This window comes from Colletotrichum orchidophilum, assembly GCF_001831195.1.
Source record: "Colletotrichum orchidophilum strain IMI 309357 chromosome Unknown Scaffold_132.1, whole genome shotgun sequence".
In the NCBI taxonomy this organism is placed as follows: Eukaryota; Fungi; Ascomycota; class Sordariomycetes; order Glomerellales; family Glomerellaceae; genus Colletotrichum; species Colletotrichum orchidophilum.
The window spans coordinates 710-123,476 of record NW_019173088.1 but is presented as its reverse complement, the minus strand read 5'-3'; the positions used below and the strand labels follow the sequence as shown (position 1 = coordinate 123,476).

At 53.4% G+C, this 122,767-nt stretch overlaps 29 protein-coding genes across 29 annotated transcripts; 13 read left to right on the top strand and 16 right to left on the bottom strand.

Moving 5' to 3' along the window:
* Window positions 1-6,837: 6,837 nt before the first annotated feature.
* On the top strand, window positions 6,838-9,255 carry CORC01_11761 (uncharacterized protein; the record flags this gene model as incomplete). The annotated part of the gene is made up of 4 exons (XM_022623383.1): window positions 6,838-7,035; window positions 7,128-7,434; window positions 7,485-8,353; window positions 8,407-9,255. Coding segments are annotated over 4 exons (2,223 nt in total), but the record flags the coding sequence as incomplete, so codon positions are not given.
* Window positions 9,256-10,882: 1,627 nt separating this feature from the next.
* CORC01_11760 (uncharacterized protein) lies at window positions 10,883-11,436 on the bottom strand (the record flags this gene model as incomplete). Its single annotated transcript, XM_022623382.1, has 2 exons — window positions 10,883-11,136; window positions 11,367-11,436. The coding sequence occupies 2 exons, from the start codon at window positions 11,434-11,436 to the stop codon at window positions 10,883-10,885; spliced, it is 324 nt and encodes a 107-aa protein (XP_022470135.1).
* Window positions 11,437-11,956: 520 nt separating this feature from the next.
* CORC01_11759 (uncharacterized protein) lies at window positions 11,957-12,823 on the bottom strand (the record flags this gene model as incomplete). The annotated part of the gene is made up of 3 exons (XM_022623381.1): window positions 11,957-12,078; window positions 12,135-12,340; window positions 12,783-12,823. 3 exons carry the CDS (start codon window positions 12,821-12,823, stop codon window positions 11,957-11,959), a joined length of 369 nt encoding a protein of 122 aa, XP_022470134.1.
* A 1,873-nt stretch (window positions 12,824-14,696) lies between these two features.
* Window positions 14,697-19,983, top strand: CORC01_11758 (kinesin motor domain-containing protein; the record flags this gene model as incomplete). Its single annotated transcript, XM_022623380.1, has 2 exons — window positions 14,697-14,760; window positions 14,852-19,983. 2 exons carry the CDS (start codon window positions 14,697-14,699, stop codon window positions 19,981-19,983), a joined length of 5,196 nt encoding a protein of 1,731 aa, XP_022470133.1.
* Window positions 19,984-21,173: 1,190 nt separating this feature from the next.
* On the bottom strand, window positions 21,174-21,571 carry CORC01_11757 (cytochrome b5-like Heme/Steroid binding domain-containing protein; the record flags this gene model as incomplete). The annotated part of the gene is made up of 2 exons (XM_022623379.1): window positions 21,174-21,331; window positions 21,478-21,571. The coding sequence occupies 2 exons, from the start codon at window positions 21,569-21,571 to the stop codon at window positions 21,174-21,176; spliced, it is 252 nt and encodes an 83-aa protein (XP_022470132.1).
* Window positions 21,572-22,477: 906 nt separating this feature from the next.
* On the bottom strand, window positions 22,478-23,784 carry CORC01_11756 (peptidase family M48; the record flags this gene model as incomplete). Its single annotated transcript, XM_022623378.1, has 2 exons — window positions 22,478-22,621; window positions 22,720-23,784. 2 exons carry the CDS (start codon window positions 23,782-23,784, stop codon window positions 22,478-22,480), a joined length of 1,209 nt encoding a protein of 402 aa, XP_022470131.1.
* Window positions 23,785-24,694: 910 nt separating this feature from the next.
* CORC01_11755 (uncharacterized protein) lies at window positions 24,695-25,390 on the top strand (the record flags this gene model as incomplete). Its single annotated transcript, XM_022623377.1, has 1 exon — window positions 24,695-25,390. The coding sequence occupies one exon, from the start codon at window positions 24,695-24,697 to the stop codon at window positions 25,388-25,390; it is 696 nt and encodes a 231-aa protein (XP_022470130.1).
* A 392-nt stretch (window positions 25,391-25,782) lies between these two features.
* On the bottom strand, window positions 25,783-27,211 carry CORC01_11754 (methyltransferase; the record flags this gene model as incomplete). The annotated part of the gene is made up of 6 exons (XM_022623376.1): window positions 25,783-25,929; window positions 25,995-26,457; window positions 26,521-26,788; window positions 26,872-26,951; window positions 27,013-27,029; window positions 27,101-27,211. The coding sequence occupies 6 exons, from the start codon at window positions 27,209-27,211 to the stop codon at window positions 25,783-25,785; spliced, it is 1,086 nt and encodes a 361-aa protein (XP_022470129.1).
* A 3,893-nt stretch (window positions 27,212-31,104) lies between these two features.
* On the bottom strand, window positions 31,105-32,624 carry CORC01_11753 (uncharacterized protein; the record flags this gene model as incomplete). The annotated part of the gene is made up of 2 exons (XM_022623375.1): window positions 31,105-32,151; window positions 32,238-32,624. 2 exons carry the CDS (start codon window positions 32,622-32,624, stop codon window positions 31,105-31,107), a joined length of 1,434 nt encoding a protein of 477 aa, XP_022470128.1.
* A 1,664-nt stretch (window positions 32,625-34,288) lies between these two features.
* CORC01_11752 (glycolipid anchored surface protein) lies at window positions 34,289-35,818 on the bottom strand (the record flags this gene model as incomplete). Its single annotated transcript, XM_022623374.1, has 4 exons — window positions 34,289-34,537; window positions 34,591-34,921; window positions 34,973-35,633; window positions 35,692-35,818. 4 exons carry the CDS (start codon window positions 35,816-35,818, stop codon window positions 34,289-34,291), a joined length of 1,368 nt encoding a protein of 455 aa, XP_022470127.1.
* A 3,732-nt stretch (window positions 35,819-39,550) lies between these two features.
* Window positions 39,551-42,199, bottom strand: CORC01_11751 (uncharacterized protein; the record flags this gene model as incomplete). Its single annotated transcript, XM_022623373.1, has 4 exons — window positions 39,551-39,772; window positions 39,878-40,251; window positions 40,306-42,085; window positions 42,155-42,199. 4 exons carry the CDS (start codon window positions 42,197-42,199, stop codon window positions 39,551-39,553), a joined length of 2,421 nt encoding a protein of 806 aa, XP_022470126.1.
* A 1,605-nt stretch (window positions 42,200-43,804) lies between these two features.
* Window positions 43,805-45,393, top strand: CORC01_11750 (DEAD/DEAH box helicase; the record flags this gene model as incomplete). The annotated part of the gene is made up of 4 exons (XM_022623372.1): window positions 43,805-44,022; window positions 44,077-44,562; window positions 44,612-44,849; window positions 44,902-45,393. 4 exons carry the CDS (start codon window positions 43,805-43,807, stop codon window positions 45,391-45,393), a joined length of 1,434 nt encoding a protein of 477 aa, XP_022470125.1.
* A 1,996-nt stretch (window positions 45,394-47,389) lies between these two features.
* On the top strand, window positions 47,390-50,872 carry CORC01_11749 (uncharacterized protein; the record flags this gene model as incomplete). The annotated part of the gene is made up of 3 exons (XM_022623371.1): window positions 47,390-47,413; window positions 47,470-47,779; window positions 47,835-50,872. The coding sequence occupies 3 exons, from the start codon at window positions 47,390-47,392 to the stop codon at window positions 50,870-50,872; spliced, it is 3,372 nt and encodes a 1,123-aa protein (XP_022470124.1).
* A 360-nt stretch (window positions 50,873-51,232) lies between these two features.
* Window positions 51,233-55,847, bottom strand: CORC01_11748 (uncharacterized protein; the record flags this gene model as incomplete). The annotated part of the gene is made up of 6 exons (XM_022623370.1): window positions 51,233-51,253; window positions 51,612-51,967; window positions 52,052-52,953; window positions 53,025-53,058; window positions 53,360-55,284; window positions 55,375-55,847. The coding sequence occupies 6 exons, from the start codon at window positions 55,845-55,847 to the stop codon at window positions 51,233-51,235; spliced, it is 3,711 nt and encodes a 1,236-aa protein (XP_022470123.1).
* A 2,198-nt stretch (window positions 55,848-58,045) lies between these two features.
* Window positions 58,046-59,167, top strand: CORC01_11747 (enoyl-CoA hydratase/isomerase; the record flags this gene model as incomplete). The annotated part of the gene is made up of 3 exons (XM_022623369.1): window positions 58,046-58,397; window positions 58,578-58,961; window positions 59,058-59,167. The coding sequence occupies 3 exons, from the start codon at window positions 58,046-58,048 to the stop codon at window positions 59,165-59,167; spliced, it is 846 nt and encodes a 281-aa protein (XP_022470122.1).
* A 300-nt stretch (window positions 59,168-59,467) lies between these two features.
* Window positions 59,468-59,863, bottom strand: CORC01_11746 (RNA polymerase II transcription factor B subunit 5; the record flags this gene model as incomplete). Its single annotated transcript, XM_022623368.1, has 3 exons — window positions 59,468-59,515; window positions 59,583-59,731; window positions 59,845-59,863. The coding sequence occupies 3 exons, from the start codon at window positions 59,861-59,863 to the stop codon at window positions 59,468-59,470; spliced, it is 216 nt and encodes a 71-aa protein (XP_022470121.1).
* A 3,069-nt stretch (window positions 59,864-62,932) lies between these two features.
* On the top strand, window positions 62,933-63,466 carry CORC01_11745 (uncharacterized protein; the record flags this gene model as incomplete). Its single annotated transcript, XM_022623367.1, has 1 exon — window positions 62,933-63,466. The coding sequence occupies one exon, from the start codon at window positions 62,933-62,935 to the stop codon at window positions 63,464-63,466; it is 534 nt and encodes a 177-aa protein (XP_022470120.1).
* A 6,486-nt stretch (window positions 63,467-69,952) lies between these two features.
* On the bottom strand, window positions 69,953-70,811 carry CORC01_11744 (glycosyl hydrolase family 61; the record flags this gene model as incomplete). Its single annotated transcript, XM_022623366.1, has 2 exons — window positions 69,953-70,646; window positions 70,717-70,811. The coding sequence occupies 2 exons, from the start codon at window positions 70,809-70,811 to the stop codon at window positions 69,953-69,955; spliced, it is 789 nt and encodes a 262-aa protein (XP_022470119.1).
* A 1,436-nt stretch (window positions 70,812-72,247) lies between these two features.
* CORC01_11743 (U3 small nucleolar ribonucleoprotein IMP3) lies at window positions 72,248-73,112 on the bottom strand (the record flags this gene model as incomplete). Its single annotated transcript, XM_022623365.1, has 6 exons — window positions 72,248-72,443; window positions 72,505-72,704; window positions 72,779-72,802; window positions 72,858-72,893; window positions 72,949-72,975; window positions 73,044-73,112. 6 exons carry the CDS (start codon window positions 73,110-73,112, stop codon window positions 72,248-72,250), a joined length of 552 nt encoding a protein of 183 aa, XP_022470118.1.
* A 241-nt stretch (window positions 73,113-73,353) lies between these two features.
* CORC01_11742 (ribosomal protein S18) lies at window positions 73,354-74,089 on the top strand (the record flags this gene model as incomplete). Its single annotated transcript, XM_022623364.1, has 3 exons — window positions 73,354-73,450; window positions 73,513-73,838; window positions 73,892-74,089. 3 exons carry the CDS (start codon window positions 73,354-73,356, stop codon window positions 74,087-74,089), a joined length of 621 nt encoding a protein of 206 aa, XP_022470117.1.
* A 166-nt stretch (window positions 74,090-74,255) lies between these two features.
* CORC01_11741 (pentatricopeptide repeat domain-containing protein) lies at window positions 74,256-76,683 on the bottom strand (the record flags this gene model as incomplete). The annotated part of the gene is made up of 2 exons (XM_022623363.1): window positions 74,256-74,424; window positions 74,477-76,683. 2 exons carry the CDS (start codon window positions 76,681-76,683, stop codon window positions 74,256-74,258), a joined length of 2,376 nt encoding a protein of 791 aa, XP_022470116.1.
* Window positions 76,684-78,243: 1,560 nt separating this feature from the next.
* On the bottom strand, window positions 78,244-79,532 carry CORC01_11740 (uncharacterized protein; the record flags this gene model as incomplete). The annotated part of the gene is made up of 3 exons (XM_022623362.1): window positions 78,244-78,377; window positions 78,642-79,014; window positions 79,065-79,532. The coding sequence occupies 3 exons, from the start codon at window positions 79,530-79,532 to the stop codon at window positions 78,244-78,246; spliced, it is 975 nt and encodes a 324-aa protein (XP_022470115.1).
* A 3,254-nt stretch (window positions 79,533-82,786) lies between these two features.
* Window positions 82,787-83,387, top strand: CORC01_11739 (uncharacterized protein; the record flags this gene model as incomplete). Its single annotated transcript, XM_022623361.1, has 2 exons — window positions 82,787-83,003; window positions 83,230-83,387. The coding sequence occupies 2 exons, from the start codon at window positions 82,787-82,789 to the stop codon at window positions 83,385-83,387; spliced, it is 375 nt and encodes a 124-aa protein (XP_022470114.1).
* A 912-nt stretch (window positions 83,388-84,299) lies between these two features.
* On the top strand, window positions 84,300-84,851 carry CORC01_11738 (uncharacterized protein; the record flags this gene model as incomplete). The annotated part of the gene is made up of 1 exon (XM_022623360.1): window positions 84,300-84,851. The coding sequence occupies one exon, from the start codon at window positions 84,300-84,302 to the stop codon at window positions 84,849-84,851; it is 552 nt and encodes a 183-aa protein (XP_022470113.1).
* Window positions 84,852-92,809: 7,958 nt separating this feature from the next.
* On the top strand, window positions 92,810-95,934 carry CORC01_11737 (uncharacterized protein; the record flags this gene model as incomplete). The annotated part of the gene is made up of 3 exons (XM_022623359.1): window positions 92,810-92,879; window positions 93,243-94,573; window positions 94,630-95,934. The coding sequence occupies 3 exons, from the start codon at window positions 92,810-92,812 to the stop codon at window positions 95,932-95,934; spliced, it is 2,706 nt and encodes a 901-aa protein (XP_022470112.1).
* Window positions 95,935-101,829: 5,895 nt separating this feature from the next.
* Window positions 101,830-102,726, top strand: CORC01_11736 (short chain dehydrogenase; the record flags this gene model as incomplete). Its single annotated transcript, XM_022623358.1, has 2 exons — window positions 101,830-102,631; window positions 102,692-102,726. The coding sequence occupies 2 exons, from the start codon at window positions 101,830-101,832 to the stop codon at window positions 102,724-102,726; spliced, it is 837 nt and encodes a 278-aa protein (XP_022470111.1).
* A 9,295-nt stretch (window positions 102,727-112,021) lies between these two features.
* CORC01_11735 (uncharacterized protein) lies at window positions 112,022-113,059 on the bottom strand (the record flags this gene model as incomplete). Its single annotated transcript, XM_022623357.1, has 1 exon — window positions 112,022-113,059. One exon carries the CDS (start codon window positions 113,057-113,059, stop codon window positions 112,022-112,024), a length of 1,038 nt encoding a protein of 345 aa, XP_022470110.1.
* A 613-nt stretch (window positions 113,060-113,672) lies between these two features.
* On the bottom strand, window positions 113,673-114,107 carry CORC01_11734 (uncharacterized protein; the record flags this gene model as incomplete). The annotated part of the gene is made up of 1 exon (XM_022623356.1): window positions 113,673-114,107. A coding segment is annotated over one exon (435 nt), but the record flags the coding sequence as incomplete, so codon positions are not given.
* A 1,386-nt stretch (window positions 114,108-115,493) lies between these two features.
* On the top strand, window positions 115,494-115,721 carry CORC01_11733 (uncharacterized protein; the record flags this gene model as incomplete). Its single annotated transcript, XM_022623355.1, has 1 exon — window positions 115,494-115,721. One exon carries the CDS (start codon window positions 115,494-115,496, stop codon window positions 115,719-115,721), a length of 228 nt encoding a protein of 75 aa, XP_022470108.1.
* Between the last annotated feature and the right edge of the window lie 7,046 nt (window positions 115,722-122,767).

Here is a 122,767-nt window from a genome sequence, read left to right as displayed (position 1 = left end):
TTTTTGGCTGAGTGCCGTGCCCCAAGCCAGGACCCATTCGCAGTGTAACATCTGCATCGTGGTGTTGCGGTTCATTCTCTGTGTGCTGCCGCTATGCCGTTGGGGGTTTGCCTCGTGGTCTCATAACTATGAGTATGGCGAGTTCAGAATACTGACTCCTGGGAGTGCGGCAGTCATTTGCACCATGGATCATTTCGCTCTGAACTTTCGTGACTCGTTTGCAGCGTAAGCGATGTGAAGAATACGACGTCGTTGCAGAGATGGCCTCGAGTGCGGGGTGTAAGAAGCCGCGCCAGTCCGTGTGAATGTGACGACACGGTGCCATCGCAGTGCGCCAGCACGGTCGTGAACCAGGTTGTAGCCGGCCGATCTCAACGCGGATGCATCCGCGCACACTGACCACCAGCCCTGGCGTTGACTATCAGAGGCCATAAAGGCAAAAGTCCCAAATCAGGTAAAATATTGATGGCATCGTGATGAGTGACGCCGTTGATGAGTCGTGGCCGCGACTGCCCCTTCAAGCCGAGGCGTCGAGATGAAATATTGGTCTTTCTTGTCAAGTTGTCGGATATGAGGTTCCCCAAGCAGGCGAATATGTTCCAATCCGGCCCATCTTACAATACAACGGTGCGATATTGACATCACTCAGGATCCACGATCCCGGCCCTCTGCTCATACAGTACATAGCAAAACCCAGTCGACTCCGATATTGTCCTGCCACCGCCTGAAAGGTGAGTTGGTTAGTCCCCCTGCATTAATGAACAACTGGAGCTTTGAGCTCTCGGGCAGCCAGTGTCGAGATGGCTTGTCGACAGGGGAGCTTCGTTGGGAGGCCAAGAGACTAGGGGCCCTGGCAGTTGCTTAGGATAGGGAAGTGGCTAGGGGCGGAGATCAACCTATTTCAGACGTGTACGCTGCATCTGCAAGGATCCGAGTTCCACCTACGTTCTCATCGGTCCCATAGAAGGATAGGAGGTCTCGACAACTTGATCTTCGTCTTGAGTTGGATGAGTATATCCCATGACCGTTGTCTGAGGTGCAATGAGTAGAATGCAGCTGCTTGTTCACATCTCAGTGTTGGCACTCTCTGCCTCTGATTTCTGGCGGCATTGGAACCAGAAGTCTGACAGAATTTTGGGACTGTCAATTCCATCCAAAAACATGATCCGATTTGAGTTGATTATGAGCCCCACACTGAACACAAGCTCCTTTCTGATTCTGATTCTTCAAAGGCGTACCGGTTCTGGTGTGCGGCCCAATGCGTAAACAATTGACAAATTGAGCAAAACCCCACGTCGTCTAGGCCGCTGCCCGTTAGCACGTGGTTGTCAAAGTGCTTTGCAGCGCAGTGGCTTGAGTCAAGTTTGACCTCACTTGACTCCTCACTCTTCCGCAGGCTCCATCACACCTATTTGCGCCGCAGAAACTGGCGTTCGGGCCACTTATAGGAACGGAGGCGTGGAAACCATGTTGATCTTAATGGCAAGGATGCTGCTGAGCTCGTGATGAACCAGGGGGGCCTTACCTTGAGAGTGGAGATGGGCCAACGTGTTTACCCAGACTTCCTTGTCGATACCCATAAACTGAGGAATCGATGTTGGACGCGCGGGGATTAGCAGATTCGAAAGCTTTGAAGGATTGCTCGGACAGCAACGGTCCTCGAGCTTCTAGCGGTGTGATCATTGATGTAGATATTAAAGACACCCATGCCAATTCATGACCGGAGCCGTGATTCGCAACTTATTTTTCACGGAGATTGCGACTGGGGCGGAGCGGCTCGGAGCGCTTCAGACCCAAGCACGTAGTGAGAGGTATACATGATGCGCGGTAGTATTCGTGGACTACGAACACGTCGTCCGCACGTTGCTCTGGTGCCGGATGAATATGGAAGGGCTGTTGGTCGATCCATTGACTTTCGCACTCAGCAGCGATAAAGCAATCGGGACGCCTTGAAATTTGCGACCGGCTTAGCTGTTACATTGAGCATGGCGTATTTTTAGGTCTCATCGTTCTCACGCCTAAGAACGGAGGGGAAAGGGGGTCATAGCAAATAACGGTGATTAGGGTTGGCTGTGTTTGATAGACCGGGAGGATCCTAGCCACCTCAGCGACCTAAAGGCGCCGTTGTTTCCTCAGACAGTATTGGTGGTACGTTTAACGTCAAGAACGTGGAGACGGGAATAAGTGCTGGGCCGCTCGAACTGCTGGGCCAAGGAAAAAAAAAGCTAAAAAAGCTTGGCGACTGGAATCCGGCGAGCGTTCCGAGTGGGAGTCGTAGGTAAATTAAGATGAAACCAACTTCCGATGGTGAGGTGAAAACCTGTAGGACACGGCCGATAGCTGGACGAATCGACCCGTTGAGCCATGTTATGTGCTGTAGGTACGCAATATTGCTCCAACCGATGGAGAGCTGTGCTTAACGCTGCCTCAGTAGGTGATACTGGGGGCTGACGGGTTCGTGGAACGCAGTGACATGTCAGCATGCAAGTGACAGAAGTTTAAGCAGCCGAGAATCGAAGCCACCGGGCGGAATCTAGAACGAGTTGAGACCGTCTGGCAGAGTGCATCCTTAAAGCAAACTTTAAGCCATTGGTGCTGAGCGATCTGTCGAACGGATTGCCCATGGCCTATGTCGATGTCAAAGCTCAACGCCCCAGCGTCAGTCTCTTTTTAGTGCCATCGGGACCGAAGGCTTAGTTTGACTCGCCGCTTCCCGAGTCTCCGAATGAGCAGGCTTAGCCCTAGTACTGTATACAGCACTAAACGCTCTCCCGTCCATGAAGCCATACGTGCAAGTGGACTTCCGCCCCGTCGTTGGGAGAACTGGGTATACACTGAATGTTGGATATCATCAAGAAGGCGAAACAATGAGGTCCTCCACCGGCGGCGGTTCAGCATTTAGAAGTGGATATCCGAAGTCACTGTATCATTACGTCGTGAGAGACAGTTCTCCTGATATGCTTGTTTCGTCGTCCAATCCTCATTGTCCGCTGAGGTCGTCATTCATGCGACTTCATGCAAAGTCTCCGCGCAGTACGCCTGTGCGGGTTTGACATTCGGCCAATAGCGTAAATTCTCCGACTCATATCATTGGATTGCTGGGTCATCCCCTCCCGACAGAAGTGAATGCATCCTGGTATATTTTCAAGGGCAGCGAGCTTGAGTGTCGAGAGGGTCAATACCAGTCAGAGTATTATGACTTGTGGCTAAAGGTGCGAATTTGTCTTCACGCGGGCTCTTTAGCTGATGCGCTCTCCGCCCGGCGAAGGTTGCGAACCATAGGATGTCCGCCGATAGTATGATCAGACCAAGTCAGCGCCACATGGAAGAAACACATTGATGCAAAAATGCCGAAAAAGAGGTCTGGAGACGCAATCCTCCAGCACAAGGATCATTTGCGATACGTAATTCTCTTTGAAGTTTCCCTTTGCTGCGTTGGCACTCAGATAACGGTTTAAGATGATGGCATTCGTCGGCTCGTGGCTCGATCAGTAGCCAATTTCGTCCTTCCGCCGATGGTCACATCGGCTGCGGTAAGAGGGACGTGCGAAGTGTATAATGGCGCAGCGGCTGATGCATAATGCAATGCAGCGAGGAAGAGGCTGTAGTCCAAAGACCGAGATAGGCGCGAGTGCAATAAGTACATCATAACGGGGTAGCATATGTCCGCAACGTATTGCTTAGACGGTCGTTCGTCACCTGAAGGAAACAACGTAGTGACTTCTCACCATCGTAGCAGAATGAGACAGTACTACAAGGTGGTCCTGGAGCACGTCTGTGTCGTTGCTTCGTTGGGTAGTGAAGCACACGTCCACTCGAAATTGATGGTGTTGAATAGGCGAGTCAAGTTAGCACTAGGTGGATTCCCGTGTAAGCGAGTGCTGCTAAAGGGACGTTATCGTGATGACGATCGTCGCTCGAGCACGTACATGGAGTGTGGAGAGAGTCATGGATTCGGAGTCAGGTGGACTCGATTTCGAATCTGACTTTGAAAAGGCGCATTGTGATAGATTTCTGGAAGAAACAAGCCAGCCGTGAGGCCGTGAGTCGGTGTTTAGCGCGTTTCTTGATTCTCGTGTTGGTGGTGGTCGTGCTGCGGATTGCCCATAGCAGAGAGGGGTAAGACAAGAGACGACTAAGGTGGCAAGGATGTAAGATTCACAGAGAGGATGTTGAAGACGGCTTACGTAGTACTGCCACGCTACCTGGATGGCATTGTGGAAGAAACTCGACGAAGCCCCTCACTTTTTGCGCTGGGACTCGCAAGGGCTAGGACTATGAGAAGCATCTACCCAGTTGAAAGAAGCAAGTGCGACTCGTATCAATTGCGTTGGGAAAGGTCGATCTTGTTCCAAGCAAGAACAAGAACGGTCCAGACCTCAAAGGCCGGGAAGTCGAGAGGCATTTCTGAGGTAGTAGCTCAGTGTCCACGTGCCCCGTTGCTACTAACCCCCTCAGACTTGCCCCTATTGCCGTAGACTGAAATTTACAATTGGAGCATAAGGTAGGTCAGAAGAGGCAACCTGGAAGCATACAAAAGATGCTGCCACTTGGACGGACACGAGAGAAGGTAAAAGTCGGAAAAACTTGCACAGTGTGTGTTTTCGGCCGTCTCCTGTTCCGTTAACCTCGTGGACATCCAGACAATTAATCGAAGCGCTATATCTACAACATGATTTCCATCATGTGGCAAGTAGTGGCTTCAACCCACTGCTGTGGTAACACTACCTCGCCTTGTGCTGCACATGCACAGTCCCTGGCAAGTGGCATAAGAGACTGGACACCTCTGGTTAAGAGTGTATAGATGCCGCTGTTGGCGTAGCAGACAACCCTTTACTTACCACCCGCCCGGTCTACTGCGCCCTTAAAAAAAAAAAAAAAAAAAAAGGTTATCAGACCAGCGATATGGACCAGCATGACGGGCATCGGTTCCTCGGAGAGAGACATTGAGGAGGGGAAGCATGCCATGTGCGCCAGTGCGTGGTTGCAAACGCCGTCGAGTCGAGGGCAGGGGGCCTGAAAGGTACGTACCGCGCTTACCTTGCTGGAGCATCCCGGACGAATAAGGTGCAGTTGGAGTGGATGCGGAAATGGGGCGACGGAAACCTTTTGCAGGGTGGCAGGCAGGAACAGGAATAGGATACGTACCTTTGCACCCCTACCCTCCGGGCTCCAGGTTGACGTTCTCCCAGGCACCGGAGTCTCCATTCTTTCCTGAGTAGGACCCCCGGTCCGACAAGCGGGACCCCTCTCTCTTCAGGTTCTTTCTCTTTTTCGCCGCTGTTCTGAAAGCCCCCTGCCTCTTGACACCCGAGCTAGTGGTGGCTCTGGTTGTGCGGCGTCCCTCAGTGCTCAAGCCGTTTCAACTTGTCCCCGCCCACCCGTCGTAATGTCCTGCCCTCGCACCTCCCCCATGCAAGCTGCAGACGCAGATGCAGATGATGCAGATGCACCGCGACGCAACAGATTGCGGGTGCACACTCGCACACTGTAACACTCTGCACATCTTTTCCTCATCTGCACATCAGTACGGAGTACCTTATTCGCACCTCCACCACTCCACCACCCCCAATTCATAACCGTACCGATACACCACCACACGCTACCTTGGTGCTTGGGTACGACACACTCTCGGTTTATGAAGACTCTCACACTCATGCTCTCGCTGCTCCCATCCCACACACGAATACCTACACAGTACGAATACACTTTAGGTTCCTGCTAGCGCGGCGTTCCTCTTCCACACCCACTCTTCGTCGTCGTCTTCTTCTTCTTCTTCTTCTTCTTCTTCTTCTTCGTCTTGACTTGTGACCATCCACTTCGTCTGTGGCATGGCCCTTGTCCATTTCTGGTTCTTCACCCCTCCTGCCCTATTCCTAATTTTGCTTCTCGTCCGGCAGTCGGACATAGCTTCCCTCGTGTTTCGCCCAGTTCGTTGGACTCTGACTGGGTCTCAAAAATAGATGCAATTTCGGTCCTACCTGCCCTGGAGAAGCTCCAAGGAAGCACGTTGGAAGCAACATCTCGTTGAGGTGCTTGCATCACGGACGGACACTTCTCAAGACCTCGCCGCCGCCATGTCCTCTCCTGTCTGTGGCCCCGTTGCCTTCGTTGCCCCCCGTCCTGCAGCAGACTCGTCCAGCTGCAGTACGGATAGCAGGTGCAGACATGAAAACTCCACGTTCCCGGCTGGACACACTCGCACTGCCCAAGGTCGTTGCTTCGCATGGGGCATCCCCGTTGCCCGATACATGCACGCTCATAGTCTATCTGGCCCTATCCGTACCTACTCTTACCACCTTTCCTTCCCTTGATACAGTCTTCTTCTCCATGTCCTTTATCTCTTCTTCATCTCACATTTTTCACACTGACGATGATGCGATACTCACATTTGTCCAACGCATACCTTTTCTTGCCTCCATGCTAAGCTAAAGAAACGCAAGGTTTGTCTACTTCCTCTCATCCTCACTGTTACTCGACTCAGCTCCGTCACTTTTCTGCTCCCATTCCTCTCCTTCCCCCCCGTTCGCCCCAACTCGTGCCGTCCCCCCACACCCCCTGGTCTCTCTTCTCTCTCTGTTTCTCCCACGTCTGTATCCCCCTTGCCATACTGGCCCAGGGCCCATAGCCTCCCGGTCGAGAAAGAGTCAAGGCTCCCTGTCAGAAAACAGACCGACCTGCATATCGAAGCAACCGAGGGGGCCCCCATGTCAAGTCCAAGTCGAGCTTTTTTTCCTCTTCTCCAGTCGGGTTCCTCCACTGCATAGGACATATATAGCCTCACTGCTCGACTTCTTCGTCCAAGGTGCCATTGTTTTACTATAGCGTGGGACCTATAGTTTCCCTGTCCTTGGCTATAGCTGTGCCAGATCTACTCCTGACCTGTACCAGCTGTCATCTATCTCTCACCCTCAGAACCCTGTCTCCTCCCTCTCAATGGCTCACATCGCAAGCTGCATGCTCGATGTTGAAGGCGAGTCCGCCAACCCGCCGTATATAGCGAAGCCGCCCTCCCCACTACCCCCAATGGACCCGGTATGGACATCGCTCTTTTATTCCAACTACCTACACGTCCTCTCTGTCCTTGAGCTGTCCTTTCGCTGACCAAGTTTTTGGGATTCTCTCAGACACAACAAGCAGCATCATCATCAACAGATCACAAGCCCTTCGTGTGGAGGATGCACCACCCGGAGACCCGGAAGTACCAGCTCTTCCCAAAGGACCGTCAGCAACGGCCACCAAACAAGAGCCTCGACCCCGAGCAAGCCTTCGCCCTCGCCATGGGACAGAACGACAAGACAGAGAAGCTCTGCAGCAGCAGTAGCGGCTCACTCCGGCTGCGCATCAAGGAACACAATCTCATTAGACGGCGCAAAGTGAGCATTCCCGAGTTGGGCCCCATGACGACGGTCCAAGAAATTCCCATGGATTCACGTAAGTGCCTGCCCTTTATCTTTGGGTCGCACACACCTGACAAGCTGTAGCCACTATCCCGGGGCGCCCACCGCTTCATGAGAGATCCGTCAGCGCACCCGGACACCACATTAAGCCGCACCAGTCGAACGGATCCGTCTCATCGATTGCCGCAGCCGACGCCGATAGATCTGGTTACACGACTCCGGCTCGCTCACCGGAACGACACCAACGATCCACCTCCGAAAGCCAGACTCCCCGCCAACCCACCTCACCGAAGCAACTGGCACCTCTCGTCATCCCTACTCACATTGGCAACGTGCCTCGTCTTGCCAGACAAATCTCCCACAACCGCATGCGATCCGGCAGCACCGACCAAGACTCTGTCCAGTCTTCTTCCCGCGCCGATGATTCACCTAGATCACTTGCTCGAACTCCGTATACGCCCTTGACCGCTTCTACGGCCCTCACGACTCCGCTGTCCGCCTGCCCTACTTTCCTGTCCGCTACAACTCCCGTATCCGCTCCTATTATGGAGGAATGTAGTTCGACGAAGCTTTGGGAGATCAAAGATGCAGCTACTCCCGTTCAGGCCAAGAACGAGAATTCGGCATCACCTGCCACCGATGGTACATCAAAGTCGTTCATTCACAGCCACCGGAGGGGCCAGTCCGAGTCTGACAGTATTATGGACCGGGGACGGCCACGGAAGCGAAGTGATGTGCGAAACAACAACGGCCACCTTCTTAAGCGAAGCTGCTCAACACGCAACAAGAGTGCTGAACGTCGGGCTTTCGAAGAGCTGCCCAGTGGATGGCGAGCCGGTGATGCACCCAGCCACATTGAGCAAGACGAACTCTCAGCTTTGCAAAAGCAGGCCTTTGGACAAGTTTCACGGTTTGAGGTGCTGAGGAAGGAGGATGTCGAGTTCCTTTCAAGGGTAAGGGTCGTTCTGTGCTTTATTTAGGAACAGAAAGCTAACAGTATGCATAGGAACTTCGTCAGCTCGATGAGCGAACTGAGTATCTACGCCGCACCTACAACTCTCTGCGAGCTGGTCGGCGCAATTTGCACTCTCGCATCTGCCAGTACCTCCGTTCTCCTCGTACGGCCAGGTTCAGCACAGACTCGATGCTCAAGCAAGAGGAAGCTCTCGCTGAGCTCGACACGTCGATTGACGACTGGGTGAACAAGCTGGAACAGGCGGAGAACCGTCGCACACGGGTACGCCAAAAGCTTCTGGAACATGTCGCTGCTGCGGCTACTCTCCCCACTCCCGCCGCAAAGGCCGCGAGCGAGTCATTGCAGCTCGCCATGGGCATTCGCCCGCCTCCACCAGTGGGTGTTGGAAACATCTCCACTCCTCCTCGAAGCCCCGCCAAGAACTCCTTCTCTGCGCACACTGCTAGCAGCTCCCCTTCACCAAAACGGGTCGTCGCCCAAGTTCCCAGCACGATTGTAGTGCAACCCGTCATCGAGGAGTCTCCTGTTACCTCGGTTGACAAGCACGCTTCTTCGTTCAGTCACCGTCGCACCGGCATGGAAAGCATCCGCATCTACGCCGACAGCGACGTTTACGCTCTTCTGGCTGATGTGGAGAATGAAATTACCAAGATGAGCGCCGCGGCGAACCAGGTTGAAGCCACTGCGGGCTTATCGGATGACGAGCAAAAGGAGATCCATCGGGCTCGTAGCCATGAGGCTCTCAATGGTCTTGTTAATGAGAAGCCCACCGACGCCAAGGACACCGTTCCGTCTCCTCGCGCGCCTTCCCCTCCAGCCAAGGATAGCCCGGTAGACGGCGAGGCTATCTTCCTCACTAGTGCCGTCTTCCGAGGCTAGGAGCCAGGCGGGTTCAGCTCTACCCCATCTTATTTCTCCAACACGGCAACAGCACCTATTCTACATTCCATTTCATTTTAATTTTTGTGTTTCGAAATCGTTATTCATTTAACGCTTACGCTCCCTACGTCTTAAACGACTTCACGGCTGACCCATTACCTTCCTTTCCCGAGAAGCGCTTTTTCTTTCTTGTTACATTACCATTACCGACTTGATACCCGTCCGCGACGCTCTTTTTCTTCTGTTTTATTAGCAGTTGTTTCACGTATCGGCCGTTGCCACGCTACCTTTCCCTCACAGCATTGTCGTTTCCTTATATCACAGTTATACATGTATGGTCATTTACTGGGGTTTGGTGGCGCAATCTTTTTTCTTATGGGAAAATGTCTTGGTCCTGGTATGGACGGACAGCCATTTCTTTTCATGTCACAATACCGATTGTGTGTAAACTTGTAAGCTAGATCATCATGGTCAGTGGCCGCAGTATGTCATCTGAACCGCAAAATCCCTTCCCATGGAGGAAGCGACAAATTAGAAATAAACCCCAAAATCCACTGTAGCCATTTCTGCAAGATATCAAACATGATTTCACGGTGGTGCTCATGACCAAGTTACTATAACAGGGTTTATAGGTCTTTTCTTTTTCCGTTCGAAACGTGTTCATTCTTTAACGCCCATCTATCTACACTGGGGGAAGTACTAGATATGGATCCCATTCTTCAGGGACCTCCCAAAAGCAAGGTTCGACCTCGCACTAAACCTTATGACTTAGATGAGGCGTACCTTATCTTGACTGAACTCCACCGCCTGCAGGCGGGTCAAAAATAATTAAAGGATTGTTCATCCACCTGAAAGTAGAGTTTAAATCAGTTCGTTGTGCTTAATTACGCAAGACTGATATCGTTCCAACAAAGACGGATGGTTGATGGTGGTGGTGGTGGTTGTGGTGGACTAGTGGGCAATTTGATGGGTTCAGAGCATGGGCGATGCTCCCCGTTTGACTACCGTTTTGCAGACGATACTTGTGTCACGCGGGGGAAGGGGAAGGGGGGGGGGGGGGAGGGGCACACCTCGTCTCGATAATTTATCTCGAATTTCGAATGCTACCATAGCTTGCTTCCCTCTTATTTGAAATCTGCCGAGTTTGCCTGAGTTTCCGGATGAGATGGAAAGGACAATATATGGCGGGCGGTTGATCCGACTGGGGCTGGTAGACGCTATCGTGGAAGCGAACAAGCCGCCGCCGCCGCCACAAAGGGCGCCAATGTCATCTGACGTGATTAGTCGCATCCATATCTATTATTTTTGTCCAAAGTCAAAGCGAGTTTAAGGAACGCCAAGCGGAGCATAGCGTTTTCGGATCACATCATGTTTCTACGCTAAGGGTCGGCGTGACCGATTCTTGGAGACATACTTTCAAGTGTACGGATACACGTGTGTGATTGCGTGTGTTTGTATGTGTGTGAGATAAGGTAGAGAGCGTGTGCGTATAAGAGATAATGATGATTGATTCCGGCGTGGAGTTGCAAACGCAAGACGGATTAGCGTGCTGTGGGGCGGTGACGATGTCGCCATGAGTCGCCCTGGCGTCGCTACGACACGGCCAAATCTGGTTTGTAGATTAATATCAAAAGCGGGCGGTCGACGGCGGGCGAGCCGCGAACCCAGAGCCATCAGGGCGCTGAAGGTTCAGAGGCGACAGGAACGCGATGGGCGTCCGCGGGTGTGGACGTTGCAGCCCTGGCAAGTTGCGCGCGGCACTCGCTGTGGGGCGAGGAGGACCACCTCCACCAGGCGTGGAAGAGACGGGAGAGTAAGGTTGCGGGCTGCCGGTGCGCTTGCCAAGCAGCGGGTATATCAGCCAGGTTTTAGGGATGTTATCTGGTCATTATGTTGCGATGTTGTGCTCTTGCGCTGTTGCACTGCTACCTTAGGTAGCGGCCCGTCTTCAAATTGAGTCTTGGTGTCAGAGCAACCTTGCGGCTACTACGGTGGCGTCTGCCGATCCCCAAGCGCGGGCACCTACGACGGGTGTACCTGGAGGCAGGAGGCGGTCGTTCTCTTTTCTTCGACGTGACATGACGGCACAGAACGCCATTGGTGCAACATACGGATGCAAATCAACATAATCCGGGGGTGGCGATTCGCAGCGCGCCCGCCGCCCGCTTCGGGGAGGCGCATGCGCCGTTTTAGAACCGTTACTGTCCCAGTGCAGAAGAAACGGCTATTACAGAACTCAAAAACCCCCGCCCTCCCTCGTTCAGTACACTTACTGCTTCCTCCCGGGAATTTCTTCGCGAAGGGGGGGGGGGGGAAAAGAAAGGAACGTGATCAATGGTGTCGCGCGCGCTGCCCGCATCCGGTATGGATGAACCAGGGGATTTGGTGTCTGCCGGGGAACTTCGAACACACCCATGTCGGTTCGCTAGTGACAGGCTGAAGAAATGTTCTAGCCAAGGGGGAAGGGGCAATTGCCCGTACCAAAGTATACGGCGATCGCCGTTTGGTTCTAGTTCGTTGCTCGTGATGAGGGAAGAATTCGCCTAGAGAAAACCGCGAAACGCTAGCGTTGGAAACAATAGAGTCCTATTTCCTTTTTTTTCTTCCCGTTTCGTTTCGTTCGCGTTTCTAGTTGCCGCATTTCTCGTGAAGGTTGGCGTGCATGCAAACGGGTGGTCGCGTTCGGCAGACAGACGGTAGGTCAGTCACAGACAGATGGCCGGAATATCTGCCACCCGCGCGAGGTGGCAGAGATGATGGGGAGCTGTTGCGGCCGAGGCGGGGTTGCGAATCCGACGTGGCTTTTGATGGTGAGGTTCTTCGCTGTTCGCGTTATCCGTCGTGTAAGTCAAGTTGGCGGGCATGTGGCGGGGCAGAACTTCTAAAGGCTTGTTCTGGAACACTGGGGCCGTTTCTTGATGGACCGGGCCTCGAGTTGCCCGGGTCCGAGTTGATGAAGCGCAGGGCGCCCCTCTGTGTCGCTATGCCTCCGTCACCTCCCGGGCGTTGTATCCGGTCCGCCGGCTCGAGTTGAGCAAGGGATCTCGAGCTTCTGAGACGGGGCGACACGAGGGGCGAAGGGGTTCTAGAAGGGTTTGGCACAAGGTTAGTGGGGAAGGGGGGTTTTACCGGCCTTTCGTGCATTCGCGTAGATATATCTCGTTCCAGATGGGTGGAGGACGGTAACAAGAATGCTCCTCCTTCAGAGCCACCCAAGGCTGACACGCCGTTGGTTGTTTTGTAGATCCATAGTAGTATGGGCCCTCTGCCCTTTAGGGGTTGTTGATGGGTGAAGGGATCAAGGCAGGGCCTTGTTGCTTGCGTCTTCATGTACCGGGGCATGTCGCCGACTATGCAAGCATCGGATTGGGGATGGGGGGTAACAGAAAGCCTTGTCTGCAAGGTTATCTTCGGAGTTTTGATTCAAGACCCGGGGAAAGGGGATGTGCTCCATCTCGGGGGTGTGTTAGTCGTCGCAGATATAGAGGATCTCTGTTCACCGGATGGGCTCACTCGACCTGCCTAACTTGGGAATAACGTCGTATACAAGCAGGTCCGACTGGTTCATTGCCTTGTGCTGGTTTCTGCATGTTCAAACCGGGGATGGACGGAGCATTCAGAGAACCCTCAATAGTTGGCATAATCCTGTGGGTGAAGGCCGTATCAAGAGTGGCGTACGGATACTTGGGTGCCACATCATCTAGGACGCCACTCTAGCTATCTTCGCGTTCTCTTCGAAGAGCTGCAATTAGGCGCACATGGTTCAAGAATCAAAGAATCAAAGACTCAAATTGTGCTCCCAACGCGGAGTGGTTCTCCGTTCTCTGAAAGATGAAGAGACTCTAGCCCGGTCCGCCGTGATGGTACCGAAACGACGATGCGACTTCTATCTGTCCAAATCGCGGGTCGAACGAAAAAACCAAGTGAGGCTGGAGTGATGAGAGCATTGAAAAATGGTGTAGCAGGAAACCTGCAAAGGTGCATCGGTGTGGCCACATAGCGGTAATTTGGTTGCTGCTCAGTTCAATGTTGGACCTTGTAAGTTGGTTGGATGTACAGTTACTAGCATCCAGCTTTTGTCGAGTGGCCCTTAGGCCGAGAATCATCGTCGACTGGCCCATGCTGGCGCGTGTAAGCGGTTAAGGCGATCTTAAGATCATCAAGACGACCCCACACGCAAGATAACCGCATTATTTTTGTTGACTTTGACAGGGATTGGCCAGGTGATGGTTGGCGCCACAGAATGGGATGAACATCTGCCAGGCGGAAGGCGGTACGCTTGCAGATACGTAGATACTGGGAGCTGAGCTTGCGAGACTTCAGGGCGGCGAACCGGAGTGATTGACTTAGATCGAGGCGAGAATGGTTTCGCCGCAGCAACACATTACTGGCGCCAATCACAAGGCATGCTAAGACGAGAATCCATACGCAAATGTTGAGGGATTGCCCGAGGCACTTGCGTTCTTGAGTTCCTTGGTTGTTTCAGCGGTTGAGCCTCGCTGCAACTTGAAGCACTTGTCGGAGTAGACAAGGCGGGGGATGCGAGGTCATATGGGTATGGGATGAGAGCAAAAATAATCATCGCCTTAGTTGAGCAGCATGCAAGAGCTTGTGGGCGATGAATGTGCATATACAACCTATATCAAAGGATGATGTTGGTTGTCTTATGCATTGCAAGGTGATGTCTGGCAGCAGAAAGAACGAGCTGACGCGCGCCGGGACCATGGTTCGCAGGACTTAGTCATCTGCCACAGGCACACTATGCACCTCACCAAACCAAATATTGAAGGCGATCACCCCGCTGAGCGGATTGGCACGTGAAGTGACCCTGACCAAAGCTAATTTCCGGCCCAATCAGTTCCCTGCAGAGGGCCGTCATGCGGTGCGCGACCGCGTCCTTCCGAAATTTGTTGACATCGAAGTACTCCGTACCTCTCATTTCGCATCCAGCTCAACGAAAGATCCCTTTTTAGTGCTACGCGATCACGACCCTACGACGCCGAAACGAGTCTGAATTTGTGCGAAAAAGACGCTCCAGCGACGACCGGAAGAGTGCTGTCTGCTGTCCGTCATCGGACGCAACCGCATTGTTTGCGGGGCCCCTGTCTGCCTCATTCCAAGAGCCGGTCTAAGGAGCACCTCACCACCGAATCGAAAGAATCCCGCTTGACGATCCCCGGGATTTGCCCACCGAGACCCCCCGCCCCCTCCGACGCGCGGATGATGATCTAGGGGCAGCTCAAGAAAGTGCTGTCAACACCGCGAGCAGACCATACGTGGACGACGTGAGCCTAATCGCTGTTCGGTCGGAAAGGGTGGCCGAGCCGACGCCTGTTCGGACGATATCAACAAGTAGGCTGTGGCTGACAGCCTGCCATCTGCACAGCTGGCAACTTCTGCCTTGAAGTTGGGTGGCAGGTGCCCTCAAACCAGTCGCAAAGATGCCTCCCGCCGGTGGTGGAAACATCAAGGTGGTGGTGAGAGTAAGACCGTTCAACAGTAGAGGTAAGGCTCAGAGTTGTGGTGTCTTTGCGTCCCCTTAGAGGGGCGCGCAGAAGAGAATAGGCAGATGACTGAATAGCTGACCACTATGCAGAGATCGATCGAGGCTCAAAATGTATCATCGAAATGAAGGACAACCAGACCGTCCTCACCCCGCCGTCTGAAGCTCACGCGAAAAATGCAAAGGATGCCGGCCAGAAAGTCTTCGCCTTCGACAGATCGTACTGGTCGTTCGACCGAAAGGATAACCATTATGCCGGCCAAGACAATCTTTTCGACGACCTTGGCCAACCCCTTCTTGAGAACGCCTTTGGCGGTTACAACAACTGTATCTTTGCCTATGGTCAAACAGGTTCCGGAAAGTCGTACTCCATGATGGGATACGGCAAGGAAGTTGGCATCATCCCAATGATTTGCCAAGACATGTTCAGGAGGATTTCAGCCCTGCAGGAGGATAAGCACTTGCGGTGTACGGTTGAAGTCTCCTACCTCGAGATCTACAACGAACGTGTACGAGATCTATTGAACCCAGCAACGAAAGGAAACCTCAAAGTTCGAGAGCATCCATCAACCGGCCCATATGTCGAAGATTTGGCAAAGCTGGTCGTTGGCAGCTTCCAGGAGATTGAACACCTGATGGACGAGGGAAACAAGGCCAGAACTGTTGCCGCAACAAACATGAACGAGACATCAAGTCGAAGTCACGCGGTTTTCACCTTGATGCTCACCCAGAAGAGATTCGATCCTGACACTAAGATGGAAATGGAGAAGGTTGCCAAGATTAGTCTGGTTGATTTGGCTGGTTCAGAGAGAGCCACATCAACTGGTGCTACGGGTGCTCGATTAAAGGAAGGTGCAGAGATCAACAGATCACTGTCTTCCTTGGGCCGAGTCATTTCAGCTCTGGCGGATATTTCCGTGGGGAAAAAGAAGAAGGGCCCCGGTGGACAGGTTCCGTATCGAGACAGTGTTCTCACGTGGCTGCTCAAAGACTCGCTGGGCGGAAACAGTATGACGGCTATGATTGCAGCCATCAGTCCAGCAGACATCAACTATGACGAAACTCTCAGTACACTGCGATACGCCGACTCTGCCAAGAGAATTAAGAACCACGCGGTCGTCAACGAAGATGCCAACGCCCGAATGATCAGAGAGCTCAAGGAAGAACTTGCTCTGCTAAGGGGCCAGCTAGGAGGAGGAGGTGGCGGAGCAGGCGCTGCTGGAGGAGCTGCTGGTGGTACTATCACGTCAGAAGAAGTCTATCCGGAAGGCACACCTCTGGAGCAGCAATTCGTGTCGATCACGTCTGGTGACGGAGCCGTGAAGAAAGTCTCAAAGGCCGAGATTGCTGAGCAGCTTAATCAGAGTGAAAAGCTGTTGACAGACCTCAATCAGACCTGGGAGCAAAAGTTGGCAAAGACGGAGGAAATCCATAAGGAGCGAGAGGCTGCACTCGAGGAACTCGGCATCAGCATCGAAAAGGGCTTCATCGGACTTTCCACTCCGAAGAAGATGCCCCATTTGGTCAATCTCTCGGACGATCCGCTACTTGCTGAGTGTCTCGTGTATAACCTCAAGCCAGGGTTGACCACGGTTGGAAATATGGACACCAACGCTGACAACCAAGCAAATATCCGTCTCAACGGAACTCGAATTATGCATGACCATTGTGCTTTCGAAAACGGACCCGACGGTACTGTGATGGTCATTCCAAAAGAGGGCGCCTCTGTCATGGTCAATGGCAAACGGATCGAGGAGCCTAAGCAGCTGCACTCCGGTTATCGTGTCATTTTGGGCGACTTCCATATTTTCCGCTTCAATCATCCAATGGAGGCCCAAAAGGAAAGAGCAGACAAGAACCTGTTGCGTCAGTCTGTTACGGCTAGTCAGTTGCAGACTCTTGAAAAGAGTATGCCAACGCCAGCAGTCAGCCCTCGACCAGGACACGAACGAAACTGGAGCAAGGCTGGTTCAGATTTTGGCGACAGCCGGCCGGATTCCCCAATACCCTTCCGTGCTGGACGTGACAATGATTTCATGTTCGCAAGGCGCGAAGCAGCAGAAGCTATACTGGGGCCGAATCAGAACCTGGCCAGCCTCACCGACGAAGAACTCAATGCTCTATTCGAAGGAATCCAAAGAGCGCGCGCCGAACGTGTCAATGGTCGCGATGGGGATGATGACACGGAGTCTGTCACTTCATATCCTATTCGAGAAAAATACATGTCGACTGGCACAATTGACAACTTCTCTCTCGATACCGCCCTCACTATGCCTTCAACTCCGAAGCAAGGTGAAGTAGACGACAAGTTGAGAGAAGTGCGAGAGGAGATGCAGTCTCAACTTGACCGGCAGAAAGAGGAGTACCAGGACCAGCTTAAGACAGCTGAAGCGGCCAACGTTGAAGTGGAGGAGATTAAGAAGGAAAAGGTCAGGATGGAAGAGACCTTGCAGGCCCTTAAGGAGGACATGCAACAACAACTGGAGGTTCAACGTCGTCTGTTCGAGGAAAAGCTCGAGAAAATGGATCCCCTGAAGAGGCCAAAGGCGAATCCCAAGCTTTCTGACGAAGAAATCGAAACCGCGAAGCAAGTCGTCAAGCTTTGGAGGACCAGACGCTACGTGCGGATGGCTGAAGCAGTGCTACAGCACGCCTCAACTTTGAAGGAAGCGCAAATCATGAGCAATGAGCTTGACGAAGGTGTTGTCTTCCAGTTCACCGTCGTGGACCTCGGCCATTCCCTCTGCTCTACCTACGACATGGTCCTTAATGGGCTGACCGGTGAAGGAGACGATATCGCCCTCGAAGAAACGCAAAAGCCATGCATCGGCGTGCGCGTGGTCGATTACAAGAATTCTGTTGTGCATCTTTGGAGCCTGGAGAAGCTGCACGACCGGGTTCGGCAAATGCGGCAAATGCACCAGTATCTTGACCAGCCAGAGTATGCTCAGCATCTAAGTCTCGACAACCCGTTCATCGAGACTTGCATGCCGCAGTATACGCTCGTAGGAGAGGTCGACGTTCCCCTGAAGGCTGTCTTTGAAAGCAGGGTTCAGGACTTCGCCCTGGATATTCTCTCTCCACATACGTCCCACGCTATCGGCATGATCAAGCTTTCACTGGAGCCATCGCACGCCAGAGCGCCATCAAATACGCTGAAGTTCAACGTTGTGATGCACGAAATGGTCGGATTTGCCGAAAGAGAGGGCACGGAGGTTCACGCTCAGCTTTTTATCCCAGGGGTTTCCGAGGAAGACGGCATCACCACAACGCAGATGGTCAAGGATTTCGATGAAGGACCCATTCGTTTTGAGAGCGTGCATAGTATGAGCGTTCCTCTTTTCAGCCCACAAACTGTCACCCTCAGAGCAGCCATCTTCGCTAAAGTTTCACCAATGCACCTGGACAAATTATTGAGCTGGGACGACATGCGAGATGCTGTACCATTGTCTCGAGGGAAAGGCAAAGGCGCTCGCATCGCCGAGTCACAGTTTTTTACCGAAGAGAAGCACGACGTGTTGGCAAGGATACAGATCCTCGAGCTGAACGAAGAGGGAGAGTACGCACCCGTCGAAGTAGCACAAACCAGTGAGATGGACGGCGGTACTTTCCAACTCCACCAAGGACTCCAACGTCGCATTGCCATCAACATCACGCACAGTTCCGGTGATGCTCTGCCCTGGGACGACGCGATGAATCTGAGAGTGGGTAAGGTTCAGCTCCTCGACCAGTCAGGAAAGTCGCCAGACATGACTTCAACGTCCCCTACCATCACCCTCAAGCTAGCCAACAAGCCTGCCTTCCGTGACAACGCCAACGGCACTCGAAGCATTACGCTGACTGGCCAATGGGATTCGAGCTTGCACAATTCGTTACTCCTGGATAGAGTCACCGCGGATAAGTACCGTGTTCAGATGACGATTGCCTGGGAAGTCAGCTCCAGCAAGTTCGCGGAGCCGATGAAGTTTGCGATGCACGTCTGCTGCCAGATCATGTCAAGATCTTGGGTGCGACAGACGTCAATGTTCTCCTCGCTGTGGCAAAGCGTCCGGTTCGTTCATGCAACGAGTGGCATATTCACGCTCTCGATGCGCCCGGCCCCCATCAAGAGAATAGGCGACCTGTGGCGGATGAGCAGCCAACATGACTATGTTAAGGGGGAAGAGCAGCTTACCACCTGGACTCCTCGTGGGGTCTCCCTCGTGAGCGACTTCATTCTCTCTCGCAAGAAGAGGAAGCGAATTGCGGAAATTGGAGCGGTGCAGACTCTCCTCAAAAAGATTGGTCTGCCAGAGCCAAAGTTGAAGGCGGCGGAGGAGGAGACATTAGGAGAGGACCTCCCCCCCCAACCCTCGTATCAAAATGACGATGATGACCTGTTGAATGACACACCAGAGAGCTCGCAGGTGCCAGAGGATGACGAACTTCTCAATGGAGACGGGCAAGAAACGCCGCAACCAGAGGGGGAGACTGATGTAGCGCAAGCACCTCAGGAACCAGAGATACCAGAGCGAGAGAAGCAGATCCTTGAGAAATGCATCAAGCTCTGGAACAAGTATCCTGATCCGCTACTGCAGATTCTCAGCCCAACAAACACTGATCCACCTACGGACGGCTCTGCGCCGGAGGCATCCGCTCCGCCGAGCTTGATCCCTACCATTATTCGAGTTCCGAAGAACCCAAAGGTGCTGAAGGGTGGGTACCTGCTTATTCCTAATAGCAGCTCCACGAGATGGGTCAAGAGATTTGTAGAACTGCGGCGGCCATACCTGCACATTCATTCTGTGACTGATGGGGATGAAGTGGCCATTGTCAGCCTACGAAACTCACGCGTCGACAGTCAACCCGGCGTTATTGGACTCTTGTCCGGTGACGACGATGATGCGGGCTCACAGACCAACGGCAGCGTCGAGGAGTTCCGCCCGAGCCATCGACGAACTGCTTCTGGACGTGTCATTTCAACCATATGGACAGGCACCGGCACAGGGGGCGCAGCCAACGGCCCTGGTGGTGGCTTACAGAGGTTGAGCGAGCGACTGCAAGCTGGCGTTTTCGCGATTTACGGCACGGACAATACTTGGCTCTTTGCTGCGCGGAGCGAGCGGGACAAGATGGACTGGATCTTCCGCATCGACCAGAGTTACTTCTCGAGCAGCGACAGCGCCAATGGGAGCGGAACCGGCACCCCCGACAGATATGACGACTCTCTCATCGGCGGGTATTGATCAGCTGAACAGCAACGAGCTCAATGAGCGAACCTCTTTTTTCCCAATTTTTCCAGTCTAGAAAGACGAAACCCCAATTTGAAACGACGGCATCGCATGAGCAGTGGGCTGGCTTATGCTCATTTCAACGATATTTTCTCTTTGTTCCGTTTGTATAACGCACGACACGAATTGCAGTATACCCTCTATGGCTTGGAAATTAGGAGCGTGAGGGGAGGGGCAAAAGAGGCGGAGAGGCAAGACAGCCGATAATTGTCTTTTGGGGTGGTTGCTATAGACCGGGAAGACGAACCAATGCACAGGAAAGACGAATGCGGTTCAATGAATGATACAAAAACCTAGACGCAGAAGCAGAGCTGCCCTTGGGAAATGAAAGGGTTACAAATGAGGCCAGCCTGGGACAATGCGCACGCGCACTCTCGTTTTGCTGCCACAAAGGTTGGATCCCGGCTTGTGGCGAGGCGAGGAGGGCTTGCACAATAATATTCTCCAGTCATGCTGCTTTGGCGACTGCACATAGTTTTACGACAATATATCTAATGATTAAACGGTCCGAAGAGGGAGACTTTTTTGAAAGCCACGGGTTCACGGAATGGAAAGGTTCTGGAGATGTGGACATAACCGTCTATTCTGGCGCCGGCTATAAAGCCGTTTAGATGTCACGTCTACCACCTCGGCCAATGCGTCGCGGTATAGTCGTTCAGGTCAACCCCACTCTACAATTCTTGGACGTGCTCATTCCGTCCCCTAGATTGGGAGAATCAGGGTGCCGTTGCTGTCGTGAAATCTTTGGGTTGGTCTCTGAACCAACGTCGAGTGAGGTTGTCCGGACACGCCTTGGACTAGGCATGGGCTTGAGAAAACCTCCGATTCCTACCAAGGAGATCAGGATGATCCAGGCAGTCGGCACTCGAGTCGGTTGACCCGGATGCATCCCTCACATCCCCCCCCCCCCCCCCCCTCCCCCCCCCCCCCCCGCCCCCCCCCCCGCTGTCCACCCCCCCCCCCCCCTCCATATGCAACTCCTCGGCAAGCCACATCCATATATGGATCCCCTCCACTGCGCCAGAGAAGAGCAAGAAATCAAAAAGCAAATGCTCAAGTAAAAACCAACTGGTGCAAGAAAAAGAGGGCAACAGATGGAGCGTCAAACACTACAAATCTAGACAAAGGGAGAAAAACAAAATAAATCACAACTTTGCGCTCTCAGCGACTGTGCCGATCTTGAGCTTGCCGCCGTACTTTTCGAGCACCTTTTCGTTGTGGTACTTCCAAAAGACCTTTGTCGCGTTCTTGCCGGCGAAGCGCTTGAGAATCTTTTCGCCGCCGGGGTGCTCCGATTGGAAGGCTAGTAAGCAAGAATCCATGTGTTAGCATTCGGCGATGGCAACAAGAGAGCGAGGGCGAGAGCGAGAGTGAGAGTGGAGGGGAGGGGGCGGGGTGGTTGAAAGAGAAGAAGCCTTGCGGTGACGACGAAGGTATGGTACGCCTTACCAGTGATATCGTAGACGCCGTTCTCGACAATGAGCCACATGTCCGTCTCGGTCTTGTGCTGAGCGACCTCTTGGGTGGTGAACGTCTTTGACATTTTGGCGGGTTTAGAGAAGGTTAGGTGTTTTGCGTGGCGCGGCTTCGGTACCAGTGTGTTATTGCAAGACGAGTGTTGATGGCTTAGTGATGGATTTCAAGTGTTGGTTCTGAGTGTCTGGTGAGATTCGGCGTCGTGTTGGTGAGAAGACGATGAAAAACGACTCGGAAGGGGGGAGGATTGGTTCGGTGTCGTCGCAGCGGCAATGCACACTGCACTCACCGGTCCGGTACGTGCGTGCGTGCTGGCGCGCGTGGTGTCGCTCGGGTCAACTTACCTCGGCTCATCTAGGCGCGAACAAGGGCGGCGGCCGGGGGACATGATTCGATTCGTCCGCTGCTGATTGGGGGCTAACTCCGCCGGCACTACAAACCTGGAGTAACAAAATGCGGGAGCAAATCACGAGACTCGCATTTCTCATCGGGGGCCAGCCTAGCTGCTTACACTAGATCCGAGGCCCCTGCTACACACGGTAAGGTACCTAGTAGGCTAGTTTACAAGACTACCCTTGAACACCTTAAAGTAGTAACGCAGGCCTTTTCTGGGTGTGTATACTTTCTAGGCTTTTTTTTTTTTTCGCATTACTTGTTGGTCAGCAAGGATGTCCGGGGTAACGTATGGGGTTTGGTCGGGCACGTGGGAATGTGGGAACGGTGCCGAGGGCAAACAGCCTCGAGTGTGAAGGGTAAGAACATGATACTAGAATCTGTTTCAATTGTGCGCAGATCCACAATGATCATGATGATCAGAGATGTTGGTATATGGGATCAGGGGAGTTCTCGGACTAAAGACACAAGAATGGGAAGCAAAATCCACGGGAGTGTCATGTCATGACCCTCCCGTCCAAACCCAGCGCCAAAACACCTAGCTAGCCATGCAAACGCTCGCATGCCATGGGGGAACTATCTAGAATTCTACAATCATGCTTCCCCGATCCAGTGCCCGTCTAAACATGTTGGCAAAGCTGGCGGTCCCCTTGCAATCGCTGGCCTCGAATTTATCAACGGCTTTGGGCATCCACTCCTGATATTTTTCGATTCGATGTTCGTTCTGAGAATCAAATTGTTAGCACTGCTTGGGCCAGCCAAAAGGGAGGGGCGTCTACAGTCATAAGAAACATTGAACAAGATGGGGGATGGTCAACATACCGACGGATGCGTGCTCAACAGCTCTGGTATCTCCTCTGCATGCCCCCTCTTAGCCGCCATATCCATACGCTGCCAAAACGCCAAGGCCTCGCGCGGGTCGTAACACGCCTCCGCCATGAGCATCAGCCCAATATAATCCGCCTCGCTCTCCTGCAACCTCCCCATCGGCCGCGTGAACAAGAGATCCATCAGCCCGGAGCCGAGGTACTGCACGAGTATGATGGCCGGCGGGAACATGCCAGACAGCAACACCAGGCTGCCCAACATGATATTAGGCCCGATGGACGAGCTCATGCGCTCGCCAACGTGCTGCGCGAGGTTGTGCGCAATCTCGTGGCCCAGGACCGCGGCCAGCCCGTCCTCATTGCGCGTCACGCGGAGGATGCCGCTGTGCACAAAGACCTTGCCGCCGGGGAGCACAAAGGCGTTGAGGGTCCCCGGGTCGTCAATGACCCTGACCTCCCACTCTAGGCCCTCGAGCCCGGAGACGGGTATCAGCCGGCGCATGACGCGCGCGACCATTTGCGCGCGCGGGTCCCACGAGGGGAGGAACCGGCCGCCCTGGGACTCGACGTCGTAGATGACGCGCTTGACCTGCTCGCCCGAGACGCTCTCGACCATGGACTCGGAGTAGCAGTTGAAGCGCTTGCGGCCCGAGACGGGGACGGTCTGGACGTTGTAGAAGTAAAAGGCACAGGCGGAGAGGACGGCCAAGATGATGACGGTGTGCGTGCCGCGGGATTTGGCGAGGCGCCAGATGCCGTCGTTCGTGACGAGAGGCCGGGCCGTGCGGAGGTTGTACTCGTTGAGGACTTCGCGGTGGGCGGGGTTGCGGGGGTCGTAGCCGCCGGGCCCTCTCCCCGCGGCCGGCCGCCGGACGGTCTGGGAGAAGGGTCGGGGATGGTGTTGTTGCGGGCGGGAGCTACCTCGTATTATGGAAAACGTGGGGATTCGGGTTTGCTGTCGTGTGGGGAAAGATAGGCCGGCGGGCAGAAGGGAGAGCGACGACGGGTGGTGCACGGCGCGGAGGGCGGGCGGTCGCAGGACGGCGCAGAGGGGGAACATGGCTGCGGGCGCAAAGGCTCGCGCCGGAGGAGAGGGGCGAGACCGGAGGATATATGCGTTTGTCTTTGCCCCGGCGCAAGCACCTTCACATCAATCTGGGGTTGGGTATGGCTTTTGGGAGCGGGATCCGAGAGTGGGCGTGTGAGATGTCGGGAGCTTCGTTGATGCTGTCATCGTCCCGGAGCTCTTGGAAAGAGCTGAGGACGGCGATAACGATAAGAACTGTGGCGTTAGTCTTCGGCACAAGCCACAGTTAGGTTGGCTCCGTTCTTCAGTCTTCCGCCAGGTGAAGGTATGTCATTTCATTGACAAGGATTTAAATCCCTTCAGCTTTCGACTTCTGGTGTCGGTAGCTTCCAACCATTTGGCAATTGAAGCCGCGGCAACTCTCGGTATCTTGCGCTTTTTTTTTTTCACTCACTGTCAAAATTACTTCAATGCCATGAACATTCTGCGAATGCCATCCTCTCCAATGATGCCGCTTCTCACAGCTGACTTCTGGAGTAATTACTGGAGATGCCGGCTTGCGAAGCTAAAATAACCTGTTCCTTGGTTCCGCACTTGCGCGTGGTAGGCTGCTTCTTATCGTATGGGTAGTTATCGTGAGGATTCCTCTAAATGCTGACCTGCTGGAATTAATCCTTTGTCCGCTGCTTGTGATCAATCATCCCCGGCTCCTGACTAGGGTCAGTAACTCAGACCATCAGCTCATGGAGAGATGAATCCCCTCACCCTGGTTAAGATTTTCTCAGTGCTTTGTAACCTTCCGAAGAAGATGGATCTCTTGAATCCAACATCATCCTAAAAGTGGTCTATAAGGCGCCTCGTATTCGTCAATCTCATGAGCCATGCTTTCTCATAGACCTCATATTCCAAATCTCTGATAAGCAGCACCCCCGTCACATCAACAATGGGCTCCATTCCTCTCCCAGATCTCTCTCACCTGTCCCCCTCCGCCCTACCCACCCCTCGCGATTCCCCCTCCACCGAAAAGATCACATCCTCCCTCTCCCTCTACCGCCACTGCGAAGGTGGCTTCTACGCAGAGACAGACCGCGCACCGACCACGATCCCCTCCCCTTTCCCAGCCACGCCCGCATCCTCCTCCTCCTCCTCCTCCTCCTCCTCCTCGGGCCCCCTGGACGAGGAAACCGCCAGCAATGACTCATACTCCAACCCAGCGACGACCCAGCAGCAGAGGCGCGCCCTCTCGTCTGCGATTTTCTATTACCTCACCCCATCCTCGCCCATAGGCCACTTCCACCGCAACCGCTCCCGTATAACGCACTCCCTGCACCGCGGCCGCGGCCGCTACGTCATACTCCATCCGGACGGCGGCGTCGAGAGTTTCGTGGTAGGAGGCAACGTCGGTGCGGGCGAGAGGTTGCAGTGGACCGTTGAGGGAGGCGATTACAAGGCCAGCTTCGTGTTGCCGGACGAGGGCGGTGACAAGGACGCCTCGTCGAGCGAGGGGCTACTGATTACCGAGGTCGCCGTGCCGGGATGGGAGCCGTGTGATCAAAATTTTTTAACGCGGGGAAAGTTGGTGGAGTTGGTGGGTGAGGAAAAAGCTCAAGGATTAGAGTGGTTGATCAAGGAGGAGTAAATAGCATCAGAATGAAATGGACAGGAAGAAAAGGGGGGGAGTTAAAGCTCGGAGGGGCCTGGAAGACCAAGTATGGTTTCCTTTGGTGCTATGCAACAATGTATACAAGTCATGATCGTACAGGCCTCTATGCGCCGCTCAAGACGTGGGTTTCCATCGAGGCCTCGGATCTCTCGCACGCCCACCTGATGCTTGATTCTCTCGTCATGATTTTGGGCCTTTTCGTTGCTCTCTTTTGGCCTTTGTTGAGCCCTTGGCGCGGCCACGTCTAGTCGTTCGTTGATGAGTTTCTCGTGGGGAAAAAAAAAGAAAAAAAAGAAAATCAAACTCCTGCTTCGCCATAAGTATAGCTCGCCCGTCTATAAGAAAGTTCGTTAGATCATTGAATTCGTTCAGTTGGTCATGTCCTTGTCCTCTGACGGACTAGCCTCAGGAACTGCTTCGTCTGGGTATGGTTTGCGGCCCCATACGACCCAGACGTGCTGATACGCGTGTATTTGCATGTTGGAGATGTCTCTGCGCACATCCACCAGAGAGACCTGGCAACAGTAATTAGTCGTCAGAACTTGGTCTTTGGAATGTAACTGCCTTGTGCGAGACATACCTGCACCTCTTCCTGCTTTCGTTCCAACACCTGCGTGAAGAGGGCCATGCTGAAGCCGCTCAGGCCGTCCAAGAAGTTCTGCTCCCAAAGCCGACCAACATGCTTGTGCCTGGGGTGCTTGGCCCAGCCGTTGATCGGGATCTTGAAGACGCGCTGGTGAACGTCCACGAAGCCCACCTCCTGGTACCACTGCCGCAGCAGGTGCGACCTGGATAGCGGGCGGCCGATGAGCTCGCTGGCGTAGTTCATATCGTACACCCAGCGGCAGAGAGGGGCATCGGGCGCGAGCGTGTCATCGTCGCTGACGGCCTCAAGGTTGAAGTCCTGGGACTCTAGCCAGCCGCCCGGGCGGAGGGATTCGAAGGCCTGGCGTATGACTTCGTTCTTGAAGTCGCCAAAGGAGCCGAGCAGGACGCGGGTGTGGATGTAGTCGAACGGGTCAGGCCATGCCCACGATTGTGCGCTAGGAGCAGAGGTTCAGGAAACAGTGGACCGAATACCATTGTTGGGTGGGATCACAACTTACGCGTCTTCGACATAAAAGTGAACGTTGGGTGGGACGGCATTGCTTTGGATCGGCGACAGGTCGACACCGATGATGCGGGCCTCTGGGTACACGTCTCCCATGTCCATGGCCCAGGCTCCCGTCCCTGTGCCGACGTCAAGAATCCGTTTGGGAGTTCCCTCGACGGCGATAGGGGCGAAATGTAACCTGCCGCTGAAGAGATCCGTGAGTGCAAGCGATTGGAGGTCTAAACGCTCCTGCTCCGCAGGGTCGTTGGGGAATACATAAGCTGTGTGATTGTTGTGAGCCTCCCCGATGAGAGCCGATTGGGGGGTGGGGGTTGGGGGTGACGGGAATCTATTGAAAACTTACAGCCTGCTCGATACGCATGGTATGTCCTGCCGAAATGTCTGGGAAAACACTCGACGTCGTCGGGCAGTGATTCAGTCTCCCTGCACCAAGGTTGTTAGTCGGTGTAGATGAGGCTAAGGCAGTCCTGGTGGCAGGCATTACCCCTCATGAGGATCGGGCTGGTGGAGTTTGTTAGTGACATCGGACGAACAGTAGATCGATTCAAAATAAGGGGTCCAAATTAACGTACGTCAACTTCGATGTGGCTGTCGTGCAGGGATGACTTGTCGGGGATTGCCTCAAATGTGAACTCGAAACCATGAAGACGACCATCGGCGATGCCTGGTGGGTGAAAGGACATGACTGGGGGTCTGCGACTTGAACAGGGAGACACAAGAGAGAGGCGAGCTCGCAGGCGGGCCTCGCTGGAACAGCAGTGAGTGCGCTATGTATGCCGGAGCTTTTTATGAGCTAACACTGACGGAATCGGAACGATGGTGTTCGATTGCGGTCGAGCACGAGCCTCGTGGAAGACTCGATGGAACGAGTGGATGTGGTTGTCTCAGTTGCTCGCGATTATCGACGAATCCTCGGAACAAAGGAAGAAAATCTATTGGCGTTGTTCTTTGCAACGCTGCTCTGGAATATGTGTGTTTCGAGAACCTCAAGCGATCTTGGTTGCTGATGCAGCCGCCTCCTGGTACTAAGACACTGGCGAACTACCTGGGAGCGGGGGACGATTCGAGTATCAAGAATGGAACGACCGGCCGGTATAGATAGTGGGAGATCTGGAGTCAAGGAGATTCGCAAGAACAGCGGCAAATGAGGCGAGCACCAGGCCAAGTCCCGACCGGGAAAAAAAAGTTTGGATTATTGAGCGAGATCGAGGTGGTCAGGTGGACGAGGGGAGGAGGGGAGGGGGAAGTGTGTGGCCTTTGTGTATCTCTGAGTGAGTTTGAGTGAGCGCGCCATGGACCCAGACAGCTGGGTCGGCCTCGGTCGGTCTGAATCCGCGAGGGCGGGAAAGGCGGGAACGAAAACACGGGGAGAGCCAGACCCAATGGGTTGGAACTTGGGTTGGTGTGTGTGTGTCTGATTGTTTGCACTGGTATCCGTATTTGGTGGTGTTTGTTTGACTGACTGACGCGATACCTAAGACCCCGGTGACCCTGGACCCTGGGACTTGGGAATTCTGGTTCGGCGCCCCCCCCCTTCCCCCTCCCCTCCTGCTCATTCATTAGTCTGTGGTTATTCCTTTTGGGTGGTGGGTGTTAAGCTTCTCCCAAAGTCACCCACTCGCTGGTTGCCAACCCAAGGATTGACAGAAAAGAAGCCCCTTTGAGAAGTTTTGACTTTGGGGCCTGGCGCTTTCTTCCCCGATTTGCTACCGGGTGTCGGGTCGTTCTCCAGTAGGGGAGCAGCAGGGGTGGAGAAGACGACGAGCAGGTGGCCCTTTTTTGGGGAGGGTAATCGGCCGATAAAGGGGGAATGGGGGCGTTGAACCACCGGGACTGTTGACTACTTCTAGGAGTTATCTTGTTTTAATCCCGCTTTCTCTCGTTTCTTCTTCCGTGTCATAATTTGTTGCGTACACTCTTCCAAGTTTTATCTATCTCGTTGTGTGGGCTGCTGCATGAGGAGGAGACCAAAAAGCCAAGGGGAAATAGCAATAGATATGCATGGTGTATGTATGTGTGATGCGCGAATATCAGAACCAACGCAGTTTTCTGGCTCGTCCGTATGCAAACGGCTGCAGGAAGAGGAAAAGTGTGCCACGGCTGCGGGAAGGGAAAAAATAACTCATTCGAACGTGGATCGTGGTTCAAGAAGGAAAGTAGACCGAATCCCAATCGACTAATGAGGATCCATCGTTACCTCGGCCGCAAACCCGCCAACAGCTTCACCACCAACCGGAAATCTTTCGAGGGAAAAAAAGGGAAGAAAAAAGGGATAAAAAGATGTCAACGTAACATCTGACACGAGGGGGAAAGAAAGACTCCATGTTGCTCGGAAAGATGGACAATGTCCAACACCACCACCACCCCTCAAGGATCACGACTGTATGCAGCCATGCGGGCCACCACATGCGGTGGGAAGCTGCGCGAGTTGGTGTCTGGCCCAAAGACTAGATAGAATGACAGGACGTGATTTGCCTATAGCAGGTGGGGGGAAGAGCAGCAGGGGTAGCATCGGCTCACATACACACAGAGACGAGTGACTGAGTTCTCAATGTCTTTTTCCCCCATCTACTGTTCTCGGCCAGGCGTTTGTCAGTCAACGAAGATGCCTCTGGCAGTTACCCTGTCGTTCCATCTCTCTTTCTTATCTCTCTTTCTCTCGACCAGCTGATGGCTCATATGCTTCCCCGCCAGGTCCCATTATCCAAAGGATCATTAAAATGGGTATTCGTAGCCTCGCAAACCACGTTGGGACCGCCCGAAAGACGGTGTGACGGACGGAGCTTGACGGGGTCACGGAAGGGGCCAGTCTAAGCATGCAGCAGGGCGTGATATGCATGCGCTACACTACACTAACAGGACCAACCAACCCGTCACTACTGCGCCGCAGGGACTGAACTGTCCCCGGTTCTCGGGCCCTGTTCCCAGCTTCGCTCTCCTTCCTGTTGCAGAGAGGGGAAGAGAAGAGACAGAAGTATGTGTGAGTGTGTGCAATCCAACAACCAACCATGGCAGATTGTCTACTGCCCCTGCCATCTGACACACACATTTCTCTATGCGTTGCTCTGCAGTGTAGTTTCGTTTGAACTTCAGACATGGCACTTCCGGTCCTTACCCGGGAAGCAGGGTTAGTACTAGCACTAACACTAATACCATTACTTACATTAATATAAAGTATGTTTCAAATTAAATGTTTAAAAAAAGAAATTATTTTATACAATTTTCGTTTAAATTAATTTTTTTTTAAAAAAAATAATTATGTTATAATTCTTTGAGTAGTTATTGATTTACCAATTAGTATACCAATAGTAGCTAATTTAGTATTAGCATGGCCTAAAACTAATTTCCAACACTGCCGGGAAGACAGCTCCCGTCCCATAGGGCTGGTGATTGTGTGTGTCTGGTGTGCCCTGCCTGCAATGCATGCCAAAGCTGATATGTCACAATTTTTTCTTTCTTGCCAGGTAACCGTTACACACAGGCTTGTGTTGTATCACCCTGTCAGCAGCTCGCACGCGCCCTCGACCGTGTTTGTCGAGATGCATCGAGGCAGAGGTCCATTCGCTTCCACCAGACCCAGCTTTACGAGTTGTGTGGTTTCGTGACCCCGGGGGGGGGGGGGGGGCACCGAGGCCGGACGCAGTTGTCGGCAAACAAATTTGTCCTTTTTACTCTTCACATTAGTTCCAAATGATGCTCACGGCGGTATGGCTTTCCGTTGAAAGCAACGGGGCGTCGGGGAAAGATCCTCATCAGGTACCGTACGAATATTTTAGCCGTTCATTCCAGTGTTGGAATTGTGTTTTCGATATCCGCTCACGTTCTCTTCTCTGCTCTGATGCTGCTGTCCTTCCCAGGCCGTCCGCTAATTCCCGTCGCCGACCACACACGTAGCTTGAATAAGCAACCCTGTCGACCCCTGCTAAGCCAAGGCTATCCCGAGTCACCGAACCTGTTGTGTTTCAATGTAGGAACGCCGCCCGCGTATAACAATTCGTTGGTGGCTGGATTCTCCCGGGATATCGGGACCGCCAACCCCACTATTCATGACCCTATAAGTCGGGTGCGGCTGGCATGAAATTCACTCTGATGCTTTTAGCCAAGTGAACTTCCGGCAGGCAAGACGTGAAAGCGTACATTAACATCTCGCCTTTCCAAGGTTCCCCACATTTAGGACCAGTCAATAGGTGGGAGAGCGGTTCGACCATGGCCGAAGACCAGGTGTCGAGCTTGTCACAGAGCTGATACTCAAATCCATTAACGGTGTCCAACCCGGCGACTAGTCGCGCGGGTGAAAAGAAACGATTCAGACAGACCGAAATACTAGATTGTGGCCCCTATTGTGCGTTGTCTCTTTCTGTCGTGACTCGATATACGTGCTGTCCCTTTCATGCCTGCTCCTCTTCACAGCTGATCGGCAGCATCAGCAAGGCCAGACGAGGCATCCATGGAAAATATGGGGGTTCAGAAACCACGCAAAAGAGATGTCTCCTGAATAGGCATACCCTCTTAATACATCACTCAGCTGCCAGTCTCGAGACATTCCAACCGCCTCCAAGTGTGACGCAGCAAAATCTCAGTGACCCCTCTGAACCTTTTCAGACCGCACAATAAACTCCTCAAAGCTCACCGCGTCGGCACTCTTTTGGATCATGGCATCATCGACGCGCACAACCCGACTCCAGCCCCTCACGAGTGCCCTCCAGTAACAAACCTCCGCCGCGGGGCTCAGATACCCCCGACCAGAGAACAGCGCCCGCTGCCGTCGAGCGATGCCGCGCGCAACCTCGGGGTGGTCCTCCAGCCAGCCGACCGTCGCCTCGAGGTCCGACCAGTCCGGCTTGAGAAAGACCATGTTCGCCTCGTCCGGGCGGACCGTTGCCGGCCACTGCTCTCGTGCCCTCGGCAAAGGATGATGCTGCTTGTCCCGCTGCTTCGCCGAGGGGGCGGCGGCAACACTGCCTTTCTTCGCTGACACCTCCCCGGACCCGGACCTGATATCGGAAGGACCCAGCAGCAGAGTGCTCGAGTACACCGGCTGAACGAGGTGCGTCGTATGCTGCATCCATTCCACAGGCGGGCTCAACACGACGCTCTCGCAAAGCTGATGAAACTGCAGACGACCCGAATACGACACGCCCTCGGTATGAATTATGTACTTGTGCCTACAAAATTCCTCAATCATGAGCGCGTTGGTCGCATTCTCCCCATTGTTCGTCCACTCCAACGCCTGCACATCTGCCCACGTTGTGTTCTTCGCGGTCCTGAGAAGCTCCTGTCGAGACCGGGGGTTTGCGCTCGCGCCGTTGTTGAACCACGGCGTGCCGCGCCAGACTGCGCGGGCGTCCTTTTCGTCAAATGGCAGGCTGGACTCGATGTCGGCGATGGCAGAGGCCGCATGAGGGAGGGAGCGGATGAAGGGCTGGGTCCATGCCCAGAAGGAGAAGTGAGGGATGGGGAAGATGTGTCTCGGGGGCGACGATGAACGCCGTGTCGGACGGCTGTGGGACCACGTGTGAGGAATGGGGGTGTCTTGGATGTAGAGGTTGAAGTGGGTGTCTGGTAGGGCAGTTGGTGAGGTAAGGACAGCTCGGTGTAGCTGATGGAGGGCGGCGCTTTGTCGCTGCTCCACGTTAGTTTCTACGTACATGGGACCGTGGATCTCTCCTGCTGAGATTATGTCATTAATAGCGGTTGAGATGAACCAACCTCGATCCACTGATCCGACATGTCTACCGTTCTTGGAGCTTGTAGTACAAGTATCCTATTGTCCTTAATTTGCCCCAGCAGCGATACGGACGCATCGCCGATTCCGAGCCGGAACCCGCCCTCTGCCGCGGCCAGGTCTATCTCTTTCGTCAGGCCAGGAAATGTCGTTTGGCATTGTTCCTCAGTCAGGCGGAGGTTGTTGAAGTCAGATGCCGCCGCAGACGGAGGGCTAGTCTTCGTTTGCTGGTCAAAAAAGGATGCGGTCGGGCGTCCTATCAGGGGAACCCGAAGCCTATCCTGTGGGCAGAAAAGACCGTAGACGATCAGGGCGAGAGAGAACGCCACGAAGACTGGCCACAATCGCCGCGCGGCCTTTCTTTGGCGCATGTCTGCCTCCCTAGACTAGACTGACATTTCGCAGTGTCGTGAAAAGGGTATTACAGGGAAATTACGCCCAGGAACAAGTGAGGGCGATGTGTTCTGAAGATGGTTTTCCAGGTGGCTCGACCGGTCAGTCGAGAACGGGATTTCCCTGCTCTATACATGCGACATGTCGGGAGGTGGGGTTTGCGCGGAGAGAGTTTTGTGTCAAATTGAAAACCTCGAATGCTGGGAAGAGCCGACAATGTTGCTCCCAGTTTTCGAAAACGTGAGCGCCACTCCTCGGAGACTCAGAGAATCCTTACAACGCCATGCCGAGCACCATCGGCTGTGCCGAGCGGACCCGGATACTCGGCAATTGAAGCCATTCGAGGGTTGGGTTTACAACTCGAGGTCCCTGAGGAATGCTGCACCGCGACGAAACAGGATCGGCAATTCCGTACATAGAAGCCAGGTGTCTCGGACCTGGTGACCGTGGCCTGATCTATCCGCCAAGTGTCAGCGGATACTTGTTGAAAGGCGTGCCCTCGAAGGACATGGAGAAGGAGGCATTGTTGTCGGGCGGGGGATATCGATGCGGATTGGCTTGGAGGTCATTTCCCCAAACACCCGTTCATCATGGTCCACCAATCATCTTACACATTGATATTGATCCGTTGCAACCGCCCCCGGATTTCTGCTAGACTGCCGTTTTCCCGAAGCAACGAAATTTCACTGACAGAGCCACGGGAGGACCTTTCTTGGGATCAAGCACTTGCGGTGCGCTGACGATGACCTTGACTCGGTCGCAAACATGAGCTAAAGACTGTCCGTCCAAGATCTGGTTTGACAAACCGGCAAAAACAAGCCTTTCGCTGGATAAAGTATTGGCTGGGAAGACAAGTGAGTAAAGATAGGTACACACGCATGGTACGATACCTGGCTTTGGGCGCTGAAAACCCCACTGTTACACGGTCACTAGCGGAAGCTACGGTACAATCCCACTTTTACCGGTGCCGTACACGGGACCGTCCGGGGACTGTCTGCCCCGTTGGGATAGCGATCACAACCCCCTTCATCACGCACCAGCCGTCCCGAATACTGGGAACGAGGGAGGTTCACCCGTCAGCGACAAAAAGTTTGCGTTGCTCAGCCTTTCGGCAACTACGACGATCGTCCGACCATCTGAACATTGAACTAGCCCACAGACCATTGAGGAGTCCCGGCATGAATTTTGCCAGGCTCGAGCTTAAACGTCACCGCCGACCTCGATTTTACCTGCACACATTGCTCGCCTTGATACTTAATTTTGAACCTGGGCAGCGCAGCATTGGTCACGTAGGTATAGGTGATAGACAGGCCACATGGAAATGAAACAAATGAATTATAATCATCGTTGCTTTTTGCAATACGTACAAATATCTTGCGCCTGCATAGAAAAGGATACGTCGTCCCTCGTGGCTATTATGAAGCTGCAAGACCAGCACCAAGAACCCACTCCCCAAAGAAAAACCCATTTCCATGCCATGTGATTCACTGTTCCAGAACCTTGGGTGTTATTGATAAACTAACGAAATAGCGGCAACCCGTACATCAAATCTAGTGCTTCATGCGAATGAAGGGCAAACGCCCTCTGGATATCGTTTGTACATCCAGCACAACTGCTGGGCCATCATCATGGCTTGAACTTCTTACAGCAGGAAGGCACCGAACAAAGTGAACATGGCGGCCAGACCGGCAATAGCCAAAGGAGCCTTCTCAATGGGGCCGCCAAAGGTCATGCCAGGAGCAGCGTTGTGGGAGCCAGTGGCGGAAGCGTGGCCGGATGCACTGGCAGATGCAGTACCTCCGGTGGTGTCACCGGAGGAAGCAGAGTCACCAGCGGTCTGGGAGCCAGGGCCGTCCAGACCCGGGCCGGAACCGGCACCAGCAGTCATGTACTATTGGGGTTGTTAGCGAGCTATTTCTTGAGAAAAGATGACATGCAAATTACCTTCTCGGCGGCGGAGGGGATGGTGGGAATCTGAGAGGGGTCGGCCAGCCAGACGGAGTCTTTTGCAGGGCAAGCGGAGGAGTGGGAGGTCGAATTGGCGCCACCGTCACCGGTGGGGGCGGGGTACTTGGCGAGAGCGTTCTTGAAGTTGGCGTATTCAGGAAGATCGGACACGGTGTTGCCGTTGATCTCGACGATACCATACTTGCTGACCTCTTGAGAATACTCGTACATGAGACCACCAGAGTAGACACCAGTCATCTCAGGGTTCATGAGAGCCTCCAGCTCGCCAAAGGTACGGACGTTGGTGTTGCAACCATACTCAGACAGGCTATGTCGCTGTTAGCGTGAGCAGAGAAAAGCATGAATCAACGCTGCTTACAAGATGGGAATCCCGTAGTTGGTGAAGTTCTTAACCTTAATATCCCAACCGGACTCCACAAAGTTGGAGCTGCACCAGGAGTAGTCGTTGAAGGCGAAAAAGTCGGAGCGGGCGTCGTCGCTGCCGCAGTTGAAGTACTCAGCGGTCTGCATACGGTTGTCGGAGACATCGGCAGCGGAGTAGCCGACAGGGACGTGGCGGAGGCCGCGGGAGGCCATGTAGTTCTTGATGTCACGGGTGACGGCCTTGACATAGGGGGCGGTCAATGTAGTGTTGGGCTCATCGTGAATGACCTCGTTTCCGGAGAAGAAGGCCAGTGTGTTTTCGTACTTGGCGAACTCCTCGACGGTGGCGAAGACGCTCTGGAGGTAGACGGCGTTGTATGAGGGGTGGGGGTCGGCACGATTGATAGAGTACTTGGGGTTGTTGACATCGGCAACGAGGTAGATACCAGCGTCGGCCAGCTGCTGCATGCACTCCTTGTGGTCCTTGGAGTTATCGACAGAGTAGACACGGATGGTGTTCACACCGAGGTCCTTGAACTTGGGAATGTCACGGCCGCAGATGCTAGTATCGGCCAGTGGGTCGATGTTCTCGGACGAACCACCGGGCTGGTAGTCGATGCCACGAAGGTAGAAGCGGTTGCTACCAGCGTAGAAGGCTATGGGATTGAACGTCAGTCAAGTGGTATGGGATGAGGCAGTACCGGTAATTCATACCATTGCCAGAGGCGGAGACTGTGGGCAGGGAGCGGGCCTTGATGGGGGCCTCGGGCTCAGTCGCAGTAGGGTTGGCCGAGACGACGGACAGGACCGCGAGGGCGGAGAAAGCAGCGACAGACTTCATTGTGAATATTTGTGCAAAGGACCAAAGTGATTTCCCAAAACTCAAGATGATGATCGGAAGGTGCCAAGTGATGAGTGTTCCGAACGAGTGAGGAACAGTTGGTGGGAGCAGCGAAAGGCGCAAGATTTCGGAGTCAAAAAGGGTTGGTGATTAAAAAGGGTTGGTCGGTTTAGTGAAAGGTAGATGCGAGGGGGGAAAAAAGTCAACCAAAGCGAGGGAGCTGACTATGCGGATTTATTGAAGGGGAAAGGTTGGCGCACTCGAGACCCGGGAAGCGGCAACGAGAGGTCGAACGAGGATTGGGAGAGAATAACGAGAGAGAGGGAAAAACGAGGTCGGGCGGGAAGGAGGGATGTGGATGGTTAAAAAACGGCGTGGTTGACGGTGGTGCTAAGTATCCGTACATTGTCTGGTAGGTCTGTTAGTGTACGAAGGAGACGAGCAAAGTGGGATTCGTTCTTGCAGCCCACACCCCCCAGACTTTGGGAGGTGAAGTCTCCACTTTCCATCGCGCGCACTCTTTCCCGGTCTCCCAGACTCTGTGGCCCTGGTCCAGATTTCCCTTGCCTTGCCAAGGAAAGGACCGACAGGAGACGTAGAGGTGGATCAGGACGAGAGGAAACGAAGGAAGGGGGGAGGGATAGGAGCAGCCGTTCATTCGCCTAGTGGATTCTACCTCACGGATAGTCTCTCCTGTGTCTGTCAGACAACGGCACCATCGTCCATGACTGGCTGGGTGGCAGCTGCTCTCCTCTTGCTTGGACGTTCTCCTGGGAAGACATTTGTGAGTCCAATTCAGGGGACGGGAAGGCGTGGGTCGACGATGTGAGGAGGAACCTGGAAAGAAGGGGGGGGCCGGGGGGGGAGGGTGTGGAAGCAGATGACGGGAAGGTGAGATGGAGCTACGTCGGGTTCCCGGCAAGCAAGTGCAAAACTCAATTGGCCGTTGGGAAGCAGCCTGGCTTGCCAGCCCGTTTACAGCCACCCCTCGTTGCTGAAATTGTGTGGACTGCGTATTGTAAACACTGGCAGACAGATTATTGGTGATGTAATACAGTCATGCCGTCCAGCAGCGTCCGTTTCTGGGCGCGTTGCGCGTACCACCGGCGCGTCTAAGCACAGACTTTTGTCCACGCTCGTCGACTACCATCGCCTTGCCGTGGCCCGTTTGGCTCCTAGTCGCTGGTCGAACCCGCTGAAACGAAGTAAAAACGACGATCGACTTTCGAACCCGCCCTTTTCGAGATACCGGGCCGCTACGAAGCAGTAGCATGCCCATCAGCATGCCTCACAATGCCGCCAAGCCGTCTCCCAGTCAGTCTCACTCAGCTAGGTAATTCGTACCTAACAATGTGCTGACGTTTTTCTTTCCGGTTTTGCTCGTATCAAAACTCTTATTGATTACCTGTGCCTCTCATCGCCACGGCCATGAACACGCCTCTAGACCAAAAAAAGAACACGAATTTCCCCACACACCATCGAAGCACTAATGCATTTCGGCCGGCGCTGCCAGTGCCACTGAGATTCCAACCTGTTCACCACATAGCAGGAGTATCCATCTGGGGGCAGTGACGATAACATAACCCACCAAGGTTCAACCTTCAAGGTGGTACTTTATCAATTCCATGGAATCCATGCGCGCAAGCCCGGCAAAAGGCGTAAGGTCGTCCGTCTCACCCACCCTCCACCCCTTTTTTTGCATGCCGACAGAGACATTGCGACCCACCTGCAGCCGCCAGTCAGAAAGTGGAGATCAATCTCCATTCTTTTGCCCCAGTCGCAAACTACACTCCATGCACTGCCACAGCGATCAATGGAGGGCCCCTGCCAGTCCCCCTCGACTAGGTATTCTCCAGTCCGTTTTCTCCTCCACTTCGGCCACCGAGAAAACCTCATATGCCTCGTTCCATTGGCCAAGACCGGCTTTCTACTCGCGAGAAATGGTACCCAGAAAGCTCCAAGTAAAGCGCTATGCAGCTAAGAACTGCCCATGGCAAGATTTCACCTCGCTACACCGGCGATCTGGAGAATGCCGCGCCGCCAAATCCACGTCAACACAGCCACCGCCCACCGAGACCCAACCTCCACCCCGGCCCGGTCTGGTCTCATTCTCAAGTCTACCGCAACTCTGCTGCCGTCTGATGCCGCGCGAGAGAGAGAGAGAGAGAGAGAGAGAGAGAGAGAGAATAGAGCAGGTGTAGAATTCAACAGTGTACCGACCTTCTCCAGTCCAACCTCTTTTTTCACCACGATTACGAATACTCGAGTCAACGTTCGGACTACTACCTCTGAGTACACCATGCACACGAGGAACTGTCCGATCGATGCTCACATTTCGAGTCCAACATCGCCGGTTCCACTACGTCAGTCCCGCCCATCTCAATGTGCCCAGTTTCAGACCAACATCGACGTGCCACCGCCCAGACCGCGTAGGTTGAATCTTCGCCTGCGTCCTTGCCTGTCCGTTGTTCCCAGAAAAAGAACAAATATCATGGCCAATCAATCCAGGACTGGAGGGAAATAAACAAAACCTCTCTGTTTCTTCTCTCTTCGGTACGTCTGTCCACCTCCCCCAGAAATGACGTTTGACCCAATGACTGGAAAAACGGCCATCTCTCCAAACGAAACGGCATGCGATCAGCTGCCACCATTCGTTGCCTCGCCCTTCTTCCCCGTTGAAAGGCAAACCCTACAGCCAAAAGTTCGCTGAAGCTTACTATGTATGCAATCCTCGGGCACAAGAAATTGCAATCCCCAATTCGTCCAAAGTTACCCCCTCCTTCATCCCTCCATCTTTCTGCACGCCAACGCCCATATCTGTGTGTGACACCCTTCAGCGGGGGTTTTTTTCCGTCAGGGGTTATCCGCCTTCAACTTGTCATCTGATTGGCGCTTGGTCAGTGCTTGGCCCGGTCTTGGAAAGGTCATTTTCGCACCTTGCCAAACCTTGGCCACCTCGAACTGCTTGCTTTAATTTTGCTTTTGCTTTTGCTTTTACTTGTTTGGAGGAGAGCCCGAATTTGTGCCAAGTTGGCCCTACACTTCCAAGCGGCAAGGAATTAGTAGCATCTCCTCGAGAGATTATTTCTCATAGAAACGACTCTTGGCGAATTCTCGAAAAATAAAATAAAAAATTGTGATAGTCTTCTTCTCTCGACAGTCGACAGCCCGCTCCCACCCTCACACGACTCGGACCAGGCACTTCCCTATTTACTCTCCCGCGACTCGTCATCTTCCAGGTACACCCCCGCAAAAGGGCCCGTGGGCTAACTACTCGCAGTGCAACTGGAATGGTGCCTATAGCGGGTGCCCGCCTATCTACTGGCAGGGCAGCGGGAGGGCCGGCTGGGGATCTCCCCGATCCTCCCCTCCCATCCAACCGCTCCAGGTCCTCTGCCCCCATTTGCCGTTTCGCCGCAAGCGGAAAGGGCCACGATCTCAAGTCCTGGTAGGGGAGACGATGCCACCGAGTCGTATTTAGATACTTTTGACAACTTGTTGACAGCAAACTTTGACATTGTATATTTGACACGGACGCTATCCGCCGTCAAATTTCACGCACCCGCACCAAACACCTTCTGATTGCATCCGCACTTGAGAAACGAAAAAAGTGAATGCTTTGCTATTTTCAACTACTTCAAAAAAAACGTCCCCGCAAAACCACCGGAAACCCCCCAATGCTCCAACTCGGCTCCCGGCATATATGTAAAAAGCAGCGCGAATGCATGCACCTTAACCTATGCTACTTCGTTCCCTCAACGCCCGCCACGCAGCAACCTCGTCAAGCTTCGACTTTCGCCGCTCTCTCTGGCTCTGGTTTCGCTTCACCAGCCGGACGCTGGTCACAGGCTCCGTGTTAACCGTTGCCGCAGGATCTGCTCCCCATGGCGGCTTTTGATAAACCTTCCTCTCCTCTTCAAACACCTTTTGTTGCGTAACATGCTTCTGCGGCACCTGTGAGATGTCTCGCAGCACAATGTCCGCCGCCGTCGCAGCGAGCGATTCCGGTCTTCTGTGACTTCTCCGCCTCCGTGCACACGACTCCTAGACTGCCTGTACGTAGCTCGCAGGCACGCTCTTCGTCACGCCGCCCTTTTCGACCTCGGCCCATCCGTCGCCCGGGTCGTCCTTGATGAGGACAAATCTCTCGCCCTCCGTCATGTTGTGCTCTGCGTCGCTTTGCGCCGTATACTCGTACAACGCCTCCACGTACTTGAGTTTCTTGGCCCCACGTTTTGGAGCGACTGCCGGTCCCTTCTTCTTCGGTCCTGCAGTCCCTATGGAGGAGCCAGAGTTGGAGTAGGTCGACTCGGGCCGTGCAGACGCCCCGGTGTTCTGCGCAACCATGGGCGACGGCGGCGCCCAGTCGACGTAGCTTGCGGGCACAATGCCTTCTTTGTATCCTGCGCGCACCTTCACCCAGCCAGTGCCATCTTGGAAGATCTGTTAGCATATAGAAGAGAAACCGATGAGAAGCAACAACTTACCGTCAGGTTCCAGCATTATGACTTCCCGACCTTCGACTACAGATACCTCTCCGTCGCCACTAGCTTCAAAGGTGTAGAGCATCTTGCCCTTCTGCTGGTCTGCGGAGCCCGATCCATTAGGCGCGCTACCGGGTAGCTCGCTGATATATGCCGCTGGAGGCGGTGCCATAACCCTCTTACGGGCTGTAGTAGAGCTTACAGTCGACGGAGGTGCTGCTGGGCGGGGCGTTGACGGCTCAGGAGGATCCTCATCTATGGGCGATGTCGGTCCCGCTGTTATTGACCGGCGTGCGCTATGCGCGTATCCTGAACTCAGTGAGTTCATCGTGTTTGATCTCGTTAGGGTCGGCGAATCCGATGCGTTGGTAGGTGAGGTTGCGGTCGGTCTCAAGAGCGAGTTGGCGGCTTCCTGGCGTTCGCCCTTGAGCTTCTTTCGTTCCTCCTTCGTCTGCTCGCCGGGGCAGTCGGCTGGGACCTTCATCTCGCATTTGTTGTGACACGTGTAGCCACAGTCCCTGCAATCGAAGCCTTTGGCCGAAAGACCCCAAATTCTTTCGCCACACAGATCGCAATTCGTTGGAATCTTGAAGGTTTGCGCCTTAAAGTTGTGGTTCTTCGCTCCCAGCGTCACGTCGCCAACAGCCGAGGTAATGGTGGAAGTCTCGACTTCTGCTGTCACTCTCCGCCTGTCGACGGCATGGAGGTCTTCTTGTAAGGCGAAAATTTGAGTGACCACGAGGACCTCATCCTTCTTCTCGGTGCCCTCCCTTACTCTCTGCTTTATACGCTTGATACCCTCAACCTCTCGTCTTTTCTTGTCAACCTCTCTGCGCAGGTCTCCAAGATGAGCTTTCGATTTGCTGAGTACGTTACGTAGATAGACCTTGGCGGATTCGTCCACAATCATCAAATCGTCGTCATGCCATACGGGACTGGGCTCAAAGACCTTGTCGGGTGGCTCATGGAATGCGCCGAGGTTGTGACGGATGTACATCATAGAATCGAGATGAGGCTGGTTTCTGGAAATCTCGGTCGCTAGCTTTTGCATCAACCCATTGCTGCTCTCCAACATAGCAGCTTCCAACTGGCACGCGACCGTCCAGAGACCATTTAGCTTCATGGTGCGGAATTCAGCCAAGTCCTGCAAACTGTCCATGACCTCGGGAACGTAGTCATGGTAGTAGCGCTCCTTTTGCTTGTTGGTGACATTGATCGCGATCAAGTACGTGTTCTTGACGTTATTCATGTCTAGAATCTGCTGCTGATACGCACTTTGCGCTTTGGCCTTGTCAAAGGCTGATTCTGACTTTTTGCGCCTGCTCTCCACCTCTTGACAAGCAGCATCGTATTTGGCCTTCGTCTTGCGCAGGTCCGCGTATTGTGAATCCCTTTCGTGTTCGAGTTTACCGGCGTAATCGGCATGACGTTTGCGCAGCTCTTCAAAACGGGTGCCGAGAAACTTGAGAGGTTCGGCCACTTGAGAAAGGAGGTTGTTACCGTATCGATCGTGTTCGTCGGCTCGGGCTTCGAGTGTGGTGAGCTGCGTGGACCAGGTAGTCAAGGAAGCGCTTTCGAGAGAGCCTGGTGTCATGGCGGGGGTGTCGCCAACGCTGAGAGGGGCCGACTTCTTGTTCTTCTTCTCAAAGTACTTCTTGGCCAAGGCATTGAGCTTCGCAGCATACTCCTTCTCGATGGCACTCCTCTCGCGGTAGAATTGCTGTATTTCGTCGAGCCATGATATACCGTGCGCGACCCATATGTTGGCAGGTTTGAAGCCATCCTAGAGGATATGTGAGCGTCTGGAGGGGCCAAGCCGAGCCGCGGGGGAAACAGCGCGGAGAATACGGACCTTGAGCTCAGCGCCAAAGGTCGGCGCAACATCTACGTCCGCCATTCTCCAGATGTATGCTGTTGAAACAGCATGCAAAGTTTGAGGATCCAACAGAGCTGGTTGAAACTGGGCGTGACGACCACAAGTGTCGTTGGTAGGTGGCGAAAGGGGTTTTCGTGATTGAATCTTCCGAAGAAGCGAGAACGAGGAGAGGACAAACCGCCAACGGTGAACTGCGGCCCGAACAGGAGGTCGGCGGTGGGGGAGCAGTCGTATAAGGCTAACCGCGCCAAAACGGTTAAAACTGGGAGAAAACTGGGCAGACAGAGTAGATGGATGCTAGCAGGAGGCGCAGGCCGCCCGAATGATATGTACAGCGAATAACTGAGATAAAGTGTAAGGTATGCCTCGCGTTGGTGGCACGGGTGGGTAGAGATTCAGTGAGACGGTGATGTTCAACAGCGACAAAGAGATAGACAGGTTGTTTTGCGCTGCGCTGCTCTCGACGCCGACACAAGAAATTCAAAGTATCACTGGCGGTTCTTTTGGCTTCTGAGGTACCTTGGGGTCGGATACCTGGGGGCATTGACATCGGACGGAGACGTCGTCAGCTCCTCCCCTTCACCCAACTGGAACCTTCCTTTGCGGCACTGTTGTGTTTCTCCGGCTGCTCGGTCCACTACCTACCTTGAGCAAGTGCCATGTTGCGCGCTGAAGAGGCCTGTGGTGGAGTAACGGACCGGTCGCCAATTGCTGGGAAATCCACATGTTGGTGCCATTGGTGCCTGAGAACAGGGGTTTCGGATTCGGGCTCCCCAAGCAGCGCAGAAGGTTGCTGGGGGATGCATAGCAATGCTCGATGCGCCGGAGCTTGAATAACTCCATGTCATTAGTATGCATGGCTGTCAATTGCATGAATGACGTCGGGTTACAATGAAACTGATGGCCCATCAACAGGGGAATTCCATTGACATGAAGCTTTTGGACTGAATGGCCACCTAGATATGAGTGTCACGTGGCCCCTACACACCTCAAGAGAAGATGTGAGTGACTTCTTTCCTTTTACACCTGGCCCGATATGCCTTACCTCAGCCACTTACCTCAGCTTAGCTGGGCTCGAGACCTCAGCCCACCCTGGCCGGTAAAATGTCGGGCCAAAGGCGAGATGTTCTGTTCCTGACTAGTGTAAGGCCTTGATTATTAGGCGACAAAAATGCCCCGCGTAGCCCCGCCATCGATTTGGGGTGCTCTTGATCGGTCACAGGCACGAGTGACAGACGACGTAGCTTCCCAGAATTTTAAGGTCGTCTCTGGGAGCTCCCAATTCATCGTCACTAAACAAACAAAAAACTCCCGACTCCCCTGCCCTCTCACGCACCCACATTCAGAGAAGGGACAGCCCAATCGCATGTAAGTCAATCCGCCATCCTGCCTACAATCTCCGATTATGATTCAATTTCCTGCCCTAATCTCTTTTCTTGCTACCGCTAATTTGTGGTTGAAGCCGCACAGGTGACGGGTGACCATACCGCTCCCCCCCTAACTACTACCATCCACCGTCGACAGAACGGCCGAGTAAGACTCCCGACTGTCGCAGCTTAATATAGACACGATCTCTAATGCTCCTCCCCCAGACTCCACCTACGACCGCGCGCATCCCCAGCAAAGATGGCCGACCTTGCTAGTCGCATCACTGAGCCTGCCGCCGAGGGCGCGGCTCAGGAAGCCCAGGAGGCTCAGATTCCCCAAGTTGACGGGAATGTTGAGGCTCTTGGTGGATCTGGTCTCATTGAGAATACTTACGATGTCGATGTCAAGCTGGGCGATCTCCAGTCCGACCAGAACAGCACTCTATACTCGGCTTCAACCTTCGCCGATATGAACCTGTAAGTCCACAGTCGAGTCACTCGCATCCAGGTTTCTAATCCGTTATGGTGCAGGCGCGAGGAAATTCTTCGCGGTCTTCTTTCTCTCAACTACCAAAAGCCCTCCAAGATCCAGGAGAAGGCTCTTCCCTTGATGCTGTCCGACCCTCCTCGAAATATGATTGCCCAGTCGCAATCCGGAACCGGCAAGACCGCTGCCTTCGTCGTTACGACCTTGTCGCGAGTCGATTTCACCGAGCTCGAGCAGCCCCAGGCTTTGATGCTGGCTCCCAGTCGCGAGCTTGCTCGTCAGATTGAGGGCGTTGTCGGCAAAATCGGCAGCTTCTGCGAAGGTCTTAGAGTTGCTGCAGCTCTTCCTGGTGCATTGGAGCGCAATGCCCCTGTCAGAGCCAATGTCATCGTTGGAACACCTGGTACCGTTATGGACATCATCCGCAGACGTCAGCTGGATGTTACGAAGCTTCGGCTCCTCGTCATTGACGAGGCCGATAACATGCTGGACCAGCAAGGCCTCGGCGAGCAGTGTCTCCGAGTCAAGAAGTAAGACGACCTTTAGATTTCTTGCAGAGAAAATTGCTAATTATATCAGCATGCTGCCCCCCGACATTCAGATCCTCCTGTTCTCCGCCACCTTCCCAGACAAGGTCATGGGCTTCGCCGAGAAGTTTGCGCCCAAGGCTGATCAGATCCGTCTGAAGCACACCGAGCTCACCGTCAAGGGCATTTCCCAGATGTACATCGATTGTCCTACCGAGCAGGACAAGTATGAAGTGCTAGTGAAGCTGTACGGTCTCATGACCATTGGCTCCTCCGTCATCTTCGTCAAGGTGAGACTAGCGAAATCCTGTGGCTGAAACCAGACTAACGACACAAATTCAGACTCGTGAAAGTGCGGATGAGATTAAGCGGAGGATGGAAGCTGACGGTCATCGTGTATCCGCTCTCCACGGTGCCAAGGATGGCCCAGAGCGCGATCGTCTTTTGGAGGAATTCAGAACCGGCCAGTCCAAGGTCCTTCTCACCACCAACGTTTTGGCCCGCGGCATCGATGTGTCCAGTGTCTCCATGGTCATCAACTACGACATCCCCATGAAGGGACGTGGAGATTCGGAGCCTGACCCCGAGACCTACCTGCACCGCATTGGCCGCACGGGACGTTTCGGCCGCATCGGTGTGAGCATCAGTTTCGTCTACGATAAGAAGAGCTTCTACGCTCTCAAGAATATCGCAGATATGTACGAGATCGATCTCGTTCAGTTGGATGCCAACGACTGGGACCAGACAGAGGAAGACGTGCAGAAGGTCATCAAGTCCAACCGTGCCAAGGCTGCATTCGCTCCCAGCGCGACCGATGCCAGCGTCAAGGCGTAGCACTAATGTGTCGCTCAAGAAATCGTAGATGGAGAGACGGTGTTTGAAGTGAGAAGAGGGCTGCGGCAGACAAACCTGGCAAATGGCCACGTGCGCCTGTTCTTCAAGGTTGTCACTCTCGGATAGGATGTGAATCTGGAAGGCTTCGGATGAGCCCACAAGCCTCTCAGCGGAGGCTACGAAAAAATGAGATACCATGAAATGGAGACAATGGAAATTCCTGAACGCTAATAACACTCGTCAGACTGGTCATCTGGATCGGCCAATCCAAAAACCTCGATCCCGTGTACTTGATGGCTTCAGCTGGAAATCAGCTAATGATGACTAGGGTGAAATCCAACGACAATCTTAGTGTGGTCTGATATTGGCGGCTACAAAAGAGCCAGACACTAGACCTTCGGAATGGTCGGTAGGAGGCGAGGTTGCGTTGGGGGTGGCTAAGCTGCAGCAGTTCGCATCACAACTCAGCGGCCACAATGGTGCACACTCATGAGAACTGCACGAGCTGACTTCGACAAATGCGACGGTGCCGAGAGGACTCGGAGTCTACAAATGACTAAGAAGTCGGTATGTCGCATCCATGCCTCATGGCGGTTTGTCGGCGTTGGAGAAGCGTGTCAAGCTCAGTCGCGGTACCCAGTCCAGAGCAACAGCACTCGCTCATGTCGCATGAAGAGCTCCTATCGTCTTAGGACGGCAGAGTCAATCACAGCCATCAATTTCGAAGTTATGATTTTCGAAACGAAGGAGGCGGTCACACCATTGGAAGGATATTGAACAACAACTGGCCAGCGACTACGTCTGACACTCGACCAGCATGCTTGGCTCAGTTTGACAGCTCATTGGCCTGGGATGCCTCTGATCTGCATCACGTGATGCGGTCGATGTTTTGGCGCCCGGCTTCGGGGCGGTTCGCCTCAACGTCTTTAGGGGCACTTGTTCGGTCTCCGCGCTTAAGAGGAGACTGGGCGCCTAAATTCGGGGGCGATGCGGGAGCACCTCAGCCACTCAATGTACATACATCTGTTCAACATGCGCAACCTCATTGGATATTCGACCTTCTAGGTTTGGTATGATGGCATGCAGGAGGTGTTGCACTCTGGCCTGGCCCGCCACACAACTCTGAATCTGAGATGCAACTTGCAAACCTCCCCCCAAACCCAAAATAGAGCAACTCGCCCAACCAACCAGCTGGGATGTCAGCCGCCCGAAACGGAATCGGATAGCCCCCGGATTGTCTGGCCTTCGTCATTTCAAGAAATCCCCAGCAGCGGCTCGCGAGCAGACCGGGCCGTTGTGGATGTGACTGCAGGAACCGCATCCAACCCTGCAGGTTGGCGGCATAGTGAGGCAGGACATTGGACTGCCTACCCGTCGTCCACTTTCGTCGCAACGAGATTTCTGGCGTTTCCGGATGGAGTCACAGGAAAAGCGAAGCGAAGCGCGGTTGAGAGGCATCAAGTGAGCGTCAGCGTTCCAGTATGACGGAAGAGGCACCAGTGTTCCCTTCTTCCAACTTCCCTACGTCAACCTTCTTTCTCCGTCTGTCTTGGGACGTCTCCATTCATGTATGAACAGTTACATGCCCGCTGCTGAGCCCCAAGGCCGTCTGTTCTCATTTTTAGCTTTTTCTCAGCTTCTTCTTTTACACTTTGCATTTTGGTCGCATGGAATAGCCTCTTTCTTTTCTGGTCCCTTCTCTTCGGCTGAACCTTTCCGCAGCTGATGCTCTTGGAATAATCGGATGATACTCCATCCACCGAACCTTTTTGTTTCTCTTATATGCTTTACGATATTGAGATGCGGGTCGTCTCTTAATAACCTAATAAGAACGCACTCTCTATAGGTTCGTTCCCCGGATTGTCGATCATCCCATCCCAACCAGGCTGATACGCGGTCCTGCTTTTGAAGTCATTGATATCCAGGCCCTTTGTGCCTGCTTGCCTGTGTTATTCACTGACGTCTTACCAGACTTAGTTGGTTGTCGGCAGACCGTATGAAGGATGGGACCTTCATCCAAGTAAGTCTACTTCTTACCTGTCCTTGATTTTAGTGATGTTGACTTGAAATACTCAGATGTCCTCCCGTACCATGGCCCTCAAGCCTATTCTTTGGACACTCTCACTCACATTGTCGGCCTCCCTTACTGCGGCGACGTCGTTCAACCTGTCGAGCGAAATTACGAGATTTGTACCGACGTGCGCCCGTGAATGCTTCCGCTCCCATCTGAGTGCCAACTACGACATCAATACCTGTGGCAGTGCTCCCTCTTTGCAATGTCTTTGTGCCAATGTTGGATTCTCAGGCCTTACCATAGGCGAAGGTGCTTTGCAGTGTATTGTTGCCGAGAAGAGCATTGGTTTCTGTCGCGACAGTGACGCGCCACGTACGTATTCCATGTCGTTTGGAGTCAATCGTGAGCAAAATCTGACCTGGAGTAGAGACTGTAATCGAAGCAGCATACCTAATGTGCTCGAACCAACCGGGAGCTATACAGCCCACGCACACAGCCATCATTGCGACGTTGATTCTTCCCACTTCTGGAGGCATCATTCTCGTGCCTCCAAGGACAACCACAACAAGCACCATATCAACGTCGACAAGTCATCTAACGACTTCGATCCCGACGACTCTCATCTCGGCAACAGGCACACCGTCCATCCCAAATACGTTCACAACTTTGACTACCTCGACTACATTCCAAGCTTCGATCACGAGCAGCAATATCACACCGCCGCCTGTGCCGCCATCATCCACGGCAACCCCATCCGCATCTGTGACCGCAGTCCCAGGAGCTGAGGGTGCCAGCTCCGGTGCCTCCAAGAGCTTAGGCACCGCCCAAGTGGCAGGTCTCGCGGTCGGTATCGCAGCCGCCGTTGGCATTGCTATTCTCGCAATATGTTTTGCCTGCCGCAGGCGCAGAAAGGACTATCCGGATGAAAAGACGGGCTTCTTCCCCGTGCGAGAGAAGGACTCCTGGGAGTTTCACCCGCAAGATGGCCCGGCCAATATCTTCCACATCTCCCCGCCTGTCCACCATGCGCAATCCCCTTCCCCACCGCCGCCGCGCCCGCCCCCGGCAGCACGCACTCGGACCAGTCGCCGCATGAGCTGGTGGCCCGGCGCAATTGGCCTTGCCGTATCCCGACCAGAGAGCACATTGGCTCTCCGTCCTTCACCTCAGCAGCAGAATCGTCCAACGTCACGCCTCCTCCCAGCAAAACCATCCCTTTTGTCGCCAAAACCGGTCCTCTCCCTCAAAATTCCCGAAATAGACCTAACCCCTTCGTCGCTCCCGAGGCCTCAGGGGCACAGTGCGTCTGCGCCGACAAACTCCCAGATCTTCAAGACGGCCAAGCTCACAGCGCCTCCAAAGAGCCACTACAATGCCCGCGAAAGCACAATGACGGAATTCGAAGAAGATGACGCCATCACCTCGGCCCGTTCGGCTCGCTCAAACAACATCTGGAGACCGCCTTCGGCGACGGTGGGCAACAGTAACGTTCCAAAGTCCGCCACGTACTACGTCGCCGACAAGAACGGCAACTGGGTACTTGGGGATCCCAAGAGCGCTACTCATATGGCACAGATCGCCGAGCTCGATGCCTCGGGTGCGAGCCAGGGAGGCGGTGCGAAAGCTAAGCCCTCATATGCCGAGTCCGCAATGCTCGCGGCTACGGCTACGACAGCAGGCATGGGTCACGGCGCCGGGAGCCCCGTCGCCCCCTCCGCTGCGCGGATGATGCCACCGCCCCCGGTTCTTCTCCCGCCGGCAGAGATCGTTCAAACCGATGCCCTTGCGGCCCCGCCCACGGCTCACCAATCCCGACCCTCGAGCGTTTACTTTCCAGCCAACACGCGACCCAACACGGTCATCCAGAACAGTGCTCCTCCCCCGTCTGCCAGAGCACCTCACCCGGTGCCAAGCATGTCCTTCTCCCACCCGGAACCACCACGCCGCCGAAGCAATTCTCTCGGCCGCCGTAGCTCCTCAAAGTCGAAGTCCGCAGGGTCAGGCACCGCTCCTCTTCCCGCTGCATCGGTTTCCACGGGCGCGGGTAACGCACCACAGCGGTCCGACAGCCACGACTCCCATGCATCGGCCACGACGATTGCCTCTTCCGTCGCGAGCGTCGAAGCCGAGCCCGTGATCGAGCAAAGCAGTCTGTCGCCCGTCTTCGAGTCACCGACCTCAAAGGGATCCCCAGGCGTCGGCCACTCACCCGTCTCCTACCCTGTCATCCCCGGCCGCGTCAGCTCCAAGCCTCGCTACGATAACCTCCGCCATCTGGCTCCTCCGACCCGACCTTTTGCTGCGTTTCCCGCAGGACAACCCAGCCCCACGCTGGGGATGATGCAGCAGCAGCAGCAGCAGTTGCAGCAGTTGCAGTCGCAGCAGCCCAGAAACGGACCGGATATGGCCAGCTACGACGTCTCCCGCAAACCTGTCGGGACTCGCCCGCGCCCAACCGGTCCCGCCGCCGACCCGAGCAGGATCGCCACCGGATCACCCTCGCTCCGCCTAGTGACCCCTTCCCCTCCCCCGTCCTCCTCCGAGAATAGAAACAAGGACCAAGGCCTCCAGCAAGAACCCCATTGGAAGCCCGCGCAAACCCAGAGGCCGCCGCAGATGAGACCGCTCTACCCGCCGCCTCTGAACCCCAAACGCCCCAAGCTCGAGCGCAACGATGACGTCCACCCGCAACCGCAGGCGGCCACAGTTCAGCAGGCGCCGCTCACCCTGGAGCCTCAGTCGGCTACCGTCCACAAGGCGCTCTGGGGGAACCTCCCACCTCCCACCCAGCAGCAGCAACAACAACAGCCAGCTCTCTACTCAGGTCTCCCGTCACAGCAGCCTCAGCAGACTCAACGACAGCAGCAGAAGCAGCAGCAACAGCTGAACCAATCATCCTTCCAACAACGCCAACGCCGCCGCTCACAGCAAAACCGCCAATCCATTCAACAACCCCTTCCCCCCAAATCCCCACCCCCGAAACAGCCCCTCCCCGAAAGACCGTCTTCCGCCTCCCCGTCACCGCACCACATCGCATCCCAAGCCATACGACCAATCTCGACAACAGCACCGGCGCCAGCACCACCGGCATCGTCAACCATACAACCAATACCACCCGGCCCCCCGCGTCATCCATCCTCAACAGCCTCCCCGTCAATAGCAACCCCCTCAACAGCATCCTCCCTCCTCTCCAAACGCCTCGGCTCCGAACGCGCCGCCGCCCTCGTCCTTCCCAACGCCGGCCTCCGCCACAGCCCCAACTGGAGGCCCTACCGGCCTGGAGGAGCCGGGGACGGAACAGACTTGTTGCTGTCGCCAGACGCCGCCCTCTTCCCCACACCCCCAGGCCTCTCATCCCGGAATGGTGGCGTCGGACGCGGAGGGCATCTGCCCGCTACGCCGACCTGGCATCCTAGACTGACGCCTACCCGACGGGGCGATGACTTATTTTTGAACGTGCAGTGATGAGGAGGATGAGGCTGGACGGCGCCTCCTCCCAAGGGATGAGAACATACGGAAAGAACCCAAAAAAAACATTTTCCTTTAATTTTCTCATACATGACGAAGACAAAGATCATTTCTATACCCACTCTCTTTACGAGGTTGACTATCTTTTTTTCCCCCCCATTCCAACCACTTGTATCAGTAGCACGCTTTTCCTTTTTCACTACTCTCTTTAGATGTGATAATATCGGCAAGTCGCAGCAAAAACGGACGTAGAAGAAGAGACTCGGCAGATGACTCTTGCATTACCGGAGTTGGTTTCTGAAAAGAGGGTTTTCATTCTAGCTTTTCTATCATACTGTGTATACGAAGGTACATTAACTATGGATTCCAGTCGTTCTCCTAACAAGAGTGTTAGCTCGTAATCATAGGTGCTCTCGTGCAAGACCGCCCCGAAGACGGTCTCTTCTGCTCAAAGTGATCTTGTATGGAAGTGCTGCATTCTTTTCTCTCACTCCTCCTTGACTGTTTGGCCTCTGAGACATTCTCGTTCATTGTATACGTCGTCAGGCATTCGGGATCGGCGACCACCCGATGATAGTCTGTTCTCCATGGAAGCCATTTCAACAGAAGAGTGGCCACTTCCATCGCTTGTTGCGCTTCGATGATTTTGCCGCGAACGTGAGTTCCGGTCATGTTGGCTTCGCTGGCTTCGTTGACTTCGTTTGCTTCTTTGACTCCTCTGACTTCCTCTTCTCACGAGATCTTTGACATCATCAACGATATCACTCATGACATCGCTGATTTGGTCATCAAGTGCATCGATCCCAGCATCGAAAGCTTCTCGGTTGAGATGCTGGTTGGCGTCTACGAGTTTATTTCTCTTCCTGATCTCCGTGAATCGCGATAGACTCCCGAGCTCAAGAACGTTGACTCGCCGTGTCTTGCTGGTGGGATTGCCAACAATGAATGGGCGCCATGGCTCTTCCTCGGCGATGACATCTTTGTCGCCCATCACCCCGGTTGGCATTGAATAGCGACGTTTGATAGATTCTCTGCGCGCCGCTGTCCACCTATCCATCGCCTCGGTCTTGCTCTCCGGGATAATCACCACCTCTTTGAACCGAATCAGAGTCAAAGTTAGTATCATTGTCAAAATGAACAAGATGCCAGCTACAACTCCGGTCGCTGCTCTTTGACCTAGGTTTCTCTGAGCCATGCCGCCTAGTGCAGTTGCCCCAGCTGCAAATATGAATCCCAAGGTATGACAAACGGCAAACCCTGCAGTCACACGAGGGTACGAGGAGTAGTTCTTCTTCTTCTGTGCATTGTCCGAGTTACCCCGAGGCCGACCCGTCAATCCAGATTGCAGATCCGAGGTATCAAAGGTTTCCATGATGAGTCCGTTGCATTCTGAGATTGCCAGGCACGAGAGAAAGCCGATAGCAGCGGCGACGATGGCAGGCGCGACTGGATGCATCGGTGGGCCCGTTGAAACCAAAGTATAGATAATCCCAGCGAGTGGGAGACCTATGGCAAAGATGGATCGACGAAGGAGGTGTGATGTCCACGTTACCTGCTTGTCGAATGTCATGCGGCTGGTATTGACTTGGGTATGCCTCGCTCTGGAAAAGTAACTGGCCTTTTGGAACGGGATAGCAGCGAGCGCGCCAAATGCTATTGCAGAGACCATGAGTCCGACGAAGGGTGATCGCATTCGGTAAAACCTCGAAGTCAGTGAGCCCAACAAGACGATAATGAGAACCACTTGAGCGTAAATCCAACCAGAATAGACAGCCATGACAGCGAAGCCAGGCTGTCGAAGCATCTCGAAGCAAAGAGCGATGCCATGATACAACTCCTGTCCCCACCACCTGGGTCCAGTCTTGACACGGTGCATCATGATCTCGCCGCGAGCAACCCGCCGCGAGATATCCGTGCCAGTCCTGACTTCAACAACCGATCGCCGAAACGCCGAGCGACGCACTTCTGGACACAAAGTGTTTAGTAAAAGGGCGATTGCAGTCAGAGCGATGCTGACGTAGAATCCGAAATCCGGTGGGAGTTGATCGATGACCGCAGCGCCAATGAGGAAGCCAAAGCTGAGGGAGGCAATATAGCAACATGTCCAGATACCGAGCCAGACTCCCATGCCTCCTCCATGCCTCCTTACATCAGAGTCGTCCACGACTTCTTGGTGGGGATTACTGCTCATGAGAGATGCACCAAAAAGATCTGTTAGTATTGAGTGGAAATTCATGCTCGCGAAACCGAGGCAGACACCCATGAAGCCTCGCGGGACCAACAACGCCATTCTCTATCCGGTGAGGTTGTAGAATCTTTGAGCACTGACAGCCAAGGCCTGGGGAAAAAGAAGTGGCATGGACAAAATCAGACCAGTTGTGATGTACGGCTTACGCCCGTGAACGAGGGGAAGTGGCCAACAAAAGAAAGTCGGAATAGCCATCCCAAGAAAACAGCCCACATTGCCATTGATGATTGAGTGACTTGTGTCTAGAATATAGTACTGCAGTGAAGGTACTAAGCCGGCATAGATGCCGATTATCATGCCGATGAGCGCTGTACTGATGCAGGCTACTGTTGCGATGGCTCTCTTCCGAACTGGTGACCAGTCTCGAGCGATAGGCTGACGTCGATTCGACTTGACTAGGCTGAAGGCCTGCACACCACGCAGACTGACATGAGACTTGCCGTGCAAGCTGACACCTCGTGGATTTCGAATCGGACGTCCAGCCAAGTCATCCTGAGGAAGATTGTCCTCGCCGGTATTGCGAGATATAAAAGGTACCCGCTTCGTGCTTGCCCGGGGTCGAGCTGGCTTGTTGCCTTCTTGAGCTTGATTTCGAGTCGACAAGTTGACTGCAGAGGATTCATCGGATCCGTCCATGCTAGACTCTGAACCTGTCGGGAGTTGCTCGACGATCTCCTTCGGACTTGTGTGCTTCGATTTCTTTCCATTCTTGCTCCTTTTCCTGCTCGAAATTCTGTCTGGCACAGGCGCAGCTTGTCGAGACCGCGTTTTGTATCTGCGATTAGTTTTCTTGACAATTGACGGTTTCTTGTGGTCAAGCATGTTCTCAAGTTCTACCGTCTGCGGAGTGAGAGAGATATTGCGGTAGAGATCGTCTACAAAACTGATTCCTGGTTGCCCAGCATGCGGAAATGTAGCAGCGCGCTTGAAAAGTGTTTTTTTTGATATACTGTTGTCGTTTAAGTCGATATCAGAAAACTGTAAGGAGTTATCATAGGCCGCCGCTTCCGTTGAGACATGGCGCGGGGGTTGCACAGATTCTGGAGACTTTGCCTCTTCGTCGTCAGCAACTCGAGAAGCCAGCGTTAAAGCTTCTTGAAGGAGCCGTTCTAACTCTCCAAAGGTACTTTGGAAGAAGCCTTGCTCAACATCAGAAGGTGGGAGGGTCGGGTGGCGAGTCATCTTCCGAGGGATTGGACTTTGTTCCCTAGAGGCCTTCAATGAAATATAGGACGCTCTTTTGACCTTGGACGGCTTTTCTGTCAACTTGGCGGTATGAGCCTCAGGGTTCTTCAACAAATGCCGAAGCCACTGAGTAGTGCGCTTATAGTCGATGGTGCTTGCTCGGGAGCGAGATGTGCTTTCGGAACGTGGCTTGGGAACTCTGGTGGACCCATCACTTGCCGATTCATCTGAACCGACAGCGAAGTACGCATCTTGGTTTTTCCGCTTGCCATTTTCGGATTCGTCACTAAAAGGCCGAACCTTTGAGACGCTTTGATGTCCAGCGTGGTGATTCAGCTCGGGGGGTTCCTGGGCAAAGGGACGCACCTTGGAGACTGGTATGTTGGCCGATCCGTCTCTGTTCTCCTCGATGACTGTCGATTTGTTGATATATCTTTCGGGCAGCAGGTGTTCCTTGGCCGGGTCAAACGGCCGTACCTTGGAAACTCCGAGAGGAGAGTGCTGTTGGCGACCTATGCTGGGGTACTGGAAGGTTGGTAGATTGAAAGCTGGCCGAACCTTCATGGCATGACTGTGTCCATCATGTTTTGGGACGGTGACTTCGACTGTGGAGAGACAGAGATCATCTCCAGTCATGGCTCGGCGAACCTTGGCATGGACAACTTCCGCCTGCGAAGAAGCAGATGACGTCAACGAGGATAAGCTGGATGTCTCTGGTAGCTGAGCAACAGGTTGTCCAGGCACACCAGTGTTGCAAAAGTCGGCACCTTTCAGGAGGCCGCGATGGTGGGCCTTGGTGTGAGATTCGTCCGGGTGGATTAGAGGATCAACACAAACAGTTTCCCGGGGGAAGTAGGGGTCGAAATTGGTCGTGTTCTCCATGAGATGCTGAGGGATAGTTGGTGCAGGATTATCTACCATCTGTGTAGGCGAAAACTTCCTTGATGGGATGGCAATCTTCGACTTGTTCTCGTGGCTAGTCACATCTTTTTGCGTGTTCTGTAGTTGACTCTCACTGACTTGCCGACTGAGGACTGGGGGCACAGGTAGGTCTCTGTCAACTAACATCGGGCGTCCGGAGGCGGTCTTTAGGAGCGCATGTCGAAAGCTACCACTTTTTGCCGAAGAAAAACTTGAAGCGACATCCTTTTCGGGCTTCTTCAGCGACATGTCCCTCATAGAATGTTGAGCGCTAGGTAGGGGTGTGTCTTCAAAGTCAACAGTAGCGTTAGATGGCTCTCGAATTCGAGTTGTAGTAACTTTGGTCGGGTGGAAGAAGTTTGATAGCATTGCTGGCTTCTCGGCGGCCGTGCGGTTCAGCGCGAGGTCGGCCTGGGAAGGGCAGCAGAAATCGATTCGGATGTTGGTCGGCGGTGAATCTGAAGAGCGAGATCTGAGGCTGCGAGACGTCTCGGTAAGTTTGTCCGCGGAACTGTAGCGTCGCAAAGCCGTTTGCTTGTAGGCCGACGTATTGGGATCTGTGAGTCGCTGGACTTCGGTCGGTGGCGTTAGGGATCGGGTCCTCGTGGCCTCAGACATGGAAGTTCAAAATAAAGAATGCATGAGCATTTGAAGAGCGTACTAATGATAAAAATTCCTTCTGGAGGATCGAGAGCTGATAGGAAAGTTCCTCACGATAGGGGGTTGAGGAACTGGGGAGGTCGTCGAGAGGGCGGTGGTGTTGACGAGAGAAATGGGCGGTTCAACAGATGAGTGCGCGTGGTCGTCGATATCAACTTGACCAGCCCCTTCTACAAGCACCGTCATCTGGCTATATCAACTCCTTCCGCCATTGAAATATGAATTTATGGAGATCACATGGTGGCGGATATCAATCGTACCTTCCATCTTCAATATAAACTACCTAGGTGCCCTGTACCACCTTGGGTAGGTACCAAGATGAATCAACAACAGGAAGATTAAGGTAAGTAGTCAGCTACTTATATACTTCTGAAACTGGAAAGGAGAGGAAAAAACATTCAAGTCAAATTAGTGCATGTTTTCTGCCGTATCCTCTCAATGTTGATTCTGGCGGAATCTCGTACGCATTCCACTCCATCTACCGCTTGGCTTGCGTCGAATGATGAAGGATTTCGAATTGTTTTCCTTGGCCCTGGCAAGTGCTCGGGCCTCGATCACCTATGCTGAAAATCCTGCAGCTCTGATTATGTCTTCGACTGATGAATTACTAGGCCAGGTTGATATCAGGTAGGTGGCCGGATGACTCATGCGGCGAGCCCTTGGCTCAATGCTCACGGATTTAACCTCTATCAACTCGTCTTAGTGTATCAGCGACATTATAAATGAGCCAGGTGACAGTGATCTCAAAGGTCGATGAACCAGATCCCCTCAAATCGCTAACTTTTCTTGACACGAACCACGACGATAGCCCATCAACAAAGCTGCTTAGAGAGGTAAGCAGGCCCCAGTTTCCTCCTCCTACGCAAGACACACCAAGCAAGGATGATATTGGATTTTTACTCGCCGTACTGAATTTACATTGAGGATGCCGTCTGTGGCACCGGTTTCGCCTACTTTCTGATTTCTTGGATCTTGAGAGCCTGCTCTGCGCAGAACCGACGTGTAGATGGACGTTTTTGCTGACAACTCTTTGGGCGATGTCTAGTCCTTCGGTCAAGGCCATCAAGCTAGACGCCGGTCTCGAGTGTAGTAGTATACATCGCATCAAAAACCAAATTATTGATAGTGCAGGGTTGCAACGTGACTCATTCGGTCAGGCCTCTTACTAAAGTTCAGCATGGCTGGGAACCGACTTGATGAGGCCCTGGGGTATAGGCCAATAGCAACTCCGCACCCTTCAGGATCACCTCTATGACTCCGAATTGTCTTGTTGGTGTGATTCGCTCATCCGGATTGATCAGATTGAGGGTAATGTGCTGCCCTTTCATGAAACTTCACCCCTCGCTGTGCCCAGCCCCTTCAGCCAAGCCGGCAGGATGAGCTCGGGCTTGTAGGTTGAATGCAACAATTCAGTGAATGGAAAACCTGAGGAAGTCAGAGCAAAAGTCGACTTGGTTATCGAGATGGCAGAAGGGAAGGAGTCTCTTGACAAGAGATGTGCGACACTCGTCAACTGGAAAGAGGGGCGGCCGACCGAGCCGAGGTTTCCGTGGCCTAGGCGGAGAATAGAGACCAGTCATACACCCGATGGCGCACTCTGAATGATTTCAGGCTGCCTAAATACCTAAGCATAATCAAGTCTGTGACAAGTTGACCTCGTTCTGAAGGCTGGAATACCTCAACGTGTGTCCACGACAATTACATAATATGACCATGTAGTGTCAGAAGCAAAAAAGAATAGGACGCGGACGACGAAGGATCAATAATCTCACCCCGCGGCGTGCGGAGCGTTTACCCCAGACCAGGCGGGGCCCCCTTGTGTCGGGTCGGGGAAAACACCTGCGAGACGTGCCTCGGCAACTGGGCCAGCCCCGTCAGCCTCTTCGAAACCTCGTCGTCGCATTCGCAAAAGCCTGCCATCTGTACATTCAACAGAAATTCGATTCTTCCGAGAACTCACGAATCATCCCAAGCATCATCGGTCTAGAGAGTTCAACACACCTACTCGTACCACAACTCCGGCCCTTTTGCAAGCTGAACATACTCGCACTCCAGTCTCATCCAACTCTCCGCCTCACCCCTCACACCACGAAGCCTCACCATAAGGCTCTCCCCCTTAGTCACCCTCCACACAAACACACACACACACGCCCAAAATGGCAACCTTCAAAGATTACACTTACACCCACTTCCTCGTCACCTCCCCCTCGCCCTTCGTCGCTCACGTCCAAATCAACCGCCCGCAGAAGCTCAACGCCTTCTCCGAGCCCGTATGGCGCGAATTCGGCGCCGTCTTTGACCGCCTCAGCCACGATCCGGATGTTCGCGCTGTCATACTCTCCGGCGCCGGCGACCGAGCATTTTCCGCAGGCCTCGACGTCCAGGACGCCGTCAACAGCCCCCTCGGCGCGGACCTCGGCGGCGACCCGGCCCGCTACGCAACCAATATGCGCCGTCACATCACCGAGTTCCAGGACGCCATCGCCGCTGTAGAGAGGTGTGAGAAGCGTACGTATTCTTTTTGTTGTTTTGGAAGATTCTCATTTCCCTACCCGTCACAAAGTTGAATTTTTACTTGTTTTTGCTTTGGCTTGAGGTCTGAAGATGAAGATGGATATGTTTCATGAAGCCAAGACCCAGTCCATGAGACATTAGACATGCAAGCTTACCTAAATGACCCGAAAATAGCCGTTGTATGCGTCCTGCACGGAATCTCAATCGGCATCGCCATTGACATCTCATGCTGCGCCGACGTGCGCATCTGCGCGCGCAACACACGCTTCGCCGTCAAGGAGGTCGACATTGGCCTCGCCGCCGACCTCGGCACGCTCAGCCGGCTCCCCAAGCTCGTGGGATCCACGTCGTGGGTAAAGGACGTCTGCCTCTCGGCGCGCGACTTCCCCGCCGAGGAGGCCCTCGCCGTGGGCTTCGTCAGCCAGGTGCACGACACCAAGGACGCGGCCGTCGCGGCCGGGCTGCGGTGGGCCGAGTTCGTCGCGAGCAAGAGTCCTGTGGCGGTGCAGGGGACCAAGGAGCTTTTGAACCACGCGAGGGATCACTCGGTTGCGGAAAGTAAGTCTTTTTTTTTTGCATCATTCTTCTCTTCTCCGGCCGCGACGTTGAAGCGGCTCTGCTTCTAGTAGACTGTACTAACGCTTTGGCTCCTAGACTTGCGATACACGACTATCTGGAATGCTGCCATGCTGCAGTCAAGTGATACCAAGACTGCCTTGATGTCCGGACTGCAGAAGAAGAAGCCCACTTTTGAGAAGCTTTAGTCGGCGCGCTTGGAATGCTACAGTAACGCGGCATCGCACGAGGCTACTGCCGATTCCATTCCTATAGAACTCCACATGACGGATCAGAAGCACGATTCTTCTCCACACAAACCATACAGCATAAACGCGGCATGATGTCAAGACGGCATGGCGGAGAGTGGCGGAGACAGCCACAGCGACGGTCACATGCCAAGTAGAAGCAGAGAGACGAGCATATCTAGTATGCAGGAGAAGTCAAATAGTCGGAGGCATCGGGAAGAATACAATGCGTAAACTTGATAAGACCAGCTTCGTCGGCACTCAGTCAGAGTCTGAACTCTCGTCTGGCTGCTGGGTCTCTTTCAACCTCTGCAAGTGATGTATTGTTAGTTGCGCTTGTCCAAGTCGTGTTTGCACAAGAAGAGTGTATACAAACCTCATCGAGCTGTCTCTTGAGCATGCCAACCATGTTCTCCTTCACAACGACATGCTGGTCGTCGAGGTCCTCAATGATGTAGTCATGGTTGTTGGAGTCGATGTTAACGATGATGGACTTGATGGAGGGGTCACACTCGATGAGGACTCCTAGAAAGGCGGGGCGGGAATGTTAGTAGGCTGGGGGCTATCTGGGGTAGGGCGGCTAGGCAAGCAAGCATGCAGCGGATGCTCAGAAGGATGCTTGGGAGGAGGGATCTCACCTCTGATGGCGCGGGGCATTTTGGCGGTTCGGGGGCGGGATAGTGGGGAGATGTAGGCGCAATGATCCTATTCACGCATATCTGTGTTGAAGTACGAATATGGGCTAGGTATCCGTAGTTGGGCTTTGCGGATGAAGTGTGGTGACGATGGGAGGCGGGCGCTCTGTGCCTGGAGTTGGCGATGGCACTTGGAAATTGGGTGGGACTAGGGTTGACCAACCAGGTGTCTTGCTTGTTGTGCCCTTGCTCAAGCCTGGCAGCCTGGCTTACCCGTAGCCCACCAGCAGATTTGCCTCAGGCCCAAGAATCAAGCTCTCCATCCGGGTCCTGATGTGCAAGGGCCAATTTAAGCACCCCTGTCCAGATCCTTGACGGCTCATCTGGAATCCTCCTCCCTCCAGGGTCGCGGGAACAGAGCAATCAAAACTTGACATTGACAATTTTCTCGACTACTAGGGAATTTTTTTTTTAATTTGAGAGAGGCACATGAATGCAAGGAGCTGACTGTTGGCTGAGCTTTGCGATTGCAATGATCATCGACTATGAGCCGCGGAGCGTTAACTGAAACCGTTTCCTCATCGACTGTCCAGCCGGGAGCAACCTGGCCACTCTAATACACATTTCCCAGGCGGGAATACCGAGGCAAGTTTAATGAAGAGTTTGGAGCTTTGGGTCGCAGGCAGACAAGGTATCGTGAGTGCGTTTGCTGCGGTTTTTTCTGCTGACCCCGAGTGCGAGTCGCTCCAACTGCATGAGCCTGCGGGCTGTGAGTTGCGGGCTGCGGGCTGCGGCCGCCCATCCCAGTCGATATTCTACTGATGAAAAGACTTCTTCTGCCTGCGTGTTTGCACACTTGTTTGCAAATGTTAATTTTTTGGGGGGCTTTCCGCTGGATACGCGGTAGCTTTGGAACGAACCGAGGCGGCTCTGAAACAGCCGCCCTGTGCGAGTCACGATGGGAAAGCCAAGTCCGACGGGATGCCCAAGCTGCCGCACCTGGGAGGAGACGGAGAGCCTCGGGTGTGGGTACCTCATAGAGCCGCCATGTAGGGCGCTAGAGCAAGTACCTATTTCTCTCCCGAGTCCCCAAATCCCCAACCTAGGCAGCTCCCAACCTAAAGTTCGAGGGACCGAGGCAGGTAGAGTGGCAGAACGCGTATACGCAGCCGACGTCTGGTGCCCGTCCGATGCAGCAGCGACTCTGCAAATGTTTCTCTTGCTTCGCGTTCTCGCACTCGGCTGGTGGACCGGTTCATCCCTTCAGCAAGTAACACGATACCGCTACATGTTGCTCATGACGTACAACCCCCAAAAGACCAAGGCTTCTCTTGAGGATTGGCATCGCGTCGTCAGGGGTGCCTCCTGTTTGACGGGGGTTGACTGGCTCTCACGCAGCCCCCGTTCTCCAGAGGACCAGAGGAGCCAGAGGAGATGTAACGCTGATTCTCGTCCCCCATTTGCAGCCGCCCAATGGATACGGAGCCAATTATCCTTAGCATCTGCATGTAATCACCTCGACACTACGGATACACTGGACGCTTGACGTGCCAATGTTTGCGCAGTCATGCACGAAGTACAGAGTACCGGCACCAAGATCTGTATGGCATTATCCTCGTCGCGAATTCTATCAATAGAGCCCAACCGTCGCATCCCTTCTTCGTCCCAAATGCATCCTACCCCATCTACATCTGCCTAATCACCTCGTCTCCCCCATGGTTTTCACCCGATCTCTATCCCTCGGCTGTCGTCTCTTGAGTCTTGAACCCTTGGTTATCCTGTCTTTTTATCACTTTTGTGCATCCTTCGCAATCGCACACGGAAGCCGTCCGCATTCGCACGCAGTTCCCGAGGTCTTCGGCCATCCCATCATCGTCTATTCTTTTTAATCCATCGTTAGCCTCCTCGACACCTGGCTACCGACTTTAATTAAATGTTCCCTCGTGAACTATCGGATACGAATCGCCCATCTAAAACCCTCTACCAACCTTGTCTCGCCCTACAGACAAGTCGCACCGGACAAAGCTTGCTTGCCCTCAGTAACTCGCCCGACTCAAGCTCCCCAACCAGCTACTTATTTCCCCGGCTCACCACAAATTCGGACGTCCAGCCAGCCGGCCTCCGTGCTTCATATCTTGACTCCTTCCTTGCAGCCCCTGCCCTCCTTCTTTCCAGCCCCTGCCCGCTGGAATTCCCGCTTTCACCTCCTCCGCTATTGAGACGTGTTTGGCATTTTGCAGCCAAATATCCAATACCTCCCCGCCACCATTTCTTATTGGAAATCTTCCGTCAGCCCTTTCTCTCCCTCTCCCTTCGACCTTTGCTCTTTCCTTTCTTTTCCTCTCAATCTTTTGTCTCGCCTGCTCCCATCCCTTGAACGTCAAACTCCAACCAGAGGGCCTCAACATCGACTGCGCTGCTGCGATCTGCATTTCCCCGGCGACCTGCAATCAAGACAGGAAAACAATTGGGCCCGACTTATCCACCGCCAGTGGCAACACGAATCCTCATTGAATCATCATAGCCCGCAAGCTCCCTCCTTGCTTGCGTCAGGGACCAACGACCGAACGACCAACCATCAAGCGCCCGAATTTCCCGAACCTCTTCCCACCAGCTCGTCACCTTCCCGTATCTCCCGGTCTGCTCCTGCAGCTTCCGTTCAACCCACTCCACCGCACGCTCGCAGCTGCCACAGCTATCAGAAGCTTGCTGGATCGAGACAGCACTAGCGATTTCCGACAAATCTGAGCCACGCTATGATGACGTGAAAGCCCGACGTCTCGCCCTTGCACCACCATAGCTGCCTCGACCACTTCCCTGTTTCGACCTCCACGCCTTTGTAATACGGTTCAATACTACGCCAAGACTCCTTCCCTTTCGTCCCAAAAATAGACGAAGACCAAAGTCAACTCGGCAATTCGAGCAAAAGAAGACTCTCCTTCATCACCAAACTCACTTGTTGGCAGCCATCGCTCCTTTCACGCCTACTTGAACCCCCCATTGCGGATCTCCGAATTCCTCAATCCTTGGTCATACGTTCTCTTCTACTCAGACAACATCTCACTCGCTTTACCCGCTGCCGACGCCCATCATGTCTTCCTCTGATGGTTCCCTTGGAAGCACGGGCTCCTCATCCTCGCTATCCAACATGCCTTACACCTGGATTCTCACGCCGCTCATCGTCTTTCTCGCCCTCGGCATCATCGCGACTCTCGTTCAGTTTCAACGCCGCCGCCGTCTACGCAAGCTCGGGCTCCAGCGTCCTTGGCCCCGCCGCGACATGGAAGCGAATCGCCAGAGAGGAGGTGGTCAACGGTCGTCGAGAAACGGCCGCTGGGCCTGGACTACCCGCAGTGATGAGGGCCTGGACGAGTTCGGCGAGGCTCCTCCTGCCTACGAACCCAAGGCGAAGCCGGGACAGACTTTCGCTCGCGAGGGTAGTTTCGAGATGGCCCACGTCGAGCACACTGCGAGGGGCACCATTGCTTCACCCCCGCTCACCGGCAGCTCTGCAGGTGTCGACCGGGGCTCTCTGCCTCCGGACTATGGCACAGCAACCGGCTCCACATCATCAACCCCCCCGCCTGCCGTCGCCAGCCCGCCTCCGGCGATGACGAGACACTAATACCATCATACCTTACTCTTCACTACCGCGGGGAGTGACAATGCACCGATCAGCTGCCATTCTTCACAATTCTTTTTTTTTTCCATTCATCGGCGTTACAACGAGGCACCAAAAGGGGGTATTTTAGGGAAAGCACAGCAATGATACCATGTTTGAGTTGGGAATTGGTTTCTTTTTTTGTTCAAAGCCACAGAGCATACAAGCGGGGGAAGAGGATTACAATCAACATAACATCGACACGTTACGATAATCAGGACGGCCATCGTCTGGAATACGGGAGGAGGACAGAGTGTTGAAAACGGCCGATCTGTTACGCAGGTCTGGGCGATGAATGAAGCCCACGAAGGATCTTCAGTGAAACATTGTCCCCCGCAGACGGGGAGGCACATTGTAGTCATTACTGAGGCTCAATGCTAAGTGCTGCATATTTCATGTCTCTTGTAGCTACTACAGCGTTGGTAGCCAGGACTCAATCAGAAAACAAGTCAAAACATAAGTGTACTGTTCAGCTTTTGTCCTACGTCGTGCTGCACGCTGAGGTATTTAAACCATCGCGTACGTAACCTTATTCGCCGTGCGCGTCGACTTAGACTGGGGGCACATGCTGTACCTCCGTCGAGCCACGATTTGTAGTAAGTTGCAGCAGTTTGAGCTTAATCCCTCCAACCAAGGACACTCCGATCCCTACGTTCCTACGCCTCTATTCTCAAGCGGTGATGAATCTGGCAATGTTTGCAGTAACAGGAGGGCTGTAGATTGTCCGCGATTCGCATCGATATCTCGCTATCAAAGTTGATTCGAGACTGGAGCTTTTCAACTCTGGATACCTTTGTACCAGCTTCATTTTCACATGGTGTCTGTCTCTTTTGCTGTCGCGATAATTATTTCTAGGTGAGGTACGTGAGATATGTTCTCGGGGAGCAGCCAGGCTGGCCCGTTCGTGAATGCCCAACGTCTGGGCCTTTCTCTGACCTTGACGTCGAGAAGTCCTCCTGTTGCCAAGGAACTTAGTAAAGCTAGAGGCTTTTGGCGAAGGATCTTGTTTATATCAGGCTTGTATGATTATCGCAGGTATAGTGAGGGGCGAATATTATTTCTCTGGGCTGAATTTGTTGGAATTTGCAAATGTATTGCCGACTGCCCATTGTTCGGTCGCTAATTCTATGGGTGAGTCTGGGGAGTACCTACCTACTCCCAGTTCCGAAAATCAAAGCGTTGTCAGCCATAGAATTTGAAGGTAATTTCGCAACTTGAACCCTCGTATGTTCTATGATGTCTCTGGCTCCGTTATTACTCACATGGTGCATGAGAAGTGACTGAAAAATACAGACAGGAGGACTCGAGTAATTGGGTTCGTTTTGATTCGGAGAGGGCATCTTTTGCTTCACGCTTGTATGCTGCGGTGTTCACGGAAACGGCAACGACGGCGGCAGCATAGCCGTCGTAGAATCAATGATGAATTCTTTGCGGGCTCTGGCAATGAGCCAGGGAAACCCGGTGTTTGATCGCAGGATCCCTTGAAGCGTACCCCACGATGCTTACCTAGTTCAACGTTGCTGTGTAGCAGCTTGAGAAACCCTTCATGTCAATGGTCCTGTGCCGCCATGTCGTGGAAGCATCGTAGCTGGCCCTGGAGAGTGTACGAATTCGTGCTCGCTTACCCTCGACGGATTCTCGATTCAAGCCTGCGTACTTCCATTTTGATTGTTGGGATCTGCAATTCGGTTTTCGCGGTACGGCACATGTACTAGTTCAGGTTGGATTAAGTAGTTTTGAGGTGAGCAGAAGAGTCGAGAAGGAGCAAGGATTTCACCCCGATGGATGTTGTTGGCTTTCACCTACCGCTTATTCCAAAATGAATACGATACAAAATTCAAATGAGAAGAGGCACATGGATATCTTTAGGGTAGGAAAATGAGATAGAACAAGCGTCCCCGAACCTTGGTGAGCGAAATCGCCAGTATCCGTCCTCTGACCGATTGCAGCGGCACAGCTGTAATCCACCTTAATCTATCTCACCGAGAAGTGTACGAGAATTACGTCCAGCTTCTCCGCGAGTTAGACTCTGGCCATGTGGGCCTCTGACCATGCCGAACTGAAGTTGTATGCCACGGCTTACAGCAGCGTAAAGGCCGAGGACATGGTCGAGATGCGGGAGGTGTACGGCGAGGCCTTTGAGAAGGCGAAAGAGGAGATCGAGGCGACGTAAAAGGAAGGCAAATTCCCGGCTGCGGGACTGCTCTCATCGTTATTTCAGGTCATGTGGCGCCAACGCGCTTGTAAGATGAAGGTTCCCGTTGTCGAGAATAGCCGCTCGGGAGCCGCCACGACATAACGAGGCTGGGCTCTAATCAAAGCAGGTAACACCCGCGAACTATGTAGCTGACTAGAGTTATTGTAACTTTGAAGGTCCGATTCGAAGGGTAATCAAATTTGAGGTATCGGTTTCTTGGCTTATTGAGCTAGATCATCTCCCTTTTTCTTTTTGCCGAATTTGTAAGAAACCGTGGGCGTCTCCACCAGCTCGTGTCCCAGCTAGACGAGTTTACGTCCAACAAGCGGAGTCGAGATTCCTGAGGCTCTCGAAGCTCGTTAGGATATTAGCATATTCAAGGAACCTGGTGCTCAAATCTTATCTAGGCGTTGCCTCACTCCATCTTCCTTGGCCTCATTCTTCATGTCAACTTGATGACGTGGGACGGGCGTCGTATCTTGACTTCGCGGCCTGATCGACGTACTACCGATTCAATCAGATTTTCTCAAGGGTGAGATACGGAGAACGTATATTTCTTTACGCTTTGTAGCGCCTCCAAAACACACCCAAGGAGAGTAAAAGAAGGCGAATGCCTCCAAGCGTGCCATGGATCATCGCCTAGAAAGCTCCTCGGTCTTCTGTCATTCATCTCACATCACTGTCAACCCGCTGAGACTGCTAAAGTATCGAACGAGCTCACAGTCTGTCCATGAATGGTGGTTGTGATGTTACTGTTGATGATGTATTTCACTTGTTGACAACGTGATCGAGATTCAGAAATTTTGGACCCATGGCTGCCCGTAGGGGCCCGTGGACTTGGGGTGGGTATTTGGGTTGCCCAACAAACAGATTCAAATACCCAAAACTTCCATCCATGGATAAATGTCCAAATATTTGGGTTGCCCAAATAGCCCATAGCATATCCCCATATCGACTAAGCAACGAGATCTATCTGCATATACTCAAAAACGTCAAAAACATACAACACCAGGTATTCGCTGGTCGTCACCGACCCAACTACTAATCCGGCCCTCGTTAGCTTGTATATGGGAGAGCGGACGGGATCCCTAATTTTCCAACGGGTATGGTCGTATGTGACAATTTGGGTGTGAGAAGCTGCTCAAGTCGTGAACTGACGAACACGATCTTGGCCTGGATCCTCATCTGCTTTCTCTTTGAGATCCGGAAACGCTCCCCACTCAAACACATCCACCAATCTTCCCATGTGTACTTCCAAGTCTAGCGGAATTACGAGGGCACCCGCGAGCATTGAGGAAGGAGGCGTAGGCTGAAGCAACCTGCCTCATCAGAATAGTCCGCAATTACTTAACGATGCTGTCAAATTCCAAGAACCACACCAAAGACTTCATAAGATTGCCATTGAATGCTTAAGTGAGCAATTAATGGAGTTGGTTGAACCGATTACGATTCGCACCGTCAAAGACCTGAGTTCAGCTCGTTGAAAGTCGAGGGCAAGCTCTGGGATCACAGGCATCAAAATTAAAGGCTTCCAGATCTGTGCTTCGGAACGCGTAGAGCGCAGTCGTGACGAGTCAGCGGTTTCTTTGCAGTTCTTTACCTTGCTCTTACTGCACCAGCTTTCTCGCTGTAGCTCTGTAGAGGGTGTAGTGTAAAAGTATCACTGGGTGGTCGCAGTTGCGTTGGCCTAGGGAGAAATATGCCACCAAACTATTGCATGAATGGTGTCTTGTATTTGACTTATTGCGTCTGAGGATACTACACCAAGACTTCTTCTTAATGTGGGATGAAGAGGGCACTGAAACACCCGAGGTCCTTCAGGATCTAGACACGTCAGTATCGGCGAGCCACCAAAAACGACGCAACGAAAATACTCGCAGCAGCATCCTGCTTCTTGTTGATTGCCGGCATTCGCAATCCTGGACCAGCTTCTACGTCATGGGGTATTTCCTCGGGAATGGGGACATTACTCAGCCCTCGAGAGACCTGGACAGATCAGCACCGTCTGCACCTGGGTCTACTGGCCTCTGTTCCGCGCGGAGATTTGATACGGGAGGGCAGGAGGTAGTAAATTTCTAGAACGATGGAGACTGACAGCTTGTCCATATTCTAGCAACCACAATCCCAAGATAATGGCAAGAGACGAAAAATAGTTGAGTATCTGCATTTCTCTCTGCTTTTTTATACACAATGAGACATGTTTCTCTAGTCACGAAGTCAAGAAGATCACCAATAGTCAAGAAACTCAAAGTCGACCGACTCCTCCGCAGGAGATTGCAATTACCACGCAGTCTCAATGGTCATGGTCGAGGCGACAGCAATGCAAGATTTTGAGTGTAAGCATTCGCACTACAGATCAAGATGACGAGCTACGGCGAGCTTGAAGGCTTAGCTTTCGAATAAAATCTTCACTGGTTTCGCCGACTTAGCCGTCTTCACCGCGATGTAAAACGCCATTTCTACGAAGATGGTGTCCAATGAAGTAGGTAGCGTTTCATAACCTATGAAAGGTAAACGGGTTACCTTAGTGAGGGGGGTATCGCCGACAAGTTTCAGTTGCCAGGCGTGGGGGGTGGCTGGCGCCGCGAAGCATCGAAATGCCTACTGTTTCTTGACGATAGCATGAGCTTTGCGACGACATTCTCTCTGACGCCGCCCACAGCTCACGCTGATCCACCCTCTTCATTCCAGAAAGCCTGGAAATGAATGATTCATGCTGCTTGATGGATATATCGAAAAGACTAATGGTTCTGAGTATGCTTCTGGCTTACTCCTCTAGGTGCCATCAACAAGATTATGGAATTGGTCTTGTGTTTCTTTTCGGACTACACAATATGCTTAAATTCTCCCAGTATAGTCGGGAATGTTAAATCGATGAGAGAGAACACTTTCTTGGTGGCCAAAATTACGACCCGTCGTGTATTGAACCGTCATGCCTCCTTCCCACCCTCCTTTTCTCTGCGAGAGTTTGGAAAGACGATATATCAAGGAGGGCGAAGTCAAACTAATCCAAGCATCTGTAGCTTTTGCCCCAGACAAACGCAGTCAAATAGCGTTCGTGCCTCTAAAGTATGCAAGCAATCCACTGGATATGAAGTGAATGTGGCTGGCAAGAAGAAGCATAGAAGCGAAGGCAAGGGGGATTTGATTTCACCACAGAACAACTGTCGTTGACATGTAGCGAACGAGGTTTTGGCTATCACACAATAAAGGCTCCTTGCCTATGTGTTGTAATGAGGAAAAATGAATGACTTCATACGATAAACGCTTCCCGCAGCATCAGGCAATGTCACAACGTCTTCGCCAAGCTTCAAAGTCGGTGCGCCCGTAGATCATACGCAGACGCTGATAACCCAAAAGCCGTGGCATGGATCCCAAGGAACAAATCATAAGAGAGCAAATATTATGGACGGGGCCATGTGGCGATGGGGTACGGGAGGGGGGCACAGAGAAGGGCAGACCCTGAACTTCGTTGCAGATCAGTAATATGTGAGATCTCTTAAGAACGTCCTCCGTGCTTCGGAATTTCGTATTCTTTATTTGAAGATCGACCGGGTCCGGGGCCCCTTGTGCATCCGTGTGACCCGTGTCGAAGGGAAAAGTATGGGAAAAGTACCGCAGCGTCCGGCCCTCTACCCTAGAAAAGAGAGAGAGAGAGAGAGAGCCCGCGCGATATTTGGTTCCCAGGAACGTCGAGGATGAGAAGAGGTTCTTGGATTCGGGTACGGAGCTGAACCTTCAGACTTGAGTCCTCATCACGGCCGACTACTTGGACGAATAAAAAGGAAGACTTGTGGTTCAAACCTTTCCTAGAGTCAGACACAAAAAGAGGAGTGTGCAGGTTCCCGTGGTGGCAAGGAGGACAATGTCTTGGTTGACACTCATCTGAGGTTTCATTGTGTGATCATTTACACTCAATCACTCACAAGAACTATATGTACAGTAATGAAACACAGCGAAATCTCATATACGCACATGGATGCTCGCTTGCTCCTGAACTCCCTCTCACAAGATCGCTCTGTATACACAGGCGGTATGCCAAGGATATCGAACATTCGTCAAGGAAACATGAAGCTCAACGGAAAGACTTTGCACGGCCAGCGTGTCAAAGTTGGTTGAGCCCCAAAAAGAAAAAGAAAAGAAGCAGCGATTCCCGCCCTATCCATCCCATCATGCATCGTGAAATGTACGTTCGTACAAATACATAACAGTAACACGATTTATACACAAGCCTGTGAGCACCCTCATCGTCCTCAGAACATGACAGCCACCCTCTTCCGCCGACGAGTGGGCTTCTGCGCGGCGCCCATCATGGGGGGTCCCGGGATAGAATATTCAAGGTTATCTTTGTAGATGTTGAACTTGATCCCCTCGTCGTTGGCCTTGTAGAGCTCCGTCGCCTTGACGCCGGGGGGCTTCTCGGACCCGCCGCCCTGGACGTCGATGTTGAGGCACTGCGGATAATTCTGTGCGCCACCCTCGCGACCAGCTTCGTGCAGCGCGATCGTCTCATGGCGGAGGACGTACTGGCCGGGGGCGATGTTGGCCGGGATCGTCATTGTCCACGACTTGTTGTTGGAGAGCATGTCGTCTGAACCCCACTTCCCGGGCGCCTTGGCGCCGTCGACGACGCCGACAGCGTCGATCTTGAAGAACTGCAGGTCGGCCTTGTTGACCTTGGCGCAGTCGCCGTTGCAGGGGGCCAGGTAGTCCATCATCGGCCCGTGGTGCGACTCGGGCCAGTCGGTCCAGAAGACGGTGACATTGGAGCCCGCCGTCACCTTTGCGGCGATCGGGGCCGGTTCCGCGCCAACGTGGCAGATGATGTCCGCCTCTGCGTACTTGTCTACGGTGACGAAACCGTTAGACAGGTCCTTTGGGATGGACCATCCTACAACCTGTGGCGGAGGCTTCTTGTACTGCATCTGAGGACTGTAACCCTCATAGCTGGAAAGGTAAAAATATCGGGTTAGTGAAGATGAGCTTTTGGCGAGTGAGATCTTGGGACTCGGCTTACAAGACTCCATCCGCCATGATGCCGTTTACTGTGCCATGGGCACTGACGGTGTAAAGAGCGGCGGAGGCCAAGAAGGCATATTTCAAGACAGCCATTTTCGAATCCTTGCGCGTATTCGTGTTATGCGACGTCTTGAAAGTTCCGAGATCGCGTTTTAGTCAGTTTTGCGAGAGAGAAAACGAAGGTCAATTTTAAGGATCGTCGTCGATGGTATGTTTATTTTCAATGGGGGGGTTAGCGACTGTTTGTGGGAAAAAGGAGCGTATTAGTCGACCAGCGGACTATAGTATTATCAAAGAATGTGTAAGTTGCTTCCCGAACGCAACATCGGGAGCGATTGGGGGGCTCCTGGGGCGATGGCTATTATATCATACACCAACAAGCCATCATGGAACGTCGCGGCTGGGTAGTCTTCCGGCCCCGATTCATCCGTTCAAACAAATAAAGTCTTCAGCTTCCCTGTGCGCTGATGTTGAGATCGCCCACAGATCAAGAGAAGGTGCAAAACATCAGACACAGAGAGTAGACGATGACTGCAGATACCAGCCGGAATACAAGCTTCGATTGGCGGAGATCGGATCTTCGCCATCCAGAACGTCGGTTCAGAGTATCACTTGGTCATGTTCCCTGTTTCAAGACTGGGATAATCCATTGTTTATTCGGCGTCCCTTCTCGAGAGCGTCCGTGCAAAACACCCTTCTCAGCCTCATAGAGTTATCTTCAATGACTCTGCACGTTTTCTTTTGTCTGTTGTAGGGTTGGAAAGTTTTGTTCCGAGCTGGGACTGCATGGCCATCCTGGACAAAGTCGGGATTTTCTCTTCCTCTTTGCGAGTTGACTCTCTACAGTCGCCCGGCTTCGTCTCAACAGTTTCCCGATTAGGTAGTGGCCTGGACTGCTCGTCCAGGCCTCTCAGCCCTCGTTTTCATGCGATAGTCTCATAGTCCTGAACTGAGATGCGGCCAAACGTTGCGACCGTTTCATCCGTCCACAAAGTGTTCATCTGCTCGCCCCGCGCAGCACAAGCCCGCAGCATGACGTGCTTCTGCGACGAAACCTTGCTCTTTTGCTTGTAAATATTGACGATTCGCTCACATTCCTCAGTATACTTCAGATGTGATGAGCTGACAGTGTCGAATATAGGTACTGGTTGACCCAATTGGAGGCTGCTTTCGCCAAGGAGCCATCTCAAATATAGAAACCTTCATATACCTATTTGCCGACAAATTTCATTGTTATTGTTGGTCTGTTCTGAAGACCCCGCCACATGCCGTGTGCCAGATGTTCGAGTTGCTTGAGCTTTGCGCATCGGGCAATATGTCAGTAATGGGATTCCTCCCGATATCCTCGCCAGTCGTTCTCTGAGCATCGGAGCTGACTCAAGGCCCGCTACGCAAAGACTCTGCGAATGCGATAGGTCGAATGCTTTTGATGTCCCACCCCCTTTAACTCCATAACACCTCCAAATATTGCGCAAATCCATGTCCCACCATGACGGCAAGCCAGTCATCCGGAAGCAAATCGTCCCGCCTTACAGCAGCTCGAAGTCGTCCAGCTTGTCGCGATATTTCATAATATTTCTCTTGACCTTGCTGCCCACGGTCCATGTAACGAAGTCCTCCATGCTGCGGGTTACCAGGAACGCCGGATCGACACAAGTTTCCGTTCCCACACGAACGTGTCCCTGTTCGATGAGCTTCGTTGCTGCCTGTACGGTTTCGGCCATGCTGCAACATCTCCGTTAGCATCATGCCCAGAGAGGCAAGCAATGATAGTATTTTCCCATACCGAAGGCGAGTCATGACGACTGGGAGACGCCGTCTTGCAAAGGCGCTCACTGTGACATTATGTTCAATGGCCGAGAGCTTCGAGGCCGAGGAAAGAACACCCATGTCGTACAGCTTGTCGAGGAGCAGTTGCTCATGCTTTCGGCGGGCCGCGTTTTCCGGAGGCATGAGACTGATTCTGTGGGCCAGTTGACGGATGGACTGCGGAGCCGTGTCAGTCTATGTTTCGATGCGTATTCGATCTCGGACTCGGGAGGGATATTCGGTGAACTTACGCCGCATAGCCTGTTGTATTTGTGCTGCCCATGTTCGTTAGCGGTGCTTCGCGATGCGGACTTCGGGAGCAATACTCACATAATCCTCAGGCTTCTGAATCATGTATCTGCGCACCTATTCGCATGTCAGACTGTGTTGCGCACATCTTCTCCCATGGAGTGTGCCGTACCACTGCGGCATCTCGGTGGTTGCCATCCTAGTAGTTTCCTGTTAGCAATTGCGCCTCGGTCTGCTGCACGGGAGGGGTGCGGTTTATCACGGTACCTGCTTGTATGTGATGAAGTCGTGCTTCCGCAGAAGCTTCTGCTCGTGATACTTAAGTTTTCGGACCATGGTGGGCTGCTGTCGTCGCGGATTCTTAGTTCGATTTGGTGATTGCAAACGGTAACGAGTAGCCGCGGGAAAGAAAAGTTCTGGAACTGGAGGGACAAAATTCCTTATCGCCGCGGAACCTTATCGGACGAGTGGGGCGGGAGGTTCCGTCGGCCTACCAAAAAATTACCGTGACAGCCTCAACATCGCGCGACAGCCCACACCTCACTGGGACGTTGAACAAATCCTCACAAAACTAGCCATGCCGCCCAGATTACCACTTGTTTCGGCCATTAAGGCACCAAGCGCCTTGATGGCCCGGATCGCGCGCCCGTTCTCATCGACTCCTGCCGCCGCCCGTACGTCAATGCCTCCCTATTCTATTACTCCATCGCGCAATAGCTGACGTCAAACTTTACAGAGTCCTCAGATCCGGTTTCAAACCTCCTAAACCTCGACGAGAAACCCAAGGTGCACTCTGCCGATCGTATCCGTGGTCTCATCAACAATGGAAGCAAGGCCCGCATGGAAGGAGCTGCCGCTCGGAAACGCACCATGGTCGAGTCCCTCCGCGAGAAAAAGATCAGCGACGACTACATCAAGCAGATGCCACGCCGCTGGCGCTCCGGCGAAGTATACGCGCCGCACGATCTCAGCCCTGTTGAGATGGAGAAATGGCGCAAGGGAAAGTCCCTCACGGTTGACGTTGTTGACTTGTTGGGAATCAACCCCCTGGATCATTACAGAGTACGTTGAAATGATATACTCAAAGTCTTCAGAACACTGACCATTCGTTGCAGAATTTCTCTATGATTTCCGAATACATGACGAATTTCGGACAGATCAAACACAACAAGGACACGGGATTGAAGCCGACGAACCAAAGGAAGATGGCGAAGGCCATCAGGAGAGCGATTGGAATGGGTATCCACCCTAGTGTGCACCACCACCCCGAGCTGCTGAAGAAGAGGTTCCGCCTCAACGCGTCGTGGAAGTAGAAACTTGAAAGGACTCAAAGAGCTCAGAGGGGTCGGATAACCTGTAGGGCGTATGGTTTTGTCTCCGGACATTGGGAGAGTCTCCCGTGTATGAATTGTACAATATCTTGGCGTCTATTATAAATGTACAGATACAAGAAGCTCCTCCGGTATTTTATTGTACACATCATGCCTTCAGCACACGCTGTAGCTTGAACCTCTTCAGCTTCTCCGATGTGTGATAGTAGCGGAACTTCTCCACTTCTGCCCACTCCTCTGGGAACTGCTTCTTAGCCCATGCCTCGAACTCCCTCTGCAAGCCTTGCCCAGGCAATGCGTTGAATGGGATGCCAAGCCTATGCGGAAGTTAGTTAGAAACTGGAAAAAAGGTGAAAGGGATTTTCGCACGTCATTGCGTCAGGCCCATAACCAACAGCTCGCTTCATGGTTCTGATTGTGCTCTGCACCTCCTGCAGATTGCCATTGCCTGCAATGCCACCACAGTAAGAGGCAAAGACTGCTGGTGGGACATCGACCTCCATCTTTTCGATCTTCTTCCAAATGTCCCTGGCAATCTGGTCGCCAAAGGCCTTGACTTCGCAGAGGGAGAACACAATCTCTAGACTGTTATATGAGGGGCCTTCTGCCGAACGAACGATGTCCTGCCAGAACTCCAGTCCTAGACTTGGTTTCCTGCATGCTCCATAAGCAATCATCAATGCGTTGAACATTTTTGTGCTGGGCTGAATTTTCGTGTCCATCTTCAGCATGTTATGAACCAACTTGGTGCTGTCCAAGTCGGGACACCTGCCCATACCTTCAAAACATTGAATATAGGCTTCGCTGGTGGGATGAAATGTCGGGTTGACGTGTTGCCGCATGTGACCAAACACATGGATAGCCATGTCAGAGCGCTTGCGGTCGAAAAATGCGTTCATGAGCTGGAGACGACTTTCAACGCTGGTTTCCTGGAAGAACTGGCGGAGGATAGAGTAGGCATCCCAAACTCTTGCTGTACTGTTTTTTCTGTCCAAACAATACGCCACAAATGCATCTCTGATGGATCGTCGTTGTTCGTTACTGTGCTGAAAGACGTTCAACGATAGTGTGTCGATGATTTCGAACTGTTGGTCGTTTTTGAGGAATACTGTGCATAATGCAACCACCGTTTCTGGATCCAATGTTACGATTCGGTCCTCCAAGATGTCCAACATTTCGCGGATCGCCGTCAAATTCGGTTTCGCTTGGTAGCATAGCGCCTGGAGGTACTTGTTGATCAAGGGCAAGTCGTCTTCCCCGCTCAGCTCTGTCTTTGGGAGCTGCATGTAGGCCGCCCTGGCCCCTGACAAGTCTTTTGCCCGGATCTTGAAGTCCATCTGGAGAAGGTATGTCGTCGCATCAGGGCGGATGCTGAGCTCGCTCGAAAACGAAACAAGCCTGTCTGCTAAATAAGGGTCGCTTTTCTCAACTGCGACCTCTAAAAGACCGTTGATCGTTTGGGTGTCTGGCAGGAAAGAGCTATCGTCTGGATTGTGGCGAGCGACAACTTCGAACATGCTCTTGATGTCATCAAGCCCCTTGCCCATGGATAGTACCGCCCATTGATAGATGACATCCCAATGCTCTTTGCTCGGGTTTGCGTCAACAAGTTTTTTGAAGATTGGCGCCGTCCAACCGCGCTGGTTGTTTCTCACAGAAAAATGTAAGATTTCTTTGAACGTCCTAGGGCTTGGATGCTCATTATTGTGAGCCGGCCTTAGAAACCACTTCTTGGTCTCCAAAACGTTGTCTTTCTTCGCAAAGAAAGTTGTCATAATCTCATGAAAACTTGACGTGAAAGGCAAGCCAAATATCTCGGCCTTTGTGACAGCTGCCACAAGCTCTGCCTCCCGACCTTCTTCTGCCAGTCCCTGCAGGACATTAACCCAAAGATTCTGCGCGCCAGGTCGCTCGGCTTCAGGTAACTGAGCCCAATGTTCCTGCAAAATGGAAAAGGCCTCAGGAGATGCGCCAAATAATGTCAGGGCGACTAGGTACGACTCAAAGTCCTCTGCAGCACCAGGATCCGTGGGATCCAATGCTCTTTCCTCCTTGATCGCATCATATAAGAGCTTGGAGAATTCCAAATGGTCTTTGGTATCCTCTCTGGGCAATTTCAGCAAAGCTTCCCGCGCACTCGTCAACTCTGACAAAGTCAGACCCGGTCCCGGCTCGTCGTCCTTATTCTCGATCAGGTATCTCAGCAGATTGCGACAGTGTAAGGCCTGAGTGCTATTGACGACGATGTTGAAGCGCACTTTGTATGCGAACAGATCCCGAAATGCCTCAACCAGCTCAGTTCTCGATGGTGGCCGTACGCTTTCCAACAGGCGATTCCTCCATGTCAAGACCGTCGTCCACCCGGGCTCATACTCTGGCTTCTTGATCTGTCTTGGGGGCTTTTGCAGGATGCCAAAGAACGTCCGGCGCGGGGTTCGTCGAGAGAGGGATATCGTCGATGTTACCGGGAGATGCGTATGACGACACGCTGAGTGGGAGAGAATCGAACAGGCGGGGATGCCGCCCCTAGGAACGAGGACCCGTCGATAGACATGCCGGGCTATTTGCGCCCTCATGGTGTGGGTTCAGTGCTCTGCTCGAGGGGTTCTTGAGGGCATTTAGTTCCGAATCTGCTTGGGAACAGCTTCAAATGGACGTACCTGGGCATTTCCAGACCAAATCAAACTAAGCGCGGCATGTGGTGACGCTCAATGCCGGTATTTGAAGCTCCTAAAGATTTTCGAAATGGAATTTGGGGACACTGGAGCTCCCGGGACTTGGGAATCACGGTAGCTGCCACCAAAATGCGACCCGCGCTTGGGGAAGACCCGCAGATTACCCGAGCTTAGTCATCGAAACTCAATGCATCCCCCGGCGCCTTCGGTGTCATTGACTACAACTTCACTCTCATTATTGGAATCAAACGCAACTTCGGTGTCAAATTTGCATCGCGATCGCTACCTTTTGGGAGGGTTTAATCCCTTAGAATTTACTCTCCATTGCAAATTGGGACTTGCACAAGGGAGCTCCCGCCCAAGTCTTGAACCACTGACATCTGGTCCAATTCAAAGCATCTTAATCGTCATCAGTGCAACCAACCATTTATTCATATCCAAGCTGGCTAAGACTTCCGTTAACCAGTAGTAAGACTTTCTTCAACAATTTGATTTCTTATCAATGAAATAAGCTCATGTGCAGTCACTGAAATCTAATATGTGATCGGAGCTGATCGGACTGAACAGATAGACCACTAGGACCACCGAGAAACCTCATGCTTTTGGGGCTGATTGGTAGCAGTGAGGAACACACGACTGGTCGCTTGTTTGCGATGACAAAAAACGCCATGAGATGGCAACCGCGAATGTGTCGTTGACCTGAGGAGTCGGCAGCAGATGCCGGCGGGAAGAACTCCAGACGATCCGGAGATCTAGCTCCTAAGACCAGCGCTCATGAGCCATGAGAAACGGGCTATGCGTGCGCTCTCAAATCCGGGTTATGACCGGAGCTGGCACCTCGGTGTCAAGTGTTCTTCTTCCCATTCATTTGTCTTCGCCGGGCCGCATGGAGCACAAACACGCTCAGACCCACGATGAAGTCAGTGCGGAACCTGAGCTTAGCTACGATGTCATGGGAACGGACTCATTCAAGTTGCTCGAGTGAGACACATTTACGGTGCAAGTGCATCCCACCGACTTGTTCTCGAAGGTGTCAACTTCATTTCCCAGCACTTGCGAAAACGCCTCAGAAGCAAAAGAAAGACAAAAAATAGGGCACGGAAATTTTCGAACTTATAGTCAGTTTGACGACGGTGACGTGCGTTCTTGTGAGTTCCTGCAAGCGCGAGATTATCCACATCCAGTGTGACTTACCGCAGATAGGATACCTGAAGAGAATCTTCCTGCTATCCCGCCCCGGAGTACAGTCCGACTTAAGCCGCCGGGAAGATTTATACCCCGATAGCTTGACAGTACACCGCCCGACTAGCCGACAGGTCCTTGGACTCACAAACTTCATATGGCCGGCGGTATGTCCAGATCTCGCAGCTCCAGTCGTGGCTCTCTTGCGAAGCAGACGTCAACTCCGCCGCAGAGGACACATCAGCCAAAGAGAAAGAATGGTGACAGAAATGCTCGCTGCTACTTCTGTTGCTGCTGGTGCTGTTGGATAGTCCTCATCTTAGTCGCCCTGTCCTGTGGCTCCATCCTCCTGATGGCTACATCTCTCCCGTTGCCGGAATCGGAGCCGTTTATCTTGTAGGCCGGGGCGGAAGCTACAAAAATCCATTAACGCAGTGACCCCACGACCGGCTTCATGATGGCTACCCTCAAGTCGTGATCCTTTAGGATTCTTGTCTCAATTCGACGCCGTTCACACGCCTCTCGTCCTTCTAGCCAACGACACCACGACTTCAGCCCAGGGAGGATATAAGTTGTTGCTCGACCAAGTCGAGGTTGAGCCTCTGTTCCTTCAGTAATTTTCCACTGCATCCTTCTATTCCACTCTCTTGAACTCTTCATTCGATGAAGATGCCCACCCTGCCAGACTCCATCGACACCGTTCCTCAGGTCACTTTGTCCTCTGTCGCTGTAGGCAAAAAGCGACAGCCCAACTACTCCCTCATCCCGGCCCAGGAGAGGTCCTGATCCGTGGTCCAAGCGACCGGCCTCCTTACTCTCGACCAAAGGCTTTGCGACCTTGACGTCTTCAATGTTGCTTCTCGCCTTCCTCTGGTGCTTGGTATCGACATTGTCGGCACTGTCGTCGAACAGGGTTCGCTTTCGGCTGCTCCAGTTAACACCCTTTCTCCGCCTTTCGGCACCCTGGTTCTTTTCCAGGATAACCATGGTCGAACGCATGCCGGCGGCTTGGCCCCCCGTATGTCCTTGCCGACCCTCGATGCTTGATTGCTGTCCCAGGAAGAGTTTCCTCCTTCCAAGTCGCGACGTTCGTCACCAACCCCTTTCCTGCGGCTCTTTCTCTTTTCCATCCATCTGGCCTGGGGTCCCCTCCTCCTGTCACTGATCCGGGCTTCAAGTATCGAAAATCCCATGTCATCGTCCCTTGGCGCGGCCACAATTGTCGGAACTTTCGTCGTTCGACTTGCGGCGATTGCTGTCATCGGAACCATCATAGCCACCTCCTCCAATGACTCCTCTGCGACACTCCAGCCCTCGGGGCAACTCATGATATTGACCGGTCCTCCTCTTCTATTCCGTCCGAAGCCCAGCGTATTCTCGGATCTGCTCCTCCGCATGTTGTGGAGACAATTGTCTCTGGGCATCCCACCCTTGCTGCCTCTCTTCTCGCCCTCACGGATGTCCCGAAGACTGTCATGATGTTGTCGTCCTCGGCTGGTGCGGACACTGATGCTTTGGTCGAACGAGGCATTTCCTTGCCCGACGTCTATGGCCCCTTCGAGGCCCATCCAGATGCCTTAGAGCTCTGAGCCGCAGCACTTCCCAGGTAGCTGTTGTCTGGCGAGGTGAGAACCCTCTTTCAAAGGGTAGTCCCCAGTGTCGACCCGCGACTCGTCAACGCCGCACATGATGACATCGGGAGAGGTAATGGGGTAAGGTATGTCGTCAACATAGGAATAGGTGATGATGGGGGGAAGACAGAGGAGATATATAGACTAGAGAGCGGAGGCAGATGGGGTAAACAGACCTGGAGTAGACCAGAGGCACAGCAAGCTAAGATGCTGGGGGTGTTGTACAAGATCCGTCACTTTACGGACGATCTTGTCCCATCATCGCCTAACCTGCTGCCGCCGTAATATCGGACAACAGCTCAAGCCAGGGTATTGTATATCCCTCACCCTCGGTCAACAAGAAGTCATCCGATGACCGAGAAGGCCGGCCAAGGGAAAAGAAGGAATGAAAAGACGAGGAAGTGCATAACAGGGGCTCAGAAGAGAAGAAGAGATCAACGACTCACCGCAATATAGTCCAGTATACTTCCTTAACCCCCACTGGGAATCATGTATCTCTTTCTGAGTCCTCCCCTCTCATTTGTCCAAGTTGCTAGTAGTGACAGAAGTCCGTTCCAGACTTGCATTGGGTCCTGGCTCCGCCTCTCCTCCCCCTCTCATTCCCTGCATCTCTTTACTCTAGCCCAGTCACGAAAGAGTCTAGTTGCTTTTTTGCTTGAAGCTCTCTTTTCACTTGTCGTTTGCCCAGTTGAGTCCGCGCGGCATCGTTGATCACGGGGGTGTGTATTTGAGTCCTGTATGGCTGGAAGAATACGGTTAATTCCATCTAGTCCACGGGCAAGAGAAGTGGGTGTGGGAGGATGCCTCCTGAGGCGTTCACGTCTGCGTTTCAGAGATGCAAGTGCAGCTTGCGCTGACTGGCTCTCGTCGACTTCCGGCGCACCCTCTATCTCAACCTCATAGGATGTCGGCCAGCTCCGCGCTATATGTTCTCCTGGCACCGGCCGGCCCTATCCAGTGACGGGTCTCAGATTGACGTCGCGCTTGCGTAAGGCTTCTCCTGAATATGGTAGCGAGGGGAGAACTTCTGGGTTTCGTCTGGACGCAATTGTCTGAAGGGAACAACAAGAAGAGGAACGACAAGAGATGGAAACAGAATCGGCAGCCGGACAAGAGGGGTATACAGAGAAGGCAAGAGAGGGAGACTGGAACGGGCTAATCCTAGAACTGCCATCTGGAAATCATTCTGATGTCGGTGATCCGAGGGAAATTTGATAGACGGTTGACGTCTCGACCGTGCGTCGTCATTCACGCTCCTTCGACACCTTACGATGGGGCTAAAGGGAGCGTTCGGGTACGGACTTGCCCTCACATCACCGAGTCGACAAGGCAACCGGCCTACGCCAAGAACGCAGCTACCGGACGAAATAGCAAAGGGCCAACCGAATCCATACGAGATTTCCATAGCCCGACGCGCCTACTGGCCAGGATTATCACCAGACTGGGACCAGATTGCCAACGGCCAGAGTCTATTTTCAGTTGCTTGAACTACAAGCTGACAGACCTATACAGATGAGTCCAGAGACAATGTGTTAGAGAAGGAGACAAAAGACTGCGGCTAATCGCAGTGGTCAACTGCACACGCGTGGCACGAAACGCGCAACTCCGGAGCTACGCACCGGAATGCCGCACCGGAACCTGCTTCCTGCGGTTAAGAAGAAACAACGACTACCTTTCCCATTTTGCAGGCTGTTCGTTTCCGGCCTTCGTCTCCGATGGCGTTCTCTTCACTCCATCAGATCAGGGGCTTCGGAGGCAGGAACCATGGTTGGCAAGCAGGGCGAGGCAGGGAACGGCTTCCTACTCCGTTGCCCAGGGCCGGGGTTGGGAGATTGGGAGAGGTCAAGATCGTCAGGCGACTGGCGGGACAATACTCTACGGATTGAGATCCTTGAAAGTGTGTAATACACTTCACAGACATGTTGCCCAAAGGGGCGAGAATGTAACGGGAAAGACGCTTACTGGCATGATAGACCGGTCAATTCGGGCACGACATCTCAAACATGACCGACTGCGGACTTGGGAACATCTAGACCACAATCCATTGTGTTGCAATGTCCGGACAACAAAGATTGGTTTACAGCATCAAGGCCCTGGTAAGTATTGGATATCGGGTAGCAACAGCAGCTGGAGTCCACATTACACAATTTACTGTACATTGCAGCTCGACTCTACTCCAGACCGGGCCGTCCATCCTGATCAGTATCAAAGAGAAGCTCAAAGACGGACACTTCTATACTTGACACCATGAGACCGTTCTTGAAGAGGAAGCGCCGTTTGACTAGAAACAACCAAGCCACCGAGGAAACCCTACTGAAGGATCGAGAGCTGGGTCTCCTTCACCTGGTCCTATAATCACCGGACACCTTCATCTAGTCCTGCACGACAAAATAGAAGGAGCACTGCGCGCATACGTCCGTCCGGGGACGACGCTATCCCTACCCTGGACGTCCCGTTGGCGACATTGCGGCTCCTTGGCCATGCTTCAGACCTGACGATCAGCACGTTACCGAGCCGCGAAAGGCTTAGCTTGCCGACGGGGCACATACGGCAGAACTGTCAAGCTTCCTTGCGGTTCTTTCTTTTCTCTGCGGACACCTTTAAATTCCCGGACTTCATAGACGCAAGTGTCCGTAGAGCCCATCCATCGTGTTCGGCGTTGGCCACAGCTAGCCGTCAGCCCATGAATCTTCACAGACGTGCCAGAACAGTTTGGAGTCGACGTCTATCAGAAGCATTACTTGGACGTTCAATATTGTAAGCAAGGGACCAGAACAGGGGGTGCGGGATAAAAATGGACGAACTTCTCGCTGTGCATGAACGACTTGTACAGAATCGTGGGGTGTGTCAACTCGCCTTCGCCCGACGATGCAACAGTGAGATCCCGTCTTGGGATCGCGCAGCTCCATGTCCGGCTAGCAGTTTTCTTCGGACGTGATTAGTTTGGACAAAAAGTATTCACAAAAACAAAAAAGAGAGAGATGGAATCGAACTGTTGGTGGCGCCGTCGAGCTCCTCCCCCCGTCCGAAGGGGTGGCCGCAACCGCGCAACGACGCTTAGTTGGGGGTCCGAAGTTGTCAACTCCGTGATTGTCCGTGGGCACTACCGCGAGACAGGAAACTCGGACGTCAACCTATCCCTTGATCTGCAGAGCCTTTTTCCAACTTTGTAAAGAAATTGGCCAAATGGAATGGTGCTGCAGATTGCCGAGAATCACTTGCACCTTTCCCAACGCTGGTGGCCAGAAACCGCACCCGACCTCCTTTTGAGCGACGTCGTTCCGCGGACGCTTTCCTACTCCATCTTCGGTCTTCTCGGGCAACTCCTGAAGAGCCTCGCACCCGGCGCCCCGGCAGGGAGACGAGGAACATGGGACCCACATCGGTATCGGTCGGTCGGCCCCCTCGGTAGGTTTCCTCGGCGACTCTAGCAACGCGCTCTTACATCATGGCTCGATGGAAGCGGGAGGAAACAAAAGGGGAAACCACCGCGGTTCCTCCTTCAGCCTTGCAAGACGAAAGATCCAATCGAACGACGCTTGCTCTCGGACGGGGTCCCGTCGGGCATCAAGCCAAATTCAACCGCATCAACCGTAGTACCGACACGATGGCTTCGACAAGAGACGGACACCAGCTGACAGCGCGCGCGGGGGCCGTTGGGAACAGACCTCAGCTCTGTCAAAGGCCCTCAGGATACCCTGGATTCATCTTCAGGCTGCCTCGTTCAAGGATGCTGAGAGCAAGAAGCTGACATACATCACGATTCTCAGTTTCCCCATCTTCAAAGACTAGAAGGGCTGGCCTGGAAGAGCTGACGGTACTCGAACTGGGGTAACACGACACCAGAAATCGAAGATCGAATTCCCAATGGATCGACCAGCGGGGAAGCTCATACATACGGTAGCCGCCCGCCCACACCATGCCGGCCTCGGTCGAGCGAACGTGCCTCTGCAGAAACGCCGTGCATGGCCGCCCGCTCCGCCTTCGCCTCTGCACCTGTGCGGGTACCGGTGCAATCCAAGAAACGAGACGGTCCCTTCGCGATTTCGGGACAAGCCAATTTCAATACGCTCCTCGCGACGCGAACAGATGACGAGCTGAACATGGGGGGAAAGGGAAGCGAGGCAAGGCAAGGTACGGCACGGAGCAAAGCAAATACAAGGCATCTTTGGAGCGGGAAAGAGCCCATGTAAGACACGAGACGAGTCAATTACATCAACGTACATTGGTTCAAAATGGACGAGAGAGGGAACAAGCACCGGCAAGGCCAAGGCAGCCTTACGTTTGCTACTCATGCTTGTCAGACGAGAGGGCAGAGAGAAGCCATCCCTTAACGGGCTTGAAATTGACTTGCCCGCATATGCAATCCTCGAAATGATACGAGGATGCAGGCAACCAGGGCTGGGAATGGTTCTTGCCAAGACCGTTGGATTGAAAAGGCACCCAGTGTTGGAGCACCACAGTTGGATGTCTACGGATCATGAGGGACCTTTGGTGTTCAGGAACTCTGGTGCTCAAGGGCATAGGAATCCAGGCCCTATGAGACAGAGGCACATTGCATTTAGATGTCAGACTGACTTGAACCTCCTGATCGTGGTACTGTTGGGTCTTCAATCAGACAAGAGGAATCAAGGCTGAACTCATCCATGTCATATCCCTTCACTGAGAACCAACAAACATAGCCATAATTCCACAATGTCATCAATGATTCCACTTGCCAAAGTCCCACACCCATTATGGTATCTTCACGCCGGGAGAAAAGACGTCGTCAATCTTGCCCACAACTACCTACTAACACCCCCTGCCCCAACCCCAGCTGTCGTCATTGCTTATTCTGCATGGCCGACCGAGGTGGTCAGCTTTCGAGACATGAGCCCTGTTGGGCTGCGTGGGCTGCAGGCTTGCAAAGCCCCGCGGCGAGTGCATTTCCCAAATCTCACTCATCTCTCTTTCTTTGGCCCAGTCCTCACCGACAAGCGAACAAGTAGGGGGGTCTTCCGCTGCGCCCCAAGCACGCAGGTCTCGGAAAATGCAGAGGAGCGGGCGATCCCAGAAGGAATCCCGGTAATGCGGGCCTCGGCATTGGAGCCCCGGTTTGGGGGATGCGGAAGCTTTTGTTTGGTTTACGTGTGCGTGTGTGTGTGTCTATGGTTCTCTGGGGGCGCCTTTTCGTATCATGTACCCAGTCGTTGTAGAAGCTCCTCGAACCGCTGGGCCGCGGGCGGCGCAAAAGAGTTGTGTGCGACACTTGTGTAAGGCCTCGGTCATGGCCGGCCAGGACTTCGTTTTTGGGTTTTGTCACAACCAGAGAGAGTTTTCACACCACAAAAGAAGACAACCTGTCACTAATCTGTCTCCGATTCAATGGAAACATTGACAGGAGTCAAGTTGGCAGAAGATGTGGCGTCAGACTTCTCCTTGACACCACCAAAAAAGGCAACCCCCCCTCAAGTTTCCATTGCCACCCGTATCATGTGGTGTCGCTAATGGCAGCATTGTCGCGTCTTGGGATGACAGGCCCGTCTGTCTACCGTGTCTACCAATTCCTGTGGGTACTTACTTGGCACCACGCGCACTCGCATGGATAAGTCCAAAGCGGGCAGACTATTCCGTCTTTTCGACAACGTCCAAGGGTGGGACCCTGATGAGTTTGCTGAGCCGAGTGCGCGTGCCGATGTTTGGTCCGTATATCGTGATCGATCAGAAAAGCCAATTACTCTAGCTTTGATCCTTTACAATGCTCAACTCCTTTGACAGAGTTTGGTCGATTTGTATAGAGTATTGCCGTTCATCTCTAGCCTCGACATAACTTAAGTGCTTGCAGAATTCCTCCAAGGCCGCTGTTTGAAGTCGTCCGCGCTACTGTGCTTGTCTGCACGCTCGACCCAAAATACTTCTTCTTCACGCTCTGTGGTGGGATGAGGTTCTTGATGGATTCTCTCTGATAAATTGTGATCCGTCAATGTGGACCTAGATCAAGTCCAACATTGATTGCATGGACGTAATTGTTTTGAGCGTACGGGACGAGCGCTGAAAACGACACAACGACATGCCGACATTGTCAGTGATGTTGCCGACTCATGCACTCAACGGCTTCCGTCCTGCGATGCCCTGCGAGGTAGCACGCACCATGAGGATACCGTAGCATCTTCGCACGTACATCTCTCGCAAAGACAGAGCAGACATGGCAGAAATCCCAGCATAGGCGGCCTGGTAGCAGGGATAGAGCCGTGTTGTTTCGTTTCAGCTGAAGTCCTTGCTTGGTTGCATCCGATCAGTGCCATCCCCTGGTGAATTCAAAGTATTCCCCTGCTAGGAAGGTCAAGCCCAGGACACAGACGGCGTCCAGAATGTCTCGACATCTCTTGCAATTGCCCTATACGGCATGCGACTGTGTCGTGATCGTAAATGTAGACAAGTGGCGGCTGTCACAACTGTCTGCTGCCCTGCCAACAGCTTGATGGTGTACAGCTGTCTTGTCTAGGAAGTCGTTTGACAGAAAGGGAAACACCCGTCTGAGCGGCTCTCGGAGTACCCGATGTATTTCCTCTTCGGGATACTAGACCACAAAAAAGGGATTGGTGATAGTAACTCGTGTCGCCTGAAGCAAAGCCGTGGAGACCGGGAAGCTCGGTTCAGTGGACTGCAAGGCGCTGCTGCTAGGTGGAAGTGGATTAGAAGTAGGCTCGAGCAACCGACTAGGCCGATTAGCTTAGGTAGATCCTAACCTGACACAACGGCGAGGAGACTGAGTGTGATGAGTGGGCCGGGTTATTTGTAGAAAGAAGGAATTATGTGGCTGGAAGATGTTCAAAGGTGTGGCTCTGCGCCCAATAACGATTCGGCGGCATATCAAAAGTCGCAATGATTCCGGCGGCATTGGATGGTTGATGAAGCCACCCGGCTTGCGGGAGTCAAGATCGGCGCCGGGCTGGGGTTGGGCGTCAGGATGGACAAGTTCCCGCCGATGGTTCGTGTATAGGTGAAGCCGTTGTGCCGAGTACACTGAATGCATGGGCCAACTCCACGTAAGCTGATTGGGCGTTGTTGTGTCGTGAAGATGAAGTTGGAAAATGTAACGCGGCAGGCGGGTCAACAACCCGCCGGACGGCCAAGCCACGTTTGCAGGAGGTGCAGGAAAACGAGATGCGACGAAAAATTACGATGCTGCACAAAGACAAGCCCGGCAATGTACGGTGGGATCGGTGACGGTGGTGGCTGGCGATAGCCTTGGCGATAGCCAGATGGGGATTTTGCAGTCTCGGGAACGAAGAAGGCTGCGAATGTGAAGAGCAATGAAACGCTTGAAAAAAAAAAGGCGCGTGAGGGCAGGTCAGGACATCGTCGGATCTTCGTCATCTGAGCAAACGGGGCTGCCGATTTCTTATCGAGATGCACGCAGCGTAGCGTTGAGCGCACATCAATGACCAGAGCGGCCGCGCCGGATACGGGAGAGTCACCATGAAATGGACGAGATGATGGCAGTTGAGCTGAGACTATCGGGAACTAGGCACGAATGCCTGCGGGACTGTTCGGACCGCAAGGCTCTGGAAAACTGGGAACGTCGGCTTCGTATGCAGTATTGTGCAATCCTAGGTGACGCTGAAACGGTGTCTGACAGAGAGCCAAAGTTTCTGCCCCTTTCACGTTGAAAGTTCGCATCGCGTCAGGCCGATGATAGGAAACAAGAGTTGGTAGCAGCTTGCCTGTTGGGTACCTTGGTCATTTAGGCGTAGGAAGGTCACCGAGAGTGAACAGTGCAACCATGTGAGGTGGCAAGGAATGGCCGACTCATGGACGGCTCAATGCCCGCTTGAGTCCCTGTCAAGCGAGCCTAGGGAGGCTGACGGAAGACTGGTTGCCAGGGTCGATTGACCAGGATCTCCAGGCCTTGCGAAATGCTGGCAATACGAAATTCCCGAGTCACCGTTTCGACCGTCAATCTGCTGTCCTGAGGCTGTTCCCTAGGTACCCCATTTCATTTGACGACCGTCTGAGCGGTGCTACGCTGTCGCGTAAGGGTGCAAGCGCATCTTTTTGGAACAGCGCGAGGAAGAAGGTGAGGCAGCCGTCGTGAGCCCGTGAAATGCTTGGACTGTGGAGCGACACGGTCGGAGAATTACCCCTTCCCCCAGGAAGATGCCAGTGAACAGCTACATGATTCGCCCGCCCGCTCGGTCCAAGGCGGGGGAGACGTATCTTGTCAAGAGGCGCCGAGACTGACATGGGAGAACCTTGCCTGCAGGTGTATTGTTGTAGCCTGTATCCGTAGGGCGACGAAGAACCCTGGTAACCCCGATCGTGCCCACCCCTGGGCGGATCAGTGGATATGGCAACCATTTTCGTGTGCGGTGGGTGGGTAAGTGGGTGATGATTCGTGATACTGATAGTCGATGCCACAATAGGGGTCTGGCCGGGATGGTCTTCGGTTTCGGATCAGTCATCTGTCGTTCGCAAATCACTCGGAAACGAGGGGAACGAGAACGAAAAGACACTTGTCTGGCTGGCTGGATCCAGGTCAAGCTGGCAAAGACCGAAACTTGGGAATTATCCCACATTGCACCTCAGAGCAACCACATGCGCCAGGATTCTTAGCCGCATAGCAGCCGGGAGCGAAATAGGAGCGGAATAGGAGCGCGCTAGCAAGGACAGAAATATCCAATCCCATTGCGAGGAGCTTATTTTTAGCGGAAGGTGGCGGCGGATAACTGTCGCCGCTTTCTTTGCTTGCTCCTCCGAGTCTTAGACTAGGTACTGCGTCCGACATTGCATTTCTTTTCCTAGAGTGGTGACATGTGGCCTCTGGCCAGGCTCTGGACTTTGGAACAGGCAGTCCAGACAGGATTGAATCAATCGTGAAGACGCAAATCTGCTGGCTGGAGCTCTCTTGCATGTTGCTTTTTGGCTGTCGCTGGCGTGTGCTTGTGCTACGACATTGAATCTCTTTTGTCTAGGCCAATGGCTATGGACGGCAAAGCTACTCTGCAGCGTCTGATGATTGTTGTTGTTGTTCCATATCTGGGTGCAGAAACATGACTCTCCTTGATTAGGTGCGCACAGCCAGAGCCGGTCTGTGGAGATGTTTCTCGAAGCCGCTGTCGACGACGTGGCGTCTGTGGACTCGAGCTGCGCTAAGAAGATGGTTGAGTGATGAGACCACGCGACCACGCCATAATACAATGAGGAGTCTTTGTCCTACAGCAGTTGTAGGAATCCATAATCAAAGGATTAAAGCTTGGTTGCCTTGCAGGGAGTTGAGCCTCGGGGAAGCCATCATCAAAGGATTGAAGCTCGGTTGTCTGGCAGGGAGTAGAGCCTCGGGAAGGTCTTTACAGAGACAAAATAGAAACAACCGAGTAAGTTTGGCCACTATGAGGGTGGAGATGTGAGTGGACACGACTCGAGGCGAGTGGGTAAGATGTGCCGCGTGTGGTGTTTGGAGGAGCCGGTGGGAGGTCCAAGATCTGATCAGAGTGTGTGGATTGATTCACGTTGCACCTGCATTGTGCCTACTTCGTTCGATAGGAGCAATCCTGAAGGGCCACGAAGGTTTTGTGCAGAAGGTGCAACTCGTGGCTCGAATCGACCCTGGCTTCTTTTTCCCAGCTCGTGATGATGACTTCGGTGTGGTCTGGGTTCTGATCTGTGTCTCGCACACGTGGAGATGAGGTGAGCTGGAGGAGGCTTGGCCTGCCGTGGTGAGGGTGTCGAGTGTGGATAAGATCGCTCCAGACAGGCGGTAGGCCTTGGATAAGCAGGAAGGATGCTCAGATGAGGAGATACGACGATGCATATCCGTAAGGTACCTTGAGGTAGTAACTGAAGGTACCTAGGTACGTGTGATAAGGTAGGTGGCACGGTGGGTAGGTGGGCAGGCAGGTAGGGTTGCCGGTACCTTACCTTCGAGGTTGCTGGAGGATGATAGGGGATGATACCTTAGGGGGATGATTTGGGGATGATCATAATTCCCACAAAAATGTGCACGGTCCCATTCCTCTCTCCAGTCTCCCTGTCCAAGCCCCACCTTCAGCCGAGATGTATTATGTCAGCTCGTGGCTGAGTAAGTTGCAGATGGGCAGGGGACCCTTCCGGGCAAGATCCGCTGGAAGGGGAAGCACGACGGACGGGGCAGATCAGGGCGGCCCGGCTTTCGGGAGAGGGCGGGTACGTACCGATAGACTTTATGTCTGCTTGTTCTGCTACTATCCCCAACTCCTCCTTCCCCAATCCCTCCCCAATCCCTCTCCAATCCCGCGTGCCCACTGCCCACCCTACCACCTCTGTCGACTTCATCTCATCTCACACCCTTCGGCGCGGCCGTAACGACAGACACCATCTCACTCATCTCCTCCCTCCCCTTGCTTATCCTTCTTCGCCGCGGACCCTTCCCTGTCTTAGGTGCGACCCTAGCGTTCACTCCCGTCCTCCGTACTATCTCAGTCTATCTGCACCACAAATGAAGGATCGTCGTCAACCCGCAGGGTCATCGTTCACCGTTTAAACCATCACCGAACCTTGCAGTGTTAGCGCAGCCATCGTCGCCCGAAATCGATTCTATTCCCTGGCCCAAATACGGCCCCCCCTTTGGTGTTTTGCCAATCCTCGACGTCCATCCTTCACCAAATCCACGTCGAATTACGATGTGCAACGCTTGTCATCAATGACAGCGACATCTGCTCAACCGCCTGGTCCATATGGACGCTTGTTGCTCGCTTCTCAGCCAGTCAACACACGTTTGATGCTTTTTTCTTGCATCCAGATCTGTTGGCTATCGATTCTGACAGCTTCATAACCTTGTCGTGGCTTTTCTCCGACGCTGATGTGTCTAAGCATACCGACTTACGTATCTGTCGCCGCACCAAGGCTCCCGCGCGGCTTGGTTCTTTTTTACTTCACTATGATCTTGCTGCACTCTTTGCCGCTGCTGCAATGCGTGAGCAAAAGTCTGTTGCTGGACTCTGCGCCAGCGTCTGCGCCAGCGTCTGATACTGCCTTTGCGCAGCCTCAGAAGCAGCGCGATGCGGCTACGCAGCGCAGACCACCCCTTGGCTTCTACGGCTGGTCCAGGTATTGACAAAACCCCCCTTTGTTTAGTGCTGTCAAACGTCCATTTTAGGGAAAACGCGGCGCCATTCCCGCGGGTGGGACTGAGGTAAGGTAAGGCAGGCCATCCCACCCACCCACACGGCGTATGGGAGACACACAGGCTCAGCCCAGCCTCCCACACGAACCGTGACGACATGTCTCCCTCCCCGTTTGCCTTTGCCTGGGATCCGATTGTCCTGCCAGTTGGCACAGGCCTGTCGAGGCAGAAACAGATGGCACGCGCCAATGGCCTCTCAGTCTTGGTCGATCTGCTCCGTGCCTTGAAACCCGGCAACCCGCGGCATTCAGAGATATCCCGGCCAACCAGCCGGCTGTCCCAAGGTCTTCCCTAGCTCACCAGTTGACTATCATGGATCCTCTGTCAATGACCCTCTGTCGACATTTCTTGGCTCTCTTTGACCTTGCTGTTCGTACTCGTTCGGCCGGCAGAGGTCATCTCTACACCCACCCACACGCTTCGCTTAACCTTCTCTGACATTTTCTCTCTCACCAGCCTCAGAACGTTCATGCTTACTTGACTGTTGTCATCCTCTCTCTCAACTCTTTGAACTCGCTGCCGTCTTTCTGTCTGGTCCATCCACAACTGGGTTTACTCGCAAGGCATCCCACCTCCCCTCCTACCCCTTCGGGATCATCCCATTTCTCGTCTGTGCCCTGGCGTTTCTGTTTGATCTTCCACGCCCCTCCTACCCTCACGAAATTGAACGCCGTATCCTTTCCCGCTCGCCGAACGCTCCCTCCCCCTCCACCAAGCCCCATGGCCGTCCTTTATCTCTCCCCGTCGCCGCCGCCACGGCGCCGCGGCCCCTGTCAAACATAAAGCTTACTCAACTGGGTTAATCAGTACGAACGCACTGCTCAGGTACCTCGCACCGTTCCCCCACCTATCTTTGGCCGTTTGTTGTTGGACCTGGCTAGTGCATGGCTCCAATGTACGCAATACGAAATGCCGTGGTCTGTCTGCTTCAAGCGAATGTACACACATACGCATACACAGGTCCCTCTTGATCCCATAGCACGCACTACTGTATCCTGTTATGCAACCTGGTGCCTTGCGTGCCTGTGTACACCTCATCATCATGGTCATTAATGTCCATGTAATGTGACCATGTAATGCCCAGGCTGGCCCAAAGAGCAATGTCTTCGCCGGCCACAGACCTCATCGACTTGTAGTATCCACAAATATCTCCAGCCATGCTTCCAAGACTGGTTCCATGGCGGCTGAACACACGTCGGCGCCGTTTCTCCCTCCCCTCATAAGCCCAAATGCCTGATACTAAACAACCAGAGCCAGTGCCGGGCCACCAAGTAGCCTTGTATCCTTGCTCGAGGATCCATGTTGCACATCTCCATGTGCTCCATTGTCTTGCGTTCAACGACTGTGCGTACTCAGTCTGCTTTTCGTCCTGAAGCAGGCACCGCCTCGGCCTCCCGAGATCCCATCGCCCGTCACCCACACTATTACCAACCCTATCCATCCAAGCTATTCCCACTCTGCTGGTAGAAGCTGATGCCATGCCCAGACCGCTTCCGTATTCGCCGAGCTGACGGGTCCCATGCAACCCTTGCCCGTTGTGCCAGACCCTGCTCCATACATTATTCCTCTCACTCCTCGACTTGGCTTCCGCGATATATTTCAAAACCGTCCACCCTTTCCGCCTGCTCCGTACAGAATCCTAGAGGAACTGTACTTTCTTACTACACGCTCATATTCACCCTTCACCGCTGCTGCCAAGGTCGTAGGCGGAAGTTTGTTCAGAAATCGATTCAGCAGCCTCTTTGCCCAACCGAACCCTGCGCTGTCGACCATTCCGCCGGGCCCCTTCTTATTACACGGCAACCCCTCCCAGTTCATAACTCACCCTTTCTACCTCTCATATTTGATACATACTACACACTCCACTCGAATATCTGTACCTCAGAACTCATTCAACGAGTACGTAGCCCTGCGTGCTTCAACAATCCGACCCATCGAATTCGAACAATACATCGACAAAGGTTGCTTAGGAAGTCGCATCATCCGCTTGCCGCTTGGTTGATGATAGCTCCTATATAGTCACCTCAAACTCGATCGCTTGAAAGCGACCACTTCAAAAACAACCATCACAATGGTCTTCTGTGCATACTGCGGGAAGTCCTTCACCAGGAAAGAACACCTGGAGAGACATATCCCAAGTCGTACGTTGATTCCTGTGAGGACACCGGTCGAGACCGAGCAAACACTGACGAGTCTGACATAGACACCAACGTAAAGCCACACCGCTGCAGTGCCTGCCAGCTTTCTTTCGCACGACGGTTAGTCTGAACATTGAACGACTTGCAGAGACAATCAACTCACACATTTTATTAACAGAGACCTTCTGCAAAGACACCACTCGACATATCATGAGGCACGGGACCCCATGGAGCCCTTGCCTGGTGGTGTGCCTACCGTAGCTGGCCGGACACCAATTGCTTGCCAAAACTGCGCCAATGCTAAGACCGGTTGCGATAAGAGAGTACCCTGCTCGCGTTGCGCAGAGAAAAACCTGCCTTGCGCAGCAAGGTTCGCCAGGAGATCATCAAAGGCCGCAGTCAGAGCTGCCCAAGCCAGCGCGGCTTTCCAACAGCAAATGATGCCGACTGTACCCCAACCGCCACAGCCAGCTCAGCCTGTTGCTTTCATGGATCTCGACCCAACCATGCCTAAGCAGGACTCTCCTGGGAAGATGTCAACCGGATCCCCAATTGCCACCATGGACCCTCGCATGATGGAAGGGCCTGTGAAGAAGAGCTCACCAGCCCAGTCGCACCCCAGTTCTGATGACTTCCCCTCCCCGCACAGCCGCGTGGATGGACTCGACGAGTTTATGCAACTCAACAACGACTTCATCACGCCCGACACGAATTACCAAGACATGATGGTCTGGCCTGAATACCCTCTGGAGCTCGACATGTATTCCAGTCAGCTTTCGATGTCGCGGCCCGACATGACGATGCCGAATTTCACAGAGCTGAGCGATATGTCCTCGAGCTCAGCATCAGAGCCAATGACTGCCTCGTCTTCGCGTGGATCAATTCACACACGAAGCACCAGCATCATGTCCACGGCTGACTTTGACACTACAATGAAGCCAGCTGAGAAAGCATTGGTTATGCCCAATGAATCAGCCATTCCAGAGTTCGAGGTCGTCATTGCTGCGGAGGACTCGTGGCCACTCGCTCGCTGTAATCCGCCCATCTATTCCGGCACTTGCCCGAGAACGGCGATTGTGCACTTGGAATGCCTGGAAAGGAAATCCAAGGAAGATGGCACCTGGAGTTCGCTCGAGAAGTATCTCGAAAACGTGGATTGGGACACCACCGATGCCTCCGTCGTTCCTCTCACATCTCGCACGCGCGACCGGATGCTGGCCATTACGCAGTCGTTCCTTCAGAAGGCGCTAGACATTCACCGGAGCAACAACGGGTACTCCAAGACCGGATATGCTACACCCAGCGAATTCAACTTCATCGTTCTGCCACCTACGAAGATCCTCGAATACTTTCTCCGCAGCTACGTTCGCAGCTTGCAATACTACTACCATCTCATTGTTGCGGGATGTGTTGATCCCAATGAGATGTTGCTGAACAACCAGGCGTCGACATTGCTCCTCCTCTTGATGATCGCCCAAGGCGCTGCGGCAGTGCCAATGGCTGAGGCCCGGTACCTAGCCGCTGGTCTGACCGAAACCTGCCGCATTTCCCTCTTCGACATCATTGAAAAGGATGTCGAGTTGTCTGCGGACCCGGTCGCCTTGAGGTGTGCGCTGCTCTTCACCCTTCAAGGTGCTTGGAGTGGCGACAAGTGGTTGATGGACATTTCGATGGGACAACGGGGGATGTACTTGTCGGTAAGCAGCCACAATCCTCCAGGCGTGCTAAGAATAAGTCCACTGACGTAAAGCAGATGCTCAAACACGCCGGCATGTTGGAGCCTCAACCAACCATGATTCCTACATTGAACAGCACGACAAGCACCGAACTCAAGTGGCGGGCCTGGTTGCATCGCGAGATGCAGAACAGACTCGTCTACAACTGGGTCATGTGCGACCAAGAGCTCAGTCTGTTCCACGACACCCCACCGCAGTTGGCCATCACCGACCTACAGTGCCCGCTCCCCAGCCCCGAGGCCCTCTGGCTTTCGTCAAACTCGGAGCAGTGGTTTGCAAACGTGCAGAATCTCTACGGATGCACTGCGAATGTCAACCCGCAGCTTCTATCTAGCCCTTCCCTAACCCCCTCTCTGTGCGAACTCTTCCAGGACTTCCTCCACGACAACCTCTCCCGCCGTCAAGCTGGCCTGTCCCCCCAACAGCTTCGCCTTCTGCTTCATCCCCTCCAGTCCCTCCTCTGCCACCTGAGACAAATGCTCTCATGTTTCTCCGATGTTCTCTCTACCCGTCGCGCGACGTCTAGGACGGTGACCAAGTCGAGCACCATGCTCCGCTTGGAGGAAGTTCAAGCACTCCTCCAGAAGTGGTACGAGCTCACCATGCTGTACTACAAGAGCAACCCCAACTGCTCGACCACGCGCTGCAACTTGGTCCTTTACCACCTGATCTCTCTCAACGCCGTCACCAACTTCCCAGAGATTGAGCGTCTCGCCCGTCGCGAAGCCTTCGACGGCTCGTATTGGGAGTTGAGCCTGCGCCACAAGCGCTGTGTCTACAACCGCGAGGAGGCCATCTTCCACTGCGGCCAGGTTCTGCGTCTCTTGCGCTCCATGCCCGCCGACCGCAGGCCATGCTGGTGGGCTGCTGGTGTCTACCGCGCGACTCTCATCCTCTGGGCCGACAGCGTCGCACGCCTCGATCCCAACTTCCAAAAGGCTCAGCAGGCCATGCAGCAGTCTTCGTCACCGTCGTCTCAGCACCAGGGTCAAAGTCCCGAGCATCTTAGTGGCGCTGGCGCCTCTAACGCTGCGACGGGTGGACAGCACGGCAGCGCGAATGTCGTCGCGATTGACCAGGTCACGCCGGAAGATCCGTCCGTCATTTCCTACCTGTGGAGCGGAGGCGACGGAATCGCCGTCCTCACCCGCCGTGACGGTACCACACTGGGTTTGGATAAGCCCGCAGAGGTCATCAACTACGGCATCATGGCCATCGAAGAGGGCGTCACCTGCCGTGTCGGCGATGGTATCAGGCGCAAGCTCATCACTCTCAACAAGAACTGGAACGTGGACGGCCTCGCTAATACCGCCACCGCGTAAGAGGTCATTAGCCTCGTCCTTTCACTGAACATGTTTTAGAAAAAGTATTTTATTTTCTTGCTGTGTTGTTTCCTCTAAACTGGATATATGGCTCTTGTTAATACCGTCCTTCAATCCTGTACAACGTCCTTTTGCATTTCTTCAATCGGCGTTTATGGATTATGACGATGGGTTTATTGGGGGAAACAAATAAACATGACGGGCGGAGGCAAACTCTCCACCGACGAACTGGGAAATACGTACGATGTCACTGGCGTTCTGCAAACAAAGCAGCGATTCAGTTTGACCGGGCTCTGGCATTGGGATTGGGTATATTGTCTTCTGTTTCATTTGATGTTGTCCATTATCTAGATACCTCAGGCCGTTGGTCATGATAGGGAGGGACTTCACTTCATAGCGATATGTACTTTAGTCACTTACAATTACAAGCTTTAACTTGGCTATTCATACAATCATGCCTATTACTTTATCTGCTTCTATTTGGTGAGTTTATTTTTCGGCAATCCATCATTAGTATCAGATAATCATTGCGCAAAAGACAGATGAGATGAAATCGCATGAGTTGACTGACATTGACGGCCCCCGTCCCAAATAGGACAAGGCATATAATATATGTGACAAGCGACACTAATCGGGGGACATCTCACGACAATGATGTTTTCGATAAGATTTCCAGCTTACATGTGAGAACATCCAATGAAGACGCAATCTCATGTCTCATGTTGTCCTTGTACAGCCTTGATCCAGAAGGTCAATCCGACGAGACGGGAAGTCAAACCTTGCGGGACTGATACAAAAAGACTTGTGTGGAGAAAAGCTGCTTCGCGCTTGCCCTGATCAGCAACCAGCAGACCGGGCCATGTAAAAAGAGGGGGGGATCGGATGAAGACTGCGCGGCATGGGGCAGTAAGTTTTTTTCGTGTCGGTCACACCGAGTGGGATGGTGAGTAAAGTAGGTAGGTGCGGCGGATGTAAGGAGCATGAGGCTAAGCGAAGTCGCCAACGAGACGCCCACTGCACACCATCACAGGCAACATTGCCAGGATATTTAGGCAGAGTTGGGGGCGCGCGGGAGGGCTAAAGGTTGATCGAACAAACAGTCTACAAAGCGCAACTGAACTGCTTCCATCCTTGTCCTCCTCTGTTCGTTCTTGTCGTCGCGAAAAGTACAAACCTGGCTCTCGCATTGGAAAACCGAAAGTGGTGGACAGGACAAGGGAGATCTACATGCAAAACATGAACATCACAGGATGCCAACGCGAGGTGTGTCGGTGGGTCGGACTACAGTGATGTGGTCCGGTGACCGCTGATGCCGCTCGGTGGTGCCGGGGCCTTCCAAGGAATTGTTTCCTCGGGCTTCCTCTTGGGGGGAAAATTTGTCTATATTCACGAGAATGAGGCACAGGTCTCGACGGCTAGACCATGCCTCCTCGCATTCGGCCGAAACCCGCGGGCGATTCCTACTCCACGTTCCGAGTTCCGCGTTCCGCGGCGAAGCGTGGATACTTAGTGTCAGCGGAACTAGGGGACGGAGAGTCGCCGTCAACGGGATGACGGACTTAGGCGGAGTGGACAACTGTCGGGTGCCGCACTATTTGCCCTCTGCTTATTGTTCACCGAGACCGAGGGAAGCGTCCAAGGGTAACGGTTCACGGCAGAATTGTGAGTTTCCGAGTAATCCTCCGGTTCGAGTGTGGACGGACTGCTACGGAGGAAAGAGAGTCATGTTGTGTTTCGAAACCTCGTGGTTCTAGATTTCAGCCCTCCTTTGAATAGAGACGAGATGACACCGTTTTGGGACGGGAGGCCGGCAGTTGGAACTGGGACAAGTCGGTTTGCGATTTCATGCCTGTGATTGAGGAACCCAGAAAAGGTCGAGCCAAACGGTCCGTTGTTCCCCAAGGGTGAGGCCTCCCCTTTGCTGGCGGAGTCCGATGCTTCTCATGATAGGCATGTGGCGTTTGGACAGTCCCTTTTTGACATGAGGGTGTGGTGAGGGAAGAGTTGGTGGGCAAGACTGCCAGGGTCCCGATGTATGGGCGTTGCCTCGAGGTCCCCTGTGTTGATAGTCAAAGTCAGAACAAAGTCAGAACTCATTCCGGTAAGGGGGTTGTCCTTGAGAGCATGGAAGAGAAGAGACGGGAACCGATTACCAGCGATCTGGTTTCTAGTAGGTGTGATGTCGAAGCAGAAAAAACTCAGCTCAAGTTCTGAACGCCGTTGAGTTTGACGTTCCGATTACGTAGCTCCACGGAAGGGTGTGCTCGACGGAGGCCCACAACTTGCCGACGGGCGAGTAGCGTTGCTCAAAGTGCCGGTACATCTTCTCGGGGTACACACCCATTCTGTTTCGGTGTTGGTCCATTGGGCAGTTGAAATTTTTTTTGGGTTTTTCTTTTCTTCTTTTTCGGACGGGTAGGTAGTCGTGACGGGAGATTGCCAAGATCCCTTCACATCAAGATGGTGGGTGGGTTGAGTGGGGGGACGTAGGGCGTGGGAGGAGAGGGCCAAGCCATTCAAGGTCAAATTAAGCTTGTTGACAACGTTTTGCATAGGAAACGCCGCCAACCCATCCGGGCAATTTTCGTCTCTGTAAACAAGCCGGATGAGAGGGTTTGGCGGCTCGCCCGGCCCATTGCTTGTCGACAATCTCACCGAGGGATCGTGGGTCACCGAAACAATACTATGATGACTGATGTGACAGCAGTGACTTTTCCGAGGCTGTTTGTTCGGCTGAATTGGAGATCATAGCATCGGGCTCCGAAGATTGTTCGAATAGCGGCTTTCTCAGCTTTGGCGAGGGCTCGGCCACATGGAGCGGCATCCCACAGGCGCCGACATGGACTTTTCTCTAAGCCGTGCCGCGAAACATTTTGAGATTGTTAGCCCTGCGGCCCATTTCGCTTTTCTCTCCTTTTTTCCCTCCCACCTTATTGCCTCGGTTAGCCTACCTAGTGCTGGGAAGCACTGCTTGGTTTTTAATACGGCTCAGATACTCAGCACAAAATCATCCGAAAGACGCATTGATCGGGGTCCCGAGGGCCGAGGCCACAAAGCAGGGTTGTTAATGTTGCCATGTAAGCCACTATAAGGTGACCCGAGTTCCAGTCAGGTCTGAAACGAAGCTACGATGATCTTTTAGGATAATCAAGTATTGATAAGATCGTCCGTCAAGATCGAGGCATTGACGATCTCGTTTGGTGGGGACTCGGGAGCTGTTTTCCAGGTGCAAACAAAACTGATTATCTGACCTAGTTGTTTTGAAGATTTGATTCCGCGGCCAATCCGGTGCATCAAAAAGGCATGCTGAGCCGGCTGTAAGAGCCAAGAAAAGTAAGTCGTTCAGCTAAAACACCAGTGGACGCCAATAGGAATCGCACCCAACTCAACCTACTAAGCGAAGTTCCGCTTCCATTTCCAGATCTTGCGTTTCGTTTGCACCCAACCAACATGCGTGTCACAACTGGGGCTGCGAAACGCCAGTCATAGCTCGTGACCTGGGGCCGCGGTATCGTCTGCATTCATATAATGTCGCCCTAGAAAAAAACTGGTGTCCTGATGCGAAGAAGGCAGAAATCTTCATTCAGCAGAACAAGAAGAAGTACTTCCAGCCCTGCTTGAGCTTTGGATTTTCGAGCTACAGGAGTGTCAGGGCCGTGAAAGAGTTTAATTCTGCATGTCCAGGTCGTCGAACCGACGAACTGGAATGAGGCTGGTGCGCCGGAATTCTTTCATATGCAGCTACATGTAGCTGCTTACCGGTCTTGCGGCTCGCTCTTTTCATTATCGCATCCTCTTTTTCAGGTTTCGTTGTTATTGGCGTTCATGGTGTGACAGGGGAACGAGACGAGAGACGTGGGAGGCTTGGAGCGTAATGCGAGCTATCGTCAGGAATGGGAATCAAAATCATTTCAGAATTTGCACACAAGATCCTCAAGCAACTCAGAATCACTAGCTGAGTCTGAATGATGCGTTGTAAGGCGAAAGAAGTCAAACACTGACAGAGAGTGAATAATCTCACCGGTCTGTCCCTGCCCTTCGTCGACAGGATGAGGGCCTTCAGCCTAAGCCAGTCTTATTGATTGACTGAGTGTCAGCCAGATCAAGGATTTCATCTCTCTCACTTTGGATCCCGCCTTGTTTTCTTACTAGGATGCTAACCCCGTCATAGTGTCTGGCATGCTGGCAGTGAGCGGATTAAGTAGTCAAGGCACGTTAGATGACGGTGAGAAAGTCATGCTCAGTTATCTTTGAAACCCTGAATCGACTGGGCATATTATATTCACTCCTTGAGGGTTATTATTCTGGTTCGTCTTCGTTAATACCTGGAGGCATTTGTTGACGAGGATGAATGGCATCGGCTGAGTGCGAAATGAGCCATGTGTGTAAGGCGTTTCACGGCCTCTTCTCAACTGTAAGTCTTGTACGTGAGGGAAGCGCTTGTTAAATTTTACAAGTCCTCAAGAATCAAATCACAGAAATTTCACAATTCGATATCCAAGCAATGAGGAGTGAAGATAATAACCCCTCTCTCTCCAGGGACATCATCCTCGTTGAAGCCATTCGTGGAGGGCATCGCGGGAAGATGTGGATACTCCCGCGGTGCGACCCATACACAGACAGACACTTTGGTTCTTCCTATGGGGTGGTGACTAAGCCACGTTTCTCTTCCTTTTCCACATCATGATCGTAACACACATTGCGGTATCAACCTGGCCTCCATGATGGGATTCGGACTTTCGCGTTTACGATATTCAGCGCGACTCAAACTGACCTGTCTCTGATGATGACCACAGCAACGGGCGGGCGTCCAATGTCACGGGATTTCTGTCAAGGATGACTTCCTTTGAGAACAAGCTGGACCCCTAAGTACGTACCTTACGACCGGACCTCCGTTGGGGCGGGTGGGAGCCCCGCCGTGGCGGCGACGGGCGAGGGGCACCGGTTCCTGGCGCCGCGCGACCGCCCTGACATGGCTTCGCCCCTAGGGCCGCTAAACGCGACGCTACCGCCATGTAGTCGTCGGATCACCACTGCGGGTTCAGTTGAGCGGGAAATCCGTACGTGCGACTGCTACGGCAACCAGGGGGGACGAGCTGTTTGTTCCGTTCGTGACCTAAAGATAGTCAAAGGAAGGGAAACACAATGAACATGGCCAGAGGGCTGAGGATCTGGTGCCATGCTCCCCACACCTCGTCCTTGGCGAGTCTCTTGCAACACACTCCGGCGGTTGCTTCCGGGCGTTGAGGGGCCCCGAATCCAAGGTACCGATGCACTTCCGCCCATTTTCCTTTAGTAACAACCAACCAGCGAGGGTCCGTTGTGGTATACCGGCAAAACCAACAGTGATCCAGGTGAAGTTTCACCCACAATATGAGGTCACATCGACTGCGTTGCAACAGCGAAGTAAACGCGACGTTCTAGCGCTTTTGCTGGCCGAGGGCTTTGGCTTAGACTCCTGTAGGTAGTGGCGTCTGATCTGAGGACGCCGGGCTGTCCTCCTTCGCCGCCCTTTTCGCGAAGAAGCGCCGCCGGGGGCGCGAACGCGTGGACCTCCCCCATCCCGGTTTCCTCTAGTCCTCTCTACTGGCTTTGCTCCTCCTCTTGCTCCTCCTCCTCCTCCTCCTCATCCTCAATATCCCCGGGCCCGACCCTAGCTGCACCCACCCCCAAATGCAAGGCGTTTCGCTACCCGGCGGAGGTGCGGCGGGCAACCGGGCGGACATGCGTTCGGTTCTTCGCCCTTAACTACAAAGCGTCAACTGGACGACAAGCACACGTTACGTCCTCTGTATATAACTTCCCTCTTCTCAACCGTCCTAACCGTGAACCTTGTCCTATCCTCATCCCATCCTTTCCTTCCCTTCCCTTCTCTAGCCATTGCCTTTTCCAACAATGGCTCCTTCCGCGACTGAAAACACCGCTGCCCAGCAGTCTGCCGAGTATGACGCGGCGCGTCCCTTTGTCGGCAAGGTCGCTCTGATCACCGGCTCCGGCCGTGGTATCGGACGCGGCATCGCCGTCGAGCTCGGCAAGCGTGGCGCCAACGTGGTCGTCAACTATGCTTCCTCCGCCGGCGCCGCCGAGGAGGTTGTTGCCGAGATTCAAAAGTTCGGATCAAAGGCCATCGCCCTCAAGGCCGATATCAGCAAGCCCGCCCAGGTTGTCGACCTGTTCGACCGCGCCGTCGCCCACTATGGCCGCCTGGATTTCGTCATCTCCAACTCTGGCAAGGAGGTCTGGTGCCCCGAGGAGGAGGTCACCGAGGAGCTCTTCCAAAACATCTTTGACCTCAACACCCGCGGCCAGTTCTTCGTCGCCCAGCAGGGCCTTAAGCACTGCGGACGCGGCGGCCGTATCCTTCTCACGTCCTCCATCGCCGCCCAGATGGGCGGCATCCCCAACCACGCTCTGTACGCCGGCTCCAAGGCCGCCGTCGAGGGCTTCACCCGCGCCTTTGCCGTCGACTGCGGTGCCAAGGGCATCACTGTCAACGCCATCGCCCCCGGCGGTGTCAAGACGGACATGTACGACGAGAACTCGTGGCACTACGTCCCCAACGGCTACAAGGGCATGCCCATCGAGATCATCGACCAGGGTCTTGCCAACATGAACCCCCTCAAGCGCGTCGGTGTCCCCGCCGACGTCGGCAAGGTCGTCGCCTCCCTCTGCCACTCTGACTGCGAGTGGATCAACGGTATGTTGAGACTTCCTTCTCCAAAACTTTCATCACGACACATGCTAACGTCTTTCACAGGTCAAGTCATCAAGGTCACCGGTGGCGGCACATAAGTGCAATAAACTAACCCACGGGCGTCTCTATCCGTGCGGAGTTGCTATCGTGATAACTTAATGCATTGGATCGTTGGGCGAGCCGGACGTCTGCGATTCATGGGACTAGGACTAGGGTGATTAATACGGGGGCTAGGAAGGCGATTTACATAGCACCTAGGACTGGCGTACGTAGACATGGTAATACAATGCGGAGCTTGACTAGGAACCCTTTGCAGTAGTGTTTGCGTGCGTTTTTTATGATAACAAGGTTTACCACCAAACTGCAGCTTTTCCAACGATCAAATCACGATCACATCGTCGATGGGCAGTGGAAAGTCACCAGAATATCTATGAATCCAAAGGCATTAACCTCCACCGTGCTCGGATACTATACCTTAATCGGGAGATTTCCAAAACTCCAACGGCAAAGTATCTCGATTGCTGTCTGCCTCAGTCGCCGCCAGAACTATCCCCAACCACACCCAGAAACGCACGATATTCGCGGCAGACACGGCAATCATGCATCAAGCCACCACCAGTCCCCGGTCCCATTACGTCTTCACCCTTCTCCCGCATCTCTGGGTCCAGAACGTTCGCCAGGATCGAGAAACTTCAGACCGGAAAGCGGGGGGCGCAGACCGAGGATCGCCAGATCTCCCCTAGGTTCCACGTTCTGGCCGACGAAGTATCGAATACTTGGAGGCCCAAGCAAGTACTTCTTGTGTATTCGACCAAAAGGTCAATTTCTGGTGTAAAACCTTTACAAATAGCACAAAGAGTCACACATCCCTGAGCTGGCATCAGCATGTCAGGGACCGGGTTAGTAACCCGATGTTGGAAATTCCTGGATTCGGCATCATGGTGTCTTTGGGGCCTGGCGGTTGTACGAGTGTGAGAATTGGGTTCGGCCACTTTCGTACAATTAGTCACCCGCCTGCTTCCATCCTCCTCTCCCCACAAAGCTAGATAAAACAACACCGTAATCATCTCGAAACAAGAAGGATCCCGGAATTCCCAGTAAGCTTCTCACGTTTACCCAGATACACGGATATAGAAACTCCGATGTTAGAAAGGGGGAGGGGGGAGAAAGGTATGCTACTGGACGTCTTAACGGTCTAAGCCGGGCTGCGTCATCAGAAATGGTGGAGGCGCACGCAATGAGGATTGTCTTTTGCTGACGGTTTGGGAGCGAAGGCGCGCGAACCCACTGCTGGCGGTGCTGACGCTGGCATCTGTTGGGAATGGACAGTTGTTCCAAAAGTGGCACCTTCTCAACCTTCTCAGCCCAAGGAGCTTTGAGTTGGCTTAATAGTGGTGCGGTAGCGCCTCGTCACAGTCGTACCATGCCAAAGCTGACGGCATGTGCTTTGAGAAGGAAGCAAGAATCTCACCCGCTAAGACTCTCTAATCCATCCGGCATATGCTCAAAATGTTACCCAATGCCATGTGCTCGTCATAATTGCAGTAGAAAAAGTCTGGAAACCTCGGAAGCAGCAACACTTGTGCTGCGTCGATAGGTTGGCATACGGCTGAAGGTAACTAAGCTCAGCCCCGGATCCCGGAAAACTGTGAGTCGCGACGTCCCGAACCCAGACCGGACCCACTGTTTCCCGAAAGTCGGCGGTGGGGCCCGTCCGGCAATGCGGGATCCCCGAAGTGACGGTCTGTGATTCCGCCGGGGACGCAGGCACCGACGGGCTTATTGCCCTTTTGGGTAGTAATACGAACACCGACTCTCTTGAGATTCATGTGCCGTGAGGATTGGGCACCAATCGAGATAGAATAGAATCCTTTTACACAATGCCAGCGGCCGCGCCGCCTGGAACGCAATTTTGCATCGTCGATTTCGCAGCTCGTGCATCGCTACCTGCTCACATGATGACAAGAGTCCCGGATCGACGCTGCACTACAGCAAGATATATCCGCAGATAGCGATTGCCCCATCCCCCTGGTCAGCAGGCTTTCAACGGGCACTTGCCGTACCGTTATGCAGCACCGTTTCTGTCCCATCCACCGTCTTACTTTTACCGACGTTGATTCGCTGGCTTACTACTCTTCCGTCTCACGGTTCGCAGTGGTATCATGATGAATTTCTGGAGGGTCAAAGTCGCAGTGGACAGCCGATGAGCCCTCCGATTCCTTGCACACCTAGAGCTTGCTCTCTAAGTATCTGCAACAAATTCCTCGCCTACTGGCATTCTGGGAATTCGATCAATTGCGGGATCCGAAGGCCACCCCCTCCTGGACTTGATCATGACGTCGGCTCCAGCGAGTCGTCCATCTGCTAATGCCATGATACTCTGACACGCAGATGGCGACCCACACCAGTCGGATCCACTGGGGATTGGTAAGATGCACTGTAAGTTATCCCAAAGATAGATCCAACTGATCGCTAGTAAATCATCGCTGCCTGCAAAAGAGAGCGGATATTTGACTATTTGTGAAGGCGTTTTGATGTACTCGGCAGAATCTCATTATGCGGATTTCGAATCAGCGATTGAAGGTAGACCAAAAAGTTTCGCGTTCGATGGACGGCCAACGCCTATGTCTAGTGGTGCCAAGCATTGGCGTAAAGCTTCACCACGAACTCGGTTGGAGGCCAGGGAACAGTGCCTTGATCGCCTCGGCCAATTCGGATACTGGATTGGTGACAGCGGAAAGCGACTTACAACGCCGCCAGACACGATGATAGCCACAAGGCTTGATGCGAGGTAACGCCACTAGAAAATGAAAACATTGCCAGCGGAGATGCTCGATGGCTTGGGTTGCGTCCAGCTGGCAAATCGGACGAGCCAGAGACATAGCCAGTCAGCAGTACCACGCAGTGTCAGCCTCGCTACTCGCCAAACTCCCCAGCCAAGGATGTGATCATGCTCTGGCTCCAATCGCGGTCGTTTGAGCTTTGGGCGTAATTGGGCAAAAGCAGACGTGTCAGCTCTTATCTAGCAGGTTGGTTTAACGCTGGAAGCAGGCCTCGGTGAATACGTTGATATGGATGATCTTGTGGAGATCTCCAGGCAGCCAGAGCATGGCCTGGAGCTGGGCTGCTCCCTGCCAGCAAGCCACTACTTGCAATATTGAATGCAGAGCCTCCTTTGGGGTTGGCATGGCGAGTGGGTGTGATGCGGAGTAATGTGGTTTGCCACAGATGGGTGGGGGGTTCTCGATGGCTGTTTTTTGCGTGAGCAACAGAGGAATGCCTCTTCTGCGCGCGTCTTGCGGGCGACGGGTCGGGCGCGAGAGTGAGCCCGCCCCTAGGTCGGGCGGAAGCTCTTGCGTAGGGCACGACGACTACGAGTTTTCGTGCATAGTCGAAAGCCACGACTTGAAAGACGTTAGCTTGCGGAGAACCTTGAATTGAATACGAAGATGCGCCGGATGAGACATGGTCTGGGAGGGAGAAGAAAGTTGAGGTTACACAAACATTGTCCACGGGGCCAGTCTGCGCGAGACACCGTTGACAGAAGAAAGGAGATGAGCCAAACAACAAATCAGGTGTGCCCGTATTCCATAAAGTCCACGACGATCGGTCTGATATTGAGGAGTAATAGCTTACAGTGATGAAACCAAAACATATTATTCAACATCAGTGAGAGAGTCCAGGGTCTACAGCCTGGAGTCGTTGGCATTCAACGGGTTGCATCAGGATCCCAATCAAGGTATTTGGACTGACAGCGCCAGGTGGGATTCGCGAATCTGTCAACATCCCGTCATTTCTTGTTGGCGGTTGATCTTTGAGCCGCTGCGGGGTGAATTGAGCCCGGCTCGGGACCGACCGCACACCATGCCGGGGAATTGACCACGATGCAAGCCACTTGGCACCGTTCATATTCCGAAATTAAGGCTAGGAGTTTGATCGTGGATGTCGTATCCATGGTCTTGGATGTCCCGTAGTGAGCAACGAGTGCATGCCAAGGGTTCAAAACTAAGCCCCGCCGGTGCCCTTGCAATGCTGACGGGGCTACTGATAGGTTGCATTTCGAGATGTGCATCGCGGAGCAAAGACATGGCCGTGGTGGTGACAAGCCTTTAAGATTTGTGTGACTGGCCACTGGTTCTGGCTCTTGATGGAAGGCAAGGCCATCGTGATGTGCGGCCGCGGTTCCACGGGCGAGTCCCAATTCGCGAGGATAAAAGTTACTAGAGAAGAAGATGGTGTTGCAGAGAGAAGTTGAGTGCCTGTCTCAAACCAGTCAGATGGCCGAGTGGACAGTGAGCGGCCAGTTGGGCCTATGGAGCCATGAGCGTACCTTCGAGGCCGTCAGTGAAAGCTGATGACGATGGTGAAGGAGGGTAAGAATGGTGGTGGTGAGGGTGGTGCGGGAGAGGAAGAGCCAGGGGGTTCTCGCAGGATGGTTGCACTCCACCTCACCTCCATCAGAGAAAATATCCATCGTGCCATCCCTCTACTCGTCCTGCCGCTCGACTGTTTAGACAGAGGAGGAAAGAGATGGGGGAAACACAGTTACTTCAACACCCTGCCTCGCCTACTCCAAATCCCCAGCATGAACGCCCGACATATCCACGTTTTCAGGTATTAAGTAAGGTAGGTAGGCGGGCACTTTGCCTATTCCGGGCGGAGATAAGGCAAGCGGGCATGACTAAGCCTTCCTTCTTGGCGGGCAAGATCCAGACCGTGACCGTGACGTCTGTTCCTCTTTGTTCGCATCTTGTGCCATTTCCATCCACCAGTCTCTGCAGTCTCAACGCCTTCTCGTCGCCTCTCGTCCAACCAATCTCAAACACTGTCAGCACAACAATGGCCTGATTTCATGTGAGGACTTCGCTGCATACCTTCTCGTCCAACTCGAAGATTGGAACCTAGCCAAACATCGCCCACCTCCGAATCGCCTGGCGTTCGATATGCTCTTTTTTGCTCTCGGAGGTACAGGCAAGTCTAATGACAGCCAATGATTGATTCACCTTTGGTCAAGGCGCCCATACCTTGGTTACTTGCTGCATGCAAGTGGCATGGGCCATCATCGACTGATTCATCTTCCAATCAACGCCACTCCGCTCACATGTTTACCAACAGTCGTATGCTCGCGATTTGTAAGTTATTAGACATTGCGAGTGTTTCCCATGTGAGCGAAAGCAAGTCTCTAATTAACCAGGTTATCTTAGCTCAGTCGGACTCTCACTGATCAAAAGCAGGGAACCTGCCTAGCAGCGAGACTTCAGCACAAGGTCGACCCCGGGATCTATCTCACGGGCTACAATCGATGCCCTACCTGTTGACTCCATGTCTGATGTTATCAACACTCGAGCATCAAATCCAGTGGTTTAACTCTTACTTGCCAATCCAAGGGTACTATTGCCACTGGGAGCAGTGCCCCAATGTCTCCCGCAGGCGGCGGCGGATGTTTCACAGTGCCTCTCGCGATTTACACATTGATGTCAACCATTCTGCCATGTCACCAAGTTACCAGGATCTTGTACTACACCAAAAAGATGCATGGCCGAGGGAGCCACCTATTGGTTCCCCTGGGCCCAATGACATTCAATAGTCCTCAATTGTTGAAAGACAGAAGAACCAAGCGCCGAACTCGTTGTTGCTTACACGCGGATTCTGGCCGTTTTTTTGACTTCGAGATGCCCGGCAAATGGGACAATTGCCGAACCAGGGCCCCCGATAATCACCATGGACCAGCATGGTCTGGGGATGCGGGAGGCTGCTTCTTAGACAAGTATCTCTGGATCGACCTGTAGCCGGCCTTTTTTCCGTTGTGTGGAGAAGACGATCACTTCGACGCCAGAGAAGGGGCCAGAAGGGTGGCTGCGTTTGGCGGCGTCATATTAGTTGGAGATTTGAATCAACGACATGAAGCGCAACTACCAACCGTTCGCCGGTTTCTCTTTGAAGTTGCCTATTTAGGCAACTCAGAAGCTTCTTCTCCAGCTAACATCCCAGCATTTCGAGGGATGAACGCCTCTCACAGAACAGCAACGTAACCATTGGGTCCTTGATAGTTCGAACCACCACAGACCTTTTCAAAGCATCGACTCTTTGAATTCTGCGCAGATTCCGCTCGTCTGAATGGCCGCATCTCTTTTACGTGTGAAATATAGCAATGCATAGATCTCACAGAGCCTTTCCTACAGCCGACACTTCAGGCTGACACTTCATCTACTCCTTCTTACACGACTGATTTCGAAAAGACCCCACTATTGTCGCCCAATTTGTCTGTCACGCAAGATTCCATTTTGTCATTCACTAAGGTACTTGAAACAAAACTTCTACCATCCGGTTCATCCCAGATCCCTTCGAGCATTCGCATAGTCTTGCACTGATTTGAATAATGAGGCCGGCCAGCGTCTCACCTATCGAAACCAACTTCTGCGGTCTTCATCATCCCCCCCCCGCACCACTCCCCGACAACCTGTTGAAACCTCTTCCGACGTCCTGCAGGATGAAGGCATCCAACCTGTTGGTCGATCAGCCCCTGAGGGGCCCAACCGGAGCTGGAAGTCCATGAAACGGGTCGGTCACTAGCTTGTTCCGATCCACGTGTGCTCGATAGCACTTTGCCCATGCATACGTTAAGGATTTGCCCCCGAAAGGTAAACCCCCCCCTCTTGGAATCCCAAGAATCCGGTTGGAGAGCTGGCCGGAAACAAGAGTTTGCAGTGTCTGGGGGAGGCCAAAACCAAAGAACCCTTGGGACTGCATGACAAGATGACCTTCAAAGCACGACGGAGCTCGGTCCTCGAAAGCTAATTGACCCGTCTCTTGACCACGCCGTTGCCTCACGCTCATGCAGGTCAGAACTTCAATCCTCCCACTACCACTATCTGTGCTTCCTGGCCTTCCGAAAGACTGGTTTGACACGTTCATCACTCAGCAAACGCGCTGCACCACAAGATGAACATTGGAGCCAGCCCGTGCCCGTACCCGTGAGATCTCCCCTTATTCGTCTGTCACCAGCTCTCTCAGGTTCGGCACCTGCGTCAGATTAGTGATCTCAAATCATTCGAGACCCTTCGCCTCAAGATACGCGTACTCTGGCCGTCAGCCTCGAAACACTCTCGAGATACTTCTCCTCAATGTACAACTTTTGTCAGCCACGCACTTTTTCAAAGAAATGATTCGTGGTACCCCCGGAAGTACGGCTTGCCACGCCGTGGCTATCATGCCCCCTTCCCAACTAGGCCACCCTCAAACAGCTTCAGACCAAACGTCACGCCGGAGGTTTCGTGTCCTCAGGCTTGCTTCAACGTCGAATCTTGAACCTGCGTCGATCAATCATTCGTCTTTGATTCCGCGTTGCCCGTCGTGGCCAAGTTTATGGTGGCAAGCAGCCAAGCCACTGGGGCTCAGTCTCCGCATCACAAGCTCGGCACTCCCAAGGTCGGCCTCCAGATACCCTCTAGAAGATGGAGGGCAAAAGAAGGGCTTTGGCGAAGAACTCAATGTCATTGGACAAGAAGGCGTTTTTCCCGCGCGCGCGCGCATAAGATAAGCCACAATTCCTTGCGTCCTTCCTCGGACATCTCCAAACCGTCCGTGTTATAAAGCATCATCTCGTCATGTCAGCCACGGATCACAAGCCTAGAGGGAAAGAAGTAGAGAGCCCACCTACTTGTACACATCGGCACCAGGCACAAGGCACGACCGGACGCCAAAAAGGTTGCATGGACGGAAGGGACGGGAGAGGTGCATGAGAAGGAGAAACGGCGCCAGTGACGTGGTGGACGATCGGGTACGGACGGACGAAATCTTGGTTCGGAGAGTCTGTTGGTGTGGCGCGCGGCCACGAGTGAAATACAGAGAGAGAGAGAGAGCGAATTGAGGTGAGTCAAGGTGAGGATGAGGTGAGAGAGAGAGAGAGAGGAGGCGGAGGATGAGGAGGAACGGGAGAGGGGTGCCTGCGACGGCGGGGTGGGGGGGGGGCAGGGAAATCAATCGGCCAGTGCCGAGAGTTGTGTAAGTGTAAGTGTGTGTGAGCATTTTTGGATAGCCCGGCAAGGCTAATGCAACCACTTCGATACTTTTTCATAGAAAGACCATGCAACCACCTTGACCAAAACGCACGTGGGTTGGAAAGAGAAGTCCCAAGTGCCAAGTCACCCAGCCTCCTCTGCCTCCTCTTCCTCCTCCCGCTGCTCCTACTGCCCTCCCCCTGTCTGCTTTCGCATAGCCCTCGCATACCGCTTTGCATGTCTTCCTAGTCCATAGTCCATGGTCTATGAGGGATGGCAATAGAGAGAGAGAGACAGAGAGAGAGAGAGAAGTGACCCCACTCCGTCTCGGATTCTGAAGCGATCGAAGCTGCGTCAGATCCCAGGCTTGGATGTTGCATGTCAGATGTAGCCGTCTAGTGTTTGGGGGGTGGGCAAAGACTTGGAGATGCTACTGTTCCTTGACGAGGCACGATGATGACATTTCCTTTCATTATTTGGCAATCTGGGAGTTTCTGATACAAGCCCCCCCCAATCTGACTGTTTCTGTTTCTCTGCTGCCCTCGCTACACCCAAGCTCGATACTGGACTGGACTGCCCTTTCCTTGTACCCTTTCCTTACCGTCCGAAGAAAGAGTCGAAGCGCTGACGGCATAATCCAAGATGCTCCCTCCGGATGAACTCCTTGACAATTCGCTATGTGATGAGAGACAGGAAAAGGAAAAAAATAAGAGAAAACAATTACCAAAGGGAAAAAAGGGGGAAGGTTCCCAAGAAGATTTGTCCGAAGATTTGGGTAAATTTCCATTTGTGTTGAAGAAAAAAAGAAGATGATCTGAGTTGGTATTCGTGTACGCACAACCATCTCTTTTCCCTATCCCGCCCAGTTGATCCAGTTCCTCACCACCGTCCAATCCGAATTCTATCCGGTCATCTCCCTTACAATAGTTGCGCCCATAGTGAGTGAAATTGGGGTCGACGCGCATGTCCTTGTCCCCTATTCCCCAGAAGAAGACAGAAAATGAAACAGACGAACCAGAAAAAACGCCCACATTGCGCCGTTGCTCCATTGAGAGAGTCCATTCGAAAATATAGGCCGATAATATTCAGTAAAAAATGCCCGAGGAAAATGTACAAAAGTCGATTCCTTAAGTCTCAAAACTGGCTCTCTCTCTCTCTCTCTTTCTCTCCACCCCGTGTAAATAAACGTCCTCTTCTTCCCGAAAGAAGAAAGGGTAACCAAAGAAGAAGTAGTGTATGCTCATATCGGCCGTGTCGATAGAGCGCCGCCTATTCCTGGCAACGCTCTGTTGTATTTCAAAATTCTCCTCTCTTTTTTCTCGCCTCCACTGTCTCTGTGGGTTGGGCCAAAGGTTTGGCCTTTTTGGTCCGAACTGTTTTTTTCATTCCCTGACTAAGCATAGCTCATGTCGCCCTTGCGATGACTGACGACCTCGAGCGTCGTGCCAAGGTTGTGGCCGAGGTAGCCAATCATGGCCTTGCTTACTTCAGGATCCTCTGAAAGATCAGCGCAGACCTCCCGGAACTGCGCGTAAACCTCCTCCAGCTTGCGAAGCTCGCGGTTCAGGATTTCCAGCTCGAGCCACCTGCCATCCTCGCCGCCCAGCGTGTAGGCGCCTAGACTGACGCCGAGCCCGCCCCCGGGGCTGAGCTGGTTGACCGCGGGCACCATGCCGTTTTCAAAGTAGGTGTGCGTTGCGTTCTTGTAAAAGCTCGTGATCTTGCCAATCACGGTCGCCAGCAGCATCGCGGCCGTGTGAGTGCCGGAGCGGCTCATGCACCTGTTGCAGGAGAGCATAGCGGCGCATCCCTCGACAGCCTTGCGGTTGAGAGAGAGGACGAGGTCGAAAGGTGGCGCCTGGGGAGACGAGGCGTTATGCAAGGCCTGGAGAGACTGCAGCAGCACCGTGAAACAAGTGCAAGAGCCTCCACCTCCTGACGATGAAGACTTGTGTCTGACGGCTGGTCGCATGTTTGGTGTTGTTGAGGGACTCGGGAAGTATGCAGCGGCCGCCATGTTGCTCGGGTTCTGCATAGCCGTATATGCCATCATGTCATGCTGCGTTGGGTCTCCCCAGGGCGTCATGTGAGCTGCCATGGCCATATCCATGGACTGCGAGCGGCCGTGGTGGGTGGCCATGTGTGCGGTGGACATCGTCATGTCTGGATATGGAGCAGCAGAGAAGTCGGTGGGTGGTGTCCAGGGCATTCCGCCTCCGTACATATCTGCTGTCGGATCTTGATCTCTTGGGGTTGCATCGTCGACGCCGAGCATGGCAAGCCCGGAAGAGATTGATGGATTTCTGCTCATGGCCCCCGAGTCCATGCTTGTAGGCGTGTGCCAGCCAGGCTCCATCTTGTACATACCCGGGTGTTGCCCGAACATGAGGTTCTTTTCGTCCATTATGGGAGATAGGTCGGTCATGTCCATGTGAACAGTATTTGCGTGGCTTGGCGCGCTGTTATCTGACTTTGGTTTGCCAGCTCTGCTCGAGGGGGAGTAGCGACATTCGAGACCGCATGCGAGGCATCTGGAGCAGATGGGCCTTGCTTTGGAGCATTTGACCTTGGCCAAGAAGCACCCATCGCAAGAAGCCCGAAGCCGGGGTTGGCGAGGTTTGGATGAAGAAGACATTGTTAATTAAGGCGAGTTTCCCGAGTTTGCTTGAGACTACTCTGAAGAAGGAAGAGATTGGGTATCTTGATCTAACAAAGCTGTACTGGTCCAGGGAATGCAAGGTTGGTGGAGGGGCAAGCCACTATTAAAGAATTGGACAACGGCGGAAATTATTAGAGTTCTGTAGGTGGTGCAAGTAAGATGTCTGTGTGACAATCGAGAGCGATTGGGTACAAGGCGAAGGAGGATTAGCAAGCTCTATTCAGGCTTCGTGTGAGAGTGTGACGAGGTGCGGGAAGAGCTCCGAGGGCCACGGATCGAGGTCTAGGGCGGCAGCGAGCGGAGACTAGCCGACTGCAAGGTCGACAGCAACGAGGATGAGAAGAAAAACGGGGTTACGAAACAGGAACGGAAACGGTCACGGCCATTACCAAGAGTCCAAGAGGGACGAGCATGGAGTGAGAGTCCGGGTGTTGCTGTAGGAAGGGATGGGAGAAGGAGCTTGTAAGAGCAAGAAGCATGCGACACGGATGAGAAGGAGCGGACGTTGAACAGTTAAAAAGCGAGGGCCTGATTTAGATATGCTACCCATTGGCTTATACACTGTACATAACCTTGTACCTTTGGGGCTGTGAAGGCCTTCCCAGAGGGCGTGGGCAAATTGGTTCATGATTGACCGACCTTGGTCGACTTTGGTGGCCCACCCTAGAGGGAGAGAAGGCAGAGAGAGACACTCATAAGAGAAGAGAGACTGGCTGGGCATAAGGTGTATGTACCTGTACGTATTATGGTTGCGAGTATGCGTGTGAGAACGAGAGTAGACGGAGAGGCAGTCTGAGGGAAAAAGAAAACGGCCCTTGTACACGCCCAGTTGGTACGTTGGACTCGTCCATTGGTGTGGATATGGGCTGGCTTACCCGCACGCAAAGACCCTTGGGCTTCAAGTGCAAAGGGCATTGGATAAGTCTCTCCTGAGCAGGCCAGAGCTCGCCCTCGACCGCTTGGACGGAGTGGACTAACCGGGGAGATAGAGGACTCGGCAGCTAGCCGGCAGCCAGGTGCAGAGCAAAAGAAAACAGAAAGGACCCAACCAGACCAATTCGAAGCATAGACTTGGACGGTTTGGGCTTGATAAAACCTCGTCTGGGCATGCGGACAACGTAAGTGGCACCCCTTTGGGCCGATGTGGGAAGAGAGGGGAGAAGCTACCGAAGCCATTCATTCAGATGGATATCCTGCCTGACTGGTGATGGACGTTGGTGTGGCCGTTTCCAGCTTCCCCAGCTTCCCCACGGAACTCTGGAGACAACGCAAGTGCTGCCGGCGATCATTTCATATGGAGTTCCCCATACCGAGACCCTGAGTTCTTTAGGGGTTGGGCGGACGGATGATGGGGGGGAGGGGACCATGACCATCCATCCATTTGGTGGGCAGACAACCAGGGAGACCGAAAGGCAGAGAGCAGGGTGGGTTGAAGGACAAGGCATATGTTGGTTTGTGCTGAAAAGCATATCCCAGAAACTGCGCTGTGCTTCGGTGCCGTGTTGTGAAGGCTGATGCTGATGATGGTCATAATGGTTGCGTTAATGGTGGTGGTATGTGCTGAATCTTGGAGCTTGTGAGCTTGAGCTGGGGCCTGATCAAGGACAGGATACCCTGCCCTTGAATAAGGCAAGAGGTGGGACGGTGGAAACGGTTCGTTCCAAGTTGGCGTGGTAAAAAGCAAAATGGTCAGAGACAGCAACTAGGACAAGGAAGTGAGAGTAGAGGGTTGATGACGCGGGCTAAAGTGGGTTATTCTCTCAGCATGCCATGTCTACACACGGCAATCCTCCTGCATACGAATACACTGGGTTCTCCATGTGCTGGAGAGGAAACCCCCTCCAAAAGAACGGAACATGGAAACGGTACGGTAAGATAGTGCAGCGAGGCGAGGCAAGGCGAGGCAAGGTAAGGTGAAGCAAGGCAAGGTGAGGTAAGGCAGGGCAAGGCCAGAAGGGTCCAGGCGTGTCTGTGGGCTGTAAGCTATCCGGCAAGCTCGATCAGACCCAGGCCCGAACCAAGCTGGTGGAGTGGACGACTGAGATAGGGACAACGAGCAATGTGCAGGGATTCGGATAAGCCCCAGGGAAAAACGTTGCTTCGGGAAAAAGAATACAAGGCCTGCTGGAGGACGGGATTGCAAACAACAAAGAGGGATGGGATACTTTCCTTGGCCCAGGTATGCCGGGCAACCGACAGCAGGCGGATGTGCTCGTACGCTGGGGCTGATTGGCTCGGCCGGTTGGAACAGACCAGGCATTGGTCCGAGGACGAATGCGTGTGCGAGGACGATAAAGACAAAAAGGGCGAGCGGGAGGACGAGCTGGGAAAGACGAAGGGCAGGGAGCGAGGGACGGACTGCAAAGACACGGTTGATGGGGGCCGCGGATACGGGCGAGAGGCCATGATGTTGGGGAGGTGGAGGCGGAGCTAAGAGGAATCCATGTCTCTGGGGGTAAAATTAAAAACAATTAAGGGAAAAAAAAAGGGCGGAGGGCAATTGAGGTGAAGTGGCATGTCAGAGTCAGATTCGGATGTGTGAGGTCCCAGGTGAGGAGGGTGAGGTGGAAAAAGACAAAAGTACAAGAGAGCGAATGGGGCGGTCGGAGAAAGAACCGCGCCCAGATTGGATTGGAGCCTGCCTGGGCAAAAAGATGACAATGGAACACTAAGGTGCCTATAAACGGTGCCCCGGGTGACGGTGTCCTAAGGTACGTATGTACCTCATGACTGGAGGCTGGCCATGGGCTTAGGTAAGATGGCGGATGCAAAAGGTACCTCGTACCGACTACCGTTTCCCTCTCTCCGCCACGGCAGTCTTCCGCTGCCTTTCCGTTCAGCGGCAGGTGGGTCAGTACCTTAGGTCCCCCATCCTACCTTACCCTACCTAGAGGTAAGAAGGTAAGGTATGTTTGTTCTTCAGAAACTACTGCCATTGCAATAACACCCACGTACCTAATAACCTAAGGTAGGTACGGAATAATGAAGGCGGGAGAAGAAGAAAAGGAGCGGGCGCCCAATCGATAAGACAAGAAGAGCAGCAGCTTCACCCTGCTTAAGGTAGCGGATGGGTTTTTTCGGCGCCCTGTTTCTCGGAGATCTCTCTGTGTCTTCCACTCTCCATGGCCATGTGACTCGAGGATGATCTCCTCGTCATGTCTGTCTTTCACTGTTTCGTTGGATCACCGTAATTCTGCAGCTTTTCAGCTGCAATGCGCCCTCATAAAGTCGCCGATAGCGTGCTCATATTGGCCCACACATCCTGTATAATGTGCCACTTGCCTCATGCCTCATGCAGCAGCGCGATATCTCGCTTGCACCCCAGCTTTCACTGCTTCTGCCTTGGTCGATGAACTGGTCCAGGCTGCTGTCGCTGCCCCTTCAGTCTTAACAACCTCCTCGTCTTCGTCCTCAGTCAGAGAGGTGAGCGAACTGGAGTCTGGAGCACCTAAAGGGTGGAGCCACGAGCCTAAACATGCACGACACAAACAGGGGAGAAACCAAGACCCCTGCAGTTAGTCGAGCAGGGGGTCCCTGAGTAAACGGCCGGCACGGGGTGAGATTCCCCCTTGTCCCCTATCCCTGCTCTTTTGGGAGAGGACGTACCGACGGGAAGAAGCTTGGACCACAAATACTACGTAACCCGCAATTGGGCCTTCCGTTCAATGCTTCTCCTTGTTTGCCTTTCCCTCTTTTTCCCTTCGAGTCATCTTCTGCTGTCCGAGACTTGCGGCTGATCCACCGTAGAAACTCATACAGTCTTTAATTTCAAGTATCTTCAAGTGAGCGCAATTCAATGGAATTAAGGAGCGAACGACATAATGACGACGCTCTCAACACGCCGTCATGGAACATTGCCTGGCATGCGTCCTAGACACCCTGCTAATAGCTCTGCCTATCATATTTGCACGAGGGTAAGGTACCTAAGCATCCGCAAGTGCCCAATGTAAGCAACGTACATGCATACTCCCAGGTTGGCGTTGATGCGCATGTATCCGAGGTGCACGTAGCCCCCTTGGGTGCGAATTAGACCACAGAACAACGGCCAAATTATATTTCCACTCCTTTTCCGTCTCTGTGACAGGTAAAATAAAGTAGAACTGACTCCTGCAAAGCTACGGTTGCGAACAAAGCGTTTGTTTCCTTTGTCTCGCTCCCGATTCAGATTTGGATTCAGATCCAAAACCATGACAACTTGTCACCAACACATGTCCCAGGCATAAATTGTTAGACAAGAAGCACTATTTGTGTGCATAGACTGCTTCCTTCCGTTGCTGGCAAGGAAATGTACGTACCTACCTCTGGACCAATACGAGCTCCATGGAGAGACATCACAGGGTTGGCTAGCAACAGTCCATTCGTGTTGGCCGCAAAGTAGAGGAACATTGGCCAAGATAAAGCAAAGACATCAAGCTTCGGAAAGCAGATATGATGAGAGATGGGGAGCTCACCCACCAAGTGGCGTCCTCGCTTGGCGAAGTGCCAATTTTACGGCCCGTTATCGTGATTCAGATTTCTTCGTATCCTATGAGCATCTTGCAAAAAGAGTTTGGTTGAATATTGAAGTGTGCTCGTCATCCATCTTGCAGTTGCCCCCCTAACCTCGTCTTAATCATGATAACTGTGGCCGTTGTGATCCGAAGCCACTCAAGCCAAGGCGCGTTGTGGTTTTCCGTTACGTTTTCCTCTTTGAGACTATGTTCCTAAGTTTGACCACCCTGGACCTGTGGGCAGCTTTTCATGGCGCCATCCCGCTTCCTCGAACCCGAGATGATTCGGATGAAGCAGTTGTTCAGAACTGCTGTGTGCTCGACAGCATTGATTACTGTCCCCTCCTGTCAACCAAGGTGGCTGAAGTGTCGCCGAGCAGAGGCCGCCGCCAGGGCGCCGCAGAGTCCAGCGTCTAACCACGATGATGACGGGAACACGCAATTCCCGCAGTTCCTGAGACGAACAGGAGGAGGCGAACGACTCGTTACCGCCTGCCGAAACTCTCGCAGCGTACTGCATCAGTCAAACTGCTGGCCAGTGGCCCGGGACCCCGCACAGAGCTCAGAGTACCTACCTTGCCTTACCTTATCCGCGGAAAGGATAAGATACGGGTTGGAGGGCCCGAGATGTCCTGTAGCCGCTTCTAGACTCGGTGTGGTAGAAGTTTTGAGATGAGTGTGCCGATTTCCAGTCTTGTTCCGTGGTGGTCAAAGTGGCATTGGTATCCAGGCCACCACGCAAGTCGAGTCAGAATCCGAAGCTTAGAGATGGATTGATTGTGTGGCCAAGTCGGAAGCAGAGGAAGCAAGGAAGCGGAGCATCCCAGTATGGATCGCTCTGGCGTTAGCATGAATTTGGATCCAGGGCATGCATGGTGTTCTTTCTAGCTGATCTCAGGACATGCACAGCACAGAGCTGATGCCTTGAGCACATGTCGAGATGCCTGAGAGAGGGGTGAGAAAAAGTATAGTCTCTCGAGGCAACATCGTGTACAGTCGAGGTAAGGTAGGTAGGTACCTTAGTGAGGGTGCCTTCCAGGTTGGGAATGAAAGAGAAAATGGCCGAGACCCCACTTGGCACGGCACGGAAGCGCAGACGGAGCACAAGGAAGGAGGCGGGGCGATGGGGACGGCAGGAACGGCAGGGAACACCACGACGGCTGTGCTTTCCGTCCCCTCATTCAATGGAAGTCCCGTCGTCCTGGGGGGGACATGTCCCACTTTTCACAGCTCAGGGCAGGCAGACAAGTACCGTAGTAGGCACGTTCCGTGTCCTGTGTCCTGTGTCCTGTGTGTGTCTTGTGTCCTGCCCCATCACGCATCGCGCTCGCTCACCCTTCTGTCGCTAACATGCCTCTCTCCCGTCCTTCCTGGTCGATTCCGGTAGGGTGCGCTCGCGCAGGGCCTCTACGGATACTTGCGCTCCTTTGGCTCCTACCACGTCCCTTGCCCTTGCCCTTGGGACCAAGGTTGCCTTTTCTTCTCCCCCGTCACACCCGGACCATGCCCCGACACGACGGCACTACCACCTGACATCGTAAATCAACTTACACTCGATCGACTCGGCATCCTTTGGCTCCCGTCAATGCTGGCCCAACATCGTCTGTGGTCCTTCTCCCCAGTTTCTAGAATCCCATGTTTCGAAACACAAATAGCTGCCGTCGTCCCAGGAACTGCACCTTCCTGTACCCGTGCGACCTGCAACCACACGCTCCCCATCGCCTCCCGGAACCACCATCACCATCAGTGCCATCCATTGGCAACGCCAACGGCTTCACCATCGCTAGCATTGCCTCCTCCATCGTCAGCACGAGCATCAGCTTGACCCTGCCTTGCATTGCACCGCACGGCATTCCGCCTCCCTCAGCTTCTGCCTAGGCCGGCACCCAGACACACTGAGCCAACTCACGGCCGCTTCACCTGCCAAGTACCTTACTACTCGTCAACGCCTCTGTCGAGGATTGCGTGCCATCTACGTAGCTGCAACCTCTTCCGCCTTGTACATTTTTGCAGCTGTCAAGGATCTCATGCTGCGTCAAACCAGCCAAATGGCTACTTACGCATCCTCTTCAACCTAATGCACAATCTCGAGGCCCCCGTCTTTTCTCGGACCTCCGTTGGGAATCTTGGGTCGCTGACCGACGTATTCCACCACTCATTGGACGCCTGTAGTCTTTAATACTGATGACCAACTGAAGCAGCCGGTTCGGTGCCAAGGTTGTTGCAGTAACGCCCACACCCAGGCCACAGCACATCAAGGCCCACATTCGGATGCCGGATCGACGATGCCAATGTGCCGAGATATCTCTTCACCTCTCCAGACAGGACGATAGCTCCACCTTGGTTCGAGGCAGTGAGACACACTGCCCTCATCAAGCTGCTTGACGTTAATCTGTCAGATCAAAGCTCAATCGCCAGTTGAGAAACCAGTGTCTAAGACGAATGGACGAGTGCGAAGAGAGCAATCGTTCCTGAGACCTCGACAGCGTTGATTCCTCATCGCACTTTCCCTGGTCTTTGAAAGCCGCTTCTGCAGCCGCTGTGAGACGTCAACTTGTCACAGCAGCCATTGAAACCCAGAACGGCAATAGCTCGCCAACGGGCGGCCGATTGCGTCGATCGTTCAGCCAGCATGCTGTCGCCATACCCCAGTACTGGGAATGCCCAGTTCAGTCTATCAATGGCACCCAACAGCACAAAGCACGGAACGCATTTCCCATTGCGCAAGCTACGAATCTGGTAGTTGGCCTCCCCGGCATCCCATACTTGAACCGGACGGGCATCTAGCCAAATAGAGTTGAGAGTCAAAGCTATCGAAGAAGAGGCGCAGGTTAGAGCAAGCGAAAACATGCGATCCAGCTCGCTTCTCTACTTTCTCGATCAACCAAGCTGTAACTTTTCTCACACTGGAAAGACATCGGAGAATTGGGATAAGTGAGGCTGAAGATGATAGCGGTCCGGCATCTGTATTTGGCGACGATCGTCTTCGATAGTGTCTTATGCCATTGCTCCGCGGATATCTCCCGAGAAGCGAGACAAGCAGGAAAATCTTATATGATGGCATCCCTGTCCTTATGGAAGCTGGTTGCCATTCACCGTCCTTTGCAACCCTATGGCGCTGTCGGCATCCGAGCTTTCATTGGCCCTTAGGTACCGTAGTTGGGTCAGCATCGTCCGAACGGTGCAGTTGGGGAGAATGCCCCACTCGTGGCTGAAAGATTAATACGGTCCACGATTCAATGAAGACACATAAGACCTGACGGTTGGGCGTTGGACGACCAGGTCAGCGACAGCGACGATAGCATCGGCAAATGCCGATTAATATGTCATACTCACACACCAAAAGAAGGATAATACTCCTCCACAAAGGGAAGTGATCCTCGTTTGGAAGAGAGCTGAGAGATGTAGCAACCGAGACCAGTCGGTTCCTAGAGTGCCGTCAGCCATACCGACCGGCCTTCCAGTAGAATGGAGTAATTCCTGCCCAAACATTTATGACAAGCTGCCGATTGTCAATCTTGGACTCTCGATTCCTTGCTGGAAACAAATCAAAAGGAAATGACATCATTATCGCGGCGACGTGGCTCCCCGAGGCGTGTCCTCGTCCCTTTCCAAGCGACGCTAGAGCTATTGTGAAGCATCAGCCCTCAATGTTCGAGCGTGGCGTCGATACGTGGACCTCAGTACCGGGCCACCCAAGCCGTTCCATTCTAGCGCGCGCAAAGCTGTTTCAAGATGCTTTCCTGTTGCCCAAAGACAGATAGCATGGACTTCCGTATTTGGACTCTCACAACCAATTTACAAAGCCGACAACCACCAGGGCCTGGGTATGCTTTTGCGCCCGAGTTTCCACCTTGAATGACATGAGACACAAAGTGCGCAATAACCGTTCCGACAACTAAAGAAAGGATGTGTGGGCTAGGTCGCGAAACAATCCCCAGGGTTCCTTCGACCAAAGTAAACAAGCTCAACGCTAAGTACCAGTGGCTGCGATTCCCCTACAGCCCTTGTTTCTTCGAATGCCTACAGGCTATAATACAGACAGGTCGATACCATTGACAGCCAGAATCTCTCGCACGGGCTTCCACATTGACCAGGTCTGGTGAGATCTTCGCTGACGAGGCTCGTCAACGTCGATCTTGTCATGTTTCGGATGAACTTGGGGACTCTGACAGCGCCAACACTCGCAAGGGTTAAGTCGGCCTCGAAAGATCTTGCAACTGCGTCTCTTCTGATCAACAGACCAAGGGCCACTCTTTGCGAGCAGCGGGCGCCATCAACCCCGCAACAACCTGGTTCCCTTGCTTGCTCCTGCTGTCGGTGGGGTCTGATCCATGCGCTGGCAACTCGTCGCCATCAGCCTGTCTAATTGATGTTGTCTGAGTTCCAAGCTCTGACAACGATATCGGCCCCGAAAAGAAAGATCCGACTGGGGGGCTGGCTCATCCATCCGAATCAATCGTCCGTCACGCTTGTTGCTTATTGCAGCGGGCTCGGGCGCTCTGGACTTTTACAATTGGCTGATTGTTTTGTATTTACGTCCACCAACTTGAGTTTTTGGTCACCCAACCTGGCGAGATGCAAGCCGCCGCTGATCAATATGTGGAGTTAGATGACGGTTACACTGAGGATCTGTTCTGCTGCTGCTGCGCCGCACAGTTGTAAGCGCCAGCGATTGGCCGATGTCGCTGTGGATTTCCCAGCTTTCTGAAGGGATCTCATCTTTACCCGCCTTCAATACTGGGTACTTTATAGAGGCGCATTCAAAAGAGGCGGATTGCGCTTGGCCAGGATGCAGGCATGCTCTGTCGCAGCGCGTAGCATACGAGGAGGACATTGGCTTTTCACTTCATAATGACTTCTGGGACGCGGCGGCTGCTGCAAGATCTATAACAATCAACTTAACAGATCTAGACGTTTAGAAATGGAGGAAAGTCATATGGCTTCATTTACCCCGATATTCAGAGGCCACAAGCCGGGTTCTCGCGAT